The following is a 119,247-nucleotide window of genomic DNA, read 5'->3' as shown; positions in this document are numbered from 1 at the left end:
GAGAAAGAGAAACATCAACGATGAGAGAGTCATTGATCGGCTGCCCCCTGCAGTCCCCCTACTGAGGACCAAACCTGCAACCCGGGCATGTGCCCTGACGAGGAACCGAACCTCAACCTCCTGGATCCTAGGTCAATGCTCAAACGCTAAGCCACACCCGGCCGGGCTGGCCTTTTGTTTTCGATCCACTCAGGTTGCATAGGTCCATGAAGGTTTTGTTCTGGTGTTTTGTCATCAGCCCTCTTGAGTTGCTATGGAGTTGCTTCTCCCTGACCAGAAGACCTCCTGACCACCCCTTCAAGTGTAACCCATCCCCCTCTCAATGTTCAGATTTTTATCCCACTTTTCCCAGGCCTATCAGGCCCAGATTCTTAGGGTCTCGGGTGAGTTAGGCCCTGTTTGCCCAAATGCAGCACACAGCTGTTTCTTCAGAGGGTTTTGTTACTTGTTGGCACTCCACCAGAAAAAGGAGCGCAACTTTCCAGTCTCTGAGACTCAGCTAGTAGCCTCCAGCTCCAAGGCTGCAGAGAATCTTTATTCTCAGGGACTGCTGCCCCCAAGTCAGTCTCCCAGATCCCCTGTTACACAGTTTTCTAAATTTGTATCTGCTCAGAAATTCTTTCCATTCCTCCCTGAAGGCTAGGCCTTTAGAATTCAGAAGCTAAAAATGAACTCTGCATTCTGTCGTATCATTTGTTTTCTGACGTAAGAAATGCAAATTAACCTAACTATCTGCATAAAGGAAAGGCCTGGGGACATCAAGGAAAAGATTAAAAACCTATTTCAAATGTCATCACCCCATCGGACTTTGGGTTTTGTGCTGTGCATGTTATGGCCTTTGTTCAGGCCTGAATGTACATCAATGTGGGGGTTCCTCGTAGATGACTGAGCCCTCAGGAATTCTCGGTGCTCAGGTGGTATGGCATGTCCCCTCCCTCCCCTCCTGCTCCTGGAGAGAAGAGCACAGGGGTCCCTCAGTTTCAGGAGGAGACTACTGCCGGGGCTCTGAAGAGAGCTGGGTAGGCAGGCAGCCTGAAATTCACATCTCCCCGATACAGCAGCTCCAGTTCTCAGCTGGATGGGACTTGAAGGGACTTGAAGGAGAACATCCAGTTCAGTGAGTTCAAGTCTGGGATCCCTGGCTAAAGGATCCCTGAGGGCAGTCAGGGTCCCTTGAGTTCTTATCAATGTTCCAGAAGAACCCAGAAGGATCCAGAAGCACTGAGTACGTGAAAGGTAACCAAGATAGCTTGGTCTCTGCTTTGGGCTGGAATTACACCAACGGTATGGTGGTCACCCTGGCTAGTTCCTCCTGACCACAAGCTCTAATGGCTATGATACAAGGCTTTAATCAATAAAAAGGGAGACAAAATCTTACCAAATGTGAGGCTTGTGTGGAGGGAAAATACTAAAAGAAGCTTTGAAGGTGAGAAGGTTGGGAACCACTGATCCTGTCTAACTCTGTCAATTTTTGTGTGTGTGTGGTGAAGGCTCAATATAGCTTTACTTTATTATTTTATTTTAAAGAATCTAAACTTGCCCAGCCAGCATGGCTCAGTGGTTGAGCATCAACCTATGAACCAAGAGGTCACTATTAGATTCCCAGTCAGGGAACATGCCCGGGTTCTATGCTCTATCCCCAGTAGGGGGTGTGCAGGAGGCAGCCGATCAATGACTCTCTCATCATTCATGTTTCTATCTCTCTCCCTCTACCTTCCTCTCTCTGAAATCAATAAAGATATATTTTTTAAAAAGAGAGAGAGAAAATAAAAGCCTAAACTTAACAGTAGCCATGAACAAGTACTACAGAAGAAAACAGCATTAAAAGATTAACTGTATTTTCTAGGTTCAAATGTACAACAGCAGTCATTCACATTCCTGAGGCTCTACTATGTTAACTCTGACCCTGTTACCCACAGTTGTAGGTGGGAAACTCACTTTCTATTTCCTCTAGGTAACTACCATTTTATAGTTGAGGAAACAGGCCCAGTTTCCTCAGGGGGGAGGGGAAGGGACTCTCCTCAGGTCCCATGATTAAGTTAATGGCTGAATGCCAAGATGGTGATCATAAGTAGCTACCGCTTGTTGAGTCTCACTGTGTGCCAGGCCCTCTGCCAGGGCCCTACATGCTCCAGAAGGGCAGAGTCTGTTTGATCCCCCTGGATCTCCAATATCTAGCTCAGTGCTCTGCACCTAACAAGCCCTCCATAAATCATTGTGGAATAAAAGGATCATCTCATTTCATCATTATAACAATCCTGGAGGTATATATTTATAGACCCATTTTACAGATGAGCAAACAGACCCAGAGAGGTTAAGTGACTTGCTCAAAGTTGAAGAGCCAGTGAACCGCAGAGGGGGGATTTGAACTCAGGTCTGTATGACTCAAACTCCATGATACTATACTACATTATTCTGCTTCCCAGCACTCCTGACATCACACTGATGACAGTGTGTTGCTCATCCCAGTGGTGGTACCCAGTCACCAAGTGTGGGCCTGGCACTCAAAACTTGCCATACCCAGGCCTTGGGGCTTGGCCACAAGGAAAAGCCAGAAGCCAGCCAGTAAGAAGGATTTGCTGGGTTTAAGAAGGCTGAGTAAGCTCATCAGGGTTGAAGGTCTCCTCCTTTCCTTCTGTGTTAGGCAGACCTGCCTGTATCTCATCAAGCGATCATCTCATGCTATCGTGTCAGGCGTCACTTTGTTTTGGGAGCGTTGTCTGCCAGTATGCCCAGAGTTGGAGAACCAGCAGGAGAGTATGTCACCGTGTGTGTGTGTGTGTGTGTGTGTGTGTGTGTGTGTGTGTGTGTGTGTGACGCAGTAGTCTCCTGTTGGCATCCTGATGACAGTTTTTCATTTCCTGTGGCTGGCACCTTTAGTTTCTATTCATTACCTCTTCGCCTCCCCACTTTCCCTTCTTCCTTCTCTCCTTTGTTAAAATACTATATTTTGAATCAGCTGAGAGTCTCCTGGGGGTGGGGATAGTGGTGTCAGCTCCTAGTGATTCATCTACCTGATAATTAGAGCTCTGGAAAACCCAAAACTCATTCCTGTCAGAGTCAGGGCTTCCGGAATCCCGAGGCTTTTCCCTTTGTCAGAGAGGAGAGCTTTGGGGGCAGGGGCCTGGCTCCTCTGAGCCTGACTTTCTGCCATCCACTTCATCAGAGCTCTGCAACCGAGGGGAGTATAAGCACGCTTGCTCGCCAGGTCCTGTGAGAGGCCGTTTCCACACTCACTGAATACTCACAGTGACCCCACGAAGTGTCATCCCCATTTTGACAGATGGGGAACTTACACTCATCACTCAGCTTGTAAGGAGAGCAGTGAGGATTCAAATCCAAGCTTTTCAGAATCTGCCAGAGTTGGTTCAGATCACAGCCCTGCCATTATAAGCCGTGCGTCTTTGGACAGGTTGCTTCCCGTCTCAGAGATCCAGATTCTTCACCTGTAAATAGATTCCTAACCTGTCTCTAAAGTGCTTAACGCAGGTGGTGACACACAGGGGAAGCTGTTTGTGTGTGGTTTTTTTAATATAGCTTTATTGATTTCAGAAAGAGGGAGAGAGAGAGAGCTAGAAACATCAATGATGAGAATAATTGATCAGCTGCCTCCTGCGTCCCCCAACTGGGAATGGAGCCCGCAACTGGGGCATGTGCCCTGACCGGGAATCGAACCCCGATCGCCTGGATCCTAGGTCGATGCTCAACCGCTGAGCCACGCCGGCCGGGAAGTGGGAGCTGTTTTGATTACTATTGTTATTCAGCCCCATCAGAGCAGGGGACACCAGGCACTCAGAGAGACAAAAGATGGACACAGGAGGAGGCAGCCAGATTCATACACCAACGCTCTTGTCCTGGCACTACCTGTGTGGAGATGACAAATGCACATACACGTAAGTGCCTGGCCACACGCCCTGGTACAATCCAGGAGTGCACACAGGCTTGGACACGTGTGCCCACGCATGGGTGCAGAGCGACCTGGGGGCCAGCTGACAGGACACCCGGGAGTCAGGCAGTGCTATGCAGCAAGGACCCCAGCTCAGGCCGCGGAGACAAAGGAGTGCCGGCTATGGCCGCTGGGGCTGCTGCCACCGAGCCCTTTTAGCTGCTTCTGCATGCCAGGGGAGGAAAGCCAGGCTCTCAGAGGCTCCAGTGAGTCACCAGCCTGATGCAATCAGTCCCTTTAAAGGGCTCGTCTGCTGGTGCAAGAAGCTGATTCATGGAGGGCGTGGTAGCTGGAGGAGGAGAAAGGGACCGAAACTGCCACAGGAGGGGCTGAGGTTAGGTGACTGCAATCGTTGAGGGAACTCTTCACTGTAACCTCCCCAGTCGACTTCAGGGATCTTCAGGTTGAAGCGGGGTTTCAACAAAAGCGAAGGGCCCAGAGGGAAAGGAATTTTGAGGGCTGCGACAGGAATTCCTGTCATTTATTGAATCTAACCGCAGCGCTCTCCACACAGAACTCCAGAAACGTAGAAATGGCGATCTAGGAAGAGACGCTGTTCTAATAAATACACTACAACCGGCCGATCTCCCAACTGCCGGAGTCTTCTCCAAACCTCGCAGGGCGAAGACCGCAGGGCGCGCAAGGTGCCGTGGAGTAGGGGCGGGGGCGGTGCCTCAGGCCCAGTCTCTCGGCAAACTTAGATGAGGTAAGTACCGCCCCTTAGCGTCTCAGCCTCCAATCGTTTCACAGATGTCGCCCTGAACCAATCTGCAATTGGAATCTGGCCTCTTGCCTGAAGGCTTCCGCCCATCATCAAGATGGTGCCCAATCCCAAGGCCGTGAAGCCCTAGACACGGGCGAGGGGCGGGGCCCGGAGAAGGGGCGGGGCTGCGGCTGGAGCCAGAAGGAGGGGGCGGTGCGTCACTTCCGTTGTCAGGTGGCGGCGCCGCAGCCATGGAGGGAGGCGGCGGCGGCGGCCGCAGCTCGGGCTGCTGCGCTGGGAGGCGGCGGTGAGCGGCTCCCACGCCCCCGACTCGGCCCCGGCCCCCCCCGGGACGGAGCTCCGAGCAGTCCCGGCTCCGGGCTACGGACTATGGGCGATCAGCGCTGATCACCGGGAGAAGGTGAGGGCAAGGGTCCGGGAGCAGGGAACCGGGCGGGGGGTGCGGGTTTTCTGGGCGGGCCTCAGCGGCAGTGGCGATGGGACCGTGGTGACAGCCGAGGCCGTCTGGCTGTGACAGAAATGGCAACAGAGAATGCCCCCTTTTCTGCTGGGGTCTGCCGTTCCCGGGCGGCGGGGGCGGGAGCTGCTGCGCGCAGGGGACGGAGGGCCGCGGGGAGCCTCAGCCCGGCGAAAGCCCTGGGAGGTGGACACTGCCAGCCTTGCCTGGAGTCACTCCGCCAGTAAGTGAAGGCACCGGCGCCCATGCTTCCCTGCTGATCCGAGAGTGACTTGAAAGTTAGAACGAGTCCCCAGGGAGAGCCAGCCAGGGCTTCCTCCAGGATCCCTCACCCGTTGGCACAGGCACCATCGCTGCTGGGGAATGTTCGCCTCCTGGGCGGCGTTCAGGTGCGGGTCAGAGCTACCTGCTTGCTAATGGTACGTTTTGGTCGGCCTTTTCCAAGGAGAGAGCTCGCTGCTGTGGTCTCTGTTTCACCTGTCTTGCCGGGTCAGGCCCGCCCATTCCCACGCCACTTGGCCTCACCTTCCAGCCAGTAGGAGGGGGTGTTGGGATTCCCGACGCCGAGGTCTCTGCCCACCCCCACTCCGTAGGTTTGATGCCAGTTTGTTGGCGGAAGGAAGAGATGACAGCCGCCTTCTGTGGCAGGATAGACTTTGCTCTGTTTTAAGTCACGGGAGGAAACCGGTTGGCTTTGCTTGGTTTTGAGAGCAGTGGGGAAGAGGGTAGTCACTCTGGGCTGGGCTCCTTTCCCTCTTGGCTTAGCTTTCATGAGATAAGGGAGAGCAGAATATGTAATTGTTTGTAAACAGTGCTTGTGAGCTGCTCCAGCGTTCTGATGGCCCTGCTGTGCCAGTTGTTTGCGGGTTAGATCTAGACAGTCTGGAGATAGCCCTCATTCATTCATTCATTCATTCATTCATTCCCCACATGACAGCAACAGTATCCTTGCCTGGAGAGGCAAGTGCCCTATATTATAATGGTTAAGAGTGGGCTTTGGAGGCCCTGGCCAGGTAGCTCAGTTGATTAGAGAGTCCTCCCCATATGCCAAGGTTGTGGGTTCGATCTCCAGTCAGGGCACATGCAAGAAGCAACCAATGAATGCATAAATAAGTGTAACAACAAATTGACGTGCATCTCTCTCTCCCTCTCTCCCCCTTCTTCCCTCTCTCTAAAAGAATCAATAAATAAATAAATAAAATTTTTTTAAAGAGTAGACTTTGGAGCCAGATTTTCTGATTTCAAATTCTGGCTCTGTAGCTTTCTAGCTGTGTGACCTTGGGCACATTGCTTAACCTCTCTGTGCCTTAGTAGTATCATCTCTAAAATGGGTGATAACAGAGTTGTTAGGAAAATTTTAAAAGTTAACACATGTAAAACCCGTAGAACCATATCTAACACATAATAAAAATTCAGTAAATGTTAGCTATTATTCTTATTTCAAGCTTATGGTTTGGTAAAGGGAGACAGACCTATAAACAGATAATTGAAATGTGGTCTAAAAAAGCTAATAGGGCCCTGGTCAGTGTGGCTCAGTTGGTCGAGCGTCATCCTGTGCACCAAAAGGTTGCTGGTTCAAAACCGGGGTTGCAGGTTTGATCCATGTTCACCCTGGTTGGGGTGCGTATGGGAGGTGACTGGTCAATTTTTCTCTCTCACATCGATGTTTCTGTCCCTCTCCCTCTCTCTCTAAAATTAATAAAAACATATTTTTAAAAAATAAAAAAGCTAGTAGCAGCAGGAACAGGAGGGCTATGGGAGCCCAGCAGAGGAAGGGCTGTGGGAGCCCAGCCTAGCTTAGCTTGGGTGAGGGGAGGGTCCTGGGAAGGGGTGGCCAAAGTGATGACGTGGGAACTGTGTCTAGAAGGATGGGAAGGCTTAACCAGGTGAGAGTGAGGGAGCTAGGTGTTCTACTTAGAGACAAGGACTCTCGAGGTTTACTCCAGAAACCTCAGACTGTTCCATATGGTGGTAGGAAAGTTGACATGGTGCAAGGTTAGGCAGTATAGGTTGACAAGGGAACACCACATTAACAATTTGGGACCTTGTGCCAAGGGCATGGGGAGCCAGTGAAAAGGTTTTAAGCAGAGGAATGTCATAATTGGATCTAGTTTTAGAACTATCTCCCTTGAGTCCCAGCAGAAGAAGGAAGAGGAGAGACTAAAGGGCTGGAGACCTCTTCAGAAGCCATTGCAGGCCTCTAAGAGGAGAATTGGTGCTGGGGTGGTGGGTCTTTGCTGAGAAAGCATTGTATGTAACCAGTGACAGGTGACAAGCTCCTTACATTGTCCTGGGCTGTTCTGCCTAGCACAGAAGTGCCTGACAGGTATGCCCCTCTTTCTTGGGATTACAGGTTGCTTGAGCAGCTGGAGAAGTGAGGCTGCCCTCTCACAAGGCCAGTTGTAGTGGGTCCCGCATTTACTCTCTTATGCCTTTAATGTGACCTTTTGGGAAGGCAGCAGCTTGTAGTGGTTAAGAGCCTACTTGGCTCTGCAGTCAGATCTGGGTTCTAATCCCAGTCCTGCCAGTCACTAGAGGTTACTTATTCTCTCCATGCCCAGCTTTCTCAGTTGTGAAATGGGGACAATCAGAACCCCTCCCTAGTAGGGCAGTTGTGAGGATTAAGATGTGGCAGGTTGAGCATTTAACACACACCGAGTGTTAGCTGTTATAACAGGCTGCAGGAAAGAACTTCCAAAACTAGCCAATGCAGTTAGTGGCAACTAGAACTGTGTCCCATTGAGCTGTCAGAAGTGTCCTAAGGGATGACAGAATCCCAGAATTTTATTACATTCTTTCTGAAAAGAAAATCCGAGGGGAGTTTACCAATCTATATAGGAGCCATTCAGATGGTTCAGCTTGACTCTTTAAAAGAATCACTTTTTAAAATAGAAATAGGAATGCAGAGGGAAAAATCGTATTTTAAAGTACAAGAAAAAGTGTTTAGAGTTTCTCCCATGTGTCCCTATTAGTGACCCTAGTCTGGTGTCTGAATTGGTATCAGCAAGAAACATCTCACACATTGGTGTGTGTGGTGGCTCAAAATCTAGATCCCAAGTTTTACACACATGAGCTCCCATGTGTTGCTGGGTATGGGGTGGGGAGGTGAGTGGGGCAGGAGAGCAGAGAGGTAGGCAGCGGGACAGGGCAATCTCTTAACCAATTAGCACTTGCATAGAGCTTGGCAAATCTCTCACAGAAGTCTGTGCAGCATGTAGTGGGAGCCCGGAGGAAGGAATGATTCCCCTGGAAGATGAAGAGAAGATTGGGGAGAATTTTGGAGAGTCCTTAGAGCTTAAACTGGATCTTGAAGGGCAAATAGAGTTTTCTGAGGGCTCAGGAAGCCCTCTAAGCAGGGGAGCAGCATGGCACAGGCCTGGCCGTGTGCTGGTATGTGTGCACTTTAGGAACCACAGGGTGCGAAGGCACCTGGCTGTAGGACATGCTGGAGAAGTAGACATCAGCGCTAAAGTGCTTGAGCCAGTTATTCTGTTCGTGATGGGATGCTTTCAGTGGAGGAAACATTAGACTTGCATCTTCCCAAGAGCTCTCTGGCTGTGGATGGATTGGGGCGAGGGTGAGTCTGGAATCTCTGTAGGAGGCTGTTGCATTAATCAAAGCAAGGGCTAGTGGGGGTCTGGATCAGGGCAGAGGCAGCTGGGATGGAGCGGAAGGCAGAGAGCAGGACTGTTTTGTGGGGAACCAACTAAACTCTGGGAGCTTTTGGAAGTGATGGTTGAGGGAGTAGCAACAGCGGCAGTGACTCAGAGGTTCCTGGTTTGGGTGACAGAGAGAATGATAGTGTAGAGATAGAATAGCTGGGAGAAGGCAATGACCAGTGAAATCCACCAGCTCTATTCAGTAAGCCCTGCACACACTCTCACAGGACAGGATCAGTTGTGAAGTCTGTGGCACCCTGTCTGACTTTGGGCCAGGCTTCCCCCTGGTTCCGCCCGATCAGTGCCTGAGAGAAGGGCAGCTTCCCTTTTTTCACCTTTTCTCTGTCCAGATTGCCCAGGGAGGTGAACTTCTTCAATGTTTCAGAAACTCAAGCGGCTGAGTCTGAAAAACTCCCATAATTTGTGCAGCCTTCAAATGGCCCTAAAGAACAACCCTTCAGCCTGACGCTGTCCACACTGATTCAGCAAGCGACAGGCTGATGGGGTCTTGCACAGCAGCTACCCTCAGGGAGGGATGGCTTTCCCAGCTCCCTGGAGATCTTATCCAGAAAAAGATCCCAAGATTGTGTTTACTGCAGAGGCTTGGTCAGCAGATTCAGTCCCTCTTCTCAGGAAGGAGAGGTATCAACCAGAGGCTACCTAGGACTCACTCAAAACCACAGGGAAGTACCCTTATCCCCTGAGTTCAAGGGGAGTGCAGAGCTAGAGCTGAATAGGGTTGGGCTGTGGAGAGAGGGATGTGCTGCTCCAAGGCTTCAACCCAGCCCTTTGTAACTGCAGAGCTCTCTACAGGATTTGTCCTTGCCTTTGTGGTGTGGGAAAGAAAGTGGCCTGAATTAAGACCATTTCTTTTCCCTCCACCTACTCAGGTGATACTGTGGCTTTGAAGGTCCCCCGGCCTACAGCTTCCCTACATATCTTTTGGGGTCCGTAATCAATATCCCCAAAAGGGGAAAGGATGCTATTGCTGGCTTTGATTTACTTACTATGTTAGAGATGGTTCCACTGTGGTACATCCACGTCTGGATCATTTGAGGCTACATTGTGTCATCATCTTGTGAGTAATTTATTCAACAAGTTATTTACTGATGTACTTAGGTTATTTTCTGTCTTTTGCTCTCCAAACAAAGCTGAAGTGACTATCTGTATACATGTGATCTTGCCCAGCTTAGATATCTGCAGGATAAATTCTAGAAGAAGGGTTCCTGCTTCAAAGAGTACCTTTTATTATTATTAATTTTTATTATGATTATTATTAAAATAATTTCTAGCTCCTCCCCCCCTTTTTAAGGATTTTTAAGAGTTTATTTGAGCCAAACTGATGACAATTACTGGGAAGCAAAATCTCAGTGGATTGAGAAAATGTTCCCTAGGCCCCATTTAAATAAACTGTAGCAGCATGCTTTCGCCCCCCAGCAAGCAAAAGTAATCTTTCTGGGTTGAGGTCCTCTTTCCTGAGGGAGTATAGCCCAGTGGTGGTCATCCTCTTTTGACTAATGGCAGTCTGTCTTGGGCATGAGTCTAGATTCCCTAGTATAGCTGTATACAGGCCTGATAATTCAAAGAAACTCTGGTTGTTGGAAAGCATAGATGTAGCAAAACTGAGAAGGGCTCTTGTCACTCAGAATGAAGCTGTCCCCTCTAAATATGTTTATACATTGCCATCTCCTTGGCAAAAGAGATAGAGGATCTCTAGCCTTTAGGGAGTCTGTGACCCAAGGGACCAGACGGAAGAGAAAGTGGCCTGGATGTTGCCAGAGGAATTGTCAAGAGCAGGACTGGTGTGCCTGTCATTTGTCTTTGGATTTAGGGCAGAGCTGATTGGAGGTGTGATAAGGGAACAGCGGGTCCTTCTAGGGAGAGGCTTGGGTTCATCTCCTTGGGACTGGCATAGCCCAAAATTCTGTGGGGCTTTTGGAACCCCACTGCTGGTGTCTGCCAACTCTGGAGAGCAAGAGTCCTGCTCCTTTCTTCAGTAGACAAGGAGCTCCCGGTGTTACCGTGTTTGGGGCAAGTTCCACAGGGTGCGTTCTGTTCTGACTCCTCTCCCAGGGTGAGATCATATTATACAAATAGTACTGCATTCTACTTTTTTTAAATGTAATGTGTCATAGGCATCTTTATCTATCAGCAGGTGTGGCTTTAGTCTTAAAGGCTGCGTAATATTCCATTGTCTGAATGGAACATGATATAGTGAACCAGTCCCCTCTTGGTGGACATTTAGGTTGTTTCCTGTCTGAGGGGTATATGTGTGTATGTGTGTTTTGATATTTGTGGTTTTGTCTTTGGTGATTTTTTTACACATAGTGACCCGTGAGCAGTTAATCTTTGTGAATTTGTGTGAGTATATTTGTAGGATAAATCTCTAGAACTGGAAGTGCTCGGCCCGAGGTATGTGCATTTTCTTTTACTTTGTTGGCTGTCATTTCATGCATGTCTTCTGCACACCTGTTGGGTTCTTAGGTGGACAAGGCCCTAGGCCCTGCCCCCAGGAGGTCACCCTCTTGAGAGATGCAGGCGAGCAATGAACGTGCACTTGTCAATGCATGGACAGTGTCTGTTCACGGAGGCTCGTGGCCCTTGGGATTGGCCATGGCTGGCCTCCCAGGCTCAGAGCAGGTGAGGCCCTCATGTCAGCCCACCCCTCTGAACAGCCCACTGAGGGACACTCTGATGGCCAAGCCTGCCACCTTCCTTTGTAATCTTGTCCCTCCGAGCAGCCACAGCCAGCAGCACTCAGTAAAACTGCAGAAAGTGAACTGTATTGTTCATTGTCAAAGTTGTGAAGCTTAATTGGATTGAATTTTTGATAGAGGCAGTTAAGGGAAGGCAGTTTGCTGGCCCTAGTCCTAATTGCCTTTCTCACAGAATAATTGTAGTGATTTCTGCTGTTAAAAACAGTAGAGAGAGAATTGGTACACCTAGGCCTGGGCTTTCCCGTCTGTCGCTCTGGAAATGTGGAGTAGAAGGAATTTAGCATTTGTCTAGTGCCTCCCACACTCTGGCTCCCAGCAGTCCTCAGGGAACCTATATGGAGCATCACTGTCCCTCTCCTCTCAGTGGGAGACCGAGAAGCAGAGAAACACGTGTCCATGTCACACAGTGGATACAAAGGTGGCCCTCAGGCTCAGCCAGCCCTTCTCTAGTAGCTTGCTGCATTCTCCTTGCCTGATTTGGACCATCGTGAGTGGCAAGAACCTGGAGTCTACATGGGACCCGGTGACAGGCCTTATTACTGGGCTGAGTCACTGCACAAAGCAATAACCGATGGTTTGAGCTAAGGACCCCCTATCGTGTTCATGCCAGGGTCCCCTAGTTGTAGGGAGGCTGGCATGACAGGCAGGGCTGTCAGTGACTCAGTTTGCCACCACTGCTCATGGCAGGAGCCCCCCACACACACACCCCGCAGAGCCAAGAGGCCACCAGGAATGTCTCCCAGGCGATAGTGCTTTGCTGTTACCCCAGGCTGCTTCTCTGGATGGGGGATACCAGGGCAGCACAGCTCAGAAAGAGCTATGAAGTCTGTCCCTTCCTCCTCCGACACCCACACACGGTGACGGATTATTTGTTGTCACATCAGCTGCTTCCGGAGGCCCTTGGGAGGGGTGAGCTGGTGACAGGGCTGGCAGTGCTGCCCTGGATTCTGCTCTGGTGGCTTTTAGAGTGGCTGCTGGTGAGGTCTCGTGACCCATCTTCAGGAACTGGTTTCTTCCACTATTTATCTTTTCCCCAGAGGGGTCTACGGGTCTACCTGTGTGTGCACAGCCCTGGAGCCTTTTCTCCCAGAATCACTGAGACACATCCTCCTGGTCAGGGACCTTTAGCCTCCAGTCTGTACCCCCAGACTTCATGGAGGCCACAGAGGAGCTCAGTGGGGACTTCCTCAGGGCAATGGGGTAAAGACAGACATCACTGATTACGTAATCTCCTTGTGTGTGTAATCTTGCCTCCTGGAGAAGACTAGAGCTGGACAGCGAGCTGCAGACACTGGGCTTCCTGTGAGCAGCGGGGTCTTCAGGCCCCTGCAGGCCCTCAGCAGCTCTGGTCCTGTGAGGAGAGGCAGTGACAGAGGACTGAGGGGGAGCAGCTGGGCACAGGGCCCTCTTTCTGACTGCCCCTCCTACTTCCCACTGGGCTGAGTCACTTCCTCTCTGGCTGCTGCAGGTACTCCCACATGCCCGACAGCAGGGCTCCAGGGGGTGGGGTTCACCGTGTACCAGAGGGAACTCTGGTTAGACAGAGCGGCTCACTCGGTACCCCCGAGGCAGTGAAGCGCGGCATTTTAGAATGATATGATGTTATATATTCTTGACAAATTGGAGCTATACATATCCTACATTTTAAAAAGGAACAAAATCATCCTGCTGCTTTGGAACAGTGAAGATGACAGCACAGGCATGAATCTTTGTCATCAGGGAGTCCTGGCTGTAGCTGAGGGATTACTAATCTGCCTCCCCATCCCCCCAGCATCCATCCTGAGCACTGAAGCAAATGGCTTCCAGGGGCTTCCTGGGGAGACTGCTTGTAGCCTTCAGGCTGCCAGGGAGAAGGCTCCTGCCTGCTTCAGAGATGGTTGTCACTCAGACTCAAAGGAAAAGCCCTGAAATAGAGCCCCCTTCCAGACAGCCATCAGGAGTGGAAGACAATAGACCGAAGGCAGCCAGGATCTCTAGGCTTTGGCTTGTCAGCAATAAAAGGGGGGGAGGGGATCTTTCCTTCATGAAGTTGTGAGAATTAAATAGAATCTCAGAAACACTAAGAACAGTTCTTGGCAAGCAGTTGGTGCCTATCAAATGATAATTAAAAAGGTAGTCGCCTAGAAAGACTTGTCCCCAGGAAGGTTACCTCAGCATGGAAAGGGAACACTCACATTCATCCAGTATAGCCCTCGCGGCCACCAGCCGCAACATTCTATCTGATCCTTCAGTCATCCCATTTTTACATATGAGGAAACTGAGGCCCAGAGAGTGGAGGCAACTCTCACAGAGGATTGGTGACTACTTCAGGGTCACAAACCAAGTGAGGGAGGGAAACTGAAAATTGAAACTGGGCTTACCTGACCACAAAATACATTTTGCTCTCCCAGCTGGCATGTGAGTAACTGGTCTATCATCTGAGACACTTGGTTCTGTGAATTCTTCTTGGTTCCCTGGGTTGACTTTGTAGACGGAGAATAGGCCTGTGGGGAAGTTGGTGGCTCTGGTAGAAGCACCTACACCTGAGTATTGAGATGCAGTGGGGGTGGCTCCCAGAGTGCTTGGGTCAGGGAGACTGCCCTGTTGGCTGGTGGGAGGATGTGTCAGTAACCCCGCCTTGGACTCAGCCCTTCTCTCCAGAGAGACCTGCCAGGGGGCCCTGAAACGCCTCCTTCTCCAGAGACAAGCATGGTCCCCCTTTCTCCCTGCTCACCTGCAGCTTTCTAGCTTGGCAGCTCCCCGAGTCCAGGGGAATGATTGCTTATAAGGAAGTCCAGCGGGTACTATCCTCTCTAGTTGGCATTCCCAGAACCACAGCCAACATCAGATGAAGGAACAGCTGTGGAAGCTGTGTGGTCAAGTAGGAATATATGGGATTCAGAGCTGGGAAACTGCATTCACATAGGTGAACTCTTTCAACAACTAGCCAGGAGACTCAGCAGGTCTCTCCGTATCTCTGAGCCTCAGTTTATTTTTCTAGAAAATGTTGTGTTCTGGGGGCAGGGGGCAATCAGTTACAATAGCATATTTGAAAGTGCTTTGTAAGCTATAAAGCCTTGTACAAAAGTTAGTTAATGTGAGGGTGTGGGCCTCCCAGTGGGTTCTGAACCCAAAATTCACCATCAGGGCCCGGGGAGTTTTCAAGGGCACTGGTAGCCCTCTCACGTGGAGGGGCCTGATCTATAAAGCATGGGTCCACAGATGGTCTTCGTTGGATTGTGTATTCAGGTTTCATCCCACTCACCTCAAGTCTCATCATTTCTTTCCAGGTATAGCTAGCTAAACACATAGCTGGGCCAGAAGTTCTCTTCTCTGGGGGAAGCAAGAGTGGTAGGGCCCAGGCAGGCATGGCTCAGTGGTTGAGCATCAACCTAGGATCCAGGAGATCATGGTTTGATTCCTGGTCAGGGCATGTACCCGGGTTGTGGGCTCCATCCCCAGTTGGGGGCAGGCAGGAGGCAGCCAATCAATGACTCTCTCATCATTGATATTCAATTCTCTCTCTCCCTCTCCCTTCCTCCCTCTGAAATCAATAAAGAGATATATATATATAAAAATAAAGGAGTGGTAGGAATTTTTCTGACCAGCAGAACCACCTTCACACTTCAAATCTGGAGTGACCAGGACTATCACTGGTGGAAGGGATAGGCCAGGCTGTCACTCCCATGCTCCCACATCTTGCTGCAGGAAAGCAGATCTTTTAGCCAAATTTAGCAAGGAGGGGCCTGGTCTGTCCCTTGGCCTGTGACGAGGTGAGCCCAAGCTGCAGGCATGCTGTGAATGGGCTTCATTCCTCGGTGGAGGCTGCTCTCCAGCAGCAGGCACTGTCCAAACACAACCTCTGGCCATCAGCCAGCCTAGAACGCCTTGCCTGAGACATCCAGACATTTCTGACATGAGACTTTTCCTGGACAGGCTCTTCCCAGCACCACTGCAGCCCAGTTACCTACCGCTGTGACCCCCTGTCTCTCTGATCCTGGATTCTGTCTCCTGCTATGAGCTGGTAGACCATCTATACTTCTGGGTCCCACTCTAACCCCTGGCCTCTACTCAGGTGAACTTAAGTTCTGTCCCTTGCCCCATTATGGGCTTTAGTGACTTCTGGATGCACAACAAACAGTTCTACACTCTCCGTTTTCTCGTTCAGCAGTTTGCCAGGTACTGGGCAGGGTGCAGGGAAGCAGAGATGAATTGGGGTTGCTCTTAAAGGGGTGCCCACAGCCTAGGTTAGGGTGGAGTCAGACAAGTAAACTAGTGGTTACAGCAGAGCAGGAGGGACAGAGGTATATGCTCGGGTGCTTTGGGAGCTGGAGGGGAAGAGGACTTGCTGCAGAAGGTGACAAGTGAGGACTGAGGGAGGAGGACAAGCTAGCCAGAGAGAGGAGGGCAGGGCAAGGGTGATTTGTGGCCCACTCAGGGAATTGTGAGTCATTTGGTGTGGCTGGATTTAGAAGGCATATAAAGGCAGTGACATTGGGGAGGTCTAGCCAGGCTCACTGAGGAATTTGTTTCTTCCTGAAGACCATGGGAGTATTGGAGGACCCCCACAGCAGACAGACAGATACTGCAGCCCCAGATCCCCAAGCAGAGGAGCAAGTGCAGCCTTCTGGAATCTGCTTGTCCAGCCCCCATTACACAGGTAGCAGAGGTGGGGTCTTCTAATGGAGTCATTCCTGCATCCTTCCTGATCGGCATCATGGAGAGCAGTGCCCCATCCTGGTGCCAAGAGAAACCCTTTGAAGATGCGCTGCAGAAAGACGCCACCAGGTGGCAGACCTGGAGATTGCACAAAGGCCTCTACCCCATTCCTTTATCACAGTGTTTGGGGTGGGGAAGGAAGGGGACAGTCAAGACTGAACTTCTGTTCATGCCAGGCTGGCTCTGCCCAACAGGTATGAGATTCCAGGCTCTGCCACTGTAGGCTGTGTACCCACCAGAAATCCCTTTGAACCTCTGAATCTGGACAGCATATTCCTCCAGAGTCTGGGGAGCTTTTTCAGCAGGTTGCACTTTCTCTTGTTTCCAGGCACCTGAGAGTAAATTACACCATGACCCTTCAAACACTAGCATCTATCACTAAAAACAAGGACATTCTCCTATGTCCACAATGCAATTTTAAAATTCAGGAAATTTAACATTGGTACAATTCTATTATCTAATACACAGTTCATATTCAGATTTTGCCAATTGCCCAGTCATATTCTTTTCTTTTTTTATTTTTTAAAAACTGGTTTCAGAGAGAGAAACATCAATTTATTGTTCCACTTAATTATGCATTCATTGGTGGATTCTTGTATGTGCCCTGACTGGGGATTCAAACCCACAACCTTGGGCCTCCCAGTCATATTCTTTATAACTACCCCCATGCCCCAGAATGATCCATCACATTTACTTGTCTTATGTCTTTAGTTTCCTTTAATCTAGAATAGTTCTTCTGCCTTTTTATTTTTATTTATTTATTTATTTATTTTAACATATCTTTATTGATTTCAGAGAGAGGAAAGGAGGGGGAGAGAGATAGAAACATCAATGATGAGAGAGCCACTGATCAGCTGCCTACCCCGCAACCCGGGCATGTGCCCTGACCGGGAATCGAACCCCGATCTCCCGGATCCTAGGTCGATGCTCAACCGCTGAGCCACGCCCGGCCGGGCTCTTCCACCTTCTTAAAAACTACCCAACATTGATGTTTTTGAAGCATACAGGCCTGTTTTGTTGAGTGTCCCTCAGTTTAGGTTGGACTCATGATCAAATGCAGTTTATGCATTTTTGGTTTTTTAAAAAAGTAACATAAGTGGTGTATCATTCTAAGTGCATCATATCAGGAGTAACATGATATCTGTTCTGTTATTGGTGTTATTAACTTTGACTGTTTGGTTAAGGTTGCAGCTTGCTTTTTTATTAATTTATTTACACACAGTGAACTTCACAGATCTTTTAACTGTACCATTCAGTCGTTTTGACAACTGCAGACAATGACGAAAGTTATGTTCTTAGATAGTAAAAGTTACAGCCCAGTATATGTGCTCTGTCCCCCTCCCGAATCCTGCTCCAGGAGATCTTGGACTAGAGACACTAGGTCTTAATTCCATCATTTGGGGTGGCCTCATCCTCCTGGATGTCCTTTACTGTGCCCCAAGTTGGTAATTGCCAGCTGGTGCTCCAGCCTCTGCTTCCCCCAGAGACCAATGAACAAAACAAGACAATGAGATGCTGTGTGCCTCTGCCCAAAAGAGTAGGTGCTCACGTTGGCCCACAAGACCACTGTACTCTGTCCTCTACTGCAGATGTGCACCTGGCCCTGCCCATAACCCTCTACTCCTCAGCAGCTCAGCTAACACCCAAGCCTCTGCTCTTCCCCACACTGAGTTGAGCATGTCACTCAGGCTGGCCAGCAGACCCCCAGCCTGTAGTCTCAAGCCAGCAGAAAACAGGTTTAAGGTCTCTTAAGCCTTTAATTTGGTTACCTTCCTTTTGTTCCTCACCTCCCTAACTCAGTACCTAACTTCTTTTTGGGCAGGAGAAATTAAAAACTACCATGTTTAAGCTAACAGTAGCACAATTCATCATATGCTTACAGTATGCCAATAGGTACTCTGCTGAGCCTATGGTGTGGGCTATCTCACTCTCTCCTTAGACCAACCTTGGAAGGTAGGTATTGCCCACCATTTTGAAGGTACAGAACAAGTAATTTATCCAAGATGTCATCACTACTAAGTCACAGTGCTGGGCTTCGATCTGGGTTTGGCTCACTCCAAACCTCTGACTCAGAGGTTTCCATCCAGTTGGGTTATGTAGGTCAAGATGGTGATCCCTTCAGCCTGAGTCATAGGATGGGGCCAAGCATAGGACAGCTGGAGCACCCAGTCCTTTCACCCCCCAAGTGCTGTTAAAAAGTTTCTCTTTGCCCTGGCTGGTTTGACTCAGTGGTTGGAGCAGCGGCCTGTGGACTGAAGAGTCTCAGGTTTGATTTCCGGTCAAGGGCACAACCTCGCTTGCAAGTTCAATCCCTGGCCCCAGTCAGATGTGTGCAAGAGGCAACAAATTGATGTGTCTCTCTCACATAGTGTTTCTCTCTCTCTCTCTCTCTCTCCCTCTCTTCCTCTCTTCCTCCCTCCTTCTCCCTCTCTCCCCTACCTCCCTCCCTTCACGCTCTAGAAAATCAATGGAAACAATATCCTGGAATGAGAATTTAAAAAAAAAGTTTCTCTTTGTTAGTGACAGGTAAAAGACCAACACATGTTGCTCTGACCACTTTCTCCTGTTGCCTTAGTGTCCTGTGGGCAGAGACTTTCTGCCCTCCTCCTGGGATCTGCTGTGGGTTTGGACACGCAGCCCCTTAAACATGTGGCAGGTAGGATTGAAGCCAGGGGTGAGTGGGAGTTCTGCGTGCGCTTCCAGGTGCCAGGTGGGCTGGACAGAGGTGCAGGGGCCTGCTTTGAGCAGGCACGGCCAGAGGTAAAATCCAGAAGACAGAAGCCTGCACAGCTCAGGAATTTTTTGTTTATTTGTTTTATTTTGACAGACCCAGGAAACACGGGGGTGGGGATAGGGGCTGCTGACAGGGACAGCTTGAACATTGACGGCTTCGGCTCAGCTTGATCCTGCAGGGTAGGCACAGTCCTTTCGCTCCTAGCAGGAACACAAAGAGAAGCGACTATCAGCTGCTGTTGTCAAACACGCACACATAGCAAGTGCTGCACCGTGCTGAGAGCCCCATTTGCTCCTTGTGGGGATTGCCCTTGCACTCTGCCTTTACCGGTTTGGTTTGCAGGGTCACCCATCTCTCCAGGAACCCAGAGCAAGAAGCCTAGGACGAGGTTGAATGCAGAACTTGAGGATTTGAAAGTGGGGCACACCCTCCCTGTGCATCAGCGGGAGGGGAGGGACAGGAGAGCCTGTCCTTTGGGGGGGGTGTCTTTGCTAACCTCACTGGTGAGCCTGCAGCAGCTTCTGCTTTTCCAGGCCCATCTCCTCACGCTGCTTCCTTTGCTCCTGCCAGCTCTGCATGGCAAGAAGGGATGCTCAGGAAGGGAAGCAGCCTTGCTACCACTCCCCCTGCCAGCAGCATCTTTTCCTTCTCCCTGCCCGTCTGCTCCCATCCTTCTGTCTGCCTACATTTTGGAGCAGTTCCCATGCCATTTGCTTGAGTTGAATCTTGAGCGGGGTGGGTGGGGTCAGGCTGAGCCCACTCATTGTCTGTGCTGCAGCTGCTCACAGCAAACTGTTGTCTAGACCATGCCTGTGCGGAGGCGCCTAGGCAGCATCTGCACAGATATGATGAGGCCTCCACGTGCTCTCCAGGGAACCAGGAAAAGAGGGGAGGCTTGGTGCTCTGGAAAAGAAGGGGGACAGAGCCAGAGTGGCGTGAAACCAGCTTATCCACTAGGGCAGGGGCAGCTCCAGCACGGAGCTGCTGACCTGGTAACAACCATCAGCAACTGGAGGGAAGGCATCCAGCCATTTATGGAGAATCTGCTGGGCCAGGCACTTGGGGTGCAATGGTGTTATAAATTCTTTTCTCATGGAATTTTTAGTCTAGTGGTGGGGAGAAGGCATTAAGCATATAAACACACAAATAAATACAGAACCACAAAATATGAAAAGTGCTATGAATGAAACTTACAGGATACCAAGTGAGACTAACTGGGACCCGCTAGTGGTGGGGATATCAAGGAAGGCTTCTCTGAGGAAGTGATATTTAAATTGAGAAGGATGCATAGAAGTTAGCTGGGCAAAGAACAGGAATACTGTTCCAGATACATTACTGCCCAGCTTTTAAGTCTAGAAGTGGTTTTATTTTTCCCTGGTTTTGTATGAATGACTTTGAATCTGCTTCTAGCATGAGCTTTAGCAGAAGTCATGGCTGAGCCTAACCATGGCTTCTGCTCCATCTGGGGACTGTCAGGGCCTACTGAGTTACTTTGTCCCAGCTTCTTTCAGAATGAAATCACAGGCCTGCTCCTCAGTGGCACAGCTCTGAAACAAATCGGGAATTGATGGGAAGCAAGCCTGGCAGACAGGACTAGAAGTATCTCAGGCCATCTCTCCTACTTCCAGTTCACTGCGTGGAGTCAGTCTCCTGGGGTTAAGAACAAGGGCCAGAATGGCAGCATGTGAAGATTTAAATTAGCCTAACTAGTGAACCTACACCTGCTCTCAGGGTAGAGACAGCCTTCCAGGAATAACAGCAAAAACTAACTAGAGGAAAAGAGAACTACTTAATTACATAAACATGTAACCATTTTTTAATTTTAAAAAGTTAAAAGATTAAGAAAAACGACATCCTATGTCAGTTATATTCTTAATATATAAATAATTCCTAAAAGCCAATAAGACTAATACACACAGCATTAAAAAATAGAAAAAATGTAAACTGGATGCCCTAGCTGCTTTGGCTCAGTGGTTAAAGTGTCAGCCCTCAGACCGAAGGGTCCCCGGTTTGATTCGGCCAAGGGCACATACCTCGGTTGCAGGCTCAATCCCTGGCCCTGGTTGGGGCACGTGCAAAGACAACCAATCGATGTGTTCCTCTCTCTCTCCCTTCCACTCTCTCTGAAAAGGATTGGAAAAAATATCCTCGGATGAGAGAGAAAAAAATGTAAACTGAAAGTTCATTTTAAAATAATACATACAACCAGGAAGCATGTAAAACTAGTTCAACCTCACGAATAATTAAGGAATTCTTAATTTAAACAGTGATATACTTTTTATTGCCCATCAAATTGGCAGTCTTTAAAAATAAGGACATAGTCCTGGGACTTTCTCGCCCACACTGCTGATGGAATAGAAATTGACACAGCCTCCCTAAGAACTGCCTGGTAGTGTATGTGAAACACCTTTTAAAATATGCTCCCCAGCCCGGCCGGGCGTGGCTCAGCCGTTGAGCATCGACCTGGGATCCAGGAGATCGTGGTTCGATTCCCGGTCAGGGCACATGCCAGGGTTGCGGGCTCGCAGCTGATCAGTGACGATTCTCTCATCATTGATATTTCAACTCTATCTCTCCCTCTCCTTTCCTCTCTCTGAAGTCAATAAAGATATATTTTTAAAAATAAATAAATAAAAATAAAACATGCTCCCCATTTGACCCTGCAATTCCACTTCTTAGAGTTGATCCTGAGGGAGAGAGACAAGTATACCAAGATGTAGGTATATGACTGTTAATAAAAATATTTTTTAAATGGCAAGACTCACCCTGACCAGTGTGGCTCAGCTGGTTGGACATCATCCCGTGCACCAAAAGCTCGCTGGTTTGATTCCCGGTCAGGGCACATGCCCAGGTTTCCTGTTTGATGCCCTGGTTGGGGCGTGTGAGGGAGGCAACTAATCAATGTTCCTCTTTCTCTTTCTCTCTCCAAAATCAACTTTTTAAAAAAAAAGACTCTAGATGTCCATGAATCGGGATGCGGTCCAATAAATCATGATATATTCTTACCAAGGAGACTGGGTAGCTATTTCTAGCTGATGCAGCATCCCAGCCGGCGTGGCTTAGCGGTTAAGCATTGACCTATGTACGGTTCAGGAAATCACTGTTCGATTTCTGGTCAGGGCACATGCCCTGGTTGAGGGCTCAATCCCCCAGTAGGGGGCGTGCAGGAGGCAGCGGATCAGTGAGTCATCATTGATGTTTCTCTCTCTTTCCCTCTCCCTTCCTCTCTCTCTGAAATCAATAGACTTTTTTTTTTAAAGTGGTGCTACAGAAGAAGACTTTCAGGCAGGAATGTTAATAATAGTGTTTTGTTTATTTTCTTTACAGCTTTATTGAGTTCACATACCATAAAATGCACCCTCATAATGCATTTTAGGTGGGAGAAAATGAAGCTTACAAAATGGTATCACAGAGTGGTCCAAATTTTTGCAATAATGAACACTGTGAGCACACACCCATACAAGCACACACAGGAAAGCCTGCTTGAATGTTAGCAGCAATTACATCTGGTGGTGGTCACGGCTACTTTATTTTCTTATTTTTGCATATCTGTATTTTCTAATGTCTCTGCAGAGAATGCCAGTTACTTTTGTATGAAGAAAAAAATTATAGAAGTTTAGGGCTGAATGTTCACCTCTAAAGGTTTCATTCCTGACGTGGCCATCAGGTCCCCTAGATGTGGCCCTGGCCCCTTCTCTGGGTCACCTCTCTCCACTCCCTGCTGCACATTATACACTCCAGCAACACAGACTGTTCAGAGTTGGCTGCTTATGTGCCATTTCTTACCTTTGTACATTTGCTCACCCAGGTCCCTCTGACTAGAATGACCTGGGCCGGGGCCTCTCCTGGGATTGGGCAGCCCGGCTTCCCTGGGCATCCCTGTAGCCTTCTGCCCACTCTGTGGAACTCACCTATGTACATCTGTTTCCTCATCCCACCTCCAGGATGCTGTGTTCCCAAGGTGCTAACTGTAGAGAGCTGGAAGGAGTCACTCTTTTTTTTCTTCACAGTCTAAGTCTAGAGATTAATGTCTCCTAGTATCTGGCTCCTGTGTCAACCTTTTGTTTTAACCCTGAAGGAGATAGGAACTGGGAAAATCAAAGTGATCGTGACCTCCATTGTTGTCTTTTCATTGGCTCCTAACTGCACAGTATTTTTCTTAAAAGTAATTAAAGAGCCCTAGCCGGTTTTGCTCAGTGGTTAGAGCGCTGGCCCTCGGATTGAAGGGACCCGGGTTCTGTTCCAGCCAAGGGCATGTACCTCAGTTGCAGGCACAATCCCCAGCCCCAGTTGGGGCACCTGCGAGAAGCAACCAATCGATGTGTCCTTCTCACATTGATGTTTCTCTCTCTCTCTCTCTCTCTCTGAAAAGCAATGGAAAAAATATCCTCAGATGAGGATTAAAAGTAATTAAAATTTTGAAAATAGGAGAAAGGGAAGAGAAAGCAAATACACACCCCATTGACAACTTTGGGTTGTTCTTCCATCTGAGGGGGCATAAGGGTCAAGGGGAGCTGGAGCAAGGAGATCCTCAGGGCAGTAACCTGCACATTTCGTGGGCATAATCCCTGGGCCTTATGTTCATCCTGCCATTTCCCAGGGCCCCCAGTCACACATCTGAAACCACACAGCAGAAATCAGAGCATTGGGGGTGGAGTGTGGGACCCTGGAATCAGTGTCCTCAGCCACTAGCTGTAGGTATTTGGGGGAAGGCCTCACTTTGGGAATGAATAGTCAATTCCTGGCCAGCTCTCCTCTCGGAGGTGGTCTCTGGGGGATCCCAATTTGCATCTGCACAAAACCCAGCATTCTCTCTGCATTTGACAGGCCCCTTTGAGGCAAGTGGGCTGCTCACCTCTGGAGCCAATACATGCTACTTTGAAGTACACCCACCTTGAGCCCCTAATTCGTCCCAAGTAAAGGAGCCCTGGTTCTTTGTCACCAGGAACCTTCAGTTCTCCTCTGGGAGGGGGAGGGGGGTGGCAGCAGCAGCTGTGTGACGCATCCCCAAGTCAGAGACTTGGAGGCTGGGTTAGCGTAAGGAAATGCACTGACTTGCTCAGTGAGAGGGGCTCTTTCTGTCTTGTCTAGAGCTGAGGATGAAGCGGAGAGCATCAGACAGAGGAGCTGGGGAAACGTCGGCCAGGGCGAAGGCTCTAGGAAGTGGGATTTCTGGAAATAATGCGAAGAGAGCTGGACCATTCATCCTGGGTAAGCCTCTCCCCACCGGCCTAGTGGGGTCCTGGGGGCAGGGGCAGGGCGCACTGGCATGCACAGTGTGACTTGTGGACATGCAGAATGAAGTGTCACACCCACCACATGGGGGGCCTGACCAAGCCTCCATCTGGCCCAGCTTCACCACCTTAACTAGAGTCTGTTTATGCCAGTGAAGATCCTCAGCATTAAGTCGCCCTGTACCAAGACTTGTCACTTTTGTTGTAGCTGCACCAGCCTTAGATCAGTCTTAGCTGAAAGCTAAACTATTTCTTCTCCTAGGATTTCACCCACAGGAAACACACAAGCTGCAATGGATCCCAAGGGCCATCATCCAAGTTACTTTTTGGACCATTCTTGGTGGGCACGATTAATTTCACAAAGCGTTCAGTATAGCCCCTGAAACTTCTTGTAAAGTTGACACAGAAATCCTGTAGAATTGTGTTTTCCCAGTGGTCCAGAGGAGAAGCAGGGCCTTTCTGCATGATGTTAGCGGCCCAGCAAGTCCAGGTTGTTTATGCTCAAGGGTTGCAGGTGGGGTGGGCTCTGAGGACCCTACTCCCCTGGCAGCCAGAGGCGGGTGTGAGTTTTGTTGGGAGAACAGCATTTGGACTTATGGCCACAGGATAGTTCCAGCTCCAGTCACTCAGCAAGTAGTCAGTGGTACCCACTTCAGGCCAGATCTGTGCTGTTTGCCAGGGATGCAGCAGTGAATGAGACAGGCAAGTTCCTGCCCTCACAGAACTTAATGTTCTAGTTGCAAAAAGAAACGGTAAACAACACTGGGGGTGGTCAGTGCCTTTAAGTAAGTAAACAAGGTGATGTGTGAAAGTAAGAAGGGCCAGGAGATAGTGTAGACAGGGAAGGTTCTATATGAGGAGGTGACATTTGAGCTGACACCTGAGGATAGTAGGAGCCAGCCGTGTGAAAAGCAGGGGGGAATCATTCTAGACAGAAAGAACAGCAAATGCAAAAGCCCAGAGGCAGAAAGGGCTTAATGTCTTAGGAATTAAGAGGCCAGTGTAGCTAGAGTGGGGTGAGTGTGGTGGGGAAACATAACCAGTTAGAAAGATGGATAGAAACCAAATCATGTAAGGCCTTAGAGGTCCAAAAAGGAGTCTTAATTGCATATTAAGGGCATTGGAGCACTGTGAAGGGTTGTTAGCAGTGCAGTGACCGCAGTGACATGGTGACAGTATCTGCGTTGTGCTCTGAGAGTTCAGACAGGGTGCTATCACAGGACAACAAGCAGTATACTTCTCCAGAAATACAGAAGTTCCCAAAAGCTGGTACTTGGGCCAGGGCCGGGTGGCTCTATCAGACTACCGTGGGAACCTGTGAGAGCTGCAGCTTCCTGGGTCCTCACCCTGGAGCTGCTGATTCAGAAGGGCAGGTTGCAGCAGGGAGCTCCTTTTTTGACACATGCTCCTCAGAGATTTCAGCCTGCACCCTGTTGAAAATCCCTCTTTTTGAAAAACGTGTCTGTAAAAGCCAGGTGTACCTCATGGGGACGCACATATATCCTCCATTTTTGGAGGGAAGACCACGAGAACTCTCCACCAGGAGAGACGTTGTGGGGCAAGTTCAGTGGATGTGAACTGTAGTGCCCGCCTGAAGAGAAACTAGCCAAAGACCACATGGTGACATGGTGCCAAGATAGGGCTTCTGAGCAGTAAGCCAGCTGCTCTCTGTGCCGCAGGTCCCCGTCTGGGCAACTCCCCGGTGCCGAGCATTGTGCAGTGTTTGGCGAGGAAAGATGGCACAGATGACTTCTATCAACTAAAGGTAAGTGAGGCACCAGGAGCTGGGGTACTGGGGACTCAGGGCCATCCTGCCAGCCTGGCTCCCTTTTCTCTCCCTTCGCACCTGCACCACTTGTGAGCAAGAGTGGCACCATTTCTTTCTGAGAAGCAATCAAGTTCACAGCCCCTGTCTGAACAACTCTTAATTTAATGAGCTTTGTCTGTGCATAAATTACATTGCTGTCACATTAAGAAAAAGTGTTTCACTTCAGAGGGGTGTGTGTGAGTGTGTGTACAAGTATTGCATGGTAGAGCGTGACCCCTGCTTCTCTTGTTCTGGTCATTCTGCTTTGTAAAGTAAGGTTTTTTGGGGGTTGTTGTTTTTTGTGTGTGTGTGCCTTCCTAAAGATCCTTACCCTTGAGGAGAGGGGAGACCAAGGAATAGAAAGCCAAGAGGAGAGGCAAGGCAAGATGCTGTTACACACCGAGTACTCTCTGCTCTCCCTCCTCCACACGCAGGATGGCGTGGTTCACCACCACGGGCTCTTCCAGGTGAGTGGCTGCCTGTCCCCTCCTCTCTCTGATCCCCTATCCTGGGTTGGCACTTTCTGAGGCTAAATCTGTACTTTGAGCAGCTCACCCTTACAACCCCTGTGTGCTGGGTGCACCAGGACTTCCTGGGCAAGAAGGTCAGGCTGGACCAGCCCTGCACTTTTCCTGCTGTGCTGATTGCAGCCTGGCTGGAAGACACACAGTTCACATCTTACAGCCTTTCTTTGAAAAGCCATTTTTCTGGGAAAAGAGGAAAGCAGCAAGTCATTTAAAGACACACAGGCTCTTTCTACTGTTTTGTCAGGAATTGGCCAGACCAGGGTGGAAGGGAGGGGTGTGAGGAAGAACAGGCCCTTGGAGCCACCTCAGTTGTTTTGGTACCAACAGCCCTTCTGCCCACCCAGGCATTCCAGTTTGTTCAACAAGCGTCCCTGAGCCCCCATGCTCTGATGTTCCAGGTCCCTTAGGAAAGGTACCAATTAGCAACCTGTACCCTGAAAAGAGCCCTCCTCGGGGCAAAGCTGAAATTGTGTCTCCAGAAGTGAAGAAGCAGGTCGGGTGCCCAGGAGGCCTCCTGATCAGGACCCAGCAGAGCCTCTGCAGCGCCCTCAGCCAGATGCACTGAATGGACCTGGTATATGAAAGGCAGCCTGGTGTCAGGGCGTGCACACAGGTTTTGGAGCCCGCAGTACTGGGTTCAGGTTGTGTGGCCTCAGGCAAGTCACTCAGATTCCTCATCTGTAAGCCTCAGTGGTAGCAATGCCCACCTTGTAGGGTGGGTAGGAAGATGAATGAGAATGCACAAAGCCCCGAGTTGCCCCTTTTATACTGTCATGGTTGATGATGGCAATAAAAACTCCTTGTCAGCTTGATTTTCTGAAATAAAATAAATTAGAATGCTTCCCACCTGCACACATACACCCCGCACACATACACCCACCAAGGTCTTTATTGTGAGGTGTGCAATTACAGGCCACTCAGTATCATTAGGGAACTCTGAAAATTAGTGTTTCCTGTAAACATGAAGCCAAGCTGAGGGTGATTGTGATTTCTTATACTTCATTTCTGCCAGCTTCCAGAGCTGGGCCTTGGTTTATGTCATTTTGGATGAGGGAGCCTGGATGATTAGTCTTTCTAGAGTCACCTACGTGCCAGGCGCTGTGTTGGGTCTCTGGGGAAGAGAGAATAGGAGGTGTGGATATTCAGTCCCTGGAAGTTCCCCAGACACAGGGGATGACATCAAGGGCCTCCTCAAGCTGGTAGGATAAGAGTCCCCATGTTGTACCTGTTTCTTATCTTGAAGTACCTTTTCAGTAAGGAAATGGATTCAGAACTTAAAACTGCAGTGTTGGTAGCATTGCCCACCAACTGAGCTCTAGCTGGGGTGGGACTAGCACTCACCCTGGGCTGTCTTACTCTCAGTAACCTGTGAGGAGCCAGAGACTGCCTCAGGCCCACATCTTGGACAAAGTAGAGCTGGGGTAGGAACCCAGCCATCAGGGGCCAGAGCCATACTCTTATCCACTGTTCCCTGGCTGCCCTAGAGTCCCACTTCCATGTGAAAGCAATTGCCTTGTACACACAAACCACTTCACACCCACCGTCTTGGACATTGGAAGGAAGTGTGCAGTGGTCCTTGCTGGGATCCCTGGAGTGCCATAAGGGAGGGGGATGTCCAGCGCCCTGGGTTTGCAGCCTGTACACTGGGCTCAGGGGGCCCTTTGGCTTTAAATGCCTAGCCCTGATCCAAACCCTTTGCATTAGGATCAAAGCGTGAAGCCTGTACCTGAGCTAATGTAACCTCACCCCCTGCTCGGCCTGGCACTGGTACACGGGAAGCCAAACATTGCTGAGCGGTCCATGGTCCACGCTGCCCAGGCCTCAGGCTTCCACCGCCCACACGCACACAGACTTCTTCCAGTCTCCCTCATTGCTCTGTGTGTCCAGCTCCAGAGGAGAGTCCCAAAGCCCTGGCCCCAGCTCCATCTGCCCCCTTGCTCCCAGGACCGTACATGTGAAATCGTTGAGGACACAGAATCCAGCCGCATGGTTAAGAAGATGAAGAAGCGTATCTGCCTTGTTCTGGACTGCCTCTGTGCTCACGACTTCAGTGACAAGACCGCCGACCTGATCAACCTGCAGCACTACGTCATCAAGGAGAAGAGGCTCAGCGAGCGGGAGACCGTGGTCATCTTCTACGATGTGGTGCGCGTGGTAGAAGCTCTCCACCAGGTGAGGCTCTGCCCTTCTGCAGCCCCTCCTTCTCGGGCCCCACGAGCCACAGAAAGCCATCCTTCCTGCTGCTTCTGAGTGGAAGCAGCTCTGTCCCACCCTCACCCAGGTGTGCTTTGCAGCCGGAAATGTGCAGAAGGAAAATGGCTGGATGACATGTATGGCCTGGGAAGGCACAGTGCTGCAGGCCTCAGCCCACAATCCTGGGGAGCGGGTGCCCAGACAGGCAGCCGAGTAGAACCTAGAGGAGCCTCTTGCAGGCACATAGCGTCTGCAGGCCAAGCCTGCAGACTTGGTTACCAGAGTCAGGAGAGTTCATCCCTCATTCCAGCTGCAGGCAGATGCTTGTTTTTGGGGGGTTTTTTTTGGTTTTTCAATAAGATGTTTGATGGAGGTGGAGAAAGGACTGGGTTCCCCACTGGCTGCTGCCCTGAGGAGAGAAAGAGCTAGGAAACCGCCCTGGGTGGGGCAGAGGCTGCCTGGCCTCGCATATTACCCCATTCGTACACATGGCTAATGAGGCCTAGAATGGTCCTGGTCTGTCTGGCTTACAAATCAAGGCGGGATCCTAAAAAGACATGTTATAGAGCTTCTTCCTGCCTCCCAAATACCTTTTAGGCTGGGCCCGCCTCCAGCCCTCACTCACCTTCACAGTACAAACCAGGTGTTTGTTGTCTTCCAGAAAAACATTGTGCACAGAGACCTGAAGCTCGGGAACATGGTGCTCAATAAGAGGTGAGATCTGCTTTTCTTTCATGAGGTAACCTTGGCATTGGAACAGGCTACATGCTGCAGCTACCAACTACCCTATACCCTGCAGTATTCCCATGGGGATTCTGGCTCAAAACAGCCCGCTTCTCCCAGGAACCCCAGTGGTGGCCTGGGAGACTTGCTTCTGCTTTTGCCACATGGAGTGTGATGCTTGCTAGGAAGGAGAGTCTTCAAGGCCAGAGACAGAGCTCTGGGAAGGAGTTCAAAGATCCTCCCTGGTCCATTCATTGGTGTTGCCTGGTGGGTGCTCTATAAATGACTATCAAAATGGACAAATAGCCAGGCCAGACATGGCCCAGCGGTTGAGTATCGACCTAGGATCCAGGAGATCACAGTTGGATTCCTGGTCAGGGCACATGCAGGGTGGTGGGCTCAATCCCCAGTTGGGTGTATAGGAGGCAGCCAATCAGTAAGGACTCTCATCGTTGATGTTTCTATGTCTCTCTCCCTCTCCCTTCCTCTCTCTGAAATCAATAAAGATATATTTTTTAAAAAAAGGACAAATGGGTGAAGGAATGACAAATGAGCAAAATAGGTCAAGTTCCCAGGAACCAGACTCAGATGTGCGTGCAGGTTTCCTGAGGAGAGCTCTCAGTGAGAAGGGGGCGGGATCAGGCAGAGGGTGCAGCCCTGACATGGTCTCAGCCTGAAAAGCTTGTGAGCCAGGTAGCCCTTCAGATGTCCCAGATCAAGGCAAGAGGGCACATGACCCTGTACCCCAACTGGGCTAGCCACTGAATGTGGAATATGCCCAGGGTGGGCCAGAGGCTTTGGCAGTGTCCTTTGGCTAAGGGAACTTTCCAGAGAAGGGCACAGCTATGAGTAGTCAGAAACCAACATTCCCAGGAACAGGGAGAGAGTGCCTTGATCTTGGACGAGATCTGGTGGCTCACCCCAGCACCCCAGGGGACCAGTGGCAGAGGGAGATCATGTGAGGCCCCAACCTCAAGCTGTCACCCCACTCAGGCAGAGTGATCTGGGGTGGCAGCAGAGGGACACCAACCATGCAGGGGCCCAGGACCAATAGGAGGAGGGCCTGCTCTGTCCACCATGGTCTGAGAAATGCAGGGCTCACCCCCTCTCGTGAGCCTCTCACCCTCTCTTCCCTCTCACCTCCAGGTGATGAAGTGGGTCTGAGGGCTTGCAGATGGCAGGCAGCACAAATCTCACAGCAGAAGTGGTGTAGTAGGTGATTTGTTCCATAATGTGGTCACCCACCCAGGAGGGGCCACTGTCCCTATGAAATGGCCAAAGCCACAGCAGTCCTAGGAAAAAGAAGCTTCAGGGAGATGGGCCTCTGGGGAGGGGCATGGGGCACCAGACCCTGCAGTGCCAGCCTGAGGTGCCACGGGAGGGTACTGCTGTACCGCACAGGTCAGCCTGTCTCCCAGAGCTCGGCTCGTGACAGGACACTGACCAGAAGGCACATGTCACTGTATTGAGGACTAGTGCAGATGGCTGGGGCCCACGGGGCAGGGAAGTGATTCAGCCACCCCGGGCACTGTGTGAAGGATGAATAAAGATTTGCCAGCCTGACCCTGCTGCGTTGCACAGGGAGCAGGGAAGGAAACAGAAATACTTGAACCCTTGGCTGGCTAAGGGAGAGAGTTGGGGAAGCCCGGAAGAGGGGGACTTGGGGGTCAGACCTGGCTCACAGCCTAGCTCTGCCTTTTAATTACCCCTGAGACCTAAGAGTTTGTTTGTTGGATTATTCATTCATTGATTGATTCATTCACATGTGGCAAAGCTGCTGTGGTACCAGCACTTCTTGGAGCTTCCATTTCCTCTCATCAGTGAGAGTGGAGGTGATTGTACCTCTGCCGAGCTTGACCAAGGCACAAGACTGCTTCATAGGGTTTGGCCCATTGTCAGCGCACCCCCATCCACGTTGGACCAGCCAGGCCCGCACCCTTGCTTCCCCCTGGAGATGAGGCCCGCTGTGTGTTGTGTTGCTGATGAGGACACCCATGGTGGGGGCCAGGAGGGCCCCAGCTCTGAAATGCATGAGGGGGCAGGTGTCAGAGAACAGCCATCCCAGCCCTGAGGGCAGAGTGTCTTAGCGTGGGAAACGCAGCCCTGGCCCTCTGTGGAACATTGGGTCAGTCACCTTCCTGCTCTGGACCTCAGGCTCACAGTTCACAAAGAGAGGGCACGTGTTTTGAGCATTTAAGTCCATGTGCCCGCAGCCTCCCACAGAGCTGTTCATTGGCTCCAATGAGCACCCCAAGGGTTGTTAGGGGTGTGCATTCAGGGCTTCTGCACTGTGATCAGCCTCTTGGTCTCCGTGGTGGGTTTGCTTCCGGCTCTCACTTCTCTAGGCCCCCTCGGTCTGGGAAGGTCGTCAGAAGGTCACACCTCTCTTGAGTAACACCAGTGTAGCTGCTGCAGCTCGGGGGGGGGGGGGGGGGGGGTTGCAGAGGTTCTGGCCACCTCTCACTTGACTCCCAGCTGTTCTGGAAGAGGGCAGGGTGGTGTGGTGCAGAGACATCTACACTGAGAGTCCAGGGCCTGCTCTGTGCGTGTCCAGGACCCACCCTTCTTGAGATCTTGCTTTCATCCTCTGGAAGTCAAGCTGGAGGCCTTGTCTAGTCCTCACAGCAGAATAGATGCTCCCAGGGGAGGAAACCAGGAGAAGTGCTTGCCAGGCAGCTGCACTGACAAGTTCACCCTGCTTTGGATGAAAGGCAAGGACTGACATCTGACATCTGAAATCCCCTCTTGGGATTATGTGAGGTTTGCTGTGGGTTCCTCTTCTTCTTTCTTTTTGGGTAATGAAGTTGCACACCAAGTTCCTAGAAAAGGAGAAAAACACTGTGGCAGCCCAAAGGGCCATAGCTAAAGAGTGACTCACTCCAAGTGGACCCTGCTGACACAGCGCTCCCTCCTTCATTCCTCACTTCCCTTGCCCCCTTCTGCCAGGACGATCCTGGGGGGTCTGGACTCTCAGGGATCTGTGCGCCACCCAGCCAACTTGGGTGGTGGTGGCCAGGCAGGGAGAGTCGCCAAGCTTCAGGAGGTCTTGGAGCTGACCATGTGGTTTCCTGCGGGAGAGACTCCAGGGTCCTCGCAGGCAGAGTAGTGCCAGCCAAGTGGACTCTGCTGCCCATCCCTGCAGGGTTTCAGCAAGTTTTCCTTCAGCGCCCCCTCCCTGCCCCACGCCCAGAGGGCCGGCAGGTCCTGCCACAGGGTTGAGTGGAAAGCTCAGCCACACGGGAATGTGTACTCTAGGGCCTGTGTTCACAATGTGGCACCTCTCTCCCGCCACCTCATACATGGTGTCTTTCCCAGGGCCTCCTTTTGGTAGCCTCTGCCCACTGTCTGAGGATGACATGCTAATCAGAGCTAGCGGTTAGTAATCAGTGACTATTCGCCAGGCCCTGGGCTCAGCGCTTTCCTTGGGATTAAATTCTTATCTTGTTAAATCCTAACACAGTCCTGGGAGTTAAGTGCTAATATTTTCCCTGTTTCACAGATGAGGAAATTGACGGTTGGCAAGATATTAAATAACATGCGCAGGACCACACAGCCAGGAAGTGACAAAGACAGGATTGGAGCCCCGGAATCTGATTCCCAAGCCCACCAGGCTGCCCCTTGAGCAGTCCTCCTCCCAGTGTCGGAGCCTCAGAACCCCTGTAGGGCGCATGCAGCTGCCCTGGCCATCTCTGGGGTGGGGCGGCGCCTCTGTTCTGTGGGGACCTTGCACTTGAGAGACTGAGTCCCGTGTTCATGACAGTGCCATGGGCAGTTCAGAGCGGGAGCAGTCCACTGTTTGACGTGCTGGGATCCCTGGCCAGGACCCTTTGCCTGCTCTCTCGGGCTCCAGCTGCCCTGAGGGCCACCAGTCAGACTAATACGGCATCCAACCGGGCAGGCCTGTGTGGAGAGGAGACTCGACATTTCCATCTGGAATGCAGGACAGATTGGCCTTTGTTTTGCACCAGGCCTGTGCCAGCAGAATTCCCCTGGATAGCTGAAAGGCTCTGGGAGCCTTTTGGACGCAGCTTCTGGGGAATTCCACCCTCTGCCCCACACAGCCTGCACCCCTGAGCCGACTCTCCTCTCCACCCAAGGCTCCTCGTGTGACTTCCCTGCCTACTGTCCTCCCTGGTTTCTCTGCCAGCCGACTGACATTGGGGCTGGGCAGTGGCCCCTGCCCATCTTTGGGTAGAGAGTCACCCTTCTTCACTGGCTGTACCCTATGGGGCAAAGGAGCCTTTCCTGGGCCTCTGGGAAGGAGCCTGCCCCACCCCTCCAGGTGTGATGTAAGGCTTCTTCTCTGGGCCACTTCCTTTGCTTACAGTGTGAGTCTCCTAGAAAGGATCAGAGCCTAGAGCTGCTCTCAGCCACAGCTCCGATGGGGGGAATTTATGGTTTTCTAGGTCAGGGCAGAATCTGAAGTGCAGGATAGAGAGTGAGTCGGCTTTGATGGAAAGGAAGGGAAAGTCAGAGGCTGGTACTATTCGGGGCACAGTGGGCACCTGGGTGTGTCAGTCCAAAGAGCAGGCCCTGGGTTCAGAGAGACCCGGGTTTGGATCCTGTTCCACTGCACACTGGCTGTGTGACCTTGGACAAGTCCCTGCACTTCTCTGTTCCTTAGTTGCATTGTCTATGAAATCCCTCCTAGGCGTTGTGAGGGGTGAATGAAAACAGTCCACAGCAGGCACTGAGGCCAGTAGGTGCTCAGTACACATTAGCTTTTAGGACTGTCAGTGATGCTGATTGATAATGACATGATGGCCAGAGGGCTCAGCAAAGGGAGATAGAAGTGGTACCCAAGGGTGGGCTCCAAACTGCTGCTGGACGTTTTCCTTGTATAAATGCAGGAATTGAACTAAATCCCTAATCACTCCCAATGTAGACATGATGTAAGGTTGCTTGGGAACTCCCTGCAAGTTGTTCCAAGCCTTAAGCTTTCCTCCCAAGACTCAGCTAGGGTGGCAGTATCAGGGGAGCTCCCTGGAAACACTCACCCGGTCAGAGTGACTCAGGTCCCTGCCTGGGCAGGTGGCAACCAAGAGTGACTGACAGAGTCGGCCCCACAGGCACTACCCACGGAGTCACAGGGAAGACAGCAAGGGCTGGGGAGCAGAAAGGATGAGGGCAAGATTCCTTTACACCCTGGACAAGAGGTGAAGGCAGCAGGGGTGCCTTGGGGACAGACTAAGGTGTGTTCACTCTTTGCCTTCCACTCCCAGGACGCATCGGATAACCATCACCAACTTCTGCCTCGGGAAGCATCTTGTGAGCGAGGGGGACCTGCTGAAGGACCAGAGGGGGAGCCCCGCCTATATCAGTCCAGATGTGCTCAGTGGTACGTGTGGTGTGCCAGGCAGTGGGCCCCAGGCTGTCACACAGCCAGGCGCCGCTGCAGTTCATTCTTTCCGCAAACCCTACCTGTGGGCTTCATGGTACTCCAGCTAGGTGTCAGGGAGGAGGAAGACAGCAGTCGCCACACCCGTGCATATTTACTTTTCTCTGGACTTAGTGCTTGGCAGGGAAGGTTCCTGTGAGTGTAAATAAGGGCACTTGGAGGACTTCCCCAAGGAATTGACATCTGAGCTGAGATGGGAAGGATAAGTGGGAATCACTGGGGAGTGTGACTAGGTGGAGCAGCAGAGTGCATTTGAGGAGAACTGACCAAAGGCCCCTGTAGCTGCTGCTCAGAAAGTGAGCCTGGTTCAAGGCCAGAGAGTGGGCAGGGGCCAGACCACAAAAGCCTTACTGAGAAACATCAGCCTTTATTCCAAGTGCAAAAGGAAGCCATTGAACAGGAGGACTTCACTGAGTGTGCTACGGTGAGATTTGCATTTCAAAGGCATCACTCCCTTTGTTCATTCATTCATTCATTCATTCTGCTGGTATTTACCTACCAAGGGCCTACCATGGGCAAGGCTCTGTAGTAGACACTTTGGATAGAGCAGGAACAAGCAGACAAGCATCCCTGTCTCCATGGATGGTGAGCTGACTTTCCAGTGGGGCTGAGACAGGTAATACACAAAATAAATAAGGCAGTTACGTAGTAATTAACTACCAGTCATTCCTAAGCACCAGGCACTGTGCTGAGCATGACATGCATTATCTGTTTAAAATCACACAGCTACCTTATGAGGTAAATATTGGAAGTTTCTTTTTCACAGATGAGGAAACCTAGGCTCAGAGAGATCAAATCTCTTGTCCAAAGTCATAGCTAAGTGTAAACCTGGAGGCTGGATCCCAGGACTGCCTCCTGCCCAAGCCCAGGCTCCGGCTTCACCATAGTCTTTCTTTTCCTTTTCTCATTCTTCTCCATAGTCTTTCTTTTCCTTTTCCCATTCTTCTTTACCAAATTGGGTCCCTCTGTCTTGATCCCTTAGGGGGCCAAGGGCTTATATCAGTTCCTGTTCCTCCCACGTGAAGGTCTCAAGGTTGTCCCCAAGGTCCATAACCACCAGCACACTCAGGTGCGCTGCTTCTCGCAGTAGCAGAATCAGCCTCTTCCCAGGTCGTCACCTGTCTTCCTAGGAAACAGGCTGCTATAACTTGCCATAAGCATTTGTAGTCCCCTTGGAAGTCTCCCCCAGCTGAGGCATCACCTAGATTCCCAGGCATTTTCCAGGGCTACCCATGTGCAGAGGGTAGTGGTGACACTCTCTAGATCTGGGGGGTTTGGTTGGAGTCACTTTGACCTCTGCTGGAGGGACCTGGGTGCCAGGGTTGTACCCCAACTCTCTTCCCAGCCCAGACACCCTCCATGAGAGTCCCCAACACATCTCTGTAGGTGAAAGAGGCCAGGCGGATGAGCCAGGTCCTCCCTCAGCCCAGCTCTGTGAGGTGTGGAGGCCTGGGGTTGGGAGGGCTCTCTGGTCAGGATTTGTCCTTAGCAACACCAGGCTCAGGTGGCCTCCATGGTAGTCACTCCCTGCTGCTGCCCGTGGCTTCACTCTTGTTCTTCCAGATTCAGGCCCATCTTGCAGGGTGAAACAGAGGCCCCCATGCACCAGAAAGAGACCTGACTGGGAGACCAGAACCCCAGGCTCTAACTCTGGCGATGCGGATTAGCCAGCTGTGTGACTTGGCCTTCAGCCCCCTCTCTGGGCCTCAGTCTCCTCATGGGCAGAGTCCTGCTTCCCACGTTGTTCGTGATTAAGTACAAGCCCTGCGTGTGGGTTCTGATCCCAGCTCTGCTACTTCATTTATTCTGCATGCCAAGCACAGCCTCAGGCCTCGGGTGTGGAGCTGTGTAAAGGCAGCCATGGCCTTGCCCTCATAGAGCTTATGGTTAATAACTGTGTGACCTCGAAAGAATTATCTCTCTGGACCTCACCTTTCTCATCTGTGAAATTGGGGTGATAATAGCTCCTACTGCATTAGGGCCCTGTGGGATTAGATAAAGCCTTGACCTAGAGTCTGGCTCAGTAAACATTAGCTGGACCATCATCACTGAAGGAAAGCTTGAAGTTTAGTGTTTTCTCAGAAGCCAGAGCTCAGGGAAAGGTCACCTGACAGAACTCCTGCGGGAGCTTGTTGCCTGGTGCCCAGCAACATCTTCCACACCTGGAGAGCTGAGCTGTGTTCAGGGACCCGGCTGCCGCAGAGCCGCTGGTGTGGCACACAGGGCGCTGTCCCAGGGATGGTGGGCAAGGCTTTCGGAGGGCTGGCATTATTCCCGTATCCTACCATTGGAGCAGGTCAGGCAGCAGCTGGCACATGGGAGGAGCTGTGCTGCCGGTGGTGGGTGGATGGATCCCCCTGACAAAGGGAGGAGCAGGGCTTTTACATGAGCCATGCGACCCTGGACAAATCACATTCCTGGGCCTCGTTTTACTCTGTGGAAAAACAGAAAATATCTAATTCATAGAGTTGTGGTAGAGACTTAATGAGATCAAAGTGTTTCTTCCAATGCTAGCACCGAGAGTGTACTTCACTAGTCACTCAGCAAGTGAGCCCATGCTGGGCTCTGGGCTCTGGGCTCTGGGCGCTGGGCTCAGCCGGAGCAGAGCAGAGAGGCCCCTGCGTGTGAGAACATGCCTTCCAGTGGGGGAGATGCAGATAAACAGACAAAAAAGGGGTCTTACAGGTTGTGCTCAGTGCTATGAGGGAATCGCGATGGGACTGTGGCTGACTTGTTCAAAACCAGTTAGCTCTTTGTTCCACATGCACCTCGGCTATGTGCTCTGTGAGTTGCTCTGCTGGGAGCTGGGGCTAGAGAGCAGGCCCAGCACCCAGGAGCTCGCAGTCCACAGAGCAGGGCTGTTGCTTCGAGGAAGAGGCAGGAGGCAGGCCCGGGGAGGGCAGTATTGCCTTGGGGAGCTGGGCCTTGAGAGCTTGAGCAGGATCAGCCTGAAGAGCAGGGGAGGGACCGACATGGGCGAAAGCTCCCAGGACTGAGCCGGCTTGGCTTGCTCTGGGAGGAAGGGGGACAGGGGACCAGAAGTGAGGCTGGCAAGGTGGAGGGGTCCCACGGATAGGATTTCAAGCAGGTAGCTGGTAAGCTGAGGGAGTCCCAGGCTGTCCTCTCTCCCACCCCGTGCTCAGTGTGCGTGTGTCTGTGCCCACAGGCCGGCCATATCGCGGCAAGCCGAGCGACATGTGGGCCCTGGGCGTGGTGCTCTTCACCATGCTCTATGGCCAGTTCCCCTTCTACGACAGCATCCCGCAGGAGCTCTTCCGCAAGATCAAGGCTGCTGAGTACACCATCCCTGAGTGAGTCCGCCTCGTGGGGAGGGCAGGGAGGCCCAGTTGTTTATTCTCAAGGGGCAGAAACAACACAGTGAGTCCTGGAGTCCTGGGCCGGACACCCAGCACCAGCCCACCCCACCTGAGCCTTCTCCCTCTCCCTCTCTTGCATCAGGGATGGGCGGGTTTCTGAGAGCACCGTGTGCCTCATCCGGAAACTGCTGGTCCTCGACCCCCAGCAGCGCCTGGCCGCTGGTGATGTCCTGGAGGCGCTCAGTGCCATCATCGCATCGTGGTGAGTGGGCTGGAGCAGGGCTGGGCTCTGCCCATCTTGCCAGGAAAGGAGTCTGAGGTTGGGCCTGTTTTTCTGCCAGGCAGAGTCAAATTTCAGGTTTTCCCCACAGGCAAGATTGGGAGGGTCCCGGCAGCACTGGGGTCTAGCACCTCCTGCCTGCCAGTCGATGCCAGTGATGGAGGGGCATTATCTCATTGAGTTCTTACCACACACAGCCTGTGGGGTAGAAATTGTCCCCATTATTGGATAAGAGGCTTGGAGAAGCAGTATTGATCATGTCAGGAAGGGGCTGAGCTGGGACGCAGCCCACGTCTTACAGCAGTGGGGACCTGGCCTTCCCGGGGAGCAGGGGCTGGGGGCTGCTTGGAGCCGAGCTGACCTGCCTGCCTCCCCTGCAGGCAATCCCTGTCATCCCTGAGTGGGCCTCTGCAAGTGGTTCCTGACATCGACGACCAAATGAGCAACGCAGACAGCTCCCAGGAGGTGAGTGTGGAAGGGCAGGCAGGCCGTTACCCAAGTCCTGAGGGACCAGGCTCCAGGGAAGACAGGTGGGGCAGGGACAGAGGTGGCAGCTCCCAGCAGGCCTCAGGGCCTTCTCAGCTTTGTCCCCAGCTTTTGGAGTGGGAAAGGGAGGCCTGAGTCCTCGCCCTATGCTGCCTGGGACCTGCCGTGTATCTGGCTCAGCTGGTGGGTCTGTGGCCCGAGAGGGCAACTGAGGTGGAGGCCCCCCAGCAGGGAGCCTCCCAGTGGCCCAGCCTGGCCCTCTCCCAGCTTCCTCTTCCTGCCCACGCGCTCTGCCACGGGTTAGCCCTTTAAACAGTCACATTCTCTGCCCCTCTGACTCACAGGGCTCAACCTTCCTGCTTTTCATTTTCCAGATGATTCATTTTCTCCCAGTTTTCTCTTTTCCCTTGTTTCCCGCACTGGAGAAAGTTCTGGACCCAGAGTGAGGGCAGAGACCTCAGTACTAGGCAGCAGCTACTGGATGATCTTAGGGTGCCCCCTGGAGGGCAGAGCTGGGCCAGGCCCCCTGGGAGGGATGCCGTGGTCCCTCTCGGCCGGCCCTGGAGATCCACAGCAAGCACCAGGTAGGGAGGACCAGGAGACACCAGCCTGGGACCACAGCAGAGCCTCCCGGCCCTTGAGAAGAGTCCCAGGCCCTACCCCCAGCTCCCAGCCATCCCAGGACTGTTCAGCAGCTAAGAATGGTCGCTGGCGTGTAAGGAGCACCTCTCATTCAGTCCCGTGAGGCGAATGTTCTTATCCTCGTCTCAGAAATAGGGTTCCCAGTCCCACAGCTTGGAAGTAGTGAGCTGGATCAAGAACCCAAGTCTGAGTCCATAGCCCTGCTTTTCCCCTCAACTGAGTAACACAGGGACCCACCACTTCAGTGTGTCACTATCTGCCTGAGCCACTCCACGAGGCTCAGTTTGGGGCAGGATAAAGAAACATGGTTGCCCAAGTGCTGAGTACCCCAGCCCTGGGCCTCTTTTTTTTTTTTTTTAATGTCTTTATTGATTTCAGAGAGAGAAAGCTATTAATATCAATGATGAGAGAGTCATTGATCGGCTGCCTCCTGCACACCCCCTACTAGGGATTGAGCCCACAACCCAGGCATGTGCCTGCCTGGGAATTGAACCGTGATCTCCTGAATCATAGGTCGGTGCTCAACCGCTGAGCCACGCCTGCCAGGCTAGGGCCTCTTTTATAACACGTGCCCTGCACTGGTCCCCCAGGGGTCTCGATAACCTCTCTGAGGGGAGATTACTGCTCCACTTCGCAGGCAAGGAAGCTAAGGCTTCGGAGGTCATGTGACCTCTCCCAAGGTCAGTGAGTTAGGAAGTGAGGGATCTGGCTCAGATCCCAGGTCTACTTCAGCTGAAGCAACAACACCCAGGGTGGCCAAGGTGAGGTTCAGGTTGGCTGGGGGCTTCAGGGACCCGTACACACTGGCACCGGCTAGGTCGGGTCCAAGGGTGAGGTGTCTGGGGAGGGAGCCTCTGGATCGACCTAACACTCACTCCCCTGCTCTTCTCTCTCCATCTGGCCACTCTGGTCTCTCTCTCTCTCCCTCTGTGCCTCACAGGCGAAGGTGACAGAGGAGTGTTCCCAGTACGAGTTTGAGAACTATATGCGGCAGCAGCTGCTGCTGGCTGAGGAGAAGAGCTCCATACACGAGGCCCGGAGCTGGGTGCCCAAGCGGCAGTTCGGCAGTGCACCACTGGTGCGCCGGCTGGGCCACGACGCACAGCCCATGAACCCCTTGGACGCAGCCATCTTGGCACAGCGCTGCCTGCGGAAATAGCAGCCTCAGGCAGGGGTACCAGCACCACCCGCCACCTCTTCCTGGCCCCCCCGGCCGATGTCCTGCTTTGGGGCTGGGCCCTGGAGTGCCGAACTCTCTCCCAGGCTGCCACGGGGACAGCCAGGGACAGCCCAGGTCACACATGGGGTCAGCAGAGGTACCACGAAGCTACCTTTTGGAATGATTGCTTGATTGTTTGGTTTTTTAATCTGAGAAGCCTAGATGACTAATCTGCTTTTAATCATGACGTTTTAATCTACCTCTGTCTCTTTAACCATGCTGTCTCTGGACTGAGTGAGAGGGAGGAGGAGGGAGCCCACCCAGCCACCTGCCCCGGGCAGCTGCCCCCCACAGTCCAAATAAGCTGAAAGTGCAGCTCTCTGCTGGCTCTCAAACGAATGCCCACTCCCCGCCGCTCTCCCAGGCCCCTCCCATGGTCAGTTTTCCTCCCCTTCTGACCCCAGGCCCCTCAGTCCAAGCTTTGGAAAACCTTCACCTCATCTTAAGTGGAACTCAAATATATTTATTTTTATACTGAAACCAACTTCTCTCCCATCACCAGGTGGCTCTGCCCAGGGCCACTCCCTACCCCAGCCTGGCTAGACAGCAGGGCGTCCACAGCCCTCAGATGGGCCCCTCCTTACCCCAGGCTCAGAAGCCCCTTCTTGCCGGCCCCTCTCCACCTCCAGCCCACCAGTCCCTCCTTGCTTCTGGTGATGGGGAGGCCTTTCTGGACTTGGTTCTTTCTCCCATCTCAGTCGCTTCTCTGAGGTGCTGTACACTCGCATTAACCCTGGTTTCCTTCTCCGCCCTCAGCGGGTACCGAGGTAACACCAACATCGATGTGAAAGGGTGCCTGGTGGTCGGGCCGGGCAGGGCATGCTGGTCCAGCCTTGGACAGGTGGCCCTGCTTGCGCGCCCTCTCGCTCCCCACACCCCTCTCTGTTCAGAGAATGGTGGGGACATCACTCCCCTGCCCTGCCTCATAATAGATGTGGTGTCTCTCCCAGCAGACTCCGGCCAGGTCCTCCATGGGCTGCAGGGCTCTTGGGAAGAATTGTGGGAACTGGGGTCCCATCTGGCTTGAGAACAGCCCTGCTGCCCTTTTTGAGCCGAGATTTTGAAGTGGATGCCCTTCTTGCCAGAAATGCTGTTCTCACCAGAATGCCCCCCTCCCACGCTCCCTCACTGGACTTGGCCCTGCCCAGTGCCAAGCAAAGACCTTCCCCCAGCCCCCCACCAGACCCCCTTGGAAAGGCCAAGTGTTCCCCTCCAGGCAGCCCTGGGCCCCTAGGCTCTTCCTGCCTGCCCTTGCTCCACAGTGGGAAGGTGACCAAGGTCTGTGTGACCTTGTTTCCCAGTGTGAGCTGCCCCTCCCCAAAAGCTGACTCACTGTGAGTGACTTGGACAAGTTCCCAAACCTCCTTGTGCCTCAGTTTCCCCATCTGGAAAAAATGGGGCCACCTCTTGCCAGCAGTAGCAGGGCCACCCATGCCCCTTCCTCCCCATCCCCCCCTCCCAGCACTTGGGCGCCTCGTGCCTCTGCCTCAGTGGGTCTGAGGGAGCCCACCTGAGCCCAGCACTTACTCCCCTTGAGCACCAAGCTCTGCCTGTCAGCTAGCTGTCTGGCCGCTGAGAGCCAGGGTGTCGTGCTATGGGGTCGGGGGATGCCCTCTTTTCTATATTTATTTCAAAAAGAAGTCTCCTAAGGGAGTAGAAATACAGTCCAGCCGAGGGACCCCAGCCCTGTGGCTGCCCTCCTGTGAGGGGCTCAGCTGTGCCCCTTGCCCAGCAGCCTGCCCAGACCCTCCAGGCCTGCTTGCCATGTGTGGTCTTTCTCCTTTTCAAAGCAATATCCTACAGGTCTGCAGAGCCCTGTCAGACGGAGGTCCCTTCCGGGGTCAGCCCATGTGTCTGATTAATTTATAGCGAAGCAACTGAGAGGAGGTTGGGTCTGCCCTCACTGACTGTCACACGCTGAGAGAAGTCCAATTGTAAAGAAACAAAACAAAACAGAAAAAGTCACAAAAAAATTTGTATAAAGACATATTTTTGTACTACATGGGGACTCTTCCTGCATGTCAGCAATAAAACTTCCTGATCTGGAGCCACCGTGGCCTGTACTGTCTGCCGTTCTTGCCCTCCTCACCTGCCGTCTCCGTGTCCCACCAGCCGGGCCTCCCTCCCGTCCCAGCAGGCAGGGCAGGATTCCTGCAGCGCTGGGCTCTACCACCAGGTGCTCCGGATAGGCGCCCCCCCACACACCTGGGCAGCCAGCTGGCCACACGCCTTCTCTGTCTTGAGTGGGGGAGGGGACCAGAACTACTCAGCATTCTCCATGACCGGCTTGGTCCAGCTTCCCCTCAGTCCCCAAGAGGGAAGTCCCTGCTTGGCTTGGCTCAGCCAGGGACCTGTGCAGGAAGAAGGTATCCCAGAGCGGCAGCTGCTTGCAGAGTACTGATCCTCTCTCCCTGCCAAACCCCCATTGGAGGTGGAGAGAACTTAGCCAGACAGAGACCACCCATGTGCCTACATGCCCATCCGGGGCAGCTGGCGTAATAAGGGCCAGGCCAGGCCCTTTCCTGAATCACCGGCTCCTTCCCTCCCCTCCATAGGAAGCCAAGAAGCTTCCTTCCTTTCTTCTTTCCTTCCTTCCTTTGCTTAAATTTAGACTTTGCAGATTGAGCACTGAAACAGTGAAGCTAGAGGTAGTCTGGCCCCTCCCCTCTCCAGGCACACTACCAGGCCCAGGCACACTTACCTTTGTGTTCAGGAACCCACACAGGCCCAGGTCACAAAAAGAGCAGAGACCCATGCAGGAGGATGTCCCAGTCACTGTCCACACAGCCAAAGGGGGTGGCACCTCGCCAAGATGTGAGAAGGCCCTGGTTCTCTGCAGATACTTCAGACCAGACCCCCCAGGCCCCTTATCCCCTTCACCCCACAGCCCCACACCTACCCAGGCATCCACGTGGCTCCTCGTCATCCTGGAGAGGTCCCAAATCGATAGGAATTTTGCCCATTTCATCGAGCCCACATCTTACCTGTCCTGGATGCACCGCCAGAAGGGGCCTCCCTCCCAGCCCAGCACTGCCTTTCTCGGGCTCTTCCAGCCGCCGCCCTGGCCTTAGCTCCACATTCAGCCTCCCTCGTGAACCCACCCGATCAGCCTCTGTTCTGCGCCAGCCCAGTATCTCCTAAGCACCGACACGTGCCAGGCAATACCCAGACAGCGAGCCACATGCGGGCAGGGGCTGTCCCTCTCACTTGTATCCTCGGCACCTAAAACTGCACGCAGCTCGCATGTGAGAACTGTCGGTTTATTCAGCAAAGCGTAGATTGCTCTCCACCAGTTTTTATTGTGAGCCCCTGAGGCAAAGGAAGGAGAAAGGGCCAGAAGGGTGTGTGTGATCAACAGCCTCCTGTGGTCCTGAGAAGTCGAACAAGAACTGAGAAGCTTCCATCAGTTGTAGCCACTGCCTGGTCTCCACTGTCCTCAGGAGGAAGAGCTTCAAAGAGAAGCCCATGGGCGCCCAGCTACCTGAAATGGGAAAGGAAGTGAGGAGATGGGTTCTCTCTCCATGGCCGAGTTGTTCAGGCTCCCAAACCAAGTCAGCTGTGAGCTCTCGCCTCCCTTGCTGGCGCACCGCATGTCCTATCAGCCACTTCTCACGGCTCCCTGCGACCACCCGGTCTGAGGTCTGAGCCCCATTCTCTCACTTCCTGGCCTCCCTGTTCCCTGCGACAGCCCAGCCACACAGCAGAGAGGCAGGCACACACAGAGACAGAAACACGTATGTGCCATGCAGAGGCACACACCCCCAACACGCAGGGTCAGTCACACAAGCACGGCCGAAACACTAATCTTCACATAAGTGGCAGGCATTCAGCATGTTGGCACAACCATGGGAACCCACCGATATCCCAGCCAGAGCTCAGATTCTGGCTTCACCTTCCCCTCTCAGCTCAATTTAACATGGCTGATGGCATCCTGGTCCTGGCCAGGTCTTCTTCCCTGGTCACTCGGCTCTCCTGGCTGATTCCTCCTCCATGAGACCCCATCAATGCTGGGGCTTCCGGAGCTCAGGCTTCAGAACCCTTCTCTTCTCTCCCTGCGCCCTGGTGACCTCACCCCCTCCCGGGGTGTTCAGTCCATCTTGGACGTTGAGGACTCACATACATTTCCAGCCCAGACGCCGCAGGGCTCCCTCCACCTGCCTGCCTGACACCTCCACTCGGATGGCTACTGGACATCTCAAATCTATCTCAAATGAAATTTGGGATTGCCCAAAACCTGCTCCCCACCTAAGCTTTCCTCAGGTGTGTGGGCCCAATACTAAGCAGCTGTGGTATATTCCTTTTTCCCTGGCGTCCCAATCCCACGCCGGAAGTCCTGTTGACACTCCCTTCAAAACACTGCCTGAATCGGATCCTGTCTCACCTCCTCCACCGCCCATCCCGGCCCAAGCCTCTGCCACTGCTGGCCTGGACAGCTGCCAGCCTGCTCGCAGCTCTGCTTCCATTCTCGCCCTGTGTGGCCCATCCCACGCTGAGCCCCTACAGGGACCTCTCCAAAGTGCGTCACGGAACCATGACACTCTCCTGGTTAAAACTCCTGGGGCTCCCCATGACACTCACATCTAAGCTCCTCCATAGGGCCCATGGCCTCTTCCTGATCACCCCACCACCCCCTCGCACCTCTCCACCCCTGCGGGAGGTGCCCTAGGACATTCTACTTCAGGGGCCTCGCCCTTCTTCCTGGCCCTTCTTCCTGACCGGCATTCAGCCCCAGATCCTGGCATGGCTGCCCCCCAGGATCTAGCCCTCACCTCAGATGTCCTGCTGGAGAGCTGCCCAGGTGTTCTCCATCACATTTCCCGATTCCATCAGCCTCTGAGCACTCAGCAGCACCAAGATTCTCTTCTTCGTATATTGTCTGTCTGTCCACCTTAGTGGCAGCTCCATGAGACAAAGGTTGTGTTTACTGCTGAACCCCCAGTATCGGAAACGCTGGGCAGGGTGCTCAGTTAGCATTTGTTGACTAGCGGCGGTATACAGACGTACACACCCCCACAAAAATGTTCAAGCAGATACAACACGAAAATAGACACGCAAATATACAGATATGGGCAGAAATAGTGCCACATGCTCACAAAACAGACTAAACAGCCACAAAGACACAAAGGAGTCCCTTTCCCACGCCCAGGGGAGCCAGTCCTAGTCCTTTCTCCATCCAGATCTGCCCTCTGCTTGAACCCAGTCTCAGGACCCGGAGTGGGGGTCTCCAGCCTGGACAGAGAGGGGGGTCAATGGCCCACAGGCCTCAGGCAGCGCCTTCAGCTATGTCTGCAATTTCCTCTCACCCCCTTCCTTCCCTCCTCCTCTCTAAGGCTCCCGCCAAGAAGGCCTCCCCCTCACCCCAGCCCTAGCACAGGAAGGGGGGCCCACAGGGGGGGCTAGGAGTTTAGGCAGGAAGACGACCCGGGCCCACACACTGATCACACCACACATTGCAGCATAAGCCCTGAGCCGATGTGGAAACGCATGTGCACGGGCAGGTTTAGCCAGAAAGGAAAGGCATTTTTGCCACGCACTCTGGTGCAGAACACGGGCCCTCAGAGGCCCCAGGCTGGGTTCTGCAAGGCTGGCCTGGGCCTGGCTTGAAGCCTGAGTCCAGCATTCATTAACCCTGCTGACCAGAGCTCCAGCAGCTGGACACACTCACCGCCTGGGCCCTGGGAGGAGGGGAGGAGAGTCCCTTCCCTCAGATTGTGGGTGAGGGTCTCGGGGAGCGCTGACATCTGGGCTGGGGGAAAGCAGGCAGTCTTCCCTGGGGAGGGAGCCTCCTGGGATGAAGACCAAGGGTTAAGAGCCCAGCCGGGCTACAGGGTCAGAGAGCAGTGGGTTCCGATCCTGACCATTTGGTCAAGTTTTCCAATCCGTGACTCAGTTTACTTACCTGCCAAGTGGGGATAATGACAGCGAATGACAGGATTATTTAAAAGGATTAAATAAAAGAACATTGTAAAGGGTTTACTTAGCCCATTGCCCGACTCCCAGGCAGAACTCCATCCTCATCATCATTATTATTATTGTTGTTGTTAGCCTGGGGGCGGGTCCCTGGAACCCGCCTCCCCTGCGGTTTCCTGCGGGGGAGAAGACGCCCGCCGGCCGCTCCCCCTCCTCTCCCCTTCCTCCGCCGGCCCTTTCCCTCCCCTCCTCCCCCGCCCGCCCCGCCCCGTCCCTCCTCTTTCCTCCGAGGAAACTTTCCGCCCGCCGGTCCCTCGCCCGCGTCCGGCCCGCGCTGCCGCGGCCTGGGAGCCGAGCCGAGCGCGCGGGGCGGCCGGGGCCCGACGGGGCGGGAGCGGCCGGGGCCCGGTGTGCGCCGAGCGGCCGCCAGAGGCGCCGGGGCCGGCCCGCCGAGGAGCGGGCGCTGACGGTGAGTAAACCCGGGCCTGCGGGGCGGTGGGTCCCCGGGGACGCGCGGGATGGGAAAGGGAGTCGGCCTCCCCTCCCGGAGCCCGCCCGGGACGAGCGGAAAGCATCCGCGTTTCTCCAACATCTCGCTCCCGGGACGCTCAAACGGGACCTCTTTTGGGGACCTCCCGAGGGGGCGGGGCCTCCTGCGGCCCACTCCCTGACCCCCAGGTTGGAGGGGTGTCGGCGCGCAGGGGGAGGATCCCCAGGCAGGGCCCAAGTCTGCAGCGGAGGCAGGACGCCGCTCTTTCCTGCGTGGAACCTGGGGCTGCTCTTCCAGGGAGAGGAGCTGCTCCGAGGAGGAAATGGGGTCAGGGTCAGCTTGGGGACTGGGGATTAGGATCTGACCATGCTCGCCTCGCAGGCTGACAAGGGAGCTGCCCCCCGCAGCAGCATGGATGCCCCCCGAAGAGACATGGAGTTGCTCAGCAACAGCCTGGCGGCCTACGCACACATCCGCGGTGAGGGTGGCCCGAGGCATGCACCCCTCCCCGCCCCTCCGAGGCCCCACTGCGCCCCTTCCCTCCCCACTCCTTTCATTATAATCACACACACCCCACAGCTAGTCACAGCCAATTACCCCCAACCCTCACTCCCCCCCCCCCCCGCCCCATGGCGGCTACCTAATGTCCTTCACGTATGAAGTACTGTCCTTGCCCCCCCCCCCGAACTTAAAACCTGGAGTCTTTTCGAGATGCAATGACTCCCACCCACCTGGGCCCCTCCGTGACTTCTGCCTCTGACCTCCAGCTAACCCCGAGAGCTTTGGCCTCTACTTCGTGCTGGGTGTCTGCTTTGGCCTGCTGCTAACCCTGTGCCTGCTAGTCATCAGCATCTCCTGCGCGCCCCGCCCGCGGCCCCGGGCCCCCACGCAGCGCCGGGACCCCCACAGCACCCTAGAGGCGGAGGACGACGACGAGGACGAGGAGGACACGGTGACGCGGCTGGGCCCCGACGACACACTGCCTGGCCCGGAGCTGTCCGCGGAGCCCGACGGGCCCATGAGCGTTAACGTCTTCACGTCCGCAGAGGAGCTGGAGCGGGCGCAGCGCCTGGAGGAGCGGGAACGGATCCTGCGGGAGATCTGGCGCACCGGGCAGCCCGACCTGCTGGGCACCGGCACCCTGGGGCCCAGCCCCGCAGCCACGGGCACCCTGGGCCGCATGCACTATTACTGACCGGGCCTCGTTCCCACAGCAGGGCGCTGCGGGCGCTGGACGTGCACACGAGCTCATAGCCGTCGCGGGACCTTCCCCTGCGGGCTTAAGCCGGCCCCACCCCCACACTCCCACGGTGCTATTGGGTGTGAATCCCCGCCCTCTTGGGAGGCGCCCTTCCCCAGTCCAGCCTGAAACCCTGGGGGGAGGGCAGGACACAGGGTCCCCACCCCCGCTCCAGGGGACGGTTAAGAGGTGAAGTGACCAATGAAAGCTGCGTTCTTAGTGACTCAGTCTCCCTCTGTTACCCCTGCCCCCAACATTCCTCAGGCTCCTGTCATGCAGAGGGCCCCAGGGCTGAGACCCCACTAGACTCCTTGACTTGACCAGGCTGACCACCTCCATCACTCCATCCTTAGCACACTTGCTTGCGTTCACTTCTCAGACGGCAAAAACACACTCCACCACGTCACCAGTCTCACACACAAGTATCGCTCAAATTCCTCACTCACAGATGCAATCCTTACAGGCATGCGCCTGGCACACGTCCCCCCATCCCTGCAAACGCCCAGGGTCATGCATCACTGCAGTCACACACACACACACACACACACACACACACACACACACACACACATACCCAGGCCTGGGAAGCCCGACCTTGACGCTAAGGTGCCCCAGTGTAACCACGTGTGCCTGAGCTGAGCTGTGGAGTTTGAGTCTGGGCTGAGGTGCGTTTCTGTGAGTCCTTCTGAGCGGAGAGTGGGGCCAACTGGGAGGGGTCTGGGGATTCGAAAGCAGGGCCGCTGGCGCACAGCTGGATTCTGGATTCCGGATTCCGGCCGCAGGCAAAGCCTGACCCTGCCTGGGCCCGGCCCCTCCTGCCGGCTGGAGCCCGAAGTAGACGCGCCCCCCCAACCCCCGCCATCCGGTGGGTAAAAATAGCCGTGCGCAAGCCTTGGGAACAGTAATGAGAGCCACATGTTGGCCAGATGTGCCAGGGAGAGACTGCCAGGAATGCAGAGCGCCAGCCTGGCCCTGGCCCCGCCCCGCGGCGAGGGCCCCACCCCCGCACGGACCGGGCAGGCGTGGTGTGCATACACCGCAAAGTTTACTCTCTTGGCTTTCCCGAAGTTGTGTGCAAGGACGTGGGTGGCTGGAGGCAGACACCCCTCCGGGCCCCACCTCAGTGCGTCTGCGTCTGCGTGTGGCTGGAGCCTGGGCTCAGAGATTCCTGGGTCCTCAGCTTCATCTGAACCTAGTTGGGAGAAGGCGTCAGGGCGGGCCGGCCAGTAGCCCCGTCCCTGCCGGGGATCCGCACTGCACCCACCTCCAGCAACCGACGCTTCTCCTTCTCGCTCTCCAGCTCCTCCCAGACATCCGCCAGCTTTTTCCTGCCAGCAAGAGAGCGAGGGGTAGGGGTGGGCCAGGGCTGGCATCAAGTCGCCCCCTGCCCTTCTCCTTCCCACCCCCTCCTTGCCCTCCCCCACTTACTCCATCTGCACCACCATCAGCTCCAGGGCCCTCCTTAAAGACTCCACCTCTTCCTTTAGCCTCTTCACATCCTCCGTGTCGCTTTTGCTGTCTGTGGGATTTTGTGGCACCAGTGAATGGACGGTGGGAGTCTCTTGATGGTCTGGAGCAGGCTTGATAGGATGTGGATTCTTTTGAGCAGGGGCTACCTCTTCGGGGGTAGTGTCATCTTTCACAGGTGTCTCCTCCAGGACGGTGGTGGGCTCTTCTGGGGGGTGGGCCTTCTCAAGGGCAGGCAGGGACCCTGGCTTAGCCTCAGATGGGAGTGTGGAACTATCCGTCTCAGCCAGGGGGTGTTCCTCTGGCATGTGGACCTCCTCTTGGGAATGAGCCTCACCGACCAATGAAGACTTGCCCTTGGACTGGGCTGCCTCCGGTAAGGGATGAAGCTGAGTGTTGTCCCCAAGAGAGGCCTCTTCAGAGAGCATCTGTTCCTGGGTCAAGGCCTTTTCTAGGGTGGAGGCCTCATCCCCAGGAGGGGCCATCTTTGGGTGAGGGGCTTCATCTTCAGGTGGGACACCTAGAGCAGGGCCCTCAGACACAGAAAAGACCCCATCTGGGTTGGAGGTCTTGTCCTCTAGAGTGGGGATCTTCTTTGGGGTGGGGGCCTTACGTGGAGACAGGGTCTTCTGTGGGGGAGGGGTCTTGCCTAGAGTAGAGGTTTTATTCACAGGGGGGGCCTTTGCTCGGCTTCTCTGCTCTTCCTCCTGCGGTGAGGGGGTAAGGACTCAGCTGAGGGCTCCCCTTGGCCTGGGATCCTTCACCCTCACACACCATACCCCTGGGAAGCAGACTCTGCCCCAGCTCCCACTCTCCCATATTTCAGGTCTCCCACCTGACCAACTGCAGGGCGTTGCCGGGAAGCCAGGGTTCTGGATCGCTTTCTGCCAGGGTGGCTTGGACCCCCACTGAGGAGGCTGCCACTGGAGCCTATGAGAGCAGAATGTCAGGGGTCCAGGTCTAGTAGGACACAGTCTCCCCCCCTATCGCCCAGTCCTCACTCAACTGAGGGAGGCAGCCTGACTTACCAGAGTCTCGGGAGGGGCGCTTCTGACCATCTCCAGTGGGTGTCCGAGATGGCCTGAAACACACCCGCATCAGACCCAGGGCATGCGGGGCAAAGAACGGCATTTTCTTTGTACTCCTCCTTCCCCCACCCACCCTGCTCCTCACTTGGCTTTGCTGGGCCCAGTATGAGCTGTCATCAGCTTCTTGACTGTAGGGAGGGCTGTCTTGGGCATCATCTTTTTTGGTTCCTTAATGGGAGCTGGGAGGGCAGAGGTGAGTGCATTTGTCCTCACTTATCCATCTGAGAGCGGCTGCCCTGCCCTGTGCTGTGCACAGGGATTAGGGGCAGGAGATGAATCATATTTGACTCTGCCTCTTGGGAGCTCTGGGGAAGCTGACCACCCTCAGGCCGCATGGCCACAGGCAACTGTGGGAGCACCTCGAAGAGTGGTCAGAGGTGGTTCTGTGGGAGAGATGGCTCCAAATACCGCCAGTTTTTTAATCCATGCTTTTCTAAGACCTGCTCTGATCAATGCCATGACTGGGTCAGACTTCAGCTCTGTGCTGGACCCCGGCAACACCTTCCAGTCCACCTTCCCTGACACTTCTTTGTCTCTCCATCTCATTTACTCTCTAAGAGATCTCACCCAGTCTCCCGGGTTTAATGATCACCAGCAAGCCAACGACTCCGTTTCCATTTCCAGCTCCTTCCTCTTCCCTGAACTCCACACTCATATTCAACTGTCCTCCCATTATTTGCACTTAGAGAGCTAACTGGCATCACACACTCAACATAACCAAAATGTACCTCTTGCTTCCCAACCTCCTTGCCCCCTGAATCTGCCCCTTTCCCAGTGTCCCCATCTCACCCATTTGCCCACTTGCTCATATGACAAAATGAGTGATCCTTGACCTCTTTCAGACCCTATGCTGCACACACCCAACTCACCAGTAAATCCTGTCTGCTCTATCTTTAAAACATGTCCTAAACCCACCTCTTGTCACTAACTCCACCACTAAGTGCTCCAGGTCAAGTCACCACCACCGTCACCTAGACCGCAATACTGCAGTAGCCTCCAACTTGGGCTTTGGCTGCAGTCGCCTTTTGCCTACGGTGTGTTCTTCCCCCAGCAGCCCACGTGAGCTCATGTTCTATCGGGGAAGCAGACACAAACAAAACAAGTAAAACGGGTAGTGTGTTAGTTATGAAGTATTACTGAGGAAGGATAAGTATAATTTTAAAAGGGGTGGTCAGAAAAGTCCCCTGAGATGACACCAGAATGAACACCTGAAGGCTGTCACACACAGTGACATTCACATCTATGGACACACGAGCAGCCACCCTAGCATATGCGCACATGCCGAAGATTACTCACGCGTGCATTATCACACAGATACGTACGCAAATCCCCAGATGCCCTGTCATGGTGGGCAAGAGCATGGATCCTACAACCAGACACCAGGCTTTGAATTCCTGCTCTAGGACTCGCCAGTGTGTGAAAATTTGGGTAGGTAATTTAACTTCTTTATGGCCCAATGTCTTCATCCATAAAACATGGATAACAACAGTACACATCTTATAGAGTTGTGAAGTTTGAGGGACTTACTCCATGTAAGGTGCTTAGAAGAGTGTTTGGCATATAGTTGAAGTTCGTTAAAATGTTTATTTTTATTTTATTTTTATGTTTTTATTGATTTCAGAGAGAGGAAGGGAGAGGGAGAGATAGAAACATTGATGATGAGAGAGAGTCATTGATCGGCTGCCTCCTGCACACCCCCTGCTGGGGATTGAGGCTGCAACCTGGGCGTGTGCCCTGACCAAGAATTGAACCATGACCACTTGGTTCATAGGTTGACGTTCAACCACTGAGCCACATGACTGGGGCCAAATGTTTGGGGTTTTTTTAATGAGTTAATAAAACAACTATATAGACTTCAGGTGTACAATTCTGTAATACATCATCTGTGTATTGTATAGTGTGTTCACCACCCCAAGTCAAGTTTCCTGTTAAAATGTTAACTTTGACTTCTGCCTCCTGTCTTATGACTGATGAGGTGCCCTGTGGGCCTCTCCCACTAGATAGCAATTATACCCTGCTTAGGATACAATCTTGGGGCACTGTTAAACTTAAAGGAGGTAGCAGAGGGCCACAGAAAGGGAGCAACTGGGGCCAGAATGCTGGTGAGAAGGCAGCCCTACTATGGCTACTGAGCCTGGGGTCAGTAGCCAAAAGTAGAAGTCAGTCCTCTCTGGAAGACGTTTTCCCCTACTAAGGCATGCAGGACTCCCACAGATTGAGATCAAGTCATGAGCTCGCACACAAAGATCATAAAACACATGAGAAGACAGGCTACAGAGCAAGAGTCGGGAGACACAACACAGAGCAGATACTGAAATTGTCAGGTAGAGCACACAACACAGCTCTGTATAAAATATTTGAAGAAATAAAGGGTAAGCCTTCAAATAAAGGAGCCATCAGAAATAAACGGGCAGATGTGAAAAGAAAAAAAAGAAAGCTAAACTACTAGAGATGAAAATAGCACTCTTGAAATAAAATGCAATGTATAAGTTAGACAGGAGATTAAACACAGCCAAAAAGCTAGAGAGAGAATTAGTAAACTGAAGTACAGTGAGACAAGGAGTGAAAAATTTGAAAGCAATGTTTAAAGGAATGGATAATAGAAGCAGGGCTTGACTATGGCTGAGTTGGTGGACAAATTCGCACCCCACACAACTATAAAGCTGGACAGAAATGACAAAGCAGCTGTTTCAGTGCGCTGGAAATTGACCTAAGGCATAAAATAATCTGAGAAGCATTTATGCTTGGTGGGGTTCTTGCCTACCCCTCCCTCCAACCTGACTCCTACCCCCATTTCCCAGCCCACATTGAGCTTCTGAATGTGGGACAGGTTGAGGATCAGCAGGTTCACTGTCATGGTTGAAGGGACCTCAGATCAATTTGGGGTATAACCTTGGACTTGGCATTGATTTCATAGATATGATACCAAACCCACAAGCAACCAAAGGAAAAAAAACAGATGAATGGGGCTTCATCAAAATTTAAAACTTTCGCCCTGGCTGGTGTTGCTCACTGGTTAGAGCATCAGCTTGCACACTGAAGGGTCACGGGTTCGATTCCCTGTCACAGGTACCTGGGTTGCAAGTTCAATCCTGGCCCTGGTCGGGGCACGTGCGGGAAGCAACCAATCAATGTCTCTCTCTCTCTCTCTCTCTAAAATCAATAATAAAATAAAAAAGAGTAGCAGGGCAGATTTGGTCCATGAACCATAATTTTCTAATTCCTGGTCTAAACACCCCAATTAAAAGGCATAGATTGTCAGACTGAATAAAAAAAGGAAGATTCAACTACATATTGTGTACAAAGGATTCAAAAACACTAATAGGTTGATGATAAAGGTTGGAAAAAGATATACCACACAAATAGTAACCAGAGTAGTAACCATATATTAATATCACAAAGCAAAGTTTAAGAAAAATTACTAGACAAAGAGGAAGAGGTCATAATGATAAAGAGGTAGAGATAACAATAACAAATGTATAACAACATTTGTGTCTAACAACAAAGCCTCAAAATACATAAAGCAAATAGTGACAACTGAAAGGAGAAAGAAATAATTCAACAATAATAATTGGGAGATTTTATTCAGAGGAAGCTTAAGACTTTGAATTTAGATGGTAAAGTTAAATATAATTATGGTTAATATAGTCTAAACTCACCAATTTATCACCAAAGGCAAAGACTGACAGACTAGAGTAAAAACAAACAAAAAAAAGTAAAAACAAAGGTACTTTCTAGAGATCTGTTTGTGGCACAACGATGTGCACAGAGTTAACACAACTATACACTTAAACATGAGCCCTGGCCGGTTTGGCTCAGTGGTTAGAGCACTGGCCTGAGGACTGAAGGGTCTGGGGTTCAGTTCCAGTCAAGGGCACGTGCATGGGTTGCAGACTCGATCCCCAGCCCTGGTCGGGGCGCATGCAGGAGGCAACCAATTAATGTGTCTCTCACATCGATGTGTGTGTCTCTTTCTCCCTTCTATTTTTTAAACCACAATAAAAAGGTACACTAGAAAAAAATGTTTTAAGTACTTGAATATATTAACAGCTCAGATGAGACTGAACAACAACACAAAACAGAGGGGAAAAAAACATTCTTAGAAATGAGACTATAACTGCAGATACAGGCGAGACTTAAAAGATTACAAGAATCCAGCTGGCCGGGCTCAGGGGCGGAGTGTCACCTATGAACCAGAAAGTCAAGGCCTGACCCCCCTCAGGGCACGTGCCCAGGTTGTGAGCTCGGTTCCCCAGCAGGGGGCGTGCAGGAGGCAGCCGGTCAGAGATTCTCTCATCATTGATGTTTCTCTCTCTCTCCCCCTCTCCCTCCTCTGAAATCAATAAAAACATATTTTAAAAAAAAGATTATAAGAGAAAATTATAAGCTTTACACAAATAATTAGAAAACATCAATTAAATGGGTAACTAAGTAAATATAAGTCACTAAAACGGATTCAAGAATTGTAAGCAGATTTTTGGCCAACCATTGTTAACTAGGGATAAGGGGACAGAATGTGGTCTGTGCAAGTCTCCTAAGTGTGAGATTTCCTCCCCTCCCAGTTCCAAGGTGGAGCCATTCGAAGAGCAGCTGTAAAGGGGTCTTTGCTGATGTAATCAAGTTAAGATGAGGTCACAATGGATTAGGGTGAACCCTAAACCAATTACTGGTGTCATCAGAAGAGAAAAACTTGGACACACACAGGGCAGAAGACCATGTAAAGACAGAGGCAGAGAGACAGAGAATGCAGCGATGTATCTACAAGCCAAGGACTGCTAGCAACTACCAGGAGCTGAGGAGAGACAGGGAAACGTTCTTCCCCTAAGCCTTCACAGACAACACGGCCATGGCAACATCTCCATTCAAATTTCTAGCCTCCATAAATGTGAGAGATTACATTTCTATCGTTTTAAGAAAAGAAAGAGGAGAGAATTTCAGCTAGACTTGTTCATAACCATTAAAGAAATTTAAATGTTTTTTCCCATGATGGAAAAAAAACACAGGGCCAGATGAATTTCACTAGCTTTCCAGAAAGATGATTCTCATCTTATATAACATCTATCAGATAATTAAGAAACAAAATGCATACTCCCTAACTCATTTATGGGGCCAGTATAATACTGATAAAGAGATGAGGACAGTAAAAATAAATGCAAAAATATTAAGAAAAAATGGGAAAATATTTCAACAGGAACATTCCATTTAAAATCAGAAACAGCACAGCCAGGCGTGGCTCAGAGGTTGAGCATCAACCTAGGATCCAGGAGATCGGGGTTCGATTCGCGGTCAGGGCACATGCCCGGGTTGCGGGCTGCAGCCGATCAATGACAATCTCATCATTGATGTTTCTCTCTCTCTCTCCCCCTCTCCCTTCCTCTCTCTGAAATCAATAAAGATATATTTTTTAATAAATAAATAAATAAAATCAGAAACATGTTAGTGATGTTCAGCATCACTACTATTCAGTATTGTACTAAGATCCTAGCCTCTCTAATTAAACAAAAAATTAAAAGGTGTAAAGAAAAGCCCAGCTGGTGTGGCTCAGTGGTTGATCATGGGCCTATGATCCAGGACATCGAGGTTCGATTCCAGGTCAGGGCACATGCCCAGGTTTCAGGCTTGACCCCCAGCAGGGGGCATGCAAGAGGCAGCCGATCAGTGACTCTCTCATCATTGATGTTTCTATCTATCTCTCCCTCCCCCTGAAAATCAATAAATAAATAAGTAAATAAAAGGTATAAGGGATGGAAAAGATAGAGCTATTATCATTGCTCACCGATGACATTACTGTCTTCATAGAAAACTTACTAATAATCTATAGATAAATTTGTTGGAAATAAACAGTTACCACCATGGCTGGCTATAAAATCAATATAGAAATATCAATGTATTTCTATGTTTCTATAATAAACAGAAGGATATCTAATTTTTTAAAAGACAATAAAAATTATGAGGTATCTAGGAATAAATCTTACAAAAGTTGTATAAAAGTCACATGCAGAAAATAATAAATGATGTTGGTACTGATTGTCCATATGGAAAAAGGTATAATTGGATCACCCTTTAAAATCAATGCTACATAGATGAAAGCACTTAAAAATAAAAAGCAGCACTTTAATAACTCTCTCTCTGAATTTGGGGCATAAAGGATTTTTTTAAACAAAAAGAAAACCTGCTAACCATTAAATAAAAGATTGATGTGTTTGCATTAAAATTAAGAAAAAGAGAAGACAAGCCACAAACTGAGAGAAAAATATCTGTAACATGTATAACCCATAAAGGATTGATAGTCAGAATATAGAAAGAACTCTAAAAATTATTACTAAGTAGGAAAATGTAAACTAAGTCCACAAAGAAATGGTATTTTGTACCTACTAGATTCACAAAAATAATGAAATCTAATAATACCAACTGTTGAAGAGGAGTTGGATCAATAAGCTCTCTTATACACAGATGTGAAGTGCTGAAGAATATAATCACTTTAGAAACCAATCTCACTTTATCTCATAAAAGTTGAACAGTCATATACCCTATAATTTAGCAGTACTGCTCCCAAAATCATATCCTAGAGAAGCAATTATACCTATATACCAGAAGAAAGGCACATGAATATTCACAGCAGCTCTATCTGTAATAGTAAAAACTAGAAACAGTGAAAATGTCCAGCACCAGGAAGAGACCAGGTACATAAACTGTGGCAATATTATACAGCAGAGAAAAAGAAATGAACTACATAGATCAATCTTAGAAACATAATGTTGATTGGAAACAGCAAGTTCCAGAGACTATAAACATATGATACCATTTTTATAAAGCTCAAAAAGAAGCAAAAATAAATTAATTGATATCTTGTTTAGGCACATACACATGTAAATCAACTTAAAAACTCATGAGAACTACAAACACAAAATTCAGGACCGCGGTTACTTTCAGTGTGAGGGAAGCAGAGCTGGGAAGAGCAGGAGCACAGACTAATGGCGATGTTCTAGGTCTTGGGTTTCACTGACAGACCATGGATTTCCGTGAAGTTTTAAAACACATATGTTACATATATTTTTGGCATGTGTGAAATAGTACATTAAAAGATAAAAAAAAAGACACACATCCCCACAGACACATATACAGAGCTACTCATATAAACACTTATAAGGCACATGCACATACATAAAGTCTCGAGACCCAGATATCAATTTTCTTACAAAATGAAACAAATCTAAACATACTGATAGCTGCAATTCCAAGACACACCGAGAAACATGAACATATTGACATATATACAAACACTGACCCAGCTACATTCCTATCATAACCATAACCCACCAGGACATAGCTCCTAAGTGGGTGTGCTGGACCACTGGGGACCTGTGGGAGTTTATGGGCAACTGGGCTGATGGGTCTCTCAGGCAACCCCCACTGGCAATCCCAGGTTTCCAGGGTACCCACCTGATTCTCGAGGCGATAATTTTCGTGGGACCAGCTTCTTCATCTGTGCAGAAAAGAAGTATCAGAATCTGAAGAGAAGCCCCCACATTTCCAGGTCCACCCTCCTTTAGGGGTGACTCTCCACCTGTGTCCAGAGAGCACCATGATCTCCAACTTTGTCCAGAGTAGCCTGTCTGTTCCCCCTCTGCCCCCCACCCGCCAGCCCCCCGGTGTCTGGCTCCATACTCACTGGAGGTGGTGGGAGCACAAAGTTGTCTGGGAACACTCCTCTTCTACCTTGAGACTCTCCTTCCCACCAGCCCTCATCCTCTGTAATCTGGGAGAGAAAGATGCTGTGGGGAGGTGAGCCAGGTCCCCAAGCTCCTTGCTCCCGGCCCCCGCCCCTTCTCAACAGGCCCTTCCCCGCACCCTCCCCGCCCCTGCTTCTCATACCTTCCTCAGGACTTTCACCTCGTCTCCCCTCCGCAGTGCCAGCTCATCTGGGGCCTCGGGCTGGTAGTCAAACAGGACCCTGTAGGTCTCAGGGAGGCAGGCTAAGGGGAGGTCAGTCCTCTGAAGCCAACTCCGCTCCCCAGTCTGCAGCCCCCTCTGCCAACAGCCTAGCTGGGTCCCCACTCTGCAGTCAAAGTGGCTCTGGGAAGGGCTGCCCAAGGGTTATTTGGCTGGGTGCTCACCTGTCCGCAGGTAGTCTGGAGGGCTGTGACAGGCCAGGGTGCTCAGCTAGTGAGAGCAGGGAGAGGGAAGGGCAAGCTGAACCTCCAAGCCCCCCCCCCCAATGCTGCAGGAGGAACACCACCTCTGTGCCCACTCCACCCAGTTTACCTTGGGAGGCTGCTGGGGATCAGGGCTGATTGAAGGCATGTCTGGGTTATCAAGGCCTGGTGAGGGAAAGGGGGGTTAGGGAAGATGCTAATCCCCAGGTTAGATCATAGAAGAGGTCAGAGGGGTCACAGGGTCAAGATGTGTGGATCACAGGCTCCGGCCACTGGGAGGGTCATTGGAGATTGCAGAGTCTGATCACAGGGTCTCACGGGGTCACAGGGTCCAGGTCTCACTTGGGGGCCCACTGTTCAGCAACTCCACAAAGTTGGATGGGAAGGCTCCCAGCTGCCCATTCTTCTTTCCCAGCCACCAGCCGTCCTCAATCTGGGGAAGGGGGAGGACGCAGGGGCATCTGGTTCTGCCCCAAGGGTCTCTCCAGAAATCATACTCTCTTGGTTCTGCCCCAGTTCTGCCCAGTGACCCCGTCCATCCTTGCTCCCTCGCTTTCCCATCGCCCACACCCTCACTTCACTCATCTCCCCTCACCCGGGGACATGCTCCATCATCTCCCCCAAATCCTTGCATCCCCTCATCCCCTCACCTCCTTTATCACTTCCACAATGTCTCCAGCTTGCAGCTTCAACTCGTCCGCCTGCTCCGGGCTGTAGTTGAAGTTCACTTTGCACCATCTTTGGGGGCTCGGAGATTTGGCAGGGCGACCTGGGATGGGACGCGAACGAGGCCGCTGCAGCCGGGCGCGCCAGTCCCTTGAGCTGGGGAAGTGCGAGGGGAAGGCAGCGCCGGCGGCTGAACCGCCCGGCCCCGCCCAGGGCGGAGCATTGTGCTCTAGAGCGAATCACAGGCCGCCCAGCGGCACCGCGGCTCCGCCCACAGAGGCGCCGGCGGGGCGAGTAGGGGCCCGCAGAACAGCGGCGCCCGCGCCCGCCTCCCCCTCACGGCGCCCGCCCGCCAGGCTCTTACCTCGGCTGCGCGCACAGCGTGGTCGCGGCGCCTCTCCCGCGCAGCGCAAAGTCTCAGGGATCTCCTGGAAATGAGGGCCCGGGGCAGGGGGCTCTCAGCTCCCGCGGGTGAGGGCTGAGACCCCTCGCGCCGCCAAGTCGACCCCCGGCCCGGCCTCACCTGCACCAGGCGCTCGGGGAAGAAGCCACAATGTGCCCCCAGCTCTCCACGCAGCCAGCCCCGTGTGGGTCCCTTGCACACCTGTCGGACCACGTCCCCGGGAGCCAGACTCAGCTCGCTCTCCTTCTGCGCGCGGTATCCGGCCAGGACCAGCACCTCTGCGGGCGGAAGCGCGGCCCAGAAGGGCCCAGTCAGGGCCACCTGGCCATGGTGCGAGTCCAGGACTCGGGGTGGAGGACAGCAGAAAAGTGGGTCGTGGTGTAGGCTTTTGTTGTGTTCCACACGGTGTGTAGAGAGGCCACCCCAAACCCTCTGCACGTACCCATAGTTTCCGGGGCGCCTTCCAGAGCCGGGCAGGGAAGATAGTGCGATCCCGCGGGCAGCCGAGCACTGGGCCTGGATAGGCTAGGACCGGACGGTGAAGCAAAGGAGGCGGAGACACAGGCGGATAGGCTAGGTCCCGCTCCAGGTGCTGAGAGTGGGTGTGGGAGAGGCGGCCCGGCTCAGCAGGTTCGGCCCCCAACCCCGGGGGTGAGGAATCCAAGGTCTCCGACCAATTCTGAGATCACAGCTCCCCCACCTGCTCTTGCCTGCCTAGTTACCTGAATTTTCAGTCTAGCTGCCTCCGGTCCTCCCAACCTTGGCCCTGAGGCTCCCACCCACCCGCAGAGCTTTCCCGGCCTATCCTCTCCCTACTGGTAAGCCTTTAGCTTCAGGGGAAAAGGTGGGAGAGGCACATACCAGGGTGGGGCGCCCCCTGCAGGTAGGAACCGCTCCAAGGCGGGAGCTGGGTGGAAAGGGATGGTTGCTCCGGTGGGCACAAAGCTACTGCTGGTATACTCAGCTTTCCCTGGGAGGCGTATTATCCCTCCTGGGCACCCGTGTACCCCTCTACGGGAAGTGGAAGAGGGCAAAGACGGTCTCAGTTTGGTTTCAGAAAACACCTCCAGATTCTGGAGCGGAAGGCAGGAAGGAACTTTAGCTTTCAGTGCTGCTGCTGGCTACAGCCAGCCTGGAGCTGGCAAGGGCGGAAGGTCTAGGCCCACCTAGTGCACCTAGTGCCCATCCCGTGGGCTAGGCTTTCAGGTAATCTTCCTGCTCAGTGGAGAGCACAGAAGGCTGTCTGTTATCCACACCCCTTGGCCCCAGCCCCACCACCTTGGAAGCCAAAGTCCTTGCTCATGCATGACACACCACAGTGAAAACACCTTGTTCTCCTGGGGTGTCCAAGGTACAGGATAAAGCAAAACCATTGGGATGGGAATGCAGTCATAAGCCAGCGGAACGATGGCTGGGGCTCCTCCCAAAACAAGTTGTGTGTGGTACTGGTGAGGATGGGGTTGGGCAATAGTCTGAGCCCCGTCCCCAGACTTTTTATATTTCAGGTTTCCTGAAGCTACTATGGGAGATATACACCCCCCCCCCCAACACACACACACTCAGGGTGACAATGACCAGAGCCCATTTACATCTGCCACTTCGTTTATTTTTATTTGCAGGAGGAGTTGAAACAAATCTTTAAGCACGGTGTTTTCATTTTTTTCCCTTAAACATGAATCAAGTAAAACCAACTTAACTATAGAAATGTAGCAAAGTAAGGAGAAAAGTAGCACAACCCAAGAGGCAAAGGTTGGGGGGGGGGGGAGAAGTGGGTGCAGTCCACATATACCATATGCATAAGTGCCATATGATTCACCTGCTCAGGACCGCCCTCCCAGAAGGCAAGCACAAGGACCCATTTTAAGAGGATGCTCCTCCCCTGCCCCAAACATCTGAGAATGCTTCAACTTAAAGCTTAAGGTTAAAAAGGGGGAGGAAAAAGAAAAAAAGAAAACCCCACAAACCACCCAGCCATAACCACCTTCCTTAATCGATCATAGGAGTTTCTTTTCATTTTATAAAAAGATTAATAAAAAATATTGAAAAAATTATTTTCTCATCTTATATTTGTAAAGATAATAGAATTCAGAAGTTTCTTAGAAAACAGACCAGAAACCGCCATCCAGTTTCCACCGCTGTTGCTGAGAGATCAGCAGGACTAGAAAGTTGGGATACTGGAGCTGCTGGTGGAGCATGGGAAGCCCATCCCAGAAGAAATCAGAAAATATTGGGGGAGGGGGCACATGGGGTATGGTTAGGAGCAATACCATGTGATACATGGCTACGAAGAAAAGGGGAACACAAGGTGGTCAGAAAGGCCTGGAACTCCTCCTCGACATACAAAACCAATTTTTACAAAGATCCAAGCAGTTTGGTCCCAAACTGAGGTGAACACTTCAATGTTTATTCACATGCTTTGTTTTCTCTTTTAAGAATCAAAGTTGTCCAAATTAAATCTTTCTGCTAATGTTACTACATATGCCTAAAAAAAGGAGGGCTTTAAAAACCAGGAAAAGGGAGAAGAAATTAAAAATCATCAAATTAGTCCTCTTAGCTCCAAATGAAATGAAATTAAGAACAAAACTGGTTTCTAATAGGAAACAAACCAAAATCCAAGTATCGCTCTCCCCTCCCTACCCCAGCCCCCACCCCACACACCAACAACAAATCAGAAACACAGCTAAAGCCCAATGTGCTGTGTTCTGCTCAAGAACTGGGCCTGACCCCAGGCTCCTCCTCGGCCGGCCACCTGTCCAGTGGGACACCGTCAGGGATGCTTTCGGCTATAGGATTCGGCATGGCTGGTGGGGGGTGGGAGGGGATTTTCAGAATCTTCTTGGGGCTCCTGTTTAGTTCTTCACCAGCCATCTTCCCAGCGCCTCTCCCCCCTGGGTAGGAGCTCCCGTCAGAGTGGCCCCTACTCAGTGGTGGGCTGTAAATTGTCCTTCTCTTCTCGGTTCTCTGTCCCACTCTCGTCATCTTCAATCTCCCCTTCTTCCCCACTGAACTTGTCGTGGGCCCATTTGGGGCTGGTGCTGGATTTCCGGAACATGAACCTGCCTCGACCCCGGGGAAAGGCTCCTCGGCCCCGGCCCCGGCCCCCCCACTTCTCACTGCCTTCACCTTCACGGTCATCATGCTGAAAGGAAAGAATACTGCCATCAATGCCAGAGCATCGTCTCTGTACCCACCCCTAACTGTTACTTTCTCAAACCTATATCCCGACCCACCTTTTGCTCCTTTTTGGTTCTCCTCCCTGTTCCCCACTCCAAAGACACTCCTGATTCAGATCCAAGAGTGTTCAGTTGGGTGCCTTAGGAACGCTAAGGCAGGAGCCTGGGCATTATAATGATGATGATGATAAAATCTTCACTGAGCACTGAAAGCCTTATACATGCATTAGCTCATTTAATCCTAACAACTACCCTATCATTACCACCCTCCACTATGCAAATGAGGAAACAGGCTTAGGAACTTTAAGTAACTCCATATTATTTAGTACACCATCTCTCAAAGGATGGGTTTAAAAATGCCAATCACGTCAAAACGTGAAAGTCTGTCAGGGAGCAAACAGAAAAAGCAACATTCAAATACATAGCTAAGGCTCCAGCTCTTCCCTTCCCACCCCACCCCACCCCCAACCAAGAACAGACAGCAAGACAAAGAGTAAAAGAGTTGCTCATGGCCTTAAGCCACTTAGTGGAAAAATCAGGACCAGAATCCAGTCTCCCGTCCTGTATCTCCCATCTTAAAGGAGACAGTGTGGCAGAGTAGAAAAAACACAACCTACATCTCAAACAATCCCTTCTCTGATGATCTCATGAGAGGAGGCATCCAATGAAAGAATGAATGAGAAAGAATTTTAAAAACTACAAGTCATCAATCCCATGGTTTCAGAATCCAACTGCCCACCCATGCAAGCAGGGGTAGGTTCCTGGGGTCAGTCAGTGAAAGGGGCCAGCTGCTTCTTACCAGGGTTGCTTGTTTACACAGCTAAATGCATCAGGTCGGTGATGCTCCTCTAGGAGGCAAACAGGGGCAGGAAAAAGGGCTGTGTATGGCCTTTAATCCTCCCCCCTATAGCTCCTATCCTGGGCCCAGCCAATATTTCCCTATATATAGACTCAAGGGTCTTTGAGGAGTCTCAAAGCAGCTCCCAGCAGCCCTAGAAAAGCAAAGGTGGCTGTGCAGAGCCCTCTACACAACAGCCTGTTTCCTAGTTGTACAAATGACAATTCAAACCCATGCCAGGCTTTCTCCTAAGTGACGGAGACTCAGCTCCAGGTTTACCTTGGTCACAACACTCAGAGTCACATCTGTCTGCTTGGATCTAAGCCTGCTGTTGACATAGAAATGCCAAGAGAGTTCACTCACTAGCCAGGTAATTCAGCCTAGAAGAGCCCCAACCTGCGAGAGGCCCAGAAGGTGCCTGGTACTTGGCAATGACCAACAGCTTAGAAGAGAGAAGGCCCAGTGGCATTTCATTTTGGAGACAGACAGATCCTGAGCTGTCTTCCCTGTCAATCTTGCCCTGGTGAGTGACAGAACGGAACTGTGGCTGAAGGGGAGGGTTATAGCTCTATCCCTGGGTAGAGACTGAAGGGAGGCTGAGATTGGAAGTGGGTGAGCAGTAAAGCAAGTTTACAAACTAAAAAGGGAAGGGCAACCTTTCTTGTTTATCCCAGAATGCATAAATGTCTAAGGCAATAAATCCTTTCGAGGTCAGGGTTTCCTCTCTAGAGAATACTCATCTTGCCAGCACTATATTGTCCCACAAGTATACATCCCCGCAGTGCAAGACGCCTGCACACATACTCAATCAGACCAACTAAAGCCTTGCTATCAGCTACTACATGTGCCAAAGGCCCCTGGCTCTTCCTGGTTAACCCTAGACACATACCAGGTAATACTTCTTGCTCTTGGGTGTGTACTCGGGGTCCCACTCCTCCTCCCGGCTTCTCTTTTGAAAATCGTTGTTGCTGTTGTTGTTGCTGTTACCAGAGTAGCTGCCTCTGCCCCAGCCTCTCCCTCTGGCTCGAAATGGCTGTGGTAATAAACAGGGAAACGGAGAAAAGGACCATGTCAGAACAGAGAAAAACAATGTCCTGGGTTCTATTCATCTGCTCAAACACTTTTCTGGCACAAAACAAACTGTTGTCCTCCAGTCAATACGCTGGTCAACTGGTTTCCAGCCAGTCCCTTTCTGTTCATCTCAGGTCTACAGCCTAGACAGAGGACAACATGGCACAAGGGTCTCCCTACACACAGCAGGAGCCAAGATATGTTGGGAAGTTCTGAGACCAGAAGTCATAAGAGGCTTTCTAGCTCAGTGATTATGATCAGTAAAATAACTGTAAGTGGAAAGCCTGTGTAATGGAGAACCACAGATTCCAAAGTCTGTAGACTGGATTACTTTTATCATGGGCAACGAAACTGGCATTCTGATAAACACATAATGAAGATTGGTGGGAGCAGGGGCTTAGAGAAAAGGGGTGGGGTGGGGTCTTACAAAGGTCCCTCGAGCTCTGCCTCCTCTTTCATTTGGACCCACAAAGTCTTTGGTCCCCAGTCTTGATTTGTCAAAGCCAGTGGTGCTCTCCTCTCTCTCCTCCGTTTCTTCAGTGTACTCCTCCGCTTTGTAGGAGTGCGATGACTGGGAGGAAGAGGATGATGATCTGGACCGGTCTCGTGCTCTCCGGTGCTTCCTATGAAAACAAAAGAGCCAGGATAATCAATAACCCCCTTGGCGAGGGCCTCCTGGATAAGCAGCACAGGGCAATCAGGAATGCGTCTGAAGATGAGCAACCAAAAAACCCCAACGTACCCACCCAGGGTCAGTCACGTTCAGTGACACATCTATGCCTGAGCCTGTGATGAACATGGGACATATACATGAGGAGGAACAAAATATAGTCCACAGTCTCTGGCAGCTCAGTTTAATACATGTGCATGAACTAGGAGGGCAGAAGGAAACTAACACTGTACTGAGAGTCCCATGCACATGGTACTGGGACAGAGGCTTTATATATTACCATTTATTTGTACTTTCTAGGACTTTATTTCTCATAGGAAGAACATTACCTGTCTCTTGGAGCTGCTCTAAAGATTAAACACTTTACAGGTACACAGTAAATGGCAACTCTGATTATTCAGTATTATTTCTTCATTTTTTTAAAAGTGATTCAGGTGACAATGCTGAGCAGAAGAACCTGGATCCAAACCTAGCTCTAATTATACCACTGCTACACATACCACCTCCCACTGAGCTCAAACAGGTTGTGTTATTAAGCATAGGATCTGGCAAAACTCTTCCCAGAATTATTTCCCTACCTTGCCTTCATCTGGGGGAAATTACAGACCAGAGCAAATTAGACTACTACAGTGAGTCACTGTCTATGTACTAGAGGTCAGTGCCAGCCCTGCCTCTAGGGGATGTTGCCTCTTCTAAGGTGGCAAGAAAGGCCAGACTCCCGGGGTGGAACAGGACTTACAGGGAGAAGCCAGCCAAGTGTCAGTGGCCTCTCACTGTCCTCCCTTCCCTCCTCCTCCATTAGGAAAAGCACCTTGCCTGTCCCCCACCTCCACATTTGAGAAGCTCAAAAACTTAACTACGTGAATCCTACTAGCATTTACTCATACTAAGGAAAAACTAAGTTACTGTCATAGGATTCATGTAACTCAGAGGTAGAACTCTGACTCCTAGAGATCACTGCTATTTCCAAAAGACTCCAAAAGGCTCCAGATTTGAATCTTAGCACTGCCTCTTCATGTGTTCCAGGGAAAGGAATCAGAATCAGTAATCCAGACCCAACCCTGAAACGCTTGAGGGGTTCTGCTCCCTTTTTACCAGGGCAGCCCTGAGGACTGTGCCACTCCATTTCCTTTTGAGGAGTGCCAGGCCCTCTATCTATGGCAGCCCTGGAGCTGCTGGGGCTCCTAACACACAAGTAACACACTGGAGAGAGAGAAAAAGTAGAACAGAAGACCTGAGTGTTGATGTCAGCTGGTACTTCTGTGATCTTAGACAAATTGTCCTAAGCTTAGCTTCTTTATCATTCAAATGGGCAAAATGGGTATCACACCAACTATCCAACTGTTCTCAAAAGATATGATAACAATCAAGTGGATACAAAACTGTTTGCCAGCTGAAGTTCAGACACAGCAAAAGTGGTGTTGCTGCTTATGGGAAGGTACAGGGCTTCAACTCTGCGACATTTAATGACACATGGCTGAAAAGCCACAGAACTTCAAAAATGTACACAGAAACAACAGGACCTTGGCATGAGTGTTGCCTTATGAAATTCAACAATGCCACCTGTGTTTACAGAACAACCTCTCTTGAAAGTGTCCGCTAAATTAGTTTGAAAGGCATTAAGATCATTACTCTTGTCCTATCTAGTTCCACACCATTTCTTTGACCAGTGTTATTACCTGGTAATGACTTGAGCCATTTCTAAAACACAAGCTCCTCATGAAGACTTGTGATGAGAAAAAACATATTTAAAACAGCTACAATTTAGATTCCCAAATGATGCTCTGTGCTGTCCCGAAAGCCAAATTAACTGCCCATCTTCCAGCAGGTCTTCTTTGGATAAGGTTCATATCTAGTTTGATGCAAAAGTTCTGTTTTCAAGCTGGTAGCCTGACTTGACAGTTACACGGTATAGAAGAAACTGCAAAAGTTGCTATTATTCCTAACCCTAAGTGCTCTGCCTTGGAAGGTCTGGTGTAGAGCCTTGAGGGGGCAGACGAGAGACTCCACTAAGGAGTCCGGATGAGGTGACAGGGGCTTACGTACTTCTGTTTCTTTGATCCTTTATGGGTTTTCTCTGTTTTCTCTGCTGATCTTTCTCTCGAGTGGCTTGAATCTCGGGAATCCACTGACTCTCTTGATTTACCTCGTTTAAGATCTCTCTCCTTATGTTTTTTACGACGTTCAATATCAAGGCGGAGATCAACAGGATCATCTTTGTATTTCCCCTCAGCCTGCCAAAAGAGAAATCCAAATGAAGGTTTCTGGGATTCAGGGCTGCCAACTCAACCAACCCATAAACTGTGGTTACTACTCCAATGGAGTGGTGCAGGGAAAGCACTGGGAATGTGAGGTACCTCACCCAAGCTTGGGAGGGATACAGATGTCCCAAGAAGTCATTTCATGAGGATCCTCACAGATCCCAAACCAGTTCTCTAAAGTATTAATGATGATAGCTTCTAACAATGCAATATACTGACCTCACTTTGTTTCTTCTGTGGCCCGTAATGATATGGCTAGAGTACAAGTTGAGGCCAAATCAGCTCTAGAAGGTGGTTCGTTAGGCTGGCTCCGGCTTACTCATGAACAAGAGTGCAAAAGCGCACTTTACCCTTTTCCTGCCTACACTGAAGCAGCCACCCCAGACCTGTCCTCTACTTGGAATCATCTCTGAGTATCGAGTCCAAGACAGAGGGAGACTTACACAACCTTTCTAAATGGTTGCTTATATTGAGAATTTCTCTAGAGAGGAAGTATCAATAATGTAGGGAATACCATAATGGACATTAAATAAAGTGGCAATACCAGATCACAATATATTTTAAAAAAAAAAAGAAAGAAAGATCTTTTTGTAGGAAGCATAACCATCAGGGCACGTGAGCTGCAGACACAGTATGACCAGCATGGCAAAGGTCCCCACAGTTCTTGGGAAACTCAATGAAAGCAGAGATGCAAGGTGATTTCAGGGACATTATACACTGGGACTTGTCTAATGGAAGTAATACCTCCTTCAAAGAGCAAGGAGAGAGCAGTTCACTATTAACATTTCACTTACACTAAGCTTTTTGTTGAAAGTTTAACAGGAGTGGTAGGTAGTAAGTTTATTTTATCACCATTGTTTTTGGGAGAGGGAGAGGGCCTCTGCACCCTCCAAAGACTAAAGAAAAAGAAAAATGTAGACTCTGCTTCCTCAGGTGGTGCACACAACACCTCTAATGAGCTGACTTTGTGAGGCATAGATGAGATGTCTTCTGATGTTTCAAAACCTTGCTTTTCACATGTTAGTGTCAATCTAATGGACACTTGGAGAAAAAGGAAAGGGGATGGGAGAGGAGAGAGATTGGGCAAGAGCGCCTTTCATCACATTCAATCAACAAGACAGATTTGTTTGGAAAACTTGAAAATTAATTAACATTTTTAGAAAGGTTTCAGCAGCACTGGAAAAGTCATCTGTAACTTAAATTTCAACTGTATATGTGAATGAAGGTCAATAAATACTAAGATATTTTAAAACCTCAAATCTAGTATTTCACATTAAAAGAGTGCATACAAGCTTTAACCTCTTAATAACAGTGTTTACGTGCACATCATTGCAAATATACCTGGGCTATCCAAGTAATGTTTAGCTTTAAAGTAACAGTAATCAACAGATGATAGATATGGTACAATGTTAGAAAAAACTGGACTAGCTGTTTAAAACAGTCTACTAAGTTATGAATATTTCCCTCTCCTCTGACATGCATGTCTTTTTGAAATCATGGTTGGAAATAGTGCATGTATATAGTTGATTTGATAATACTTACAAGCAGAAAAATATCACAAAAAGTTTCTTCTCTCATCATGGGCACTTGTTCCAAAACTCCTCTTTTTTTTTTCTCAAGCTCACCTCAATAGACTTTGGGGTCATTTACCATATTCTAACCACTTCACAAAGGTTGTTGATACATTTAATAAAAATTAACCCTTTGTAGTTCATTTTTAGAATTATGCCCATCCTTAAAAGAAAAACACAAACTTAAGTAGAGAGTAATTTAAACAAACACATTTCTGTCAAGTTCATGCCCAACGCACTCATTTTGTTGGAATTACTGATCAAATCAACAGTTCACCTTGTAGCCGGGTTCCCGGGGACTTTTCATTTCATCATGAGCCAAACCATGTTTTCTGAATGTACTGGGGGAAATGTCTATCCTCCTAAAATTGAAAACACCAAAAATTTTAAATATCTATAGTGTGAACATAGTGCATGTAATATTTTAGTTCGTAAGTTCAGTAATAGAACATAGGCATTCCTTTTTACTACGTTTCATAACTTACATACATATTACTTATATCCTTGATGTGCTTACACTCTCCCATAGGTGTGCATGAGTGTACACAAAATCCCTACTTCTCAAACCAAGCAGAAGAAACTTCTTATTCCCTCCCAGTCATGTGACATCCAGGAAGACTCACATACAGACAAGCTTATGACTTCAAGTTCACATCAAGCCTATATATGTGCGCCCGGCTGGGTGTGGCTCAGCAGTTGAGCATCGACCTAGGATCCAGGAGATCGCAGTTCGATTCTAGGTCAGGGCACATGCCCTGGTTGCAGGCTCGATCCCCAGTAGGGGGCATGCAGGAGGCACCTGATCAATGACAACTCTCTCATCATTGATGTTTTTCTCTCTCCCCCTCGCCCTTCCTCTCTCTGAAATCAATAAAGATATATTTAAAAAAAAAAAAAAAAAAAAAGACTATATATATGGCCCTGGCCAGGGAGCATCGTCCTGACACACCAAGGTTGCAGGTTCGATCCCCAGCCAGGGCACCATACAAGAACAAACGAACGCATAAATAAGTGGAACAACAAATCAATGCTTCTCTCTCTCTCCACCCCCCCCTCCTCTCTCCCTAAAATCAGTCAACAAATAAATAAAAAAGAAATTGTTTAAAAAAAGAAAAAGGACGATCTATATGCCCTATATGCTAAAATCAAAGAACAGTTTTCACCCTGGGAATTAGAATATAATGGCCCATTATTCACCTATGAGATTAGGTCTAGGTGAGAAACAATTGCCTGGTATAACCCTAAATCCAAGACTACTATACAAACACAGTCCTACCTACTGCAACAGATTCAAGAGTTGGCTATTAAGGAATTAAAGATAAAGCCAACTTTGTTTCTAGACAAAGTCCCCCACAACCAAATGTGATATTCTTTAAACCTGCTGGGCTTTTAAACCCTTCGACACAATCCTACAAGCTCCCTAACCCCCTACCCACTACAAATATATCCCCATAAAATCATACATGAAATACATGGGTTGCTTAAAAAAACTTAACGTTTACTCTACATATAGAAAGCTCACAGTGAGTTCAGGTTACCCCTTGCTGGCTCTCAAGAATACAAGGGTTTATTATATCAAAAAGGCTCTCTTCTTCAGGATCAAAATGAGAGACCTATAATCATCAAAGCATGTCCTTTCCACTCACAACTGCAAACACCCACTTCTAACCCTAGGATCTGGAGAATATTTCATATCTGATGAGCAGTCTTTTATGACCACCTCAAGCGTAAGGTTGAGGTCCTCACCTGTGTATCTCTGGGCTTTTCTTGTTCTTAGCTGCCTCCTGCTCAGTTCCTCTCTTTAGGTATTTAGTAAAGCGTTCATGCAATGTCATTCCTGAGGACCCAAAGTGATGCTCTGTGGGAATTTAAAAAAAAACACATTATGTCATCAAAAGCAGGCACAATATTCAACTCTTTCTATGAACCTGCAGCCAGAGATGTGACTAAAGCACTCAAATCCATAGAGGAAGAAAAAAAGGCTGGTTTCCACAATCCAATGCTGGTCACTTAAAATACTACTGTAGCTCCCATATCTTAGCACATGGATACAAAAAAAGAAACCTGGAGCTTACTGTCATTTGAATCACACCATCAACTCCTGCTTAAGTCTAATTGCAGATGAATCTTAACTTGCTCAACCCAGCTTCTACATCGCTTCTCTGCCATTCTCCAACCCACCCACCTCCATTTGCCCTTTTGGTGGAAAACAAATTCACACCATGAGGTCAACAAGAGACCTCCCCCTAAAGGCTTCTACCTACTGGACAAGAAAAGAGGGTGCAGGAAAAGCACTTTTCGTATCTCCTTTTTCAAGCATTTTAAACTTTCATGTGAAAGATGTTACCTATTCTCACCATCAAAAGTTACTACTAGCAATTCAGAATGTTCAGCTCTATAATTAAAAAATGGAAACTCCTCCCTGGAAGGGATTTCCCTCAAGTCAGTCCCTAGCTTCAAAGGCCCTTTCAATAAGATAAAGGGCCTCAAGAGGCTCCCTTCAATAAGATAAAGGGCCTCAAGAGGCTCCCTTATTTACCCACTCATCCTTCTGCTTGTAAAAGAAGCAGCTAAGCGGCGGCAAAGGGTCCAGAGCAGGCTGGGATCGGGGCTTACCTTTAACGTGGTGAACAATGGTCACTATGTGCTGGGCAAACAGTTCCGAGGGGCTGCGTTGGGACTGAGCTGACTGTATGTGCTGGAAAATGGAACGGAATTCCTGTTCCTTTTTGTTGCTATGAACTAGATCCCGACAAAGCTTGCGTTCCTGAGCCAATAAGCCACTGGGTCTGGAAAACACACACAAGGAGGCCCACTATAACAAGATATACAGAAAGAATATTTAAACCCTAAAACTACAATCCATCTTTTCAAACCGTTTTAAATTTATCCACAAAGTTCCTTTTTAAATTCCCTACCAAAGTTCAAAGTAACCTCAGTGCACAACTATAGAAAAAAGCATCCAAAATCTATCGCTTTCCTTTATTCACTGGGGATCTTTAATAGGAACAAGTAGAATGAAGTGCTATACCTCAGTGGCTCTGTTTTTGGGGTCCCTGCTGGTTTTAACATATATAACAAATGGAAATGTATTTTAAAAGATCAGGTAGCTTGGGCAGCCAGGGCCATTCGGTGAATGGACACAATGAAGCAGGAGTGTGCTGTGACTGGAATGTGGCTCAGGCGGGCTTCCAACAGGCCGCACAGTTTTTACCCCATAAAAACAGCCTGGCCTGTTCCTCTTCCTGAAAGCGGCCTAAAAATGGCTCGCTAGTCACTTGACCCAAAACACCCCACAAAATGATGCAAATCAAGAGGTTTAAATCTTTGTTCACTTGAAGAACACTCATGAAAGTGTCCAGGCCATCAAGGTATGCATATTCAAAAAACTACCGAGTATCTGAAGGATGTCATTTTACAAAAGCAAGGTATGCCATTCCGTCGTTACAATGGTGGAGTTGGCAGGTGTGCCCAGGTGAAAGAGTGGGGCTGGACACAGGGTCAGTAGCCCAAAAAGAGTGAATTCTTGCTGCACATGCTTAAAAATGCATTGAGCAACATTGAACTTAAGGGTTTAGGTGTTGATTCTCTGGTCATTGAGCACATCCACGTGAACAAAGATCCCAAGATGCAGCACAGAGCTTACAGAGCTCATGGGCGGATTAACCCATACATGAGCTCTCCTGCCACATTGAGAGGATCCTACTGAAAAAGAGCAGATTGTGCCCGGCTGGGCGTGGCTCAGTGGTTAAGCATTGACCTAGGATCCAGGCGATCAGGGTTCAATTCCTGGTAAGGGCACATGCCCGGGTTGCGGGCTGCAGCCGATCAATGACTCTCTCATCATTGATGTTTCTATCTCTCTCTCTCCCTCTCCTTTCCTCTCTCTGAAATCAATAAAGCTATATTTAAAAAAAAAAAAAGCAGATTGTTCCTAAACCAGAAGAGGAGGTCGCACAAAAGAAAAAGATATCCCAGAAAATACTGAAAACATAAAAACGTATGGCCTGGGAGTAAATTCAACATAATATAAATACCAATTAAAGTTTAAAAAACAAAAACACACACAAAAATAAACCAGCCTGGCCATCACCACTCTTTCCTGAAGTTCTCCTCTTACCCTCTCCTCTTACTCACAGCCCTGACTCTAAAAACTGCTATGTTATTTCACGGTGAAGGCCTGTAATAATAGACTCTGGTAGCCTACTAAGAACGGAGAAATGGATCCTGGGTGGCTCTACAGACAAAAGGCACCTTAAGCAAATTCAGGAAAAAACAGGATGAAGGCTGGGGCTGATAGCGGGCAAGAAAACAGCAGAGGGGACCCATCACCAAAGCCAGTCAATAAAGAAACACCCTTCGCCACCCCTGTGCTGCTGACCCCAACACATAATGCTCAGTGACACCCGCTCTACTGAAAACAGGTGAACCTGAGGGTATCAGCTCTGAAACTTGGACAGCAGGGGAAATACAAGAGGGGCCTATCCTGGTTCCAGAATATTCTCTGGAAGAGGGGTTAGGAGACATCATTTAGGCCACTGAAGTCCTGATCAAGGACTACACCTCACCTTGCAAGGTCCTCATCAAAAGAGTCCATCCGGACATTGACCTGGGCCTCTCGAGTAATGGAGAAGGAAGACTTCCCTGTGGAAAAGTCTCCTTTGGCACCTAGCTTCTCCCGGCTCTCAGAGGTCTTTCTTGGGGGAGGCGATGAGCTTTTCTCCTGGACTGCTTTGTAAGCAGTTACTCGGAAATTCTTTTCAGGCACAAACCCCCTGTGCCCACTTTCGGTTCTCTTGAGCCCCCCCCGATCCTCCTTTTTGGATCTCTCTGAGAAAGACTCCTCCTCCAGCTCCTCTGTTTTCCTCTGCTTTTCCTTCCCTGGAGGTGCGTATACCAGGCCCTCCCACTTGCCCGACTTCTCATCCTCCTGGTTTTTGTTTGCACCTGCTATGACTTTCGACATAAATTTGGGTTCATCATCAAACTCAGATTCCTTCCTTCCCTTAGCTTTGTCCTTATCTTGGTCATCCATGTCCTCCTTGTGGAAGTCAGCCATCTTCTTCTCAAAGTCATCTCGGAGCTTATATCTTTTGGGAGACTGGCTACCCCGAAAAGGCTTCTCAGAATCATTTTTGGAAGTGAACAGATCAGATTTCATTTTTGAATCACTCAATCCTGTGTCAGAGAAGCTCCCTTTCTCCTTCATTTTCTCTTTATCAGTATTTGTTTGTTTCTGTTCCTTATCTTTTCCATTCTCTGTCTTCTGTTCATCTAGATACCTAGTTATATAAACACAAGGGAGACACACAAGAGGTTTCTTAAGCAACCTGATCTAAAATGGCACCATATGGTCTTAGGTTTTTGAATCTCTGAACAAACATGTCTCGTGGATTCCAGTGTTACCCAAGGACTTTCTACTTGGCTACTTTCTAGTAATTTAACAGAAAAATATATGGTCCATGGAGTTGCATTTTATAAAAGCAACCAAAAAGAAAATAACAAAGGTAATTTTTAGGATACTAAAAAACCAAAAACCTACTTACCTGTAAGTGGTCTAGGAAAAAAAAAATTAAGGTCTTATCCAACCTTCACTCAGTCACTTATAATCTGCTTTCAGCAAAGTTAACATAGAATGTTCAACCTTGGACTGTTTTGCTTTTATACAACTCACATTTGGAAATACAAGTCTCAAAAGAGACTTCAAATTTGCTTCAAGTCACCTAGAAGATCTAAATATGAAATATACTGCAAACACAAATAAAAACAAAATACATGTTAATTGGGGCAAGGGGGGAAAAATCATCCTACTCTTTCTTACGGAAAAGCAGAGCTCATACTCAAGTCTTCTAAAGACATTCACAGTTCTTTGTAAGGCACAAAACTTACATTTTAAAGTAGACTTACTGAAGGCTGGAAAGTACAGATTCTGAACATCTCATTTGTATCATTAATGGAGGAATATGGCAAAACAGAATCAAAGGACAGCAGGACATCAAAGAACACACTAATAAGAGAAAAGAAAAAGGGAAATCCCCACTTGCCCAGTAAGTCCCTCTTGACAACCTGGTCCCAATGCAATGTCCCTGTTATGTCTCTGCTGTCCCAATCCATCCAACCACATAAGATTCAGGTTCCAACTCACCGTGTGCCCCAGGGTATAAAGACGGAAGCACTGTCAGGTCCTCTCCTAACACGCAGCCCAGTTGGCTTCTACTGGGACATAAACCCACCTTGTGATTTTAAAACAAGGCCTTCCTGGACTAAGCCTTGGACTTTCCCATTCTGCACAGTCTCCTCAACTGGAGGGTGTGAAGGTGCAGCTCTTCACCATGATGGGCCGATGTAGATCAATCACAGTAGATGGTGGTTCTTAGCGGGTCTAACAGCTCCAATGGCCATTCATTTTGGCAAAGGTATTTTTTTTGATAGCTGACCCACAAATCTCTACTGTTCTCTGGCTTACATTGGTAGAATCCAAGGCAAATTTTAAATGTGAAAACATCATTTCAGAGTAGTCTAAAGAAACTTTATGCTGCAATACAAATTCAGGAAGGTAGGAAAGCTAGAGTTAAGCTTAAGATGTCCTTGGGTGATGCTTTTCAATTTTGCTAATGAAAAATTGAGGAAATGAGGATTACCTTTTTACCATTAATCACAGCTCTAACTTAGATTACATTACAATTAAACTGCCAGCTGGTGAGATAAAAACACAACCAGGCAGGGGAAACAAGATACTTGCCTCTTTGTATAGGCTGCTCCTCCTGAAGCAGCAGACTCCTCCTTCTGAGACGAGCCATATGTGGAGCCAGTGGTCGGTGGACTCTTACCCACAGGGCTCTTCTTGGATGGGCTCAAGGACCCAGAGCCATGGTCAAACTGACCTTGGTGTGTCCCAGCCTGGTACCCAGAACCACTCTGCAGACCTGAGCCCATCTGGGACGTGCTAGAAAGTGGAGGGCTAGGTTTTGGCACAGGGCTAGGACGGGGAGAACGTCGTCTCACTACCACAGACTGGAGGGGGCTTTTCAGAGCAGGGCTCCGCTCCCGGGGACTCAGCTCAGAAACAGCCGATGCCCGCGATGCAGAGCCAGCACTGTATGTGGTGGCATCTGCCCATGGCTTCGAGCTCTCAGATGCTTTCGTATCTTGAGAGGTGCCTCCAGAGAACGTCTGCTCCTTGGCATCTTCTCCCTGGTTATCCCCAGCAGCCTGAGATGGCCGGCTATCCTTGGAAGAGGACTTTTTATCCTTTGCAGACTTGCGCTTAGATTCAACTCGGCTGTGGTTAGAGGAAGAACGAGAGGATGAGGAGCGCCTTGACCTGTCAGAGGAAGACTTATCGGAGTTTCTAGAATGGCTCCTGGACCGTGGTGAAGGAGACCTTCTCTTTGGGGACCGGGATCGAGAACGGCCCCGACGAGGACTGTATGCTTGCCGGTAATTCTGCCAATTTGAGCGGTAGTTTCCGTAGCCTCCTCGGTTATACTGGCCCCACGGATAAAAGCCTCTGTTGCGCCCACGGAAATAATAGGGCCTTCTATAGCCTCTGTTGTGACCTCGGAAATCCCGATTCTGATACACTCTTGGGTGATTCCTCTCTCTGTTATGAGCTGGAGAATATGATCTGGAACGAGACCTAGAACTGAAAGGGGCATGAAGGAGGGGAAGAAATGTTTGAATTTTGACACAAGCATTTTTATTCATGAAACACCTCCCAACAAAAAATAACATTTTGAAATTCCTGCTCATAGGGTGCACACTTAAATATTTAATCCCACTGCTTATGAACTGTATTAAGTACAAAAATACAGATAAGAATCATTTTAACAAATGAGACACCAAGATTGCTTCATCAATATTATAGTACATTTTTAATTTTTTTTTAAATCCTCACCCAAGGATATTTTTTCATTACTTTTCAGAGAGTGGAATGGGGAGGGAGGGAGGAAGGAAGGGAGGGCGTGCGCCTGGCCAGGCATGGCTCAGCGGTTGAGCATCAACCTAGGATCCAGGAGAGAGAGGAAGAAAGAAACATTAATGTGGAAAGGCACATCGACTGGCTGCCTCCCACACATGCCCAACCAGGGCAGGGATGAGACTGCAACCAAGGCACATGCCCCTGGCGGGAATTGAACACCGGACCCTTCAGTTCTCAGGCCAATGCTCTAACCACTGAGCCAAAACCAGCAAGGGCAATTATAGCACATTTTAAGTGCAGATTTATATTTCTACAGTGAAAGAAGCAAGGACGAACCACAAGCTGTGGTACCCGGACAGCTAACTGTTCAGGCCCTTTGGCCCCTATACTGCTGTAACACTCTATTCCCCATTCTATTCACCTCTCTCTATCTTTGCAGGGCTAATTTCTTAGATTCCACTAAGACCTGGAATTGTAAGAACACAGTAACAGATCTAAATCAAAGAACACTTAAATACGGACTTAGAGAATGCATCTGTTCAAACCTTAAAAGATTTCTAACTGAAATCAGATCAGCAAAGCATACAAATAGTTTTTTTAATTAGGGACCTGGAAATGGTCGCACTATTTACATCAGTTTCTGTGGCCAAACTACAAGATGTTATCTAAGTGCCACAAGGGGGCACTATCTGACTGTAAGACGCCAAAATACACAGGAGATTAGCAGAGAAACTACAAAACAAGCCCCCCCCCCCATATGCATCTTTCAAGTCAACCTGAAGCCTAAGTGTTGTGTTCTTTATTGTTTACAAATATATAAAACTCTAACTTTGCAATGGCATATTTCCAGAACCACGGGTATTCAACAGTAACCTAACTGTAAAAATTACATGTCCATGAATGCCAGGCTTGTCAGTGACAGGGAGCTTTGTTTCCATCAAAAAGCCAAAATCCACTGGGGTTCTTGGATACCACCTGTCTTGTCAACTATGCTACAGACCATTAACATTAACCACTATTCCTAAACAGTTAGCTAGAAATATGTAAAGTTACTAGAAAATGCTTTCCAAAGATACTTTTTTTACATATAGAATGAAAACCCTTCAGTTACTCAGCAGGCCTTTTCTCATAGCAGGTCTGACTGGAAACCGATTCAGTTTATTTTATAAATAACTCCATTTAGCAAATGTGACAGGCTTTAACAACAAAATGGCATTTTTAAAGAAGAAATTTACATTTAATTTAATCTAAAGAAAATAAAGTAGAATTAGTTTTCCACTCCTTATTACCTGCAGTGCTCAGGTTCTTCATCTACCCCAAGATGAAGAGCAACTAACCAGCAAAATGCATCATACTGCTTGCTGGTTGTTAATGGTTTCTATTTTAGTACAATTAAAAAATAAAACTTACCTTCCACACTTTTCATTTGAAAACAGTACAATATAAGAAAAGAAGAAAGAGGCAGACACAGGCTATGAAACTGAATGTGACCCGATTAAGTGGCTACACTTGAGAAAGGTGCTGCACCACCAGCACTAAGGAGGGTTTAATTCATGCTGCCATCCTCAGAGGCTACTGCTGCTTGTCACCAATTACTAGTGAGGGCCCTGAGGCATAATGCATATCCAAAACCTGCAGTCACTGCACAGATGCAGGAACATGAGTCTTTGCAGATTGCAAATGAAGTTATTTACAAAAAGTCATTTAAAAGGATACAGTCTGTGAAATACAAGAAAACAATCAATTTTCTCCATTTCTGTAGAACTCAGCAGTTAATTTAAAGGCATGGTTTCTCAAACTCTCCTGATAGTATACTTTCCTTGTAGGAGAAGGAAAACAAAAGGAAAAAAATCATGAAACAGATAAGCCAGAAATAAGAATTGAATATCCAGTGGCAAATTTATCTGTTTCTAAAAAACAGAGAAGTCAGACTAGAATCAAGTATAAAAACACGTTTCCTAGTAGAGAAATTCCTCCAAAATAATAATCTTCTATAAGATAGCACATAAAGTGGCTCTAGACCTACCCAGACCTACCCCAGCACATAGTGCCTGTCAAAGATAGTTTTCCCTCACTTGCCAAGTCAATGACCATGCCAAGGGATTTGTAGAGTAAGAAGAGATCTGTCCAGACAGATCAGCCCAAGTTCTAGCTATCACAAGTACTTCAGAGGTGGTTAATACTTTTCAATTTGATTTGTGTCAGTTCTATTTTGTCTCTCAGTTTTGGTTGTATAGCCTCTTATTTTTGAACCAATTGCTTAGTTTCCATTTAGTATACAAAATTTTAAAAAGTTACTTTTCAAAACCAAATAGGCTAAAACTGAGGTTTAATTGGCCCAAATCAAAAACTCTGGGTGCAAGGTAGGAGTTACTAAGAGTCTTTGCTCAGTCCCAAGGCCTTAACTTCCTAAGGTAGGTGTAAATTTATTTAGTGGGTTTTCCCTCTTCCTTTTTGGAGGGGTTGAGAAGGTAGGATAGAGTTTTACTTATTTAGACTCTCACACGACTGGGTAACAGACAGGCTAACTGGTCTAGGGGTTGAACAAAGTTTGGGATGAAAATGCATGGCCAAAAACACGAGAAAAAAAGGGAGGAAAAAAGTTCAGAGTGATTACACTCAAGGTATAATGTTATCTTTCAAAAGAAATCAAATCTAATATTCTTTTGAGAGAGACTCAAAATTTGTGACTTCTTGTTCTACATTATATTGGAGTCATCAATACTTATGCAGACTTACTTTTTGTTCAACCTCTGGTCTGAAATTAATTTTCAGGCAGGCTTCTCATAGATTCCATTTAAGAAATTAATTTGTTCTTGCTGGGAGGTGTGGAAAAAAATCCCACCAACCATTTGTTTAAGACTCTTTTAGAAATACTCTGGAACCATCAAAAATAAAGCTTTTAATAACAACTTTTCCTCAGGTTTCTTTTAAATTTCATAATCAATTCCGTTAAGAAAAGGATTCTAAAGACTTATCAGAAATAAACAGCAGGGGTTCCAAGTGGAAAAAATGAGAAATTAATTCCTAGCCTAATACAATTCTGACAAAAAAATGAAATTGTGCAAAGATTCCCATTTTGGTATTTAAATACATCAGTATTTCCCTAATGCACATATAGAAACCTGTACCTACTGAAAGGTTCTTATCTACTCACAAAAGAAAATTGAAACAGTTTTAAAGAACAAAAATCCCAACTCACTACACATCATGAGAAAAAAATGCCGGAGGTTTGGCACCCTGTTCCAGGACATAACCGAAATAGGGAAAGCCCACCTAAAGGTGTGAAAACTGACTGAATTAAACAATACTGGCAATAAATTCAAAAGAATTATTTGCACATTTAGTGAAAGTGATGTCTACAATAGTGATTTTTAGATTAAGTTTTAAGATGTATTTATTAAACAGATGCAGCTTGTTAGTAACTGGCACATCGGGTGTATACAAATGACTCCTGATATGTCTTTCAAGGTTTATTTTGGTGAGTTAAGGCTTCTTTTCCTTGCAGTGTTGATCATACTATTAAACCTCTTAGCTATCTTTTCTTTCCTGATGAAAACAAACTTTGGTCCAAGGCTCCAAAAATACTTCACTGAAAAATCATCAGATGTAGAGATTTGAAGCAAGCAGCTCAAATAAATATAAAATGTTCTTTCTTCCAAAGTAGATGAGAAATAGTATGTGCTGGCAGAGGAGAAAGGGAATTAGGCAAACAGTACTGCAAGCAAGAGCTGATTTGGATTTGTAACATTTGAAGAAACCTGGAATATCTTAGAGCCCAACCTCCACCTCCAGCCAACCACCCCTGTCCCATTCACAGAAAGAGTCTAACAAAGATCGTCGAAGACCCGTGTGGCCAACGCAACGATTATCTCAAAATACAATCACATGCGCTTACCTCAGCCTTCGCTTCCTGGAACGAGAGACCGATCGACTCCGGGACCGAGACTTCGAAAATGAACGAGAACGAGATCTTGATGCAGATCTTGAACGAGAAGATCGAGATCCAGACTTGGATTTGTTTGTTTTTGACATCTCTGAAGAAAGGGTCAGTCACTTTTCAATTATACCTAATGTAAGAAAATAGAGTGCAAACATGAACTTCTCTGGACACTTAGAAACAAGTTTTTAAAAAATACAGATGAAATAACTGATTTAAACACACACACTCTCTCTCTGCCCTTTCATCAAGGAGGATTTGACTTCTAAGCAGTACAATCCAAAAAGACCAAGCCACAGCAGCAAATGGAAAACCTGACATGTAACTCGAACTGAGTAACACTATAAAATACTGGCAAAAATAAGGAGAGTTAACAATATTTGGTGCACAGTCTTTTCTCAATAAACAAACAAGCTTTGCAAACTAAGTTAGCTAACCTGAAATGACATGAGACAGGCTTCCCAGTTCTAACAGAGGAAACTATATGCAGTGATATCTTGGTTATGGTCCATCTTAGAAATGGTACATGTGACCCATTTCTCTAATCCCTGGACCTTGAAGTCACGAGGCATATCCTTAGTATTTATTTCCAAGGAAAAGGTTTTAAAAGTGCAAGAATATTCTCAAATATTTTAATACCACAACATGTATGTACTACATCTAGTAAAATACAGGATAGTAATCCATAAACACATGCGGGATCAAACCAGCAACCCAGGTACACGCCCTTTGGCTGGACATTGAACCCAAGAACCCTTCGTGCGAAGGCCTGGCACTCTAACTAATGAGCCACACCAGCCAGGGCGCAAAAAGGGCATCATTACGTCCCGTTTTAAAGATTTAAACCTGGCCAACCTGGCTCCAAGCCAGTGTTTTTAACCACTATTATTCCACCTCTGTAGAGCTATGTCTGGCACACATAAGTCATTCACAGATCCGTAGAATTAATTAATATAAATTCTTCTCTCCACTCTTACCAAGTTTAGGATCTGGTGAAGGAGGTGAGAGAAAGACAAACTAAAAGATGATGATTGTTTCTATTATATTCATAATTTTAATAATTTTTGGATAGGCACGAAGTCCAGGAAGCTGCTATAACTCCAGCTCATAGGAAATAACCATAACCTCACAGACATAATTTAGAGAGGTCTGAGAAACTGACAGGAAGCCAGAGACAAAGGGTGATGAGTAAGAGACTGCTTAATGAGGACACCAAAGACCTACAGTCTAGAGCCTGCCAAAAGGATCAAACTATTGTATGCTCTACCAAGGTCAAAGACACTTCCATTTGGAGCCAATTTTTGGCAGCAGTGTCATTGTACAAAGCCAAGGTAGAGGAATAAGTTACTCGGGGATAGGAGGTGAAGGTGTACATGAACAATTTACAGAAACTGAATACTGAAAATATTTTGTTTTGCTGGTTGGCCTTCAGCATATTTTGGGATTCTCTCTCTGGGTTCATTCTTGCTGAATGGCTTTCTTCTGTCACAAGTTTAGGGATATCTTTGCCTAGCAACATTGCTTCCCATCTTCAATTTTAGCTTGGGCCAGAAATAAAAATCCTTTTAGATCACTTACACAACAGGTGGACTTTAGAAGAAAGAACAGGTAATAGTTAGAGGAAGAAGAAATACTCATTTCAACCCCCAGAAATTGTAAAGTTAAGTTAATTTTCGCCTGGCCGGGCGTGGCTCAGCGGTTGAGCGTCGACCTAGGATCCAGGCGATCGGGGTTCGATTCCCGGTCAGGGCACATGCCCGGGTTGTGGGCTCAATCAATGACTCTCTCATTATTGATGTTTCTCTCTCTCTCCCTCTCCTTTCCTCTCTCTGAAATCAATATAAAGATATATTTAAATAAAATTTAAAAAGAAGTTAATTTTCATTAAGAGAAAAAGTTGTCATCTAAATACATACAGAGTCAAACTTAACACGTCTACACATATTAAATTTATTAGAATGGACAAGTATACTCCAGAGTGGCAATACTGCAACAGCACCCCCACTCCTACTCCTGGAACTTCTTTACTGTGGATTGAAACTAACTGTAAAAATATCACTGTACCTTGAGAATTAAGTGGAATAACTTTGGGTGATACAAACAACAGCTGGAAATAAATCAATAAAACACTTAACTCATTCAAGAGGACTCTCTCTAGACAGTGGTAAACAAAGGTAAACTAAAGGAGACTTGGTCCTTGCCTTCATGGAGCTTCTGATCTAGGCGCACACAGGCTAATAAGCAAGCAAGCAAAACTGTAGTTACAAATCCTGGTAAGCACTAGGAAGAAAACAAAACACTACGTTGGCAAATATATGCAGCGTAGTAGTTATTTACACAGGGTGCTCAAGAGGTGGTATTTAAGCTGTCACCTGAAGATTAAGAAAGAGCAAGTCGCATGAAAAGAACAGAAAGTCCAAAAGATGTGAAGCTTCTTCTCTCAATATAATAAATATTATGTGTGTGTGTGTGTATGTTAGTGTAAGGCAGGGATGATTGTAACTAAAGCCATCTGATCAAATTACCAAAATTCATTCAGAACTCTCAATTCTATTTTGAAGACCTTCAAACTTCATATACATATAACTTTTCCCATTTTTAACATTTCTTCAGTGTTGTGCTCTAAAAATATAATGAGAAGTGAGACGGATAAATACTACCTTGGAAATCAGTTTAGCACCTTTTACATGTTACAAGTACCTAATATTTAGTTTCTGTTCAAACTATAATTTCCCCCAAAGAAAGTTTTGCTTCTTCAACAATGCCTACTCTTTCTGGCTGACCATGCTGTTTCATTTAGAATATTATGAAAAAGTGCCGTCCCTACAGAACTATGGCATAATATGACAGCTCATGGCTATGATATGTGCCTCAGGTAAAAACATGTTCCCTCAAACATGACTATTTTGGGTAAAAAGACTCTCACAATTAAGGTAAGGTAGCCATGTTCCTACACCAGCTTTATTTTAAAAATCTACCTAGTGACCAATACTACCTATTTGATAGTAATGATCAATACTTAGTATCTATTGACAGGAATGATCAATACTTACTATCTCTTATATGTTAGGATGCAGAAATATAAGACCTAGTCCCTAAACTCCCAGGTAAGGGGCTGGTATAATCCAAATATCCTCAACTTTCCAACATTCTTCAGATGACGTGGTTTCATATCTACACATTTACCCTCTTTGCCACAAAATCAATCCCTGTTTGTTCTCCTTCACTGGGATGCTCAGAACTTAATGTGATTCTCCAAATGTGGCCTAATTTAGAGCTATTTAGACACTATTAAAGCATTCTAAGATTTTGCTTTCTGGCAGCCACACCACATGTTGATTCCGAGTGAGCTCTGAGTCACTAAGCCCTGAAGTCCTTTTTCATAAACCTTCTTCAGCTGCAAGATGTCCTCCTCCTCCATCTTATATTTATACAACTGTTGTTTTATTCCTCCCCTTTTATTTAAAACCCAAGTGTAGAATTTCACACAACCTTTTGAAATAATTTCCGATACAGTTTTGTCACTTAGAGCAAGGGTTCATTTTCAAACTGTTCCACAGAGCCACCTGAGAGGAGTTTCTAGCCCCATCACCCTTTCAAAGCCCAGCCTTCTCCACCCAAACCACTTGTCTAACTACCAAGCACATCAATGGTCCTTGAAAGAACATAGCTCTTGGGAGAACAGATGCATTTTACTTAAAACAAAACATGATCTTAAGAGGTCTTAAAAGATATATAATTACATGGCTTTTATATCATTAAAAACACAGATCTTATTTTTCAACTCCAAGAAAAGGAACAATGTTGGCAGAGAAGGCCAAAGCAAGCTTCTCTAAATCAAAAACCCTCAAAGAAAAGAAAGAATTAAATTACTCCTCTCCCCTCCCCTTCTCACTCCAGATTAAGTTTCTTCTTAGTGTCCTTAGTGCTATGCCAGCTTTATGCTTGGCACATGGTAGATGTCTGCTGAATTCACCAGAACAAACATTTTGGGAGTATTTACTACAGTTTGCCCCATGTTTGGAACCCTGTGGGTAGTCTGTTATATTTGGTAGGAGATTGGGTTCCTAAAACTAAGTAGTGTCAAATAAAGCCTCTCAATTGACCACCCTGGGGTTTCAACCTTGGCAGCTTAACTGGCCAGGCTACATAGAAACTACACAAGTATCCTTCAATCCATAAATACTAGGCTCATATTCAAAAAGGTCTTCTCAGAAAATACTTAGCTGCTTATTTTTACAGAAACAAGACTTGGTGGCACCCCCTCCCAGGAGCATGCCCACACCTTTCCCTTCCCTCTCTTCCTCCCTCACAAGCGTTTATCTCCTAAACTCTAAGGGTTCCCAGGAGACTTGCAACCAGGGGAGCAATGGGCAGTGGTGGCTTGTTCCAGGCTAACCACCTGGACCTGTCTCCAAGGTTCCCTTTTCTCTGACTTCTCAGTGAGCCAAAGAGCCACGTCTAGGCTCATTTCTTTCCTGTAACATTTCTAGAGACCCAAAGCAGTCCCACCTGGGCTCTCCTATTGCTTCTATCCTAAGCTGGCCCTTGTTTCACTGTCCCCAGATTTAATAAATGTACTCTCAGAAAAATAAATAAAATAAAGACAATTTAATACTAGTCAAGCAAATAAAAATGTAAGACAAATATACTATAACCTGAAAACAAGATGGTAACATAAAACAGGCAGACCCATTGCTACCCTACTATGTAAAATCAATTCAAAATTAAGTCCTTTAAAGCTCTCTCAACCCATGGGAGGATATGGGAAGTTGAGTTGAGCTAGGGAACTAATGGTAAATAGTTTGAGCTCTGGATAACTACACCTAGGTGGTGGTGTTTTTTAATTGAATCTATTAGGGTGACATTGGTTAATAAAATTATATATGTGTACAATTCTATAATACATTATCTGTATATTGTATACAGAACCAAGTCAAGTCCCCTTCCATCACCATTATACCCCCCTTTACCCTCTTCTACCTCCCTATATGGTATACTGTTTTAAATAGCTTCACTGCTGTAATATGTCTGCACAGGGCTTTACTGGGCAAGTCATTTTTTTTTTTAATATATCTTTGTTGATTTCAGAGAAAGAAAGGGAGAGGAGGAGGAGAGAAAGAGAAACATCAAAGATGAGAGTCATTGATTGGTTGCCTCCTGCATGCCCCCGACTGGGGATTAAGCCCGAAACCCGGGCATGTGCCCTGACCAGGAATTAAATTGCCATCTCTTGGATCACAGGTCGATGCTCAACTGCTGAGCCACGTCGGCAGGGCCAAATCACTCTTTTTATTTCCTTTACTCATTCCCATTAATATCAAACTTACTATCTCACAAAATATATTCAGTTTCTTCAAGAGATGGCGTGTACCTTAAACGGCATATTGAGAGCATTTCTCATGGTGTTAACTCCTATTTTAAGGTCCACATTACAACCAATTTATGACCAAACAAAGTCCGAGGTGTTCTGATAAACACCAGCCTCCTTTTCTAGCAGCAATTGCTTCCCTGCAGCAATGAAGCAAAGAAGTACTTTTACCTTATTTTCTTAGATTAGACTGCATTAACATCACAAAACTTGGATTACTAATTCTTACTCTAAGGGATCATAACAGAAAAACCAAGTGTTAATTCAAGAAAGCAGGAGTGTTACAAAGGACAACATTTATTTTAATGTTTAATTTGGGTTACAGGACCCAATTAAGATCTAGGTCTAATGAATTTCAGGACAAGACCAATAAATGTCACCCTTTAAAAGGAAACTAATGGTCAAAACATTGGACAAGAACAATCACCTATGGAAATCTTCCCAAGAAATAACCCTACAAAAAGAAATACAAAAATCTCAGCATAAGACAGAATCCTTTCGGGTCTCTAATTTAAGATGTAAATACCAGAAGATATCATCTATGACATGAGTGTATAAACACAAAAGTTTTAGTAATAAATACTGAATCTTAAAAGTGAGAAATTGAAGTTCAGAGAAAAAGGCGGCTATGGTTTAATGACCCATGATAATTAGCTAAAGAAAAATATCCACCTAGAAGTATGGGGACCAGAGTTCAAACCTAAAAGTTTACAGTCAAATAAAAATATTTTTGCCCTGTTTCTGGATGAGATAGGCAGGGGATGTGGAGGTGACATTTGTGTCTAGCAATGCAAAGTTTATAGAGAATTTATGTTGATAATGAGGAAAAGGATTTTAAATTGGGACTCTCCTGAAAGGCCAGGATACATTATTTCCTCAAGTAGGATAATTTAGCTACCCTGATTTGATGGATTATGAACATCTAGCTCCTCTTGCTCTGTATCTTGAATACATTCATCAAACACCCTTCTAACTTAGAATTTGGTCTCTGGATGGACCTACCAGGAAAGACTGCCCTAGGTAAATACTGGCTTTCCTGGAAGATCTGTATCTACTGCAAATTGATTCCCTAGCACTTTGTCAATAACAATAGCTAACACTTACTAAGAAGTGCCAGACAAGGAGCTACAAACCCTCTGCATTATCTCACTTACATATACAAACCTCATTAAGTACTATGTTCTGTACCTGTCTGACAGAGGAGGAAATGAGGACTTACAGTTGGTAACTTGCCCTCCAAAGTTCAGCTAAGTTACCTAGTGAACTTAACATAGCTAGTTAAGTTCAGAATTCAAACAGATGTTATGCCAGTCACCATTACCGTTTGGGCTACTCCCATGGTATACCCCACCCATCAGTCTCTTGTGAATTTGAACAATTAAAAATAAAAATCAATCTCAGAAACAAAGTTATCTTGAACCAGGAGAGCTCAGATGCTTAACTAAAGCAGACAACAGCTCTCTTCCCCTACCCCTACCTCTAACTCAACATATGCAAAAAATGGAAATAGGCTCTGCCTGAAATCTGTCTCAGAACTTCCAGTGCAAAACAAGTCCCTTGCCAAAGACAGCAGGAATGTTTCTGCTAGAGATGATTTCAGAGAGCTTAAACTAGGAAAGCTACAGCCAGTTGTAGAGAACAAAGAGCTGTGTGTAACAAGAGACTAATAACAAGAAACATGAACATAACCACCAAGGGTAATAAAATGGTCCTTGCTTGAAAAAGGATCCATCCCCCAGAGGGGCAGCTCAACACCTGCCGCTTTCTGGGGGGGTTCCCTGTTGTAGAGCTTCCCTGTTACATGAGGCTTTTCAGCACGGCACTGCTCTAAAGATAAATCAGAAAGGGCAGGAAAGTACAAGGTGAAAAATTTTAATAGTAAGCCTGGTTGCCATGTACACCACCCCCCCACAGTCCTAGGCAACCATTAATCCATGTTCTATCTTTACATACTTGCCTATGGGGGATACCTCAGGGGTTTTGTGACTGGCTTCCTACACTTCGCATATTTTCAAGATTCATCGGTGTTGTAGCACGTTATCAGTAATGCATTCCTTTTTCAAACCAGGATATATCACATTTTATTTATCTATTCATCAGCTGATGGACACTGCAATTGTTTCCACTTTTTAGCTATTATGCATAATGCTGCTAAAAACATTCATGTACATGTTTTTGTGTGAAGAATTTTTTCTCTCTCTTGGGTACACACCTAGGCGTGGTGCTGCTCAGTCAGATGGTAACTCTATGCCTAACTTTGTGAGGAACTGCCAGGCTACATTCCAAAGCAGCTATATACAATTTTACATTCCCAACAAAAGTGTATGACGGTTCCCATTTCTCTACATCTTCAACACTTGTTATTGTGTCTTTTTTATTACATATAGCCATCTTAGTGGGCGTAAAGTGGTATCTTACTGAGGTTTTGATTTTTATTTCCCTAATTACTAGTGATGTCAAGCACTTTTTCATTTGTGTATTGGCTATTTGTACACCTTTTCTGGAGAAATGTCAATTCAGATCCTTTGTCCATTTTTAAACTGAATTATTGGGTTATCTGTCCTTTTACTGAGTTGTAGAGTTCTTCATAAATTCTGGATACAAGATACACGTTTTGCAAAGTCTCTCCCATTTTTATAAAGGTGGTCTTTTCATTGGGTTTTTGCTGGGTTTTTTAAGAGAGAGGAAGGCAGAAGGAGAAACATGGATGTGAGAGCAAAATATCTATTAGCTGCCTCCTGCATGGCCCCTATGGGGATAGAGCCCAAACCCGGGGCTGTGCCCTGACAGGGTACTGAACTGGAAACCTTTGGGTGCATGGGGCAATACCCAACCAACTGAGCCACACCTGCCAGGGCTGTCTTTTCGTTTTCTTGATGCTGACCTTTAAAGCACAGGGTTTTAAATTTTTATTCATTTTTTATGAAGTCCAATTTATTTCATTTTTTCTTTATTTTCTTGTGCTTTTGACGTCATGTCTAAAAAGGGTTTGCACAAGGTCACAAAGATTTTCTCCTAACTTTTCTTCTAACAGTTTTATACTTTCAGCTCTTACATTTAGATTCATGATACATTTTGATATAATTTTGTGTTATGGTGTGAGGTGAGGGCCCAACTTCATTCTTTTATTTGTGGATATCCAGATATACCAGTACCATTTGTTGAAAAGACTATTCTTTCCCTATTGAAATGTCTTGGCATCTTTGTCAAAAACCAACTGATCATAAATGTGAAGGTTTATTTCTGTGCTTTCAATTTTATTCCATTGATCTGTCATGCAGAGTCTTGATTACTATAGCTTTATAGTACATTTTGAATCAGAAAGTATAGGTTCTCCAACTTTTTTTTTCAAGACAGTTTTAGCTATCCTACTTCCCTTAGAAAATTCTTGGTGAAAAAGACACAAATGACTGAGATAAAGAAAAGATGCACAAATTAACCAAGAAAGAAATTCACTATTTATAAAGGATTATAGGCAAAGCAGTGGGTCTGATTTGTGCTCTGTATGCCTCTGGATAGTTAGCGATAAGACAGCAGAGCTCAGGTGAAATATTACACATTTACTATTTTATACTTTTCTCAGATTATCCTCTACTGTGTAAGAGGGAGGGAAAGAGGGAAAGAGAATCAAGAACAGCTGTGCATATCTCTAGCATAAAAAAAAATTCTGGGGCTTAGTACTAAAATTCTCAAACTTTAAATATTGAATTAGTCCTAGCTGGGTAGCTCAGTTGATTAGAGCATCATTCCAGTATGCCAAGGTTGCAGGTCTGACCCCAGTTAGGGCACATACAAGAATCAACCAATGAATACAGAAATAAGTGAAACAACAAATCGATGCCCACTGCCCCAAAATCAGCCAGGCCCAGCAGGGTGTGGCTCAGCGGTTGAGCATTGACCTAGAATCCAGGCGGTCAGGGTTTGATTCCCGGTCAGGGCACATGCCCGGGTTGCAGGCTCAATCCCTAGTCAGGGGCGTACAGGAGGCAGTTGATCAATGACTCATCATTGATGTTTCTATCTATCTCCTTCTCCTTTCCTCTCTCTGAAATCAATAGACATATTTAAAATAGAAAATAAAAAATAAAATCAGCCAGTAATTTTTTAAAAAAGAGAATCATTTATCAGCAAATAACAATCCAATTTAAGTTCAAACACATTTAAAGTAAATTCCAAAGTGCAATGTTAAGCTATCTCCTATTTAGAGGACATGAGTAATTCAAAATACCGATACCATTGTGGGAAGTTTCATCAACTTGTTTTTAGAAGTGTGAATACTTCATAACAGCTGAGAAAATTATTATGAGAGAGAAGAAAATACAAAATAAACTACATTAAACCTACACCCCCAGAGAAACAGTATCTGGCAGTTGATTCTTATGTCAGGGTAACTGCAGAAACAACTATGTATATTTATTCACTACATTAAAAAAAAAAAAAAAAGAACTTATGTTAGCTATCCATGGATACATGGATAATTTTTCTAAGCGAGCATTAAGAAGTTTCCCTGAGGGTAAGCTCTGAAGTAACTTAAAAGTACAGCAATTAAGGAATGGCAAGCCTGGCATAAAAGTACACATGGATTATTTATAATAATACAAGCATTTTTCCCGTAGGTCAAGAATACTGTCAATATGGGAAGTACTGGGCCAGCTCATAGACACAAAGGTTCAATTCCAAGTCCTTTCAAAAAGTCCATCTCTGTCCTTCCTTTTCTAACCTATGTATTTCTTTGGGTGGCAAACAGGAACAGAGTTACCTGTCTCTTAGAAAATTCATGCCAAACTGCATAGCCAAAAAAATAATAATGACTTTCAGCTATCACTTCAAACTTGAAAAGGGGTAATTCCTTTCTAACGCTATTGCTACTTTGAATGCTTTGGGTTGTTCTGACCTGTTCTGACAGAGGTCATCTCCAAAAGCCACCAGAGACCCTGTATTCTGTGGGTAGGTGGGCTCCTGTCTATCAAGCAGGGAGCTGATCTTACCTCAGTGTCTTCTTGACTTCCCTCCCTTCAAGCCCAAGCACCAGTCATCAACTAAAACAAAAGATGTTGCTCAGCATCCTGTTTGGCTATTGTAAACTGCTTTCTTTTCTCCCACCCCTCTGACGCCCCCAAAATATCAAGACCCCTGGGGAGAGAGAAGAACTGATTTTTTTCATTGCCACTGGTGAGCACTAAAAGCTGAGAAAAATAACTGGCACCAAGCAAGTGTTCAAGCCCCTTATATGAGAAAAACTTACCAAAACCAACTAATAGTCCTAACAAACCCAGAAATCCTTATCTGGGCCAACTTTTTACCTCTTTTTTTCATCAATAAAATGAGGATTTCAAACAGTTCTATACTGACAAAAAAAACTTAAAAGTTTGCACAAATTGAGCTGGACATTCTTCATCCCTACCTTCAGCCATGTCCTAAAAGAGGAATTAAATGGTAAGGGTTAAGCTTTTGCTTTTAAAAAAGAATCATCCCTCCACCCCCATCCCATCAACTCTGAAGCTTACTGTAGAAGAAATCATTTACAATTCACAAAAACTAGCCAATCTGCCTGAAAGTAGATTGATATTAGCTGATCAGAGGTTTGGCCACGTACTTTCTGACTATAGTTAATTTTAATCACTTGCATTAGGGCAACCTACCTACACTAAATTCAGGCAGCACCACCCTCATTAGGGAAAGATGAGTCCCCAGCAAGTCAGGACTGTGCCACAGAATCCTGTCTGGGTGAGGACACTGCTGCTAGCTTCTCTCCATCACAGAGCCATCGAGAGGTCACAGTTCCTTCCTGCTCTTCAGAGTAAATGAGTTTCTTGTCCCATGCCAGTGACATGGCAAACTCCACCCCTTCCATGTTTCACTTTTTAAAAGCACCAGACTGTATTACTTCTCAATAACTTTTAAAGGTAGGAAAAATTCAATGAGGTATGTATTTTCCATTTGGCACAGAATATAGCATGCAGAAGGGCACTAATTATTCCTAGCCTTACTTACAGAATCAATTTCATGAAGCTTTTTTATTTATTTATTTTAACACCAGAGAAAATATTAAATAATGTAAGGTCATGATGACAAACCTCTGCTGGGAAATCCCTTTCTTCATTCTTTCAATCAAACTGCTGCTTCTCCCCCAGTAAGAAATGAAAACATACAGAAGTCTTAAAACAGCTGGGATATTATACAATATTCACAGAAAGCAATCAGTGCTAGAAAAATATGAAAAATACACACAAATAATGAAGACTCAAGTCACGAGCTTGAAAAAGGGTAGTAAAAGAAAACGCATGCAAAGTTTTTTTTAGTATATTAAGTATGCCTCCTAGAGGTACGCTGAAGGAATAACAACTATGTAGGTGGTAAACTCCACTTGCCAGCAACCTGTGTTTTAAGTACAGTTTATCTGATATCGTCACAGCAAAAGGAGGTAACTTAGAAAAAAAGAGGAATTCTGAAGGATTTTAAGTAATAATCTCTGTAAATTTCAGCTTATTCTTTTGTGAAATGTGATAATACTGGACATGCAACTTATTTTTGAAGATTTCAGGATGGATAGTAGGTTCAGCTTTACAAACACAAACAGGACATTGCACTAAGAGGTGCTTACTGGAAAGGTAAGTACACAATCATTTCACAATATTTTAAATATTTTTGCTTTCTCCTTAAAACAAGTTTCACAATCTCTGTACTTCATAGTTACTTTGATAAGACTGGTGTGAATATTCTCTCCAAAAATACCACGATCCAACAAGTACCAGAATTCTGTTCTATCAGAATTTATTGAACACTTGCCCATACCATGCATTATGGCATATGCAGCAAACAAGAAAGACAAGTTCCTTGTCCTGCTGAATTACAGGTAGAAAATTATCTTTTATCTCTTCGGGCTCATAATTTGACTTTACAAGTTTTCTTTTGCTTGTACCAGAGTAAAGGTAGAAAGGGTACCACTAGTAGTGAGAACTTTTCAAGTCACATCCTCTCTTTGAACTTAAGTTTATGTTAAAGAGAGGGCAACACTTCAGTTAACAATGTATTAATATTGGTTCATTATACACTGTACATGTAAGATGTTAATAATAGGGAAAATCGGGCACAGGGAATATAGGAACTATTATGGGTTAAACTGTGTTGCCCACTCCCAAAATTTATATGTTGAAGCCCTAACCCCAAGTACCCCAGAGTGTGACATCATTTGGAGACAGGATCTTTACACAAACAAGACTGGTGCCTTTATAAAAAGGGGAAGTCTGGACATAAAGATACGTGGAGGGAAGACAATGTGAAGAGACACAGGGAAAAGATGACAATAAGCCAAAAAGAGAGGCCTGGAACTCACAGGTCTCAGAAGGAACCAATTCTGCCAACACCTTGATTTTTTAATTTCTAGCCTCCAGATTAGTGGGACAATAAATTGCTATTGTGTAACCCACCCAGTTTGTGGTACTTTGTTACAACAGTCCTGGCAAACTAATATAGGAAATCTACTATCCTTGCAATTTTTTATAAATCTGACACTATTCTCAAACAAAAAGCTTATTATAAAAAAAGGGATAATGGTGTCCATATCTCACAGTTATGAAGACCAAGGTAGACAGGTAACTGGGAAATCTCACCTCAATGGGGAACCCGTAATCCCCACACAGTAAGCAGCAAAGCTAGTACTAGAACTCAGGTTTCATTCAGTGTTTTCCATAATTTACTTCAAGATGAAAAGAAAAGTGGGTATAAGTGAGGGACTATGCTGAAGCAAATACTCAACCTAAAACACCCTCTTTCAAATCCCTTGTTCAGTCACTTTATAATACAGGACCAGGTTCTGTTACTACTAGTGGTTTTGCCACCAAAGAAAACTGGGTTCATATCTTGGCTCTTCCATTCATTATCTGAAAAAGATTCTCAGTCTTACAAAAGTGACCTATACCTCACAAGACCAGCATGAGAATTAAATTAGTAAGTGTACAGAAATTGCCTGGCATATAGCAGGTGAACTCCATTACGATATGTTTAGCTATAACTCCAGAGATTAGAATTTCTCTGAGAGCAAACAGATTTTAGCACTGATTCCATTTTCCTGCCATTAGTACTAAGTAGTCAAATCTTCCTACACAGAACAATAAAGTGTTTTATACCTTTACAGGCTAAATTGGCATGTGCTACACTGAAGAGGTATATAGAAGAGGACATAGTCTAAGGTCATGACCTTCGGAGAACAAATCCCTTTGCTGCTGGATGTTAGCAGTGAATATCAACAGCTACCTGAGGGGTCATTCATTTGAAAATCGTTCATCACAATATTCCCAGTGTAGGCAACTTGTTATCTTCTGAGAATTTGTTCAATGGAGGTCTACTAAGCTCAGGATCACCTAGGCAATTAAACTCTCATCATTAGAGAAACATAGTGAATAGCACAGCATAGTCAGCAGTTTAAATAATCTCGATTCACCCCAGAGGCTCCTCTCCTATATCCCTAGGGGAGGGTCTAATTATTTCCTAGGACATCTTTTTTTTAAAAAAAAAAAAAAGAAGAACAAAACTGAATTAATCATTTTTATATATGAAAACCCTGGCCTGCCATTGTTTCAAAATCCTAAATGACCTGGCCCCTACCTACTTCAACATCATCTCAAACCCCTGTCTCCCCTTTCACTCTCCCCAAGCCACAATGGCCTTCTTCCTGTTCCTTGAACAAGCCAGGTATCTGCAGTCTCGGCACCTTTTACACTTGCCATTGTCGCCACATAAACAGCCTCCAGCTCGGCTGGCTCCTTCCTCATGCTTCAGATCTCAGTCCATCGCCTACTTGAACCTGTCTGTCTTCCTTCAGTATGTTCTCTAGGGAAACCTCACATCTCCCCCACTCCCAAGTTATCTTGTTGTCCTATTTCTTTCCTAGCACTTAGGAAAATCTGAAATTATCTTACCTGCCTCCCCAAACTAGAAAGTAAGCTCCCAAGAACAGGGGTCCTATCTGTCCTGCTCACTGCTGGTATCCCTAGCACGGAGAACAGGCACAGTAATAAGCACTCAAGTGTCTACTGACTGAATCAAAAAATCAAAAGCAGCCCGGCGAGGCGTGGCTCAGTGGTTGAGCGTCCACCTAGGATCCAGGCAATCGGGGTTCGATTTCCAGTCAGGGCACATGCCCGGGTTGTGGGCTCAATCCCATTGGGGGCATGCAGGAGGCAGCCAATCAGTGACTCTCTCATCATTGATGTTTCTATCTCTCTCTCCCTCTCCTTTCCTCTCTCTGAAATCAATAAACATATATTTAAAAAAAAAAAAATCAAAAGCAGCCTTAAAAAGATAAAGATAAGAATAGTAAGAAGTTAAAATCCAACTTATTATGCCAACTGACTTCCTGTGTACATGTCTTCCTCGTCTTTATTTTTAAATTTCCAATACTTAAGTCTCTTGAAGAACTGTCATATTTCCGGAAGGATAAAAGTACATAGTCTGGGAATAATCAATTATATTTTGTTTGCTTATCTGAAGAGAAAAGAAAGGCTTCCTTCACTAAGTATTTAAAGATGAATCAGGCTACAGTAATAAAAACATTGAGTATTAGCACAAGTTTAGACAGATAAGTGAAACAAAATGCAAAGTTTAGAAATATACCATATAATATACCCTTACAAAAGTGGCTTTTCAAATCACTAGGAAAAAGGATAAATCAATAGTCAAGATAACTAATTAATGACGTGATACAAAAAGTTAGATTCCATCTTTTTACCATGAACAAAAATAAAATTCTGGTTATATTAAAGAAATATAAAAAGCAAACCATTAAAAAAAGAAAATATTAGTGTCTATTTGTTAGGCCTAAGCCTATTAAAAAGATTGTCGTTAATTTCCTGACAGATAAAAAATATTGTATCAACCACAAAAGAACAGAAATATAATAGTAATATAAACAGCTCAACAGGAAAAGAAACAAACAGGTAATTTCTAGAAAAATAAAATCAAGCCAAGCAGGTAGGCAAATATATAAACACATGCTCAGATTCATGGTAGTTATGGCAAAAGTGAAAAAGTGATGACATTTGTCTGCCCAGTAGAAACAGAAATTGTTTCACCCTTTTAGTAAAGCAAGCTGATGCTGTCTATTATATTGTTACATATAATAACAACAACAACAATTGACTAATCAAGCCAGGTACCTCTCTAGGTGCTTTACATATGTTAATTCACTTAACTTACAACACTGCTATGAGGTAGATACTGTTTACTATACCCCCATTTTATAGAGGAGGAAACTACCATAGTCCTATATTCTATGCTATTTCACCTGTCTGCTTTGTTCAGAGAACAAAAAGGAGCTCTTGAAATAAAAAATATAAGAACACATACCCAGCAATCCCACTTTGGGGTATTTATCCAAAACAACTGAAATCAAGACCTAGAAGAGATATTAGCACTCCCATGTTCACTGCAGCACAGTCACAATAGCCGACATGTGAAAAGAACCTAAATGTCCACTAACTAATGAATGGATAAAGAAAATTATGATATACACATAAAATGGATTACTATTCAGCCTTAAAAAAGAATTCTGCAATATGTGACAAAATGAATGAACTTTGAGGACATTATGCTACGTGAAATAAGCCAGTCACAGAAACAAATACTGCACAATTATTTATATGAGGTATCTAAAATACTAGATATACAGATTCAAAGAGTGAAAGGTTGGTTGTCAGGGGGCTGGGGAAGGGAGAAATGGGCAGCTACTAATCTAAGTGCAAGATGCAATTAAGCTTTACAAATCTGTTGTACAACGCTGTACCTATGATAAACGATGTACTGTACACTTTAAAATCTGTTATGTGAAGAGGATAGATCTCATCTTAAGTGTTCTTACCACAATAAAATAAATAACTCATCCATGATGCTAGGAAACTAAAAAGCCTTTATGAGAAATGGGGATGAAGTGGTTTGTAATTTATTGCAACTGGAATCCTGGCTCACATGGGAGAATTTAAAAGAACCAACTATTGCCAGTTTGTCCTGGCAGTTGTAGGAAAACAAGTTCTGCAAATGTGTGAAGGGCATAACTGTATCTTGTAGGGACCAAGGTTGTTTAGAGTTGTATAAAGAAGTAGGACTAATTAAACAAAATTCCTGCTGATTATGAAATTTATATATATATATATATATATATATATATATATATATATATATATAAACACAAGTGAAAAACTACAACAGCCTGACCCACATGGCTCAGCAGTTGAGCACCAACCTAGGATCCAGGAGATCAAGGTTTGATTCCCTGTCAGGGCACATGCCCAGGTTACGGGCTTGATCCCCAGTCAGGGGTGTGCAGGAGGCAGCCGATCAATGACCCTCTCTCTCATCATTGATGTTTCTCTCTCTCCTTCACCCTTCCCCTCTCTCTCAAATCAAAAATAATAATAATGAGATATATTTGCAAAATCATTTCAAAAGATCCAACATCCAAACAATAATTCAAGAAAAAGAATAGAAAAAATAAAGAGGAGAAAAATCAACAACATAATTCTAGAAAATTTCCCAGGACTGAGGGAAATAAGTTTCAGTCCACTAAGTGACCAGCACATTAAAACATCATTATGAAATTTCAGAACACTGGGGGAAAATAGTTTTAAAGTTTCAGAGGTTACATTATAGGTCATATGCAAAGGTAACTGACATCTCACGAACACACAAAGCCAAAAGACAAGCAGTGTCTACAAAATTATGAAGGAAAATTATTTCCAAACTAGAATTCTATACCCAAGCCAAACCAACAATTAATATGAGGGCAAAATAAAAGCCTTTTTAGATATGCATGTCTAAAAATTTAGACATCTACATATACCTTTTTCTCAGGAAGCTAATGGGATCCAGTATGAGAGGTAGGAAACATCATCAGGATGATGTTGGGATGCCATGTATGACAGCTGGGCAGCTATCTGTAGAGTACACAGCCAGACGGAGCAGATCAGAAGGTAACTCGAAGAAGATAAAATTTATAGTACAGCTTGCCTGGCTGGTGTGGCTCAGTGGTTGAGCATTGACCCATGAACCAAGAGGTCACTGGTTCAATTTCCAGTAAGGGGATATACCTAAACTGCAGGTTCAATCCCCAGTTGGGGCATGTATGGGAGGCAACCAATAGGTTTCTCAGATCGATGTGTGTGTGTGTCTCCCTCCCCCCCTTCCTCTCTAAAATCAATTAAAAAAAATAAAAGTATCCTCAGGCAAGGATTTGAAAAAATGCAAACTTGTTCTTGTTAAGATGCCTGGGTTTTGGGTTTGATCCCTAGTTGCGGTGCATACCGGAGGCAACCAATGGATATTTCTCTCTCACGTAGAGGTTTCTCTCTCTCACTTTCTCTCCCCTCCTCTCTCTAAATTCAATAAAAACATGTTTTTTTTTTAAAACAACTGCTGATTCTACAACTTAGAAAAGAATTAGAGCAGGGGAGGCCAGCTACTTTACCGTCTTATTTCAGTTGGTTAAACTGACAAACACTGCTTAATAAGAACCCAGAATCTTCCACTAAGGAATCTTATGAATATACAACTCTTAACATAAGAATAGTTTTAGAAGTCAGTGACATTATTAGTTCCTTTTACCACCATGCATTTACCTTAAATGAACAATAATTCAACTTGCATTGGATCCCAGACACTACCTCATAGAAACACTGGCAGTGCTGCTGGCTTCTCCAATTTACAAAGTCAGGATACAATTCTGAAATGAGAGGAAATAAGCAGTGATAAAACAGCTACCCAATCCTTGCAGACTACATCTTGAAACTTAGAAGCAAAAATCTATTGCAGCCCTGAATTCCACTCCAAGTGGACACAGGCCTCTCTTTCTAAGTATATTGGCCAGAGAGTCTCTACCTGTCTCTCACAAACGTTTTAACCCATCCAACTTCCTCCAGTAAAGATGCAGTATGGAAAGCCAAAACCTTCCTCCTATAACCTGATACTTTCACTGGCAACATTTCAGGTGCTACAGTTTGCATTATGTAAGACTAATTAACAAACTCCACTAATTCAACCTGGAAAATTACTTCAGAAGAATTAGACATTTGAAACAAAAAAATTTGAGGCATGCTCAACTAAACTTAATACATTTCAAATTAAAATAACTCCCATCCTCATCCCTCAAAGCACAAAAATACAACCCTCCTGATCCAGTTGTTTAAATATTCCCAAACCTAAACGTTACTAACATGGACATACATCAAAGCTATAAAGGGTGTTACCCAAAACAAGAAAACAAAGTTCTAAGATCAGCAAGCTCACATATGTAGTTAATGTCATCACTCCTAGCGTATTAAAGCTTTAGCCTTCATTCACACTTACTATAAAGTAGAAAGGTCCCACTATTCAGATAAACTGAAGATGCAGGCCTGACATTAATCTTTTCTTTTTTTCACTTAGTATTCAGTCAAGGATACCCACCTTAGCTTTTTCTGAGACCTGTGGTGTACACACAGCTGAACCCTTGCCTATTTAACCAGGAAAGGAAGGAATGTATTTCCTTAAACTATGGTCTCCTGGTATACGTGGAACCCTCAGTTTAGAAAGCTTCTTTCCATCTCACCAAATTCATTTCCATGAGGGTCTCCTTCCCACGAGAGCTGTCCCTGGCTTGTCCAGGCTGAGTTAGGTACTGCTTCTCTGTGTTACCCTAGATGCATATCTCCTTACACTCACCTCATTCTATCTGTTAATATGTCAATTTTCCTAACAGTGATACGGGTCTGCTGATAACCCAAGCAATAAACTCTTGACCTATACCAAAGGTAACCAGGTAATTAACATTACAAAGAGGCAACAAAAACCTACTCCTATAACAGGATAAAACTGTTTTATCCTGAAGTTAGTACTCAGTCAGACCCTTTACCAAATTGATAAACAGTAAAAATATAGCGCTTGCAAAAACTCATTCAATCCCTGGCTGGTGTGGCTCAGTTGGTTGGGCATCATCCCATGCATCAGAAGGTTGCCGGTTCAAATCCCAGTCAGGGTACATGCCTAGGCTGCAGGCTCAATCCTCCCTCCCTCTCTCTCTCTCCCCCTCCCTCCCTCAAAACCAATTAAAAAAAAAAAAACTGACTCAATACTTTTGCATATGTTCTTATAGGTTATTCTTGGAATTCATCCTAGGTTACATCATCCAAAACTTTTCTCCCTGTTTCTAACTGCAGAGGCACAGGGGCTCACATCAGTTTGAGGGAAATCCTGATGACTGCTACAGGACTGAGAACTGCTTACTCTACAAGTCACTGAACTAAGGAAAAGGAATTATTCCAATACATCCATCCTTAAAATTCTAACCAGATAGCAAACACACAGATCTTACATTTTACTGTTCCATCATGATTCTATCCTATTAACCTCTCCTTCGATGTTAAGAATGTTATCATCCCAACAAGTCTTCAATACTCCACTGTCCCACTCAATGGGTAGAGAAGCAAATCTGAGGCTCTGGCCCTTAGTTATTCTGTAAAAGGAAGGAGACACCTGAAGCCCTGAGTAATCCCTGCCACCACAGCTTTTATGTACCACCACCCCAACTTGTCCTGCCTGTGTCATCTGGACAGCCACAGGTATACTTTTCGGCCTCTATCTGCTGCTAACAGAAAAAACGCATATGGGATATGCATGCACTATTTTCTGATTATCTGAAACTGTTCCAAAATTAGGCATTTGTTTAAAAAGAAAAAAGGCAAATGACTTTTTAAGAATCTTTTTTTAAAACATATTTTTATTGATTTCAGAGAGAGAAAGGAGACAGAGAGATAGAAACATCAATGATGAGAGTCATTGATCAGTCGCCTCCTGCACACCCCCTGCGGGGGACTGAGCCCGGAACCAAGGCATGTGCCCCATCCAGGAATCAAACCTCAATCTCCTGGATCATAGGTTGATGCTCAACCACTGAGCAACGCCGGCCAGGAAAGGCTAACGATTTTGAGTGGTCTTCCCTGGCTCCTGATGATTCCACAGGTATTTTTTATACTGCTCAGTTGTTTATTGGAGAAGTCAATGCTGAGTTTGAGTTAGACAGGCAAGAATTTTTTCACAGAAGTTGAGAGAACACTAATTCAATACAACCTAAACTTAAATCTACTAAAGTGTGTCACAAATGATGTTGGAAAAAATGTGTGGAAAAAGGCTTAGTTGGAGAAATTTACAAAGCTTGTGAAAATGCAAAATATTTAACATATATGGTTATTCTCTGTATGATTTCCATCAGCAGGAACTCTCCAAAAAAAATTTTTAAGCTATCACATATTATTGAGCCAGTATTGTCACGAGTGACCTTCATTCACTCAATTCACTTTTGTAGATTTAAACATCATCAGTGCTGTAACTTTTATCAGAAATAGGTGAATCCTGAGCTGCCCTTCCAAAGAGCAGTTCCTTGGCTTAGCAGTAGTAAAATTTTATTTTGATTTTTTTTTTTTTTTTAACCTCTGGGCTGAATCTGAAAATTTCCTGAACAAGAAGAACCACCCATAAACACTATAATTGAATACGCAATGGCTTTGGAAATTAGCTTTTGCTGCAGATTTGATAATGTTTGTAAATTAATTCAATCAAAAATTTCAGAGCAAAATAGCACTTCTTTGGGAAATACATACTGCAGCAAATTAACCTGAACACTTTTTAAACATTGTTTAAATCACAAGTAATGTCAAGTTACTTTATTCAGTCCCATGCTATCAAATGTTAAAACAATGAGATCTCTATCCCCACACAAATTTGAAGCAAACATATTTTTAGTTCAAACTACAGTTCCAGCATATTTCCAACCTCAATGCAAGTACAAAGGAAATCTCCATATTTCAAAATCCATCTAACTGGGCAACTGAGCAACTTCCATCTAATCTTCAATTGGAAATGACTAGTATGCAGTATAATGGCATGCTAAAAGGCAAATACCAAAGAAAAAACCTAACAGAATTCCATAAATACCTTCCAAGTGATGAATATACTAAATTAAAATCATATGCTCATGAATTAATATTAGTTTTTGGCAGTACCTCTGGGAAGAGACATTTTGAAAGATGACATATGTAAATTGTCACTACAGACTTCAGCATTCATAGATGAGTACAGTCAAACCTCTGTTCTAGACCATCTCCCATCTCAAACAATTAGGTTCTCAACCAAGTTGTTCATGGAAAAAAATGTCTCAGTTGTCGAACAAAATTTCAGTTCTCGACCCAAAAACCCTTTCATGCCAATATAGTGGAACCTCGGGTCTCGAATTCAATTCGTGAGAAGCAATTTGTCCAAAAACTGAATCATTTTTCCCATCAGAAAGAATGTAAATTGAATTAACGCATTCCAGACCCCAAATGATTTGATTTCAACCTTTCTCAATTGCCTATGATCCTTGTTTTCTGAGCACTTTCACACCCTTAGCAACATCACCACTCATGATGGCCTCTTTATGTTTTAAAATTGTGCTAATCAGCCTGGCCAGCATGGCTGAGCAGTTGAGTATTGACCTATGATCCAGGAGATCTCAGTTCGATTCCTGGTCAGAGCACATGCCCCAGTTGTGGGCTCAATCCCCAGTAGGGGGCGTGGAGGAGGCAACCAACCAATGATGTTTTTATTTCTCTCCCTTCCTCTCTTTGATATCAAGGCACATTAAAAAAAATTTTTTCATAAAATAAAATTATGATAATTGCCGATTTCACCGTGCCATACTCAGTAGCCAGATCAGACACGCAAACACCTCTACCATATTTTGCATTTACTTTTAATATGTTTTTATTGATTTTAGAGAGAAAGGGAGAGAGAGAGAAACAAACATCGATGTGAAAGAGAAACATCAATCTCCTGCCTCCCGCACACCCCCTACTGGTGATCAAGCCCAAAACCCTGACTGGGAATCTAAACAGAGGCCTTTTTTTTGTTGTTAATCCTCATAGGAGGATTTTTTCCCCCACTGGTTTTTAGAAAGAGTGGAGGGAGGAGGGGATAGGAAGGGGGGAGAGAAAGAGAGAGGCATCGACATGAGAGAGAATCATTGACTGGTTGCCTCCTGCACGCACCCCAACCGGGCAGGGAATTGAACCCACGACCCTTCGGTGCACGGGCCAATGCTCTAATCACTGAGCAACATCAGCCAGCATGCAATTATTTCTTTTTTAAGCTCTATCGTTGTTATCACAACTTTCCTTTTCACTTTGCTATCATAATCTTCTTAGGACCCATGATGACTTACTGTACATAGTTAATACTAAGCAGCAACAAAAGCAAAAAAACACAAAAATATCCATAGCACAATTTCCTGAGATGTTAACAACGTGAGGTTTAGTGGTAAAATGACTCACTCGAGCATTCTCCCCGTCGCCTGAGAGACGTGACTGATCATATAGGTATCAGCATGAAAGAGTTGTAGGGTTGAAAACGAAAGTTTTGTTTGACAATCAAGACATTTTTCCATGAACTTGGTAGAGAATTGAATTGTTAAAGATGGGAGATGTTAGAGAACCCAGGTTTGATTGTACTTAATTAAATCTATCTTTGTTTCCTCATATGTAAAAGTAGTTCCTACTACACAGGATTGCTATGAAAGTGAATAAATTAATGTGTGTAATGTTCTTAAAACAGTGCTTAGCACACAGTATTTAATAAACATTATTATGTTATTAATCAAGCCAATGTCAAAATGACAGTCCAAAGACAAAGACTTCCAACCAGCTGGTATGGAGAGTCGTATGGTCATTAAACAATTACCTTCTTTCTCTTGAGAATTCAGAATTTGTCTCTATGGCAGACTCAGAATATAAAATGCCTATTACATCTTCAAAACCTCTTAAAGAAGCAGTGCACTCTGGTAACGAACACAAGCCTATACTGGATTCCATGCTGAATGAGTCTGCCTCCTAAAATGACACCATTATTCTGTGCCCCAGGTTCTCAATTTACGTGAGAGGGATCAACATGCCATCTGTGCGTATGACAGTTTCTACTTCGATGATTTTAAAATCATGCTCTCATGCAATGCAGGGGTGCCTCGGGGCAAAATAACAACTCATTTGAGTCCTCCTAGTCATCCACCAGAGGATAAGACCATCTTATCTGAAACCATAACAGCTAATTTCCTAGAATTTATCACCTTTTTAACACATTACAAGACTTTTATAAGCTACCACACCATTTACCTACAACTTAAGCCTCTACTTCCTTGAAAACTACTGGTCCTGCAATATTACTACGCTAATATTGGTAGTAAATACCAGGTCAAATTCCTTTTTGTATTCCCAGTGTCTAGGTATGTGTCCGTTGAATGACAAATGAATATTAACTATATAGTTTCTTTTCACTATAGTAAAATATGCGTAACACAAAATTTACCGTTTTTACATTTTTTTAATCACCCAAAGACATGCTTAGAGGGGAAGGGAAAGGGAGGGAAAAAAGGAGAGCAAGAGGGAAAGGAAGGAAGGAAGGAGGGAAAGAGAAACAGGGATCAGATTGCCACCCACCCCATGCCCTCTGACTGGGAATCAAAACCAAAACCTTTCGGTGTCTGGGATGATGCTTCAACCAACTGAGCCACACTGGCCAGGACCATTTTAGCCATTTTTAAGTGCATAGTTCAGTTCAGTGGCATTAAGTATATTCACACTTAAGCAACCATCATCACCATACATCTCCGGAACTTCCATATTCCCAAACTGAAACTGGGTACCTATTAAACAATAATCTCCCCAAAACCACCATTCTACTTTGTCTCTATGAATGTGACTACTCTAGGTATCTCATATAAATCAAACCATACAGTATTTGTCCTCTTATGTCTAGCTTATGTCGCCTAGCATGTCAAGATTAATCTATTTTGTTGTATATGTACAGTTTTAAAAAAGGAAAAAATATGTACAGAATCATAGAACTTATATTAACATAAACTGTTTTATTTGCTTGAGCAAACAAAAATATTTTTTCCTTTTTCTTTTTAATCCTCACCCAAGGATATCTCTTTTTCATTGCTTTTCAGAAAGTGGAAGGGAGACAGAAACATCAATGTGGGAGAGACACATCGACTGGTTGCCTCCCTTACACATCCCGACCATGCCTAGGGATCAAGCCTGCAACCAAGGCATGTGCCCCTGGCCAAAATCAAACCCGGGACCCTTCAGTCCACAGTCTGATGCTCTACCCACTGAGCCAAAGCAGCTAGGGCAAAAATGTTTAATTCTTTTCTTTTTTCTCCCTAAACTTTTATTTATTGATTTTGAGAGAGAAAAACAGTGACTTGCTATTCTACCCATTTATGCATTCACTGGGTGATTCCTTCATGTACCCTGACCAGGGAGTCGAACCCGAAACCTTGGCATAACCGGACGAAGCTCCAACCGAGATACTGCCAGGGCCTTTTTCTTTCTTTCTTTTTAGTAATACATGCACAGTAAAAATTTCAAACTGTACAACAGTACACATTAAAAAGAGGTCTCATTTCTTCCCTTCCTATCCCCGATTTCCAGTCCCCCTCCCTGGTTTAATGTTTTATTTTGGAACACAATTGCCAACCACTGGCTGCCTCACCTTGAGAATGTTCTCTTAGTAAGATATTCAGTTGGCCTATCAGGACTGGCTATTCCTCTCTTCTAAATATACTAACATAAAGATCTGAAACAATGTACATAAAAAAAATTTAAACATTTTACAGATTTACCTAAATTAACATTCATTGAGTGTACTCTATGAAAAATGTCTTTGCTAGGCAGCATGTTGAGGCAATTAAGATTACAGGCTCTGGAGTCACATAAAACGAATTTAAAACATTCTGACTCTTGCCCTGGCTGGGGTGGCTTAGTTGGTTGAGCAACATACCATGCACCAAAAGATCTCTGGTTTGATTCCTGGTTAGGACACATGCCTGGGTTGCAGGCTCATTCCCCAATGGGGGAGCATGCAGGAGGCAGTGGATGGATGTTGCTCTCTCCCTCTCCCTTCCTCTAAAATCAATTTTAAAAATTAAAAAAACAAAAAACATTTTGACTCTTTTAAGCCTGTTTCTTGATCTATGAATAGGAGTAACACTACCTCACAAGCTGTTGCAATGATTAAATGAGAAAAACATCTAAATTATAGTACAGTTCCTAGTAATATAGCAAGCATTCAAATAATAGTAATAACCAATTGTTAATTTCCTTCACTAGGCACTGTTGAAAGCACAATGATTCAGAAAACCTGTGCCTTCCCAGGTGCTTATAACACAACAGAGTTTATCTCTGCTCAATATTATTGTTATTCTGCTGAGAGCCTCCTTAATAGAACTTCTAGTCTACACTTATAACTTTTCTGAATCTACTTCTAAATCTCACTGAAACAGTTATTTGTACAATAAAATTGTCTTGAAGTGCTAGGAGAACAGAGAAAATTCATTATCATCAGGTCATGTATAGGGTATATAGCCTTGAAGTGGTATACAACTTGCTTTAGTCAAAGATCTAGAGAGTCCTGCCCAGGCAAGTGTGGCTCAGTTGGTTGAGCATGGTCTCATGCACTGAGAGGTGGCTAGTTCAGTTCTCAGCACATGCCCAGGTTTCGGGCTCAATCCCCGGTAGTGTCTAGCTTATCAATGTTTCTCTCCCTCTCCCCCTCTCCCTTCCTGTCTCTCTAAAATCAATAAAAACATTTTTTAAAACATTTTTTAGCCCAGCAGGCATGGCTCAGCAGTTGAACATCGACCTAGGATGCAGATGATCAAGGTTTGATTCCCAGTCATGTCACATGCCTGGGTTGCGGGCTCAATCCCCAGTTGGGGCCTGCAGGAACCAGCGATCAATGACGACTCTCTCATCATTGATGTTTCTATCTCTCTCCCCCTCTCCCTTCCTCTCTCTGAAATCAATAAAGATATATTAAAAAAAAAAAAAAAAAATTCTAGAGAGTCCTGTGGTTAAGCACACCGAGCCAGGAGATCAGAGTTTTGGACAAACTAAAGTCACAGAGCATTAAGAACTGGAAGCACTCCTAGAGATCATATCTCATACAACCCTAGATTTACAGGAGGAAAACAGCCCCCAAAAAGGAAGGGGAGCCCTGGTGGGGTAGCTCAGTTGATTAGAGCGTCGTCCCAATACGCAAAGGTTGCAGGTTCAATCCCTAGTCAGGGCACATACATGAAGCAACCACTGAATGCATAAGCAAGTGGAACAACAAATCGATGTCTCTCTCTCCCTCAGCCTTCTCTCTAAAAATTCAATAAATTCAATAAATAAAAATATTTTTTAAATATGAATTTTTTTTAAAAGGGGGGGTGCCCTACAAGGTGAGAAAACTAGAGCCTAAAGGCCCTTAACTCTCAGTGTCCCAGTTCTTTCACATCATCATGCTACCTGCCTTTACCCATTAAAGAACCTTAAGCCACAAACTCCATCCAGTGGGCTCCGATTTCTCACTTTTCTTCCCAGTTACTTACAATCATAGGGAATTTTTTTTTTTTTTAATGCGCCTTACGAAATCAGTGATAGAAACATTCCTAAATATTCTCATTATTATTTGGCTAAAATGTACTCTACTGGAAACTACAGAGAATGCTAAATAAGAATAAATCTGCCCTGGCTGGGTGGCTCAGTTGCTTGGAGCATCATCCTGTACACCAAAGTGGTGATGGGTTTGATTCCCCATGGGGGCACATACCCACTTTCGGGTCCCATCCCATGATCTGGGTGCATGTGGGAGGCAACTGATCAATGTTTCTCTCTCTCTTCCTTCCTCTCTAAAACCAATAAAAAATTTAAAAAAAGGACTGGAGTCTCCAAAACTGAAGAGCTTTCACCAGTGTAAAAGGTTTTTTTTTAAAAAAAGGTGGAATTGTATTGGACATAAAGGTTTTTTGTTAGTTTCTTACAGAAATTCCAACTCTCCTCTTCTACAAAATACAACCAAGCCTAACTAGCTGCGGAAAAATTTTGTTTCTGTTATTGCTCAAAGTGTGTACACTAGAGCACAAAACACACTTCCCAGTGAAGAACAAACTAAGCCCAATTTGTTCCACAAGTTGTTCATGGCAGTAGCCATTTTTGGATCTTTAAAAGATGTCTACGTAATGATACACACATAAGGCTGTCTAGATAACAGGACAGATTACAACAGACAATATTTTAACAAAAAAAGGGAGGACCATCTGAAGGGGAAGGAAAATAATGGTGTGATACACACCTTTCCACTCTGGACCCACAATTTAGAAATCCTATAAATGATGGAGATAATAACAGTTTAATACACAGCAGGTAATGAGCTAAGCGGTTTTCAATTTAATCTCATTTAATCTTCACAGCAGCCCTATAAAGTGGCCAGTGTTACTCACTGCTATTTTGCAGATAAGGAAACAGGCACCTGGAAGTGAAGCCCCCTGACCTAAAATAAAAAGCTAGCAGGGCCAAACTATGAACCCAAGCCAGATGAACCCAGGATCCTTCTGTCACTGCCACCAGAAGTTTCACTGGCTCTCTCCCGCCAGGCTCTACCCACACTCTGAGGCTTTTCTTCTATCCAATTAACCAACTCCCCGTAAACACTACTACTACTGATGGCTTCCAACTTCTGGGCGCCAGCTCTACTCGCCAGCTCCTGCCGCCACGCTCCTCCTCCAACATTTGCAAAGGCACACAGAACAGCTGCTAAAAGTTGGTTAGATACTACGGAAGGCGAGGAAAATTGCCTCATATAAGCAGCACACACGCAGATTATCGATGGAATGCAAGTCGGCCTCACCTCCAGCCCAAGAGACTGAAATAAACGTGGGCGCACAAACGTTCCCGTGGCAGACAAATTTGGACCATGCCACCTCCGGCCACACCGCAAAAAGGATGGAAGAGGTACTAACATTTACTGAGTGCCGGCCACATGCGCCCTAGGAGACGACAGAACCAGGCCAATGGAGACTGGAGGGGGGGGGCACTCAAGAGTTCCGGGAAAGGGAAAAATCCAAATAATCAGGTTCAGATGACTAAAGAGAGAGAGAGAGGAGGTGGAGGCCGCTCCCCGACAGCTTGCAAGGAGAAAGAAGGGTAGAAGCCGCTCGGGAGAAAAGGCAGTCCTGAGCGTCAGGAACTAGGCCCGAGCGAGCAGCCCAGTAGGGCGGGGGGGAGGAGCCCGAGGGAGCCGGGCCCGCTCTGAAGAGGACAAGGGGTAGGCGCGGGGGAGCGGCTCCGTGCTGGGTAGGCCTGGGGACCCTAACCCAGCCGCCGCGGTGAAAAGGTAAAAGACGAAATGACGGGAGCCGGTCGGGCTGCCCTAGATCCCACCAGAGGCCCTCACTCACCTAGGCCCACCGCTGCGATCGCAGCTGCAGCCTCGCAACGGCACAACCGGCCCAAACCTCGCCCCCGCCCGACAGTGCGCTCCGCGTCCCCGCTCTCCGACGGCGGCGGCAGCAGCGTCGCCTCGCTCCCCCCTGGGAAATGTAGTCGTAGACCTGCCTTTCCTTGCCCACTTCACGGGGCGTTGAACTACGTTTCCCACAAGGCAGGTCAAGCGTTGGGCCCGCCGTTTTGCGTCACGCGCCAGGTTGTCGGCAGTCACGTGGGTTGCTCCGTTCCATCCCCTCCCCCCGCCTGGGTGGCCTAGGGAAGAAGGGGGGAGGGGGACGGAAGGGGCGGAGGTGTTGCTGACGCCACGGCCAGCACCATTTTGGAGCCAGCCTGGAGGGAGGGTCTGACCCCACGCACTCCCGGCCCGCTTTCGCTTCCTTGAGTCTCTGAGCTGAAAATCCGGTCTCCTGGCTTTCAGTCTATACCCAGCTACCTCTCACTTTGTGACCTTGAGCAAATCGCCTCCCCTCTCTGAGCCTCAGTTTCCTCCCCTATGAAACGAGACTCGTAATTTCTACCGCTCAGATTTATTTCGAGGCTCTCACAAAGTAAGGCGCGTGAAAGCGTCCAGTACCCTGAAAGCGAGACTCAAAATGGAGTTGTTTTTATTGTGATAGTGACCTTCGGGGTCCTCGAGCCGGGATGGGCAGGGCTCTCTCCAGCCTCACCTCCCAACACCGCGCCCCCTCCCCATCCCCGCTTCAGCGACGATGGGAGCCGGAAAGGTTTTCTGAAAGTGTGGTCCTATGAAGCTGCTTAAAATGGGTGCCACTCACCTATTGCACCAGAAGTTTCCCCGGGGAGTGTAGTCTTGGAATCTGCGGTATAAACAGACCTCTCCAGAAATGCTTACGCGCATACAAGTTTGCGAACCACTGCATTTATCAGGGTTTTGCACAAGCTGCTTGGCGCTGGGATTCCTGTCCTAGCGAACTTGAACTGTTAAAGGCAGCTCAGATGTCACCTCTTCTGTGAAGCCTTCCAAGTTTACTAGCTCCTTCCCCTCGCCTGCGTTTGTCTTCCCCACCCGATGTGAGCTCTTTGAGAACAGAGATCAGTTTTGATAGATTTCTTTGTCCCCAGGGCAAAGTAAAGTAAATATGAGTAAATATGGGAGGAATCTACTGTTCTTGGGTGGGGGGAAGCTCACCAGGCTCAAATCAAGTCTCAGACCTGCCACTTCAGCCCTCGCCCTTACTGGCCTCAGCAATGTTCCTCCCACACTGCTTACTGTTCCTTCTTTGAGCACTTCTGTGGGCTGCATGCTGTGTCGTGCTTCTTAAAAGGTTCTGATTTAATTACATTTTCAATTCACAGATTTTCTGAGTGTCTACTATATGCCGTGGCCAGTAAAAAAGACTAGGAACACAGAGGTAAACCAGATGGATACAAAAATACATAGTCACTCCACTTGGTTTCTAAAGTACCCTGTGCTTGATCTCTTCTTACCTCTGTGGATGAAAAAGGGGCCACATACTAAACCTGACAAGCTCAGGGGAAGCCTGCATGGCAGCCTTACAAACTCAGAGACAGAAAATAACCACATAGGATGGACTAAAATTAAAACTTTCTAACTAAAAGCAGTTCATGGAGGGTAGTCATGTCCTAGGGCAGTATTTTTCCCTAACAAAGGTCAGTTTTCACCTTAACTGAGCCTGTCTGATGTCTTTTTGCATCTAAAATAATATACCTGATAATACACCTTTAGAATAACAAAGTAATTTTATTTTTTCTGGACCCCTCAAAGCACAACCACACTGTACCAGAGCAGGAGACCACAAATCCCCATATTGTCATTGTTAACGGTGTTAACTGTTAACTATCCTGCACCCACCTATATAAAAGAAGTATGTGTCTATTAATTTTACTTTTTGTCCTATCCCAGAACCCCCCTACTTTGCTTTCTCCTGCCTCCCTAATCTATCATCTGTGGATTTCACGTAACCCCTTTAGGCCTCCTCCTTTTATTGTAATGTATAAAATAAGATGTATAACTGCCATTCTCCAGAGCATTTTCTCAATCTGTTGAGATTTTGCTCCCTGGCAGTTGTCAGTTGGGCTCAAGTAAACTCATAAAAATTCTTACAGGTTTGTACTTTTCTTACATTGACACTTCTGTCCCACCTCTGCCCCTTCCCTGGCGTGGAAATTTACCCCACAACTCCAGCCTTCTCCCTCTCTTCTCTTCATTCAGCCTTTCTCCCTGAGTGACCTCGCTCCTTGAGTGCTGTGGCATACTCAGGTAGTTTTTATATATCTTCTATGCATTTTGCTCCCTATCTACATCTTAGCATCAACTCAGTTCCAGATCTTTGGAAATCACCATACCCTGAGTTCCCACTGGGGATTGTTGGGGGCAGAAATCGTAATCATGCTCTGTTGACCGTGATTGTTAGCTATAGTTAAAAGAAATATTGATCATGTTCTGTTAACTGTGGTTGTTCTGTTCTAATTAGAAAAAGCACTTTCTAACCTGGCTGGGAGTTGTACTCCCTGGGACATTAGGAATGTGATCCATTCTCCTTACTGCCTGTCATCATGGAAAGATTAACACCCTTTTTCCTGAAGCAAAGAAGTCCTGGAGGTGCCTCACACTTTTGCAACCCCCCAGCCTGCATTTCCTGTAACCTGTAAACCATTATACCCATTCTTATGGTTTTTTTTTGCCCACTTCCCATGTAATTTTTTATCCTACACAATACAAGGAACTGGTTTATGGGGATTGGGTTAGAGCAGATTTTATGTGGACAAATCCCTCTGCTCTCCCATTTTGCTGGCAATATTGGACTAAACGCTCATATATGATTCAATTCAACCTTGTCTCTGCCTAATTGGCTGAAGTAGCTACAGGCAGCCTGGACCCATTGTGTCCAGTTTTAGTGTCTCAAACTAAACCTGCCAAAAACTGAACTCTTCTTCCCTCTAACACAGCATTACCTAGATAATTGTGGAGTTGTTTACATGTCTGTATTCTCACTAAGCTTTGAGCTCCTCTCAAAGAGAACACCTTATCACTCCATTCACTTATTGAGCACCTACTATGGTCAAGTCCCTATACTAGAAGCCCAGGAGGAAAAGAGTAAAGAAAACAAATGTGGTCCCTGCACAGAGCTTACTTCTAACTGGAGAGACATTAAGAAACCTATCACATGCATAATCAATTATTACTGTGATAGGTGCAACACAGGAAAATATATGGTATATATACTATGACAATACAGAACAGGGATCACAAACTTCAGTCCATGGGCCAATTCCAATCTGCTTCCTATTTTTTGCACAGCCAGAAGCTAGGAGTTGATTTTACATTTTTAAATGGCTGAAGAAAAATAAAAAGAAGACTAGTATTTCATGACATGTGGAAAGTATATATGAAGTTTAAAGTTCAACATTCATAAATCCATTTATGTATTGTCTGTGGCTGCTATAATGCAAAGTAGTTATGATACTCTATGACCTGCAAAGCCTAAAATATTTACTGTCTATGTTTTACAGAAAAAGTTTGCTGACTCTTGGCATGGAATCTGGAGCTTTTGACTTAGGCTAGAAGGTCAGAGGAGTCTTCCCTGAGGAAGTGACCCATAAACTTGTAGTTAATCAGACCAGGAATTGGGGAAGAGCATTCCAGGCAGAAGGAACAACACCTGGAAAGTGCTGTGGTCTGAAGCAACCTAGCACATCCTAAATATTGTTAGGCCTGCCATCGACTCTAGAGTGGAACTGGAACTAAAGCTCATGAGCCTGGTTAGGTCATAAGGAGCCAGATCCTTCTGAGTCTGATGGTCCAGGTTGAGGATATTGGCTCTTACTCTGAGAGCAATGGGAAGCCATTGAAAGGTTTATAAACAGGAGAGGAGTTCAGATTTCCTTTTCTGGAGGATTATTCTGTCACAGTGAGAATGGATGAGGCCAAGCCAGAGTGAAAGTGGGGAGGACAATTAGGAAATTATATTACTATATTTGTAGTTAAAATGAAAAGACACAGTGGCTTCATCTAGTGTGTTCTCAGTGAGGATAAAGAAAAGTTGGCAGATTCAGAAGATGCTCAAAAGATATTTAGGACATCAAAACTACCGGAGTTGGTGATTGACTGGATGAAAGAGGGAAGGAGGAGTCAAGGTTGACCCCCAGGTTTCTGGCTTGAGTAGCTATGTGGATGGAAATACTATTACTACCTCTCTACTGCACTGTGCTTGTACAAGTTTGCCCACACTGGTCACAATGTACTGAAATCATCCATTATATACCTTTGTCTCCTTCAGAGAGCCATCTCCTAGATGGCAACAACTAGCTTGTTCATGTCTTCCTAGGGCCCGGTGGTGGGCTAGGCACAGAATTGGCAACAGTAAATGTGAATGGACTTTTCGTAGTTCTTCTTTCTCTTTTTCTAATAGAGGCTCCTCTATCCTTCCGATTGCCCAGGTTCATGATCTCAGAGGAATCCTGGCTCCTCTTTCTACCTCACCCGCCATATGGCATCAAGCAGAAAGTCCAATGTATTCTGCCTCCCCGCAGAACACCTGTTGAAACTCCTACTACCCTGTTTCAGGCCTTCTCATGTCTTGGCACTGTAAAGCGATTAGAACAGTGCCTGAGCCACAGTTAGTGGTATATAAGTGTTGGCTATGATTAAGAGTTCTTTCCCAGACCCAGCCAGTTTGGCTCAGTGCTTAGAGTGTCAGCCCAAGGACTGAAGGGTCCCAGGTTCAATTCCAGCCAAGGGCACATACCTCGGTTGCAGGTTCGGGCCCCGGTCACGGTGATTGCGGGAGGCAACCAACGGATGTGTCTCTCTCACATCGATGTTTCTCTCTCTCTCTCTCTGTCTCTCTCCCTTTCAGTCTTTCTGGAAAGCAATGGAAAAAATATCCTCAAGTGAGGATTAAAAAAATTTTAAAAAAAGAGTTTTTCCCCAGCCTTCCTGCCTGCTAGCAGCCTCTTTCCAACCAGGTCATCCTTCAGAAGGTGGAGTGCTGTCATTCAAGTACAACTCTGATTCTGCTGCTCCCTGACTCCAGGACTCTCAGGATCAAACCCTAAATCTGCAATGTGGTCTAACCTCAATAAATTTCCAGCTTTACCTTCACTTTCATTGCCATCAGGATGAAGGATAAGCTTAAGACCTTCTACCACCTGGCCTCCGTAACCTTGTCAGGCTCATCTCCTTCACACACAATGGTCCAGTCATGTGTGCTATTCTTTTTTTTAATTTTCACCCAAGGATATTTTTTTTCCATTGCTTTTTAGAGAGAGTGGGAGACAGAGAGAGAAACATCAATGTGAAAGAGACACATCAACTGGCTGCCTCCCGCATGTGCCTAAGGATCGAGCCTGCAACAAAGGTACATGCTGTTGGCCAGAATCGAACCCGGTACACTTTGGTCCACAGGCCGATGCCCTAACCACTGAGCTAAACTGGCTAAGGTACATGTGCTATTCTTTCTTTTTAAAAAAAAAAAATATATATTTTTTAAATATATATATATATATTTTTTATTGATTTCAGAGAGAGGAAGGGAAACGGAGAGAGAGAAACATCAATGATGAGAGTTATTGATCTGATTGGCTGCCTCCTGCATGCCCCCTACTGGGGATCAAGCCTGAAACCTGGGCATGTGCCCTGACAGGGAATAGAACCTTGATCTCCTAGTTCATAGGTCGACGCTCAACCACTGAGCCACACTGGCTGGGCATGCGTGCTATTCTTGACCATGCCCTGGGCTTCCTGCCTCCTCCTGGCAGCTCATGGCCCTCCCTCCCAGTGACCCCACCTATGGAAGACTTATCTCATCAGTTCAGAGCCCCTCTTCCCTCAGGCGTACTCCAACCTCTCTCCTGCATTTGTCAGAGTCTCCCACGCATTGTTATGGTCTCTGCACATCAATTCCTCCACTAACCTGGAAACATACAGAGTGGCCATCTGTTGCTGTGCTTGCTCAGCATACTTCCATTCCTCGTCTTCTGGTAACATCGCTATGATAAGCCTTTGAGAAGCCTTCCCTCCCCCACCCTGGCCCCAGAGTGAACAGATGACTCTGGCTGAGGAGCACATTTCATTCCTTTGACTTCAGTGATTGGCAGGTAGCTCAACCAGGCAAGCAGAGGGAGTGAGCACCATCAGCCTGAGACCTGTGCTGGAGCACTGAGAAGAGGGCCCTGGTGTTTTTTCTGGGATTGCTAAACTGGAAGAGTAGCAGCCTGGCCTTTTTGATGGTCATCTTTGCCACTATTGGAGAGAGCCTTCCTGAGAATGAAGCCTAACACAGTTGGAAAGCAGAGCCATGAGTTGAAAAAGACATATTCCCAGCAATACCATCGAATCCTTGGGTTTGGCCATGCCTGAAGTTAGCAGCACCTCCTGACTTTTCCATACATGAGCCAGTAAATGAATTCATTCGAGTTGGGTTTCCGTCTCTTCTAAGCTCAAGTCATGACTGGCAGAGAGAAGCTGTTGGAGCTATCTATTGTACACAAGAGGCTTTCGGGCCAGGAAGGAAGACAGAAGGCGAATCAGGACAAACTGGGGCCAGCACCATGTGCGACCCTCTACACTTGAACGGCCGCCTGTGGAAAAGAGGAGCAGTTACCTCTGCAATGCCTTTACCACGACCTCTGCTGTGCAGGAGAACCAAACAGCCAAGCATTCTGGTCAGGGTAACGGTTGGTCTGAGCTCAGGAGAGGCTGGGGTAGGGGGTGAGATGTAAGTATCACTCTCAAACCCTAACACTAGCATTTGTACCAGCTTCCGTTCAGAGGTTCTTTTCACTGAACTGGACCATGTATCATGTCCTGGGTCCTCTGCATTCCCCTGGCACAGAGACTGCCACAGAAGTTCTCAACATAAATAATATCCATTACTCAGGTCTTGATTGAATTCCTGCCCCGTTTAAGAGATAGGAAGGGATACAAAATATACAGATGAGATGCAGTATAATCTCTGTTCTCAGGGGTCTCCGGTGACCAACAGCCTCAGAGTGGGAAGGGAGGCTTCCCAAAGAGGAGGCATTTGAGCTGGTTCTTGAAGGATGGGAGGGGTGTTGCAGGAAAAGGGCAAAGGCGCAGAGATATGACAGGTTCATTCAAGGGAATGTGCTCCCCCAAAGACACTGGTAAGAACTGTTCTGTATGACACCCCCATAGCCGCACACACACATCTCTGCGTAAACCAGAGGGCGGGGCTTCACTTCAGTTCTTTTCAATCCACTCGTGTGGGCAGATCAGTGGAGACTGAGCACTTAATGCCACTCCCTTACGGAAGGAACAGAGGCTCAGGGAATAGGTCCTGTGCAGGATGTAGCACCAACTGCCGATCACTGCTCTTTCCCACCCTTGACTCCAAGCAAGTTACCCTTGCACTTGGGCATCCCCCTTTGGGGTGGCAGTAAGTGTAACATCACTGACCCCTCTTGGATTCTCATTTAATAGCACTGGGGCCCGTCAAAGCGAATTATTCCCAGAAAAGTCCGAGTCAGGCCTCAGAGGATCACCACAGGCCCTGCTCCAGACTGGAACTCAGGCCTTAGACCCTGCCTCCCCTGTCCCTTCTTGCATCAGAAGCAGGAGCCTGGACCTCTATGATCTTACTCTCCCAAACTATTTCAGAACAGGGGACTTATTCCTCGTTGGCACATTTATTCACTCCTAAGACCTGCTTCTTTAAAACAGCTGCTTTTTAAAAATCTTTGGTTTAATTCAGTGGTTCTCAATTTTATCCCCCCAGATGACACTGGGCAATGTCTGGAGACACTTTTGGTTGTTGCAAGGGGTGGGGTGAGGGGGTGCTACTGACATCTGGTGGTCAGAGGCCAGGGATGCTGCTAAACATCCTACAATGCGCAGGGTGGTTCCTGTAACAAAAAATAATGCAGCCCAGCCCTGGACGGTTTGGCTCAGTGCTTAGAGCATCGGCCCGAGGATTGAAGGGTCTCGGGTTCAATTCCAGTCAGGGGCATTTACCTTGGTTGTAGGCTCGATCCCAGCCCCAGTTGGGGTGTGTGCAGAAGGCAACTAATCAATGTGGATGTGTTTCTCTCACATTGATGTTTCTCTCTCTTTCTCCCACTCTCTGAAAAGCAGTGGAAAAAATATCGTCGAGTGAGGATTAAAATAGTAGTAATAATAATAATCATCATCATCATCATCTGGCCCAAAGTAGCAATAGTGCCAAGGTTCAGAAACTCTTTATCTTCCTTAGAGAGAAAAAGTTCAACAACGTGAAGCTTTAAAATAAATAGTCTTTTTAAAATATATATATATATATCTTTATTGATTTCAGAAGGAGGGAGAGAGAGAGAAACATCAGTGATGAAAAACCTCCTGCACGCCCCCCCGCCCGACTGGGAAGCGAACCCCGACTGATCACCTGGATCCCAGGCCGATGCTCAACTGCTGAGCCACGCCCGGCCGGGCTTTAAAATATTCTTAATGTCTGGCCCACAATAGCTAACACAATGTTGTTGTTTTGCAATTCATCAGTAAGTTCACACTTGCTCTCCTTTCCCCAGCTCCTGGTTGGGGAGGTGCTGGAGGCGGAGGGGGTGGAGGGGGCGGTGCAGATGTAGATTAAGGATCTGGTGGGGATGAGAGATGGGATCACATAGTGAGAACACAAGCTTAGAAATCACAGCTGAGTTCACCTTCCAGCCTTGACTACTTCTTCAGCTGTGTGCCTTCAGGCAAGTGACTTACCCTTTCTGAGCCGGTTTTCTCATCTGTAAAAGAGGACCACTCCAGCTTTCCAAAGTCTAGGCATTCAGCCATAAATGTGACTGTCCTGAGGTTATTACGGAGCCATCAGAGGATGTTAGGAGGATGTTAAGTGTGTCAGCTTTCAGGGGTCCCTGGGGCAGCCTGGAGGGGAGACTGCTTACCTTCACAGTGTCTGTGTGTAATTCCTTCCAGCCAGGTCCAACAGTCTTT

General features: G+C 47.1%; 4 protein-coding genes and 1 long non-coding RNA gene across 8 annotated transcripts; 2 read left to right on the top strand and 3 right to left on the bottom strand.

Moving 5' to 3' along the window:
- Positions 1–4,901: 4,901 nt before the first annotated feature.
- Positions 4,902–42,808, top strand: STK40 (serine/threonine kinase 40). Its single transcript, XM_016218511.2, has 11 exons — positions 4,902–5,070; positions 24,027–24,146; positions 25,849–25,934; positions 26,300–26,443; positions 28,448–28,675; positions 29,358–29,410; positions 34,642–34,757; positions 37,984–38,128; positions 38,277–38,396; positions 38,795–38,879; positions 40,483–42,808. The coding sequence occupies exons 2-11, from the start codon at positions 24,035–24,037 to the stop codon at positions 40,699–40,701; spliced, it is 1,308 nt and encodes a 435-aa protein (XP_016073997.1). The 5' UTR covers positions 4,902–5,070; positions 24,027–24,034; the 3' UTR covers positions 40,702–42,808.
- A 1,232-nt stretch (positions 42,809–44,040) lies between these two features.
- On the bottom strand, positions 44,041–46,847 carry LOC107541442 (uncharacterized). Its single transcript, XR_001603617.2, has 2 exons — positions 45,531–46,847; positions 44,041–44,242 (listed from the first exon to the last, which is right to left on the bottom strand). It is a non-coding gene; the product is annotated as an uncharacterized LOC107541442 (long non-coding RNA).
- Positions 46,848–47,450: 603 nt separating this feature from the next.
- Positions 47,451–48,624, top strand: EVA1B (eva-1 homolog B). Its single transcript, XM_087820312.1, has 2 exons — positions 47,451–47,639; positions 47,929–48,624. Exons 1-2 carry the CDS (start codon positions 47,528–47,530, stop codon positions 48,354–48,356), a joined length of 540 nt encoding a protein of 179 aa, XP_087676438.1. The 5' UTR covers positions 47,451–47,527; the 3' UTR covers positions 48,357–48,624.
- On the bottom strand, positions 47,887–63,049 carry MNMIP1 (manchette microtubule inner protein 1). The gene is made up of 17 exons (XM_087820570.1): positions 62,906–63,049; positions 60,302–60,706; positions 60,143–60,206; positions 59,763–59,881; positions 59,455–59,545; positions 59,222–59,277; positions 59,074–59,119; positions 58,832–58,932; positions 58,629–58,715; positions 58,400–58,442; positions 51,042–51,135; positions 50,897–50,949; positions 50,704–50,798; positions 49,830–50,575; positions 49,666–49,729; positions 49,521–49,593; positions 47,887–48,230 (listed from the first exon to the last, which is right to left on the bottom strand). The coding sequence occupies exons 1-16, from the start codon at positions 63,047–63,049 to the stop codon at positions 49,522–49,524; spliced, it is 2,280 nt and encodes a 759-aa protein (XP_087676696.1). The 3' UTR covers positions 47,887–48,230; position 49,521.
- On the bottom strand, positions 61,766–110,378 carry THRAP3 (thyroid hormone receptor associated protein 3). Of its 4 annotated transcripts, none has more exons than XM_016218468.2 (12): positions 110,279–110,378; positions 99,609–99,712; positions 81,585–81,756; positions 76,508–77,410; positions 74,334–75,047; positions 72,382–72,554; positions 71,512–71,623; positions 70,043–70,127; positions 67,980–68,167; positions 65,691–65,886; positions 65,082–65,225; positions 61,766–63,320 (listed from the first exon to the last, which is right to left on the bottom strand). In XM_016218468.2, exons 3-12 carry the CDS (start codon positions 81,719–81,721, stop codon positions 63,099–63,101), a joined length of 2,874 nt encoding a protein of 957 aa, XP_016073954.1. In that variant the 5' UTR covers positions 81,722–81,756; positions 99,609–99,712; positions 110,279–110,378; the 3' UTR covers positions 61,766–63,098. The 4 variants fall into 4 exon arrangements, with proteins under 4 accessions (XP_016073954.1, XP_016073964.1, XP_016073974.1 ...); XM_016218478.2 differs by having other exon boundaries at positions 99,654–99,712; XM_016218488.2 differs by lacking the exon at positions 99,609–99,712 and having other exon boundaries at positions 110,279–110,369.
- Positions 110,379–119,247: the final 8,869 nt, after the last annotated feature.

This window comes from Miniopterus natalensis, chromosome 9 (assembly GCF_054644295.1).
Source record: "Miniopterus natalensis isolate mMinNat1 chromosome 9, mMinNat1.hap1, whole genome shotgun sequence".
In the NCBI taxonomy this organism is placed as follows: Eukaryota; Metazoa; Chordata; class Mammalia; order Chiroptera; family Miniopteridae; genus Miniopterus; species Miniopterus natalensis.
This window is presented reverse-complemented; position numbering and strand designations above follow the sequence as displayed.

Excerpts from the sequence above, each read along its gene's own strand:
- STK40 (XM_016218511.2), top strand. The coding sequence starts at position 24,035 with ATGAAGCGGAGAGCATCAGACAGAGGAGCTGGGGAAACGTCGGCCAGG. Across the intron at positions 28,676-29,357 it reads TGGTAGAAGCTCTCCACCAG|AAAAACATTGTGCACAGAGA; the intron begins GTGAGGCTCTGC and ends GTTGTCTTCCAG. Across the intron at positions 38,129-38,276 it reads GCTGAGTACACCATCCCTGA|GGATGGGCGGGTTTCTGAGA; the intron begins GTGAGTCCGCCT and ends CTCTTGCATCAG.
- EVA1B (XM_087820312.1), top strand. The coding sequence starts at position 47,528 with ATGCTCGCCTCGCAGGCTGACAAGGGAGCTGCCCCCCGCAGCAGCATG. Across the intron at positions 47,640-47,928 it reads GGCCTACGCACACATCCGCG|CTAACCCCGAGAGCTTTGGC; the intron begins GTGAGGGTGGCC and ends TCTGACCTCCAG.
- MNMIP1 (XM_087820570.1), bottom strand. The coding sequence starts at position 63,049 with ATGGCTGGTGAAGAACTAAACAGGAGCCCCAAGAAGATTCTGAAAATC. Across the intron at positions 59,278-59,454 it reads GCTGAACAGTGGGCCCCCAA|GCCTTGATAACCCAGACATG; the intron begins GTGAGACCTGGA and ends TTCCCTCACCAG. Across the intron at positions 58,716-58,831 it reads AGGTGAAAGTCCTGAGGAAG|ATTACAGAGGATGAGGGCTG; the intron begins GTATGAGAAGCA and ends TTTCTCTCCCAG.
- THRAP3 (XM_016218468.2), bottom strand. The coding sequence starts at position 81,721 with ATGTCAAAAACAAACAAATCCAAGTCTGGATCTCGATCTTCTCGTTCA. Across the intron at positions 77,411-81,584 it reads TCCAGGAAGCGAAGGCTGAG|TTCTAGGTCTCGTTCCAGAT; the intron begins GTAAGCGCATGT and ends TGCCCCTTTCAG. Across the intron at positions 68,168-70,042 it reads CCCGGGAACCCGGCTACAAG|GCTGAGGGGAAATACAAAGA; the intron begins GTGAACTGTTGA and ends CTCTTTTGGCAG.